Source organism: Strix aluco, chromosome 3 (genome assembly GCF_031877795.1).
Source record: "Strix aluco isolate bStrAlu1 chromosome 3, bStrAlu1.hap1, whole genome shotgun sequence".
Taxonomy (NCBI): Eukaryota; Metazoa; Chordata; class Aves; order Strigiformes; family Strigidae; genus Strix; species Strix aluco.
The window spans coordinates 8,033,806-8,177,984 of NC_133933.1; the positions used below are offsets into that span (position 1 = coordinate 8,033,806).

General features: G+C 43.3%; 4 protein-coding genes across 7 annotated transcripts; 2 read left to right on the top strand and 2 right to left on the bottom strand.

Moving 5' to 3' along the window:
• Positions 1-49,283: 49,283 nt before the first annotated feature.
• APLF (aprataxin and PNKP like factor) lies at positions 49,284-73,650 on the bottom strand. The gene is given in 10 exon segments (XM_074820493.1): positions 49,284-50,297; positions 54,989-55,027; positions 56,445-56,491; positions 58,973-59,098; positions 64,879-65,267; positions 67,989-68,167; positions 70,894-71,020; positions 72,373-72,458; positions 72,461-72,518; positions 73,639-73,650. Coding segments are annotated over 10 exon segments (1,269 nt in total). The 3' UTR covers positions 49,284-50,091.
• A 330-nt stretch (positions 73,651-73,980) lies between these two features.
• On the top strand, positions 73,981-77,139 carry FBXO48 (F-box protein 48). Its single transcript, XM_074817267.1, has 2 exons — positions 73,981-74,712; positions 76,654-77,139. The coding sequence occupies exons 1-2, from the start codon at positions 74,446-74,448 to the stop codon at positions 76,813-76,815; spliced, it is 429 nt and encodes a 142-aa protein (XP_074673368.1). The 5' UTR covers positions 73,981-74,445; the 3' UTR covers positions 76,816-77,139.
• Positions 77,140-89,679: 12,540 nt separating this feature from the next.
• PLEK (pleckstrin) lies at positions 89,680-112,646 on the bottom strand. 3 transcript variants are annotated; one of them, XM_074817264.1, is made up of 11 exons: positions 112,439-112,646; positions 109,036-109,139; positions 108,559-108,724; positions 104,761-104,932; positions 99,465-99,646; positions 98,117-98,208; positions 97,182-97,366; positions 95,411-95,515; positions 93,626-93,709; positions 92,415-92,484; positions 89,680-91,551 (listed from the first exon to the last, which is right to left on the bottom strand). In XM_074817264.1, the coding sequence occupies exons 4-11, from the start codon at positions 104,920-104,922 to the stop codon at positions 91,412-91,414; spliced, it is 1,020 nt and encodes a 339-aa protein (XP_074673365.1). In that variant the 5' UTR covers positions 104,923-104,932; positions 108,559-108,724; positions 109,036-109,139; positions 112,439-112,646; the 3' UTR covers positions 89,680-91,411. The 3 variants fall into 3 exon arrangements, with proteins under 3 accessions (XP_074673365.1, XP_074673364.1, XP_074673363.1); XM_074817263.1 differs by having other exon boundaries at positions 104,761-104,916; positions 112,439-112,644; XM_074817262.1 differs by having other exon boundaries at positions 104,761-104,916; positions 108,559-108,727; positions 112,439-112,644.
• A 3,748-nt stretch (positions 112,647-116,394) lies between these two features.
• Positions 116,395-128,171, top strand: CNRIP1 (cannabinoid receptor interacting protein 1). Of its 2 annotated transcripts, none has more exons than XM_074817266.1 (3): positions 116,395-116,897; positions 117,569-117,713; positions 127,452-128,171. In XM_074817266.1, the coding sequence occupies exons 1-3, from the start codon at positions 116,719-116,721 to the stop codon at positions 127,530-127,532; spliced, it is 405 nt and encodes a 134-aa protein (XP_074673367.1). In that variant the 5' UTR covers positions 116,395-116,718; the 3' UTR covers positions 127,533-128,171. The 2 variants fall into 2 exon arrangements, with proteins under 2 accessions (XP_074673367.1, XP_074673366.1); XM_074817265.1 differs by lacking the exon at positions 127,452-128,171 and adding an exon at positions 122,385-123,842 and having other exon boundaries at positions 116,423-116,897.
• The last annotated feature ends 16,008 nt before the right edge of the window (positions 128,172-144,179 follow it).

Below are 144,179 nucleotides of genomic sequence, written 5' to 3' on the forward strand. Positions count from 1 at the left end.
CCCGCGGGGAAAGGCTGGTCGGGCAGCGCTTCACTGACCCGCCCCGGCCCGGTCCCACCTGCAGCCCCCGCCCGGGGCCAGCCCCAGCCCCCCGGCACAGGCGGACAGAGAAAAATTAAGTCGCTATCAGAAATGCATTTTATATGGGGTAAAACATGCCATGCCTAAATCTCTGAATTGGTCCAAATCATACAAGTTGAGACAGGATAAAAATGAATCTCCCTCTGCGTTTCTGGAAAGATTGAAGGAAGCTGCCAGAAAATATACTGACTTGAGAGTGGAAACAGAGGCAGCTCAAATACAATTAGCTTTGATTTTTATGGGCCAATCGGCACCAGATATAAGAAAGAAACTCCACAAGCTGGAGGGAGAGGATTCAAGGAATTTAAGTAAAATGTTAGAGGCAGCATGGAACGTTTAGAATAACAGAGAGAAAGAGGAGCCCAAAACCAGAGAAAATAGATTATTGGCTGTGATGACAAGGAGCATCAATCAGAGGTCGAGGCAGGGGAAGAGGACGAGGAATTACTGGGGAAGGAGGATTTATGAATTTAGGAAATCGAAACTTTCATGCACCCTTAGCAATGAATCAGTGTGCTTTTTGTAGGGAAGAAGGGCACTGGAAACGAGACTGTCCAAAGTACAGGAGTGCTCAACACGAGGCAGCAAGAACGATGGGTTTGGATGAATGAAGGGGACTGGAGGGGAACCCACCTGAACCTCTGGTTCAATTAAGTAATTAAGCTGGGAGAAAAAGAAGTTAAATTGCTAGTAGATACAGGAGCAGCATTTTCGGTATTGAATACTTGTAAAGGAAAAATTGGAACAAAAACAGCAAACATGCAACAGGAGCAACAGGGAAAGAAGAGAACAGGCCATTCCTACAACCCCTGAATCTGAAATTTGGAAACAAAACAATCACACATGAATTTCTGTATGTACCAGAATGTCCAATACCCTTGTTAGGAAGGGATTTGTTGTCTAAATTAAACGCACAAGTTGTTTTTGAGGAAGGGGAACTTTTCTTGAAAATACCTGAGTCAAAAACAGGAGAAATCCTGATGATACAGGAAAAGGTAAAGGAGCAGGAAATTCCACCAGAAGGGGATTCAGCAGTAATTCCTATAGTGTGGGAAACAGATAAACCAGGCAAATCAAAATTAGCGGCACCTCTGAAAATAGACCTGAAGGAGGATGCAAGACCAGTAAAGATTAAACAACATCCAATCAAACCAGAAGTTAGACAGCGACTGAAGAAATTAATTGATCCATTTTTGGAATATCAAAGTCTTCAGGAATGTGAATCTGAATATAACACTCCCATTTTACCAGTCGGAAGACCTTCGGGTGAATATAGGCTAGTGCAGGATTTGAGAGCAGTGAATCAGATAGTTAAGGACATTTATCCTGTAGCAGCAAATCCCTATACATTGTTGACAGCATTAAAGGAGACTCACCAGTGGTTTACAGCGCTTGATTTAAAACATGCTTTCTTTTGTATACCTCTGGAGAAGGAAAGCAGAAAATTGTTTGCTTTTGAATGGGAAAATCCACAAACCAGGCGAAAGATGCAGTTGACACGGACAAGACTACCCCAAGGATTTAAAAACAGCCCGACAATCTCTGGAAATCAGCTGGCGAAGGAGCTTGAAATATGGAAACAGGATAGGCCGAAACCTGGACATTTACTTTTACAATATGTAGATGGCATATTGATTGCTACAGAAGAAAGATTTACCTGCATACAGGTAACTATTGACCTCTTGAATTTTCTGGGGTTGAATGGGTACAAGGTATGCAGGAAGAAAGCCCAAATTGCATGTCAGACTGTAATATATTTGCGCTTTGAGATTTCAAAACGACAACGGCAATTAGGAACAGACCGTAAAGAAGCTATCTGTGGCATACCCGAGCCGAAAAATGTTCATGAATTAAGAGCCTTTTTAGGAATGACTGGGTGGTGTCGCCTTTGGGTAATGAATTACAGTCTAATAGCTAAACCGTTGTATGAGACCCAAAAGAACTTTCCTTTTGTATGGGGCCCACGACAGCAACGGGCTTTTACAGAATTAAAACGTGCTTTAATGTCTGCACCCGCCTTAGGACTTCCAGATTTAACCAAAGATTTCCAGTTGTTTGTTCACAAAAGACAACGCCTTGCATCAGGAGTGCTGACTCAGAGGATGGGAACCTGGAAGCCACCAGCTGGATGCTTTTCCAAACAGTTGGATACAGTAAGTAAAGGATGGCCTAATTGCCTTCGAGCACTTGCTGCGACAGTAATGCTTATACAAGAAGCCCGGAAATTAACTTTAGGAAGAACAGTAACAGTATACGTCCCACACATGGTAATTAACTGGTTTAGAACAAAAGGGGGGGGACAGCGGTTATCCCCGAGCAGAATGACAAAGTACCAGGTGGTTTTGACTGAACAACATGATGTGATTTTAAAAACAACTAACCTGGTAAATCCTGCAGTCTTCTTAAGTTCTACACAGGAAGAAGGACAATTGGAGCATGACTGCCTGACTACCATTGAACATGTTTATTCCAGTCGATTCCAGGATTTGAAGGACACGCCGCTGAAAGATCCTGACTGGGAACTGCATACAGACGGCAGTAGCTTCGTGGAGCAGGGAGCTCGATACGCTGGATGTGCGGCAACAACAGACACCTCAATCATAGAAGCAAGAGCTTTGTCTAGTACTGCTTCAGCTCAGAAAGCAGAACTTACTGCTTTGATTCGAGCTCTCGAGTTAAGTGAGAAGAAGAAAGTAAATATTTGGACCGATTCCAAGTATGCTTTCGGGGTAGTACACGTCCATGGAGCTTTGTGGAAAGAACGAGGATTACTGTCCTCCCAAGGATCTAACGTTAAACATCAGAATGAAATTTTGCAACTACTGCAAGCAGTTCAGAAACCAGCTCAGGTAGCAATCATGCACTGTAAAGCACATCAAGTCGGGAGTACAAAACAAACTGGAGGAAATAATTTAGCAGATAGAACTGCTAGAAAAAGAGCAAAAGAGCCAACATTACAAATGGCATTAATCCCAACTAAAACAGTAACCCTTGCAAGGCAAAAACCTACATATTCAGAAGAGGATGACAAATTAGGACAATTGCTGAATGCTACGAAAAATTTAGCTGGATGGTGGGTAACCCCTAAGAGACAAGTGGTGGTTCCGCCTCTCTTGATGAGAGAAATAATTCAGATAAAACACCAAGAATGTCACTGGAGTGTAGAAGCCTTAGTACCTCATTTACAAAGCACTAGATATGCTCTTACTTAAAGAACATGGAGTCTGTGGATACCTTAAGGACAGAGTAGATCATTGCTGCATTCATAGAATCATAGCATCATTTAGGTTGCAAAAGACCTTTACCATCATCGAGTCCAACCATAAACATAACAACGCCAAGTCTACCACTAAACCATGTCCCTAAGCACCACATCTACATGTCTTCTAAATACCTCCAGGGATGGTGACTCAACCACTTCCCCGGGCAAGCAGAGAGCATACTGCAGGGAAAGACAAGCATCTGACAAAAATCACCTCCCCCCTCCACAAAACGAGGGTGTCACTAGAACTAAGAAGGATGAAAAAAGAAAAAAACCCAAACATGTAGAAGTATGTGAGAACTCTTGAATCCCACGGCTACTTCAGGACCGATGCTCTAAGATACCAAATACTTGGCAAAGACCAACACTCAGGCAAGCAACATGTTATTCTGCATTCTTCGCAGAACATTCAGAGTTTTGTATGCTTAGGTTATAAGCATCCTGGGACCACGAGATCACAGAGCTATAAATTATTACCATGGAACCCCTTAGAAATCCACTCTCTTCTATCGTTTTAACTGTCGCACGACTGACTGAAGTACCCAGCTGGAGACAACTTACTACAATCAGCTCCTGTGGCACCCAGGACCTTTTCATCCAATGGAACAGAGGAGCAAGTGCACCCATCTAATCGCTTGGATTAATTTATACTTATGTGCTCACCCTAAGATCAAGATGGAAATACTATCCTCCCTCATTTCATGATCTCTGGAAGCTAGTAGACAGGTGACCAAAAAGAACTGTACCTCACCAAAACAAGGGGGTCTTCTCTCAACAAAGCCTGAGGGATTTTAAACTCTGAAGAGCTGCTGAAACAGAATAAAGTGACACACTTTCAATGCTCCACCACACTGAGATATTGCACCTTTCTTACAACTCATTTCAGAGTCTCAATTCTCTACAGGATTAAGCGTACTTTTTCCTTCGGGGGGCGGGGGAAATCACATTTTAGAGTCACTGCAGAAAATAAAGGTTGTACTGTACTGAACTGTGACAGTGAAATCTTTCATGATGAATTCATCCATTACAGCCATGCTAAGTTGCAAGAGTTCAATGACTGCACCCTGAAATCAGCTGAATTGACAGCAATTCCATTTTTTCTTCCATCCAAGATATTTAACAAAAGCTCCAGATTTAAGACAATCTAAGTTCTCAGTAACTTGTACACTGTTAAGAAGTTTTTGGTATTGTTTCTACAGGGGGAAGGGAGGCATCAACCAGCTATAGTGCAGTACCAGCAAATACTGACAGCTAACAGTCCCTTCTGGGTAGTGGCCAAATCACTGGCCATATGGGATAGCTAGCACTCCAGTTTAAAATGACATTACGTAGCTTTTAATCAGGCAGCGGGCAAGTCTGGGTACCTGCTGTCTAGCAGCTGTAAGAGCGACTAAGTTCACGCACACTAGTCTGACTATGGACCTTGCTTATTTCTCATCTAAGACCTTTCAGAGGCCCTTGCTCAGATACCTTACCCGGCCGTTTATTTTGAAGCCTGCAAGGAATGCCACTTCTGAAAGAAAAATACTTCAGCTATCAGGGCTAATAAGTCTGTGCAGGACATGCAAAATGAACGCGAGTAGTCCTATGTAAACTTGATCACGTAATTCCACAGGATTTGGCTAGATCCTGCCATTACATGCACCTGTGGCCACACTGAACTGCCAAGCTCCTTAATTCACAAGTGCAAAATGAAAGTAATGAAGCATGATGATAATGAAAAATTACCTCCTAAACTCAGACCTACAAAATACTTTCATAATCTTTTACGTTTCACATTGCCATTTAGAAGTATCAGTTTTAGCTCAGCTCTGAAGGGAAGGAGTTCTGTAACAAGTAGTTCCGAGATACAGGCAAAAGTCACCTTACAGATTGTCAGAATTAGGAAACAGGGTAAAACTACTTTTACCTCCCTACCCGAAAGCCACAATTTTACCTCATTTTCTTAGCAAGAGGAATTTCAAAAGCAGATAGACAACAAAAGGAGAACTCTGAAACACGTAATGGTGTAACAGCCCACACAGAAGACACATCCTCAGCTAAACGTACAATTAAAAAGCTACTGGGGAAAAAAGCCACCAAAGTTGTGTGCCACTCGTTTGCACTTCTGTTTCCAGTAGCATTTTTAACCATCGTAAGTAGTGTCCTAGACATCTTAGTTGCAGATTAGTGTACTTTCAATGCATAAAGATGTTTTTATTTGAATCTTTTCATAGCAATACTGGGGATGTACTGGTCAACCATTAGTAATAACCATACTATAAGATATTGAGCAGCAAAGTAACTTTCTGAAGACCAAGCTTGCAAGTGGCTTTTCTGAATTCTAATTGCTTCCTAAAGAACGACGTTATTAGGCATTATCTGTGTCACAGGTTCCCTGCATTACAAGTCCTGCTTCTTATTTTCTGTGTAGTTTGAGTTAAATCACAACTTCTAAAAAAGTTCATATTCCAAACGTAACCCAGGATATAGAACGGGATTTAGAGCCTTTAGGAAAAATTGAAGAAGATATGTCAGAAGATTGGTCAGGCAAAATTTTTAGTGGATCAGGTGGAATTTAAGCTCCTGGATACAATCCTTAACTGGCACCTTATTCATGTTGCTAATTCTTTTCCTGATGATAATGCTGCTCTATTCTTGTCTAAAGAAACAAATTATGCGCAAAACGGCATTTAACCGGACGGTCATGAGACAAGTTCCAACCATTCCACCAGCATACAGTGAGCCACCAGCATACAATGAAACAGAAACTACGCTTTAAAATGATGACGTGAAAGTATTGAAATAATTTTCAACACTTCCAAAGGGGGGAAATGTTTCTGATTCACTTGTTGATCTATTATTAAGTTGAATTAATATAAATTGATTTGTGTGACAAACATTAAAAGCAGTAGAAATAGGAACTGCAGAAATGGTAGAGACAAGTCTTTACATTTCTCTTGCATATTGCACATTACACTGCAACCAATGCTACTACAAATTCCTCTGCACAGCCCCGTACCAAGGCCAAAGAGTTGGTCAGTAATCATCTACTAGGTACACCTAGGTACTGCTTAGATAATTAAATTTATGGAAAATATTTCTGTTTAAAGTTGTTACAGAGATGTCTAACAAGAAGTAGTATATTACCTAGAATACACTGTGAGGAATCTCTTAGATGTACCGCAACTCAAAACTAATGAGAACTGGGGAGAATGAACTACAACAGTTTACAGATCTCTGCCAAGGAACAGCGACACCAGGTAAAAGGTAATTCCGGCAGGGGGAGATCGCAACCACCGACCCATATTATACCCCAGACTCGTTTCTAGGCATTTCTAAATTCTGCTGCGCAGAACCGGAAATAGCTGGGGATACGGAAATCATTGCCAGGAATTAGTATGTTTACGTATGAGCACTTAATTCATATGTATGATTGAATGCTATATAATCTGTATGGTTTTTGAGCCTGGTGTGCGTTGTTGGTGAGAGCGCTCACCCGCGCACAGGCCGTCCATAAAGAAGCGTCTGCTTATCTGCATCAAATCGGTGTCGATAAGTTCTTTTATCCCGTTTTCGGTCACAAGGGAGGGCTTTATGGACTGCTTACACAGGGCACACTGGCTGTACAGAGAACAGAAAACACCAGACGGGTGAGGCGGGGCAACACCCTCCTGTCACCGTACAGACTATAAAAGGGCTGTACGGAGAATACACGTGCAGGGCACCGCGCGCCACTTTCCTGTCAGGACGCAGAACGTATTCTGGTTACAGAGCAGAGATGGGCCAGGCAAGGCAGGGCTTCTCCACCCATCCCCATGGCAAATCTGGGGACACTGGGGGTGGAGGGGGACTCTCTGCACATCAGGCCCACAGAAGCACACAAACAGGGGACGGGAGGCTTCCCTCTTTGCAGACCAAAGACTTGGTGCACACAGGTAGTGCAGGGCTCTCCTGCCTGTCTGTGGAACACAGGCTGCCTACAGACCAGAGGGATGACTCTGGGCTCAGAACACACACGGCTCATCTCTACCACAGACCCGCAGAGTCTGCGGAAAGGGGGGTGCTCCTGCCCTACACTGCCAACACCCTCTTTGCAGAGCGCAGGCAGAAGGGCGAGGCGAGGCAAGACTCCTCTCTCGATCTGCAGAATACATCCCGAGGGGCTGGGGGAAGCACGGCAGGCCTTCTGCAGCGCTTGCACGCGCCTGCAAGGAGCTTCTACTCCAGCCACCTCCTGCCGTCCTTTCCTCCCGTCCCCCACCCGGCTCCCAGATGCACACCAACGACCAGTAACACCATCCCTCTCTCTGCCGACAACAGGCTGATCTCGGAATAGGGACGAATGTTGATAAAACGCATCCAGTGCAAGGGACTTGTGTCTTAGCCTTTTCCCGCTTCTGCACAAAAAGTGATGCTTTTCACAGAATCACCTAGCTTGGAAAAGGCCTTGAAGATCACCCAGTCCAACCATTTCCAAAGCAACAGGGATTCTAGAATAACCTGAGGTGCTGCTAAATGCCTCCATTTTGCACAGCTGGGTGTAAACAGACCTGTCAGACAGACAGGAGGGGTCAGGTACACCACTACTCAGAGGATACACACACAGGAAAAGGGAGAAGGGAGAGCAGGCTACTCATGGCTTTCAGCAAGGCCAAGGAATCAAACGCCCAGCTTTGAAGGGCCAAGCGCAGCTCAGTGTGAACGCCAGCTACCGCTACGCCAGCCTGTGAAATCTGGGGAAAGCAACGAGCAAGCCAGGGCACTTCAGACAACACCCTGCAAGACTTTCACACACATGAGGCCAGGGGGGCCCCTCTGAAAGCAAGTCCCTCCTCCCCCTGCCAGCAGCAGGCATGGAAGAGCAACAGGCACCCGCACCACGAGCAAAGGCACAGTGGTGACGCTGCTCTGCAAAGAGGGCTCCACACCACCTTTCCAGCCCAGCACCAGGAAGCTGGGCAGACCAGGATTAACCCTCCTGCTTGCTTCGGGGGTGATGCCCGTGGCCGTGGGTATTGCCCAAGCCAGGACCCTTCTCCCCATGGCCAGCACAGAAAGGCTGGAGCTCCCCGAGCACAGAGCCCTTGGCTGGCTTCTGCCCCCCCACTCCCCCCAGCTGTAGCTCAGGGCATGGGACAGCCTTCATTTCTTCCACACCAGTAACTCTGCCTGACAGACAGGTTTCAATGGGCTGCTGTGTAGCAATCTACGTACCGGCCCCTGTGTCAAAAAAACACAACCAGCTCTGGCAGTGCCGGGGGCGGGGGCTGTCACCATCTCTGCTGGGGGGAAGGGGCAGCACCCGAGGTGACCAGCCCCCGACTGCAGGGCGCAGCCTCTGACCCGGAGGGACCTCACCGCAGGGCCGGGCACAGGCTCCGGACCTCCAGGCGGGCTGCCCGCCGCCGCCTGCCCGGGGGAACGGGGCTTTCTCCCCTCACCGGTACCTCGCACACGGGGGCCGCGCCCCCGGCCGTCCTCCTCCAAAGAGCCGCCACCGCCGGCGCCGCCCTGCTCCTCCTCGTCCTTCCTCTTCTTTTTCTGCTTCTTCTCGCCCTTCTCCTCTCTCCCCTCACGAGGGCAGCGCCGCTCCAGCCCGCCACAGCTCCACGCGCAGCGCTCAGCGTCGCCGCCGCCTCCAACGACCGCTCGCCTCGAGCCGTTACCGCCAACGGCGCGTGCAGCTGTCGCCACGGAGGGGCGGGGCCGGGAGCGAGGGGGGCGTGGCCTCGCCGGAGACGGAGCAGCCAGGCGGGACTGAGGCCGGGCGGGACGGAAGAGGCGGGGCCGGGACGGAACGTGGCGGGGCGCCGGCAGCCCCGGGAGAGGCGGGACCCCCCGGCAGAGCTCCCCGCCAGGAACCGGCACAGGGGAGAAAAAGCGGCGCCCGATGCAGAGCCCGGCCCCGCGGGGAAAGGCTGGTCGGGCAGCGCTTCACTGACCCGCCCCGGCCCGGTCCCACCTGCAGCCCCCGCCCGGGGCCAGCCCCAGCCCCCCGGCACAGGCGGACAGAGAAAAATTAAGTCGCTATCAGAAATGCATTTTATATGGGGTAAAACATGCCATGCCTAAATCTCTGAATTGGTCCAAATCATACAAGTTGAGACAGGATAAAAATGAATCTCCCTCTGCGTTTCTGGAAAGATTGAAGGAAGCTGCCAGAAAATATACTGACTTGAGAGTGGAAACAGAGGCAGCTCAAATACAATTAGCTTTGATTTTTATGGGCCAATCGGCACCAGATATAAGAAAGAAACTCCACAAGCTGGAGGGAGAGGATTCAAGGAATTTAAGTAAAATGTTAGAGGCAGCATGGAACGTTTAGAATAACAGAGAGAAAGAGGAGCCCAAAACCAGAGAAAATAGATTATTGGCTGTGATGACAAGGAGCATCAATCAGAGGTCGAGGCAGGGGAAGAGGACGAGGAATTACTGGGGAAGGAGGATTTATGAATTTAGGAAATCGAAACTTTCATGCACCCTTAGCAATGAATCAGTGTGCTTTTTGTAGGGAAGAAGGGCACTGGAAACGAGACTGTCCAAAGTACAGGAGTGCTCAACACGAGGCAGCAAGAACGATGGGTTTGGATGAATGAAGGGGACTGGAGGGGAACCCACCTGAACCTCTGGTTCAATTAAGTAATTAAGCTGGGAGAAAAAGAAGTTAAATTGCTAGTAGATACAGGAGCAGCATTTTCGGTATTGAATACTTGTAAAGGAAAAATTGGAACAAAAACAGCAAACATGCAACAGGAGCAACAGGGAAAGAAGAGAACAGGCCATTCCTACAACCCCTGAATCTGAAATTTGGAAACAAAACAATCACACATGAATTTCTGTATGTACCAGAATGTCCAATACCCTTGTTAGGAAGGGATTTGTTGTCTAAATTAAACGCACAAGTTGTTTTTGAGGAAGGGGAACTTTTCTTGAAAATACCTGAGTCAAAAACAGGAGAAATCCTGATGATACAGGAAAAGGTAAAGGAGCAGGAAATTCCACCAGAAGGGGATTCAGCAGTAATTCCTATAGTGTGGGAAACAGATAAACCAGGCAAATCAAAATTAGCGGCACCTCTGAAAATAGACCTGAAGGAGGATGCAAGACCAGTAAAGATTAAACAACATCCAATCAAACCAGAAGTTAGACAGCGACTGAAGAAATTAATTGATCCATTTTTGGAATATCAAAGTCTTCAGGAATGTGAATCTGAATATAACACTCCCATTTTACCAGTCGGAAGACCTTCGGGTGAATATAGGCTAGTGCAGGATTTGAGAGCAGTGAATCAGATAGTTAAGGACATTTATCCTGTAGCAGCAAATCCCTATACATTGTTGACAGCATTAAAGGAGACTCACCAGTGGTTTACAGCGCTTGATTTAAAACATGCTTTCTTTTGTATACCTCTGGAGAAGGAAAGCAGAAAATTGTTTGCTTTTGAATGGGAAAATCCACAAACCAGGCGAAAGATGCAGTTGACACGGACAAGACTACCCCAAGGATTTAAAAACAGCCCGACAATCTCTGGAAATCAGCTGGCGAAGGAGCTTGAAATATGGAAACAGGATAGGCCGAAACCTGGACATTTACTTTTACAATATGTAGATGGCATATTGATTGCTACAGAAGAAAGATTTACCTGCATACAGGTAACTATTGACCTCTTGAATTTTCTGGGGTTGAATGGGTACAAGGTATGCAGGAAGAAAGCCCAAATTGCATGTCAGACTGTAATATATTTGCGCTTTGAGATTTCAAAACGACAACGGCAATTAGGAACAGACCGTAAAGAAGCTATCTGTGGCATACCCGAGCCGAAAAATGTTCATGAATTAAGAGCCTTTTTAGGAATGACTGGGTGGTGTCGCCTTTGGGTAATGAATTACAGTCTAATAGCTAAACCGTTGTATGAGACCCAAAAGAACTTTCCTTTTGTATGGGGCCCACGACAGCAACGGGCTTTTACAGAATTAAAACGTGCTTTAATGTCTGCACCCGCCTTAGGACTTCCAGATTTAACCAAAGATTTCCAGTTGTTTGTTCACAAAAGACAACGCCTTGCATCAGGAGTGCTGACTCAGAGGATGGGAACCTGGAAGCCACCAGCTGGATGCTTTTCCAAACAGTTGGATACAGTAAGTAAAGGATGGCCTAATTGCCTTCGAGCACTTGCTGCGACAGTAATGCTTATACAAGAAGCCCGGAAATTAACTTTAGGAAGAACAGTAACAGTATACGTCCCACACATGGTAATTAACTGGTTTAGAACAAAAGGGGGGGGACAGCGGTTATCCCCGAGCAGAATGACAAAGTACCAGGTGGTTTTGACTGAACAACATGATGTGATTTTAAAAACAACTAACCTGGTAAATCCTGCAGTCTTCTTAAGTTCTACACAGGAAGAAGGACAATTGGAGCATGACTGCCTGACTACCATTGAACATGTTTATTCCAGTCGATTCCAGGATTTGAAGGACACGCCGCTGAAAGATCCTGACTGGGAACTGCATACAGACGGCAGTAGCTTCGTGGAGCAGGGAGCTCGATACGCTGGATGTGCGGCAACAACAGACACCTCAATCATAGAAGCAAGAGCTTTGTCTAGTACTGCTTCAGCTCAGAAAGCAGAACTTACTGCTTTGATTCGAGCTCTCGAGTTAAGTGAGAAGAAGAAAGTAAATATTTGGACCGATTCCAAGTATGCTTTCGGGGTAGTACACGTCCATGGAGCTTTGTGGAAAGAACGAGGATTACTGTCCTCCCAAGGATCTAACGTTAAACATCAGAATGAAATTTTGCAACTACTGCAAGCAGTTCAGAAACCAGCTCAGGTAGCAATCATGCACTGTAAAGCACATCAAGTCGGGAGTACAAAACAAACTGGAGGAAATAATTTAGCAGATAGAACTGCTAGAAAAAGAGCAAAAGAGCCAACATTACAAATGGCATTAATCCCAACTAAAACAGTAACCCTTGCAAGGCAAAAACCTACATATTCAGAAGAGGATGACAAATTAGGACAATTGCTGAATGCTACGAAAAATTTAGCTGGATGGTGGGTAACCCCTAAGAGACAAGTGGTGGTTCCGCCTCTCTTGATGAGAGAAATAATTCAGATAAAACACCAAGAATGTCACTGGAGTGTAGAAGCCTTAGTACCTCATTTACAAAGCACTAGATATGCTCTTACTTAAAGAACATGGAGTCTGTGGATACCTTAAGGACAGAGTAGATCATTGCTGCATTCATAGAATCATAGCATCATTTAGGTTGCAAAAGACCTTTACCATCATCGAGTCCAACCATAAACATAACAACGCCAAGTCTACCACTAAACCATGTCCCTAAGCACCACATCTACATGTCTTCTAAATACCTCCAGGGATGGTGACTCAACCACTTCCCCGGGCAAGCAGAGAGCATACTGCAGGGAAAGACAAGCATCTGACAAAAATCACCTCCCCCCTCCACAAAACGAGGGTGTCACTAGAACTAAGAAGGATGAAAAAAGAAAAAAACCCAAACATGTAGAAGTATGTGAGAACTCTTGAATCCCACGGCTACTTCAGGACCGATGCTCTAAGATACCAAATACTTGGCAAAGACCAACACTCAGGCAAGCAACATGTTATTCTGCATTCTTCGCAGAACATTCAGAGTTTTGTATGCTTAGGTTATAAGCATCCTGGGACCACGAGATCACAGAGCTATAAATTATTACCATGGAACCCCTTAGAAATCCACTCTCTTCTATCGTTTTAACTGTCGCACGACTGACTGAAGTACCCAGCTGGAGACAACTTACTACAATCAGCTCCTCTGGCACCCAGGACCTTTTCATCCAATGGAACAGAGGAGCAAGTGCACCCATCTAATCGCTTGGATTAATTTATACTTATGTGCTCACCCTAAGATCAAGATGGAAATACTATCCTCCCTCATTTCATGATCTCTGGAAGCTAGTAGACAGGTGACCAAAAAGAACTGTACCTCACCAAAACAAGGGGGTCTTCTCTCAACAAAGCCTGAGGGATTTTAAACTCTGAAGAGCTGCTGAAACAGAATAAAGTGACACACTTTCAATGCTCCACCACACTGAGATATTGCACCTTTCTTACAACTCATTTCAGAGTCTCAATTCTCTACAGGATTAAGCGTACTTTTTCCTTCGGGGGGCGGGGGAAATCACATTTTAGAGTCACTGCAGAAAATAAAGGTTGTACTGTACTGAACTGTGACAGTGAAATCTTTCATGATGAATTCATCCATTACAGCCATGCTAAGTTGCAAGAGTTCAATGACTGCACCCTGAAATCAGCTGAATTGACAGCAATTCCATTTTTTCTTCCATCCAAGATATTTAACAAAAGCTCCAGATTTAAGACAATCTAAGTTCTCAGTAACTTGTACACTGTTAAGAAGTTTTTGGTATTGTTTCTACAGGGGGAAGGGAGGCATCAACCAGCTATAGTGCAGTACCAGCAAATACTGACAGCTAACAGTCCCTTCTGGGTAGTGGCCAAATCACTGGCCATATGGGATAGCTAGCACTCCAGTTTAAAATGACATCACGTAGCTTTTAATCAGGCAGCGGGCAAGTCTGGGTACCTGCTGTCTAGCAGCTGTAAGAGCGACTAAGTTCACGCACACTAGTCTGACTATGGACCTTGCTTATTTCTCATCTAAGACCTTTCAGAGGCCCTTGCTCAGATACCTTACCCGGCCGTTTATTTTGAAGCCTGCAAGGAATGCCACTTCTGAAAGAAAAATACTTCAGCTATCAGGGCTAATAAGTCTGTGCAGGACATGCAAAATGAACGCGAGTAGTCCTATGTAAACTTGATCACGTAATTCCACAGGATTTGGCTAGATCCTGCCATTACATGCACCTGTGGCCACACTGAACTGCCAAGCTCCTTAATTCACAAGTGCAAAATGAAAGTAATGAAGCATGATGATAATGAAAAATTACCTCCTAAACTCAGACCTACAAAATACTTTCATAATCTTTTACGTTTCACATTGCCATTTAGAAGCATCAGTTTTAGCTCAGCTCTGAAGGGAAGGAGTTCTGTAACAAGTAGTTCCGAGATACAGGCAAAAGTCACCTTACAGATTGTCAGAATTAGGAAACAGGGTAAAACTACTTTTACCTCCCTACCCGAAAGCCACAATTTTACCTCATTTTCTTAGCAAGAGGAATTTCAAAAGCAGATAGACAACAAAAGGAGAACTCTGAAACACGTAATGGTGTAACAGCCCACACAGAAGACACATCCTCAGCTAAACGTACAATTAAAAAGCTACTGGGGAAAAAAGCCACCAAAGTTGTGTGCCACTCGTTTGCACTTCTGTTTCCAGTAGCATTTTTAACCATCGTAAGTAGCGTCCTAGACATCTTAGTTGCAGATTAGTGTACTTTCAATGCATAAAGATGTTTTTATTTGAATCTTTTCATAGCAATACTGGGGATGTACTGGTCAACCATTAGTAATAACCATACTATAAGATACTGAGCAGCAAAGTAACTTTCTGAAGACCAAGCTTGCAAGTGGCTTTTCTGAATTCTAATTGCTTCCTAAAGAACGACGTTATTAGGCATTATCTGTGTCACAGGTTCCCTGCATTACAAGTCCTGCTTCTTATTTTCTGTGTAGTTTGAGTTAAATCACAACTTCTAAAAAAGTTCATATTCCAAACGTAACCCAGGATATAGAACGGGATTTAGAGCCTTTAGGAAAAATTGAAGAAGATATGTCAGAAGATTGGTCAGGCAAAATTTTTAGTGGATCAGGTGGAATTTAAGCTCCTGGATACAATCCTTAACTGGCACCTTATTCATGTTGCTAATTCTTTTCCTGATGATAATGCTGCTCTATTCTTGTCTAAAGAAACAAATTATGCGCAAAACGGCATTTAACCGGACGGTCATGAGACAAGTTCCAACCATTCCACCAGCATACAGTGAGCCACCAGCATACAATGAAACAGAAACTACGCTTTAAAATGATGACGTGAAAGTATTGAAATAATTTTCAACACTTCCAAAGGGGGGAAATGTTTCTGATTCACTTGTTGATCTATTATTAAGTTGAATTAATATAAATTGATTTGTGTGACAAACATTAAAAGCAGTAGAAATAGGAACTGCAGAAATGGTAGAGACAAGTCTTTACATTTCTCTTGCATATTGCACATTACACTGCAACCAATGCTACTACAAATTCCTCTGTACAGCCCCGTACCAAGGCCAAAGAGTTGGTCAGTAATCATCTACTAGGTACACCTAGGTACTGCTTAGATAATTAAATTTATGGAAAATATTTCTGTTTAAAGTTGTTACAGAGATGTCTAACAAGAAGTAGTATATTACCTAGAATACACTGTGAGGAATCTCTTAGATGTACCGCAACTCAAAACTAATGAGAACTGGGGAGAATGAACTACAACAGTTTACAGATCTCTGCCAAGGAACAGCGACACCAGGTAAAAGGTAATTCCGGCAGGGGGAGATCGCAACCACCGACCCATATTATACCCCAGACTCGTTTCTAGGCATTTCTAAATTCTGCTGCGCAGAACCGGAAATAGCTGGGGATACGGAAATCATTGCCAGGAATTAGTATGTTTACGTATGAGCACTTAATTCATATGTATGATTGAATGCTATATAATCTGTATGGTTTTTGAGCCTGGTGTGCGTTGTTGGTGAGAGCGCTCACCCGCGCACAGGCCGTCCATAAAGAAGCGTCTGCTTATCTGCATCAAATCGGTGTCGATAAGTTCTTTTATCCCGTTTTCGGTCACAAGGGAGGGCTTTATGGACTGCTTACACAGGGCACACTGGCTGTACAGAGAACAGAAAACACCAGACGGGTGAGGCGGGGCAACACCCTCCTGTCACCGTACAGACTATAAAAGGGCTGTACGGAGAATACACGTGCAGGGCACCGCGCGCCACTTTCCTGTCAGGACGCAGAACGTATTCTGGTTACAGAGCAGAGATGGGCCAGGCAAGGCAGGGCTTCTCCACCCATCCCCATGGCAAATCTGGGGACACTGGGGGTGGAGGGGGACTCTCTGCACATCAGGCCCACAGAAGCACACAAACAGGGGACGGGAGGCTTCCCTCTTTGCAGACCAAAGACTTGGTGCACACAGGCAGTGCAGGGCTCTCCTGCCTGTCTGTGGAACACAGGCTGCCTACAGACCAGAGGGATGACTCTGGGCTCAGAACACACACGGCTCATCTCTACCACAGACCCGCAGAGTCTGCGGAAAGGGGGGTGCTCCTGCCCTACACTGCCAACACCCTCTTTGCAGAGCGCAGGCAGAAGGGCGAGGCGAGGCAAGACTCCTCTCTCGATCTGCAGAATACATCCCGAGGGGCTGGGGGAAGCACGGCAGGCCTTCTGCAGCGCTTGCACGCGCCTGCAAGGAGCTTCTACTCCAGCCACCTCCTGCCGTCCTTTCCTCCCGTCCCCCACCCGGCTCCCAGATGCACACCAACGACCAGTAACACCATCCCTCTCTCTGCCGACAACAGGCTGATCTCGGAATAGGGACGAATGTTGATAAAACGCATCCAGTGCAAGGGACTTGTGTCTTAGCCTTTTCCCGCTTCTGCACAAAAAGTGATGCTTTTCACAGAATCACCTAGCTTGGAAAAGGCCTTGAAGATCACCCAGTCCAACCATTTCCAAAGCAACAGGGATTCTAGAATAACCTGAGGTGCTGCTAAATGCCTCCATTTTGCACAGCTGGGTGTAAACAGACCTGTCAGACAGACAGGAGGGGTCAGGTACACCACTACTCAGAGGATACACACACAGGAAAAGGGAGAAGGGAGAGCAGGCTACTCATGGCTTTCAGCAAGGCCAAGGAATCAAACGCCCAGCTTTGAAGGGCCAAGCGCAGCTCAGTGTGAACGCCAGCTACCGCTACGCCAGCCTGTGAAATCTGGGGAAAGCAACGAGCAAGCCAGGGCACTTCAGACAACACCCTGCAAGACTTTCACACACATGAGGCCAGGGGGGCCCCTCTGAAAGCAAGTCCCTCCTCCCCCTGCCAGCAGCAGGCATGGAAGAGCAACAGGCACCCGCACCACGAGCAAAGGCACAGTGGTGACGCTGCTCTGCAAAGAGGGCTCCACACCACCTTTCCAGCCCAGCACCAGGAAGCTGGGCAGACCAGGATTAACCCTCCTGCTTGCTTCGGGGGTGATGCCCGTGGCCGTGGGTATTGCCCAAGCCAGGACCCTTCTCCCCATGGCCAGCACAGAAAGGCTGGAGCTCCCCGAGCACAGAGCCCTTGGCTGGCTTCTGCCCCCCCACTCCCCCCAGCTGTAGCTCAGGGCATGGGACAGCCTTCATTTCTTCCACACCAGTAACTCTGCCTGACAGACAGGTTTCAATGGGCTGCTGTGTAGCAATCTACGTACCGGCCCCTGTGTCAAAAAAACACAACCGGCTCTGGCAGTGCCGGGGGCGGGGGCTGTCACCATCTCTGCTGGGGGGAAGGGGCAGCACCCGAGGTGACCAGCCCCCGACTGCAGGGCGCAGCCTCTGACCCGGAGGGACCTCACCGCAGGGCCGGGCACAGGCTCCGGACCTCCAGGCGGGCTGCCCGCCGCCGCCTGCCCGGGGGAACGGGGCTTTCTCCCCTCACCGGTACCTCGCACACGGGGGCCGCGCCCCCGGCCGTCCTCCTCCAAAGAGCCGCCACCGCCGGCGCCGCCCTGCTCCTCCTCGTCCTTCCTCTTCTTTTTCTGCTTCTTCTCGCCCTTCTCCTCTCTCCCCTCACGAGGGCAGCGCCGCTCCAGCCCGCCACAGCTCCACGCGCAGCGCTCAGCGTCGCCGCCGCCTCCAACGACCGCTCGCCTCGAGCCGTTACCGCCAACGGCGCGTGCAGCTGTCGCCACGGAGGGGCGGGGCCGGGAGCGAGGGGGGCGTGGCCTCGCCGGAGACGGAGCAGCCAGGCGGGACTGAGGCCGGGCGGGACGGAAGAGGCGGGGCCGGGACGGAACGTGGCGGGGCGCCGGCAGCCCCGGGAGAGGCGGGACCCCCCGGCAGAGCTCCCCGCCAGGAACCGGCACAGGGGAGAAAAAGCGGCGCCCGATGCAGAGCCCGGCCCCGCGGGGAAAGGCTGGTCGGGCAGCGCTTCACTGACCCGCCCCGGCCCGGTCCCACCTGCAGCCCCCGCCCGGGGCCAGCCCCAGCCCCCCGGCACAGGCGGACAGAGAAAAATTAAGTCGCTATCAGAAATGCATTTTATATGGGGTAAAACATGCCATGCCTAAATCTATGATTTGGACCAAATCATACGAGGTGAGACAGGATAAAAATGAATCTCCCTCTGCGTTTCTGGAAAGATTGAAGGAAGCTGCCAGAAAATATACTGACTTGAGAGTGGAAACAGAGGCAGCTCAAATACAATTAGCTTTGATTTTTATGGGCCAATCGGCACCAGATATAAGAAAGAAACTCCACAAGCTGGAGGGAGAGGATTCAAGGAATTTAAGTAAAATGTTAGAGGCAGCATGGAACGTTTAGAATAACAGAGAGAAAGAGGAGCCCAAAACCAGAGAAAATAGATTATTGGCTGTGATGACAAGCAGCATCAATCAGAGGTCGAGGCAGGGGAAGAGGACGAGGAATTACTGGGGAAGGAGGATTTATGAATTTAGGAAATCGAAACTTTCATGCACCCTTAGCAATGAATCAGTGTGCTTTTTGTAGGGAAGAAGGGCACTGGAAACGAGACTGTCCAAAGTACAGGAGTGCTCAACATGAGGCAGCAAGAACGATGGGTTTGGATGAATGAAGGGGACTGGAGGGGAACCCACCTGAACCTCTGGTTCAATTAAGTAATTAAGCTGGGAGAAAAAGAAGTTAAATTGCTAGTAGATACAGGAGCAGCATTTTCGGTATTGAATACTTGTAAAGGAAAAATTGGAACAAAAACAGCAAACATGCAACAGGAGCAACAGGGAAAGAAGAGAACAGGCCATTCCTACAACCCCTGAATCTGAAATTTGGAAACAAAACAATCACACATGAATTTCTGTATGTACCAGAATGTCCAATACCCTTGTTAGGAAGGGATTTGTTGTCTAAATTAAACGCACAAGTTGTTTTTGAGGAAGGGGAACTTTTCTTGAAAATACCTGAGTCAAAAACAGGAGAAATCCTGATGATACAGGAAAAGGTAAAGGAGCAGGAAATTCCACCAGAAGGGGATTCAGCAGTAATTCCTATAGTGTGGGAAACAGATAAACCAGGCAAATCAAAATTAGCGGCACCTCTGAAAATAGACCTGAAGGAGGATGCAAGACCAGTAAAGATTAAACAACATCCAATCAAACCAGAAGTTAGACAGCGACTGAAGAAATTAATTGATCCATTTTTGGAATATCAAAGTCTTCAGGAATGTGAATCTGAATATAACACTCCCATTTTACCAGTCGGAAGACCTTCGGGTGAATATAGGCTAGTGCAGGATTTGAGAGCAGTGAATCAGATAGTTAAGGACATTTATCCTGTAGCAGCAAATCCCTATACATTGTTGACAGCATTAAAGGAGACTCACCAGTGGTTTACAGCGCTTGATTTAAAACATGCTTTCTTTTGTATACCTCTGGAGAAGGAAAGCAGAAAATTGTTTGCTTTTGAATGGGAAAATCCACAAACCAGGCGAAAGATGCAGTTGACACGGACAAGACTACCCCAAGGATTTAAAAACAGCCCGACAATCTCTGGAAATCAGCTGGCGAAGGAGCTTGAAATATGGAAACAGGATAGGCCGAAACCTGGACATTTACTTTTACAATATGTAGATGGCATATTGATTGCTACAGAAGAAAGATTTACCTGCATACAGGTAACTATTGACCTCTTGAATTTTCTGGGGTTGAATGGGTACAAGGTATGCAGGAAGAAAGCCCAAATTGCATGTCAGACTGTAATATATTTGCGCTTTGAGATTTCAAAACGACAACGGCAATTAGGAACAGACCGTAAAGAAGCTATCTGTGGCATACCCGAGCCGAAAAATGTTCATGAATTAAGAGCCTTTTTAGGAATGACTGGGTGGTGTCGCCTTTGGGTAATGAATTACAGTCTAATAGCTAAACCGTTGTATGAGACCCAAAAGAACTTTCCTTTTGTATGGGGCCCACGACAGCAACGGGCTTTTACAGAATTAAAACGTGCTTTAATGTCTGCACCCGCCTTAGGACTTCCAGATTTAACCAAAGATTTCCAGTTGTTTGTTCACAAAAGACAACGCCTTGCATCAGGAGTGCTGACTCAGAGGATGGGAACCTGGAAGCCACCAGCTGGATGCTTTTCCAAACAGTTGGATACAGTAAGTAAAGGATGGCCTAATTGCCTTCGAGCACTTGCTGCGACAGTAATGCTTATACAAGAAGCCCGGAAATTAACTTTAGGAAGAACAGTAACAGTATACGTCCCACACATGGTAATTAACTGTTTTAGAACAAAAGGGGGGGGACATCGGTTATCCCCGAGCAGAATGACAAAGTACCAGGTGGTTTTGACTGAACAACATGATGTGATTTTAAAAACAACTAACCTGGTAAATCCTGCAGTCTTCTTAAGTTCTACACAGGAAGAAGGACAATTGGAGCATGACTGCCTGACTACCATTGAACATGTTTATTCCAGTCGATTCCAGGATTTGAAGGACACGCCGCTGAAAGATCCTGACTGGGAACTGCATACAGACGGCAGTAGCTTCGTGGAGCAGGGAGCTCGATACGCTGGATGTGCGGCAACAACAGACACCTCAATCATAGAAGCAAGAGCTTTGTCTAGTACTGCTTCAGCTCAGAAAGCAGAACTTACTGCTTTGATTCGAGCTCTCGAGTTAAGTGAGAAGAAGAAAGTAAATATTTGGACCGATTCCAAGTATGCTTTCGGGGTAGTACACGTCCATGGAGCTTTGTGGAAAGAACGAGGATTACTGTCCTCCCAAGGATCTAACGTTAAACATCAGAATGAAATTTTGCAACTACTGCAAGCAGTTCAGAAACCAGCTCAGGTAGCAATCATGCACTGTAAAGCACATCAAGTCGGGAGTACAAAACAAACTGGAGGAAATAATTTAGCAGATAGAACTGCTAGAAAAAGAGCAAAAGAGCCAACATTACAAATGGCATTAATCCCAACTAAAACAGTAACCCTTGCAAGGCAAAAACCTACATATTCAGAAGAGGATGACAAATTAGGACAATTGCTGAATGCTACGAAAAATTTAGCTGGATGGTGGGTAACCCCTAAGAGACAAGTGGTGGTTCCGCCTCTCTTGATGAGAGAAATAATTCAGATAAAACACCAAGAATGTCACTGGAGTGTAGAAGCCTTAGTACCTCATTTACAAAGCACTAGATATGCTCTTACTTAAAGAACATGGAGTCTGTGGATACCTTAAGGACAGAGTAGATCATTGCTGCATTCATAGAATCATAGCATCATTTAGGTTGCAAAAGACCTTTACCATCATCGAGTCCAACCATAAACATAACAACGCCAAGTCTACCACTAAACCATGTCCCTAAGCACCACATCTACATGTCTTCTAAATACCTCCAGGGATGGTGACTCAACCACTTCCCCGGGCAAGCAGAGAGCATACTGCAGGGAAAGACAAGCATCTGACAAAAATCACCTCCCCCCTCCACAAAACGAGGGTGTCACTAGAACTAAGAAGGATGAAAAAAGAAAAAAACCCAAACATGTAGAAGTATGTGAGAACTCTTGAATCCCACGGCTACTTCAGGACCGATGCTCTAAGATACCAAATACTTGGCAAAGACCAACACTCAGGCAAGCAACATGTTATTCTGCATTCTTCGCAGAACATTCAGAGTTTTGTATGCTTAGGTTATAAGCATCCTGGGACCACGAGATCACAGAGCTATAAATTATTACCATGGAACCCCTTAGAAATCCACTCTCTTCTATCGTTTTAACTGTCGCACGACTGACTGAAGTACCCAGCTGGAGACAACTTACTACAATCAGCTCCTCTGGCACCCAGGACCTTTTCATCCAATGGAACAGAGGAGCAAGTGCACCCATCTAATCGCTTGGATTAATTTATACTTATGTGCTCACCCTAAGATCAAGATGGAAATACTATCCTCCCTCATTTCATGATCTCTGGAAGCTAGTAGACAGGTGACCAAAAAGAACTGTACCTCACCAAAACAAGGGGGTCTTCTCTCAACAAAGCCTGAGGGATTTTAAACTCTGAAGAGCTGCTGAAACAGAATAAAGTGACACACTTTCAATGCTCCACCACACTGAGATATTGCACCTTTCTTACAACTCATTTCAGAGTCTCAATTCTCTACAGGATTAAGCGTACTTTTTCCTTCGGGGGGGGGGGGGGGGGGGGGGCGGGGGGGGAAATCACATTTTAGAGTCACTGCAGAAAATAAAGGTTGTACTGTACTGAACTGTGACAGTGAAATCTTTCATGATGAATTCATCCATTACAGCCATGCTAAGTTGCAAGAGTTCAATGACTGCACCCTGAAATCAGCTGAATTGACAGCAATTCCATTTTTTCTTCCATCCAAGATATTTAACAAAAGCTCCAGATTTAAGACAATCTAAGTTCTCAGTAACTTGTACACTGTTAAGAAGTTTTTGGTATTGTTTCTACAGGGGGAAGGGAGGCATCAACCAGCTATAGTGCAGTACCAGCAAATACTGACAGCTAACAGTCCCTTCTGGGTAGTGGCCAAATCACTGGCCATATGGGATAGCTAGCACTCCAGTTTAAAATGACATTACGTAGCTTTTAATCAGGCAGTGGGCAAGTCTGGGTACCTGCTGTCTAGCAGCTGTAAGAGCGACTAAGTTCACGCACACTAGTCTGACTATGGACCTTGCTTATTTCTCATCTAAGACCTTTCAGAGGCCCTTGCTCAGATACCTTACCCGGCCGTTTATTTTGAAGCCTGCAAGGAATGCCACTTCTGAAAGAAAAATACTTCAGCTATCAGGGCTAATAAGTCTGTGCAGGACATGCAAAATGAACGCGAGTAGTCCTATGTAAACTTGATCACGTAATTCCACAGGATTTGGCTAGATCCTGCCATTACATGCACCTGTGGCCACACTGAACTGCCAAGCTCCTTAATTCACAAGTGCAAAATGAAAGTAATGAAGCATGATGATAATGAAAAATTACCTCCTAAACTCAGACCTACAAAATACTTTAATAATCTTTTACGTTTCACATTGCCATTTAGAAGTATCAGTTTTAGCTCAGCTCTGAAGGGAAGGAGTTCTGTAACAAGTAGTTCCGAGATACAGGCAAAAGTCACCTTACAGATTGTCAGAATTAGGAAACAGGGTAAAACTACTTTTACCTCCCTACCCGAAAGCCACAATTTTACCTCATTTTCTTAGCAAGAGGAATTTCAAAAGCAGATAGACAACAAAAGGAGAACTCTGAAACACGTAATGGTGTAACAGCCCACACAGAAGACACATCCTCAGCTAAACGTACAATTAAAAAGCTACTGGGGAAAAAAGCCACCAAAGTTGTGTGCCACTCGTTTGCACTTCTGTTTCCAGTAGCATTTTTAACCATCGTAAGTAGCGTCCTAGACATCTTAGTTGCAGATTAGTGTACTTTCAATGCATAAAGATGTTTTTATTTGAATCTTTTCATAGCAATACTGGGGATGTACTGGTCAACCATTAGTAATAACCATACTATAAGATATTGAGCAGCAAAGTAACTTTCTGAAGACCAAGCTTGCAAGTGGCTTTTCTGAATTCTAATTGCTTCCTAAAGAACGACGTTATTAGGCATTATCTGTGTCACAGGTTCCCTGCATTACAAGTCCTGCTTCTTATTTTCTGTGTAGTTTGAGTTAAATCACAACTTCTAAAAAAGTTCATATTCCAAACGTAACCCAGGATATAGAACGGGATTTAGAGCCTTTAGGAAAAATTGAAGAAGATATGTCAGAAGATTGGTCAGGCAAAATTTTTAGTGGATCAGGTGGAATTTAAGCTCCTGGATACAATCCTTAACTGGCACCTTATTCATGTTGCTAATTCTTTTCCTGATGATAATGCTGCTCTATTCTTGTCTAAAGAAACAAATTATGCGCAAAACGGCATTTAACCGGACGGTCATGAGACAAGTTCCAACCATTCCACCAGCATACAGTGAGCCACCAGCATACAATGAAACAGAAACTACGCTTTAAAATGATGACGTGAAAGTATTGAAATAATTTTCAACACTTCCAAAGGGGGGAAATGTTTCTGATTCACTTGTTGATCTATTATTAAGTTGAATTAATATAAATTGATTTGTGTGACAAACATTAAAAGCAGTAGAAATAGGAACTGCAGAAATGGTAGAGACAAGTCTTTACATTTCTCTTGCATATTGCACATTACACTGCAACCAATGCTACTACAAATTCCTCTGCACAGCCCCGTACCAAGGCCAAAGAGTTGGTCAGTAATCATCTACTAGGTACACCTAGGTACTGCTTAGATAATTAAATTTATGGAAAATATTTCTGTTTAAAGTTGTTACAGAGATGTCTAACAAGAAGTAGTATATTACCTAGAATACACTGTGAGGAATCTCTTAGATGTATCGCAACTCAAAACTAATGAGAACTGGGGAGAATGAACTACAACAGTTTACAGATCTCTGCCAAGGAACAGCGACACCAGGTAAAAGGTAATTCCGGCAGGGGGAGATCGCAACCACCGACCCATATTATACCCCAGACTCGTTTCTAGGCATTTCTAAATTCTGCTGCGCAGAACCGGAAATAGCTGGGGATACGGAAATCATTGCCAGGAATTAGTATGTTTACGTATGAGCACTTAATTCATATGTATGATTGAATGCTATATAATCTGTATGGTTTTTGAGCCTGGTGTGCGTTGTTGGTGAGAGCGCTCACCCGCGCACAGGCCGTCCATAAAGAAGCGTCTGCTTATCTGCATCAAATCGGTGTCGATAAGTTCTTTTATCCCGTTTTCGGTCACAAGGGAGGGCTTTATGGACTGCTTACACAGGGCACACTGGCTGTACAGAGAACAGAAAACACCAGACGGGTGAGGCGGGGCAACACCCTCCTGTCACCGTACAGACTATAAAAGGGCTGTACGGAGAATACACGTGCAGGGCACCGCGCGCCACTTTCCTGTCAGGACGCAGAACGTATTCTGGTTACAGAGCAGAGATGGGCCAGGCAAGGCAGGGCTTCTCCACCCATCCCCATGGCAAATCTGGGGACACTGGGGGTGGAGGGGGACTCTCTGCACATCAGGCCCACAGAAGCACACAAACAGGGGACGGGAGGCTTCCCTCTTTGCAGACCAAAGACTTGGTGCACACAGGTAGTGCAGGGCTCTCCTGCCTGTCTGTGGAACACAGGCTGCCTACAGACCAGAGGGATGACTCTGGGCTCAGAACACACACGGCTCATCTCTACCACAGACCCGCAGAGTCTGCGGAAAGGGGGGTGCTCCTGCCCTACACTGCCAACACCCTCTTTGCAGAGCGCAGGCAGAAGGGCGAGGCGAGGCAAGACTCCTCTCTCGATCTGCTGAATACATCCCGAGGGGCTGGGGGAAGCACGGCAGGCCTTCTGCAGCGCTTGCACGCGCCTGCAAGGAGCTTCTACTCCAGCCACCTCCTGCCGTCCTTTCCTCCCGTCCCCCACCCGGCTCCCAGATGCACACCAACGACCAGTAACACCATCCCTCTCTCTGCCGACAACAGGCTGATCTCGGAATAGGGACGAATGTTGATAAAACGCATCCAGTGCAAGGGACTTGTGTCTTAGCCTTTTCCCGCTTCTGCACAAAAAGTGATGCTTTTCACAGAATCACCTAGCTTGGAAAAGGCCTTGAAGATCACCCAGTCCAACCATTTCCAAAGCAACAGGGATTCTAGAATAACCTGAGGTGCTGCTAAATGCCTCCATTTTGCACAGCTGGGTGTAAACAGACCTGTCAGACAGACAGGAGGGGTCAGGTACACCACTACTCAGAGGATACACACACAGGAAAAGGGAGAAGGGAGAGCAGGCTACTCATGGCTTTCAGCAAGGCCAAGGAATCAAACGCCCAGCTTTGAAGGGCCAAGCGCAGCTCAGTGTGAACGCCAGCTACCGCTACGCCAGCCTGTGAAATCTGGGGAAAGCAACGAGCAAGCCAGGGCACTTCAGACAACACCCTGCAAGACTTTCACACACATGAGGCCAGGGGGGCCCCTCTGAAAGCAAGTCCCTCCTCCCCCTGCCAGCAGCAGGCATGGAAGAGCAACAGGCACCCGCACCACGAGCAAAGGCACAGTGGTGACGCTGCTCTGCAAAGAGGGCTCCACACCACCTTTCCAGCCCAGCACCAGGAAGCTGGGCAGACCAGGATTAACCCTCCTGCTTGCTTCGGGGGTGATGCCCGTGGCCGTGGGTATTGCCCAAGCCAGGACCCTTCTCCCCATGGCCAGCACAGAAAGGCTGGAGCTCCCCGAGCACAGAGCCCTTGGCTGGCTTCTGCCCCCCCACTCCCCCCAGCTGTAGCTCAGGGCATGGGACAGCCTTCATTTCTTCCACACCAGTAACTCTGCCTGACAGACAGGTTTCAATGGGCTGCTGTGTAGCAATCTACGTACCGGCCCCTGTGTCAAAAAAACACAACCAGCTCTGGCAGTGCCGGGGGCGGGGGCTGTCACCATCTCTGCTGGGGGGAAGGGGCAGCACCCGAGGTGACCAGCCCCCGACTGCAGGGCGCAGCCTCTGACCCGGAGGGACCTCACCGCAGGGCCGGGCACAGGCTCCGGACCTCCAGGCGGGCTGCCCGCCGCCGCCTGCCCGGGGGAACGGGGCTTTCTCCCCTCACCGGTACCTCGCACACGGGGGCCGCGCCCCCGGCCGTCCTCCTCCAAAGAGCCGCCACCGCCGGCGCCGCCCTGCTCCTCCTCGTCCTTCCTCTTCTTTTTCTGCTTCTTCTCGCCCTTCTCCTCTCTCCCCTCACGAGGGCAGCGCCGCTCCAGCCCGCCACAGCTCCACGCGCAGCGCTCAGCGTCGCCGCCGCCTCCAACGACCGCTCGCCTCGAGCCGTTACCGCCAACGGCGCGTGCAGCTGTCGCCACGGAGGGGCGGGGCCGGGAGCGAGGGGGGCGTGGCCTCGCCGGAGACGGAGCAGCCAGGCGGGACTGAGGCCGGGCGGGACGGAAGAGGCGGGGCCGGGACGGAACGTGGCGGGGCGCCGGCAGCCCCGGGAGAGGCGGGACCCCCCGGCAGAGCTCCCCGCCAGGAACCGGCACAGGGGAGAAAAAGCGGCGCCCGATGCAGAGCCCGGCCCCGCGGGGAAAGGCTGGTCGGGCAGCGCTTCACTGACCCGCCCCGGCCCGGTCCCACCTGCAGCCCCCGCCCGGGGCCAGCCCCAGCCCCCCGGCACAGGCGGACAGAGAAAAATTAAGTCGCTATCAGAAATGCATTTTATATGGGGTAAAACATGCCATGCCTAAATCTCTGAATTGGTCCAAATCATACAAGTTGAGACAGGATAAAAATGAATCTCCCTCTGCGTTTCTGGAAAGATTGAAGGAAGCTGCCAGAAAATATACTGACTTGAGAGTGGAAACAGAGGCAGCTCAAATACAATTAGCTTTGATTTTTATGGGCCAATCGGCACCAGATATAAGAAAGAAACTCCACAAGCTGGAGGGAGAGGATTCAAGGAATTTAAGTAAAATGTTAGAGGCAGCATGGAACGTTTAGAATAACAGAGAGAAAGAGGAGCCCAAAACCAGAGAAAATAGATTATTGGCTGTGATGACAAGGAGCATCAATCAGAGGTCGAGGCAGGGGAAGAGGACGAGGAATTACTGGGGAAGGAGGATTTATGAATTTAGGAAATCGAAACTTTCATGCACCCTTAGCAATGAATCAGTGTGCTTTTTGTAGGGAAGAAGGGCACTGGAAACGAGACTGTCCAAAGTACAGGAGTGCTCAACATGAGGCAGCAAGAACGATGGGTTTGGATGAATGAAGGGGACTGGAGGGGAACCCACCTGAACCTCTGGTTCAATTAAGTAATTAAGCTGGGAGAAAAAGAAGTTAAATTGCTAGTAGATACAGGAGCAGCATTTTCGGTATTGAATACTTGTAAAGGAAAAATTGGAACAAAAACAGCAAACATGCAACAGGAGCAACAGGGAAAGAAGAGAACAGGCCATTCCTACAACCCCTGAATCTGAAATTTGGAAACAAAACAATCACACATGAATTTCTGTATGTACCAGAATGTCCAATACCCTTGTTAGGAAGGGATTTGTTGTCTAAATTAAACGCACAAGTTGTTTTTGAGGAAGGGGAACTTTTCTTGAAAATACCTGAGTCAAAAACAGGAGAAATCCTGATGATACAGGAAAAGGTAAAGGAGCAGGAAATTCCACCAGAAGGGGATTCAGCAGTAATTCCTATAGTGTGGGAAACAGATAAACCAGGCAAATCAAAATTAGCGGCACCTCTGAAAATAGACCTGAAGGAGGATGCAAGACCAGTAAAGATTAAACAACATCCAATCAAACCAGAAGTTAGACAGCGACTGAAGAAATTAATTGATCCATTTTTGGAATATCAAAGTCTTCAGGAATGTGAATCTGAATATAACACTCCCATTTTACCAGTCGGAAGACCTTCGGGTGAATATAGGCTAGTGCAGGATTTGAGAGCAGTGAATCAGATAGTTAAGGACATTTATCCTGTAGCAGCAAATCCCTATACATTGTTGACAGCATTAAAGGAGACTCACCAGTGGTTTACAGCGCTTGATTTAAAACATGCTTTCTTTTGTATACCTCTGGAGAAGGAAAGCAGAAAATTGTTTGCTTTTGAATGGGAAAATCCACAAACCAGGCGAAAGATGCAGTTGACACGGACAAGACTACCCCAAGGATTTAAAAACAGCCCGACAATCTCTGGAAATCAGCTGGCGAAGGAGCTTGAAATATGGAAACAGGATAGGCCGAAACCTGGACATTTACTTTTACAATATGTAGATGGCATATTGATTGCTACAGAAGAAAGATTTACCTGCATACAGGTAACTATTGACCTCTTGAATTTTCTGGGGTTGAATGGGTACAAGGTATGCAGGAAGAAAGCCCAAATTGCATGTCAGACTGTAATATATTTGCGCTTTGAGATTTCAAAACGACAACGGCAATTAGGAACAGACCGTAAAGAAGCTATCTGTGGCATACCCGAGCCGAAAAATGTTCATGAATTAAGAGCCTTTTTAGGAATGACTGGGTGGTGTCGCCTTTGGGTAATGAATTACAGTCTAATAGCTAAACCGTTGTATGAGACCCAAAAGAACTTTCCTTTTGTATGGGGCCCACGACAGCAACGGGCTTTTACAGAATTAAAACGTGCTTTAATGTCTGCACCCGCCTTAGGACTTCCAGATTTAACCAAAGATTTCCAGTTGTTTGTTCACAAAAGACAACGCCTTGCATCAGGAGTGCTGACTCAGAGGATGGGAACCTGGAAGCCACCAGCTGGATGCTTTTCCAAACAGTTGGATACAGTAAGTAAAGGATGGCCTAACTGCCTTCGAGCACTTGCTGCGACAGTAATGCTTATACAAGAAGCCCGGAAATTAACTTTAGGAAGAACAGTAACAGTATACGTCCCACACATGGTAATTAACTGTTTTAGAACAAAAGGGGGGGGACATCGGTTATCCCCGAGCAGAATGACAAAGTACCAGGTGGTTTTGACTGAACAACATGATGTGATTTTAAAAACAACTAACCTGGTAAATCCTGCAGTCTTCTTAAGTTCTACACAGGAAGAAGGACAATTGGAGCATGACTGCCTGACTACCATTGAACATGTTTATTCCAGTCGATTCCAGGATTTGAAGGACACGCCGCTGAAAGATCCTGACTGGGAACTGCATACAGACGGCAGTAGCTTCGTGGAGCAGGGAGCTCGATACGCTGGATGTGCGGCAACAACAGACACCTCAATCATAGAAGCAAGAGCTTTGTCTAGTACTGCTTCAGCTCAGAAAGCAGAACTTACTGCTTTGATTCGAGCTCTCGAGTTAAGTGAGAAGAAGAAAGTAAATATTTGGACCGATTCCAAGTATGCTTTCGGGGTAGTACACGTCCATGGAGCTTTGTGGAAAGAACGAGGATTACTGTCCTCCCAAGGATCTAACGTTAAACATCAGAATGAAATTTTGCAACTACTGCAAGCAGTTCAGAAACCAGCTCAGGTAGCAATCATGCACTGTAAAGCACATCAAGTCGGGAGTACAAAACAAACTGGAGGAAATAATTTAGCAGATAGAACTGCTAGAAAAAGAGCAAAAGAGCCAACATTACAAATGGCATTAATCCCAACTAAAACAGTAACCCTTGCAAGGCAAAAACCTACATATTCAGAAGAGGATGACAAATTAGGACAATTGCTGAATGCTACGAAAAATTTAGCTGGATGGTGGGTAACCCCTAAGAGACAAGTGGTGGTTCCGCCTCTCTTGATGAGAGAAATAATTCAGATAAAACACCAAGAATGTCACTGGAGTGTAGAAGCCTTAGTACCTCATTTACAAAGCACTAGATATGCTCTTACTTAAAGAACATGGAGTCTGTGGATACCTTAAGGACAGAGTAGATCATTGCTGCATTCATAGAATCATAGCATCATTTAGGTTGCAAAAGACCTTTACCATCATCGAGTCCAACCATAAACATAACAACGCCAAGTCTACCACTAAACCATGTCCCTAAGCACCACATCTACATGTCTTCTAAATACCTCCAGGGATGGTGACTCAACCACTTCCCCGGGCAAGCAGAGAGCATACTGCAGGGAAAGACAAGCATCTGACAAAAATCACCTCCCCCCTCCACAAAACGAGGGTGTCACTAGAACTAAGAAGGATGAAAAAAGAAAAAAACCCAAACATGTAGAAGTATGTGAGAACTCTTGAATCCCACGGCTACTTCAGGACCGATGCTCTAAGATACCAAATACTTGGCAAAGACCAACACTCAGGCAAGCAACATGTTATTCTGCATTCTTCGCAGAACATTCAGAGTTTTGTATGCTTAGGTTATAAGCATCCTGGGACCACGAGATCACAGAGCTATAAATTATTACCATGGAACCCCTTAGAAATCCACTCTCTTCTATCGTTTTAACTGTCGCACGACTGACTGAAGTACCCAGCTGGAGACAACTTACTACAATCAGCTCCTCTGGCACCCAGGACCTTTTCATCCAATGGAACAGAGGAGCAAGTGCACCCATCTAATCGCTTGGATTAATTTATACTTATGTGCTCACCCTAAGATCAAGATGGAAATACTATCCTCCCTCATTTCATGATCTCTGGAAGCTAGTAGACAGGTGACCAAAAAGAACTGTACCTCACCAAAACAAGGGGGTCTTCTCTCAACAAAGCCTGAGGGATTTTAAACTCTGAAGAGCTGCTGAAACAGAATAAAGTGACACACTTTCAATGCTCCACCACACTGAGATATTGCACCTTTCTTACAACTCATTTCAGAGTCTCAATTCTCTACAGGATTAAGCGTACTTTTTCCTTCGGGGGGGGGGGGGGGGGGGGGGGCGGGGGGGGAAATCACATTTTAGAGTCACTGCAGAAAATAAAGGTTGTACTGTACTGAACTGTGACAGTGAAATCTTTCATGATGAATTCATCCATTACAGCCATGCTAAGTTGCAAGAGTTCAATGACTGCACCCTGAAATCAGCTGAATTGACAGCAATTCCATTTTTTCTTCCATCCAAGATATTTAACAAAAGCTCCAGATTTAAGACAATCTAAGTTCTCAGTAACTTGTACACTGTTAAGAAGTTTTTGGTATTGTTTCTACAGGGGGAAGGGAGGCATCAACCAGCTATAGTGCAGTACCAGCAAATACTGACAGCTAACAGTCCCTTCTGGGTAGTGGCCAAATCACTGGCCATATGGGATAGCTAGCACTCCAGTTTAAAATGACATTACGTAGCTTTTAATCAGGCAGTGGGCAAGTCTGGGTACCTGCTGTCTAGCAGCTGTAAGAGCGACTAAGTTCACGCACACTAGTCTGACTATGGACCTTGCTTATTTCTCATCTAAGACCTTTCAGAGGCCCTTGCTCAGATACCTTACCCGGCCGTTTATTTTGAAGCCTGCAAGGAATGCCACTTCTGAAAGAAAAATACTTCAGCTATCAGGGCTAATAAGTCTGTGCAGGACATGCAAAATGAACGCGAGTAGTCCTATGTAAACTTGATCACGTAATTCCACAGGATTTGGCTAGATCCTGCCATTACATGCACCTGTGGCCACACTGAACTGCCAAGCTCCTTAATTCACAAGTGCAAAATGAAAGTAATGAAGCATGATGATAATGAAAAATTACCTCCTAAACTCAGACCTACAAAATACTTTAATAATCTTTTACGTTTCACATTGCCATTTAGAAGTATCAGTTTTAGCTCAGCTCTGAAGGGAAGGAGTTCTGTAACAAGTAGTTCCGAGATACAGGCAAAAGTCACCTTACAGATTGTCAGAATTAGGAAACAGGGTAAAACTACTTTTACCTCCCTACCCGAAAGCCACAATTTTACCTCATTTTCTTAGCAAGAGGAATTTCAAAAGCAGATAGACAACAAAAGGAGAACTCTGAAACACGTAATGGTGTAACAGCCCACACAGAAGACACATCCTCAGCTAAACGTACAATTAAAAAGCTACTGGGGAAAAAAGCCACCAAAGTTGTGTGCCACTCGTTTGCACTTCTGTTTCCAGTAGCATTTTTAACCATCGTAAGTAGCGTCCTAGACATCTTAGTTGCAGATTAGTGTACTTTCAATGCATAAAGATGTTTTTATTTGAATCTTTTCATAGCAATACTGGGGATGTACTGGTCAACCATTAGTAATAACCATACTATAAGATATTGAGCAGCAAAGTAACTTTCTGAAGACCAAGCTTGCAAGTGGCTTTTCTGAATTCTAATTGCTTCCTAAAGAACGACGTTATTAGGCATTATCTGTGTCACAGGTTCCCTGCATTACAAGTCCTGCTTCTTATTTTCTGTGTAGTTTGAGTTAAATCACAACTTCTAAAAAAGTTCATATTCCAAACGTAACCCAGGATATAGAACGGGATTTAGAGCCTTTAGGAAAAATTGAAGAAGATATGTCAGAAGATTGGTCAGGCAAAATTTTTAGTGGATCAGGTGGAATTTAAGCTCCTGGATACAATCCTTAACTGGCACCTTATTCATGTTGCTAATTCTTTTCCTGATGATAATGCTGCTCTATTCTTGTCTAAAGAAACAAATTATGCGCAAAACGGCATTTAACCGGACGGTCATGAGACAAGTTCCAACCATTCCACCAGCATACAGTGAGCCACCAGCATACAATGAAACAGAAACTACGCTTTAAAATGATGACGTGAAAGTATTGAAATAATTTTCAACACTTCCAAAGGGGGGAAATGTTTCTGATTCACTTGTTGATCTATTATTAAGTTGAATTAATATAAATTGATTTGTGTGACAAACATTAAAAGCAGTAGAAATAGGAACTGCAGAAATGGTAGAGACAAGTCTTTACATTTCTCTTGCATATTGCACATTACACTGCAACCAATGCTACTACAAATTCCTCTGCACAGCCCCGTACCAAGGCCAAAGAGTTGGTCAGTAATCATCTACTAGGTACACCTAGGTACTGCTTAGATAATTAAATTTATGGAAAATATTTCTGTTTAAAGTTGTTACAGAGATGTCTAACAAGAAGTAGTATATTACCTAGAATACACTGTGAGGAATCTCTTAGATGTACCGCAACTCAAAACTAATGAGAACTGGGGAGAATGAACTACAACAGTTTACAGATCTCTGCCAAGGAACAGCGACACCAGGTAAAAGGTAATTCCGGCAGGGGGAGATCGCAACCACCGACCCATATTATACCCCAGACTCGTTTCTAGGCATTTCTAAATTCTGCTGCGCAGAACCGGAAATAGCTGGGGATACGGAAATCATTGCCAGGAATTAGTATGTTTACGTATGAGCACTTAATTCATATGTATGATTGAATGCTATATAATCTGTATGGTTTTTGAGCCTGGTGTGCGTTGTTGGTGAGAGCGCTCACCCGCGCACAGGCCGTCCATAAAGAAGCGTCTGCTTATCTGCATCAAATCGGTGTCGATAAGTTCTTTTATCCCGTTTTCGGTCACAAGGGAGGGCTTTATGGACTGCTTACACAGGGCACACTGGCTGTACAGAGAACAGAAAACACCAGACGGGTGAGGCGGGGCAACACCCTCCTGTCACCGTACAGACTATAAAAGGGCTGTACGGAGAATACACGTGCAGGGCACCGCGCGCCACTTTCCTGTCAGGACGCAGAACGTATTCTGGTTACAGAGCAGAGATGGGCCAGGCAAGGCAGGGCTTCTCCACCCATCCCCATGGCAAATCTGGGGACACTGGGGGTGGAGGGGGACTCTCTGCACATCAGGCCCACAGAAGCACACAAACAGGGGACGGGAGGCTTCCCTCTTTGCAGACCAAAGACTTGGTGCACACAGGTAGTGCAGGGCTCTCCTGCCTGTCTGTGGAACACAGGCTGCCTACAGACCAGAGGGATGACTCTGGGCTCAGAACACACACGGCTCATCTCTACCACAGACCCGCAGAGTCTGCGGAAAGGGGGGTGCTCCTGCCCTACACTGCCAACACCCTCTTTGCAGAGCGCAGGCAGAAGGGCGAGGCGAGGCAAGACTCCTCTCTCGATCTGCAGAATACATCCCGAGGGGCTGGGGGAAGCACGGCAGGCCTTCTGCAGCGCTTGCACGCGCCTGCAAGGAGCTTCTACTCCAGCCACCTCCTGCCGTCCTTTCCTCCCGTCCCCCACCCGGCTCCCAGATGCACACCAACGACCAGTAACACCATCCCTCTCTCTGCCGACAACAGGCTGATCTCGGAATAGGGACGAATGTTGATAAAACGCATCCAGTGCAAGGGACTTGTGTCTTAGCCTTTTCCCGCTTCTGCACAAAAAGTGATGCTTTTCACAGAATCACCTAGCTTGGAAAAGGCCTTGAAGATCACCCAGTCCAACCATTTCCAAAGCAACAGGGATTCTAGAATAACCTGAGGTGCTGCTAAATGCCTCCATTTTGCACAGCTGGGTGTAAACAGACCTGTCAGACAGACAGGAGGGGTCAGGTACACCACTACTCAGAGGATACACACACAGGAAAAGGGAGAAGGGAGAGCAGGCTACTCATGGCTTTCAGCAAGGCCAAGGAATCAAACGCCCAGCTTTGAAGGGCCAAGCGCAGCTCAGTGTGAACGCCAGCTACCGCTACGCCAGCCTGTGAAATCTGGGGAAAGCAACGAGCAAGCCAGGGCACTTCAGACAACACCCTGCAAGACTTTCACACACATGAGGCCAGGGGGGCCCCTCTGAAAGCAAGTCCCTCCTCCCCCTGCCAGCAGCAGGCATGGAAGAGCAACAGGCACCCGCACCACGAGCAAAGGCACAGTGGTGACGCTGCTCTGCAAAGAGGGCTCCACACCACCTTTCCAGCCCAGCACCAGGAAGCTGGGCAGACCAGGATTAACCCTCCTGCTTGCTTCGGGGGTGATGCCCGTGGCCGTGGGTATTGCCCAAGCCAGGACCCTTCTCCCCATGGCCAGCACAGAAAGGCTGGAGCTCCCCGAGCACAGAGCCCTTGGCTGGCTTCTGCCCCCCCACTCCCCCCAGCTGTAGCTCAGGGCATGGGACAGCCTTCATTTCTTCCACACCAGTAACTCTGCCTGACAGACAGGTTTCAATGGGCTGCTGTGTAGCAATCTACGTACCGGCCCCTGTGTCAAAAAAACACAACCAGCTCTGGCAGTGCCGGGGGCGGGGGCTGTCACCATCTCTGCTGGGGGGAAGGGGCAGCACCCGAGGTGACCAGCCCCCGACTGCAGGGCGCAGCCTCTGACCCGGAGGGACCTCACCGCAGGGCCGGGCACAGGCTCCGGACCTCCAGGCGGGCTGCCCGCCGCCGCCTGCCCGGGGGAACGGGGCTTTCTCCCCTCACCGGTACCTCGCACACGGGGGCCGCGCCCCCGGCCGTCCTCCTCCAAAGAGCCGCCACCGCCGGCGCCGCCCTGCTCCTCCTCGTCCTTCCTCTTCTTTTTCTGCTTCTTCTCGCCCTTCTCCTCTCTCCCCTCACGAGGGCAGCGCCGCTCCAGCCCGCCACAGCTCCACGCGCAGCGCTCAGCGTCGCCGCCGCCTCCAACGACCGCTCGCCTCGAGCCGTTACCGCCAACGGCGCGTGCAGCTGTCGCCACGGAGGGGCGGGGCCGGGAGCGAGGGGGGCGTGGCCTCGCCGGAGACGGAGCAGCCAGGCGGGACTGAGGCCGGGCGGGACGGAAGAGGCGGGGCCGGGACGGAACGTGGCGCGGCGCCGGCAGCCCCGGGAGAGGCGGGACCCCCCGGCAGAGCTCCCCGCCAGGAACCGGCACAGGGGAGAAAAAGCGGCGCCCGATGCAGAGCCCGGCCCCGCGGGGAAAGGCTGGTCGGGCAGCGCTTCACTGACCCGCCCCGGCCCGGTCCCACCTGCAGCCCCCGCCCGGGGCCAGCCCCAGCCCCCCGGCACAGGCGGACAGAGAAAAATTAAGTCGCTATCAGAAATGCATTTTATATGGGGTAAAACATGCCATGCCTAAATCTCTGAATTGGTCCAAATCATACAAGTTGAGACAGGATAAAAATGAATCTCCCTCTGCGTTTCTGGAAAGATTGAAGGAAGCTGCCAGAAAATATACTGACTTGAGAGTGGAAACAGAGGCAGCTCAAATACAATTAGCTTTGATTTTTATGGGCCAATCGGCACCAGATATAAGAAAGAAACTCCACAAGCTGGAGGGAGAGGATTCAAGGAATTTAAGTAAAATGTTAGAGGCAGCATGGAACGTTTAGAATAACAGAGAGAAAGAGGAGCCCAAAACCAGAGAAAATAGATTATTGGCTGTGATGACAAGGAGCATCAATCAGAGGTCGAGGCAGGGGAAGAGGACGAGGAATTACTGGGGAAGGAGGATTTATGAATTTAGGAAATCGAAACTTTCATGCACCCTTAGCAATGAATCAGTGTGCTTTTTGTAGGGAAGAAGAGCACTGGAAACGAGACTGTCCAAAGTACAGGAGTGCTCAACATGAGGCAGCAAGAACGATGGGTTTGGATGAATGAAGGGGACTGGAGGGGAACCCACCTGAACCTCTGGTTCAATTAAGTAATTAAGCTGGGAGAAAAAGAAGTTAAATTGCTAGTAGATACAGGAGCAGCATTTTCGGTATTGAATACTTGTAAAGGAAAAATTGGAACAAAAACAGCAAACATGCAACAGGAGCAACAGGGAAAGAAGAGAACAGGCCATTCCTACAACCCCTGAATCTGAAATTTGGAAACAAAACAATCACACATGAATTTCTGTATGTACCAGAATGTCCAATACCCTTGTTAGGAAGGGATTTGTTGTCTAAATTAAACGCACAAGTTGTTTTTGAGGAAGGGGAACTTTTCTTGAAAATACCTGAGTCAAAAACAGGAGAAATCCTGATGATACAGGAAAAGGTAAAGGAGCAGGAAATTCCACCAGAAGGGGATTCAGCAGTAATTCCTATAGTGTGGGAAACAGATAAACCAGGCAAATCAAAATTAGCGGCACCTCTGAAAATAGACCTGAAGGAGGATGCAAGACCAGTAAAGATTAAACAACATCCAATCAAACCAGAAGTTAGACAGCGACTGAAGAAATTAATTGATCCATTTTTGGAATATCAAAGTCTTCAGGAATGTGAATCTGAATATAACACTCCCATTTTACCAGTCGGAAGACCTTCGGGTGAATATAGGCTAGTGCAGGATTTGAGAGCAGTGAATCAGATAGTTAAGGACATTTATCCTGTAGCAGCAAATCCCTATACATTGTTGACAGCATTAAAGGAGACTCACCAGTGGTTTACAGCGCTTGATTTAAAACATGCTTTCTTTTGTATACCTCTGGAGAAGGAAAGCAGAAAATTGTTTGCTTTTGAATGGGAAAATCCACAAACCAGGCGAAAGATGCAGTTGACACGGACAAGACTACCCCAAGGATTTAAAAACAGCCCGACAATCTCTGGAAATCAGCTGGCGAAGGAGCTTGAAATATGGAAACAGGATAGGCCGAAACCTGGACATTTACTTTTACAATATGTAGATGGCATATTGATTGCTACAGAAGAAAGATTTACCTGCATACAGGTAACTATTGACCTCTTGAATTTTCTGGGGTTGAATGGGTACAAGGTATGCAGGAAGAAAGCCCAAATTGCATGTCAGACTGTAATATATTTGCGCTTTGAGATTTCAAAACGACAACGGCAATTAGGAACAGACCGTAAAGAAGCTATCTGTGGCATACCCGAGCCGAAAAATGTTCATGAATTAAGAGCCTTTTTAGGAATGACTGGGTGGTGTCGCCTTTGGGTAATGAATTACAGTCTAATAGCTAAACCGTTGTATGAGACCCAAAAGAACTTTCCTTTTGTATGGGGCCCACGACAGCAACGGGCTTTTACAGAATTAAAACGTGCTTTAATGTCTGCACCCGCCTTAGGACTTCCAGATTTAACCAAAGATTTCCAGTTGTTTGTTCACAAAAGACAACGCCTTGCATCAGGAGTGCTGACTCAGAGGATGGGAACCTGGAAGCCACCAGCTGGATGCTTTTCCAAACAGTTGGATACAGTAAGTAAAGGATGGCCTAATTGCCTTCGAGCACTTGCTGCGACAGTAATGCTTATACAAGAAGCCCGGAAATTAACTTTAGGAAGAACAGTAACAGTATACGTCCCACACATGGTAATTAACTGTTTTAGAACAAAAGGGGGGGGACATCGGTTATCCCCGAGCAGAATGACAAAGTACCAGGTGGTTTTGACTGAACAACATGATGTGATTTTAAAAACAACTAACCTGGTAAATCCTGCAGTCTTCTTAAGTTCTACACAGGAAGAAGGACAATTGGAGCATGACTGCCTGACTACCATTGAACATGTTTATTCCAGTCGATTCCAGGATTTGAAGGACACGCCGCTGAAAGATCCTGACTGGGAACTGCATACAGACGGCAGTAGCTTCGTGGAGCAGGGAGCTCGATACGCTGGATGTGCGGCAACAACAGACACCTCAATCATAGAAGCAAGAGCTTTGTCTAGTACTGCTTCAGCTCAGAAAGCAGAACTTACTGCTTTGATTCGAGCTCTCGAGTTAAGTGAGAAGAAGAAAGTAAATATTTGGACCGATTCCAAGTATGCTTTCGGGGTAGTACACGTCCATGGAGCTTTGTGGAAAGAACGAGGATTACTGTCCTCCCAAGGATCTAACGTTAAACATCAGAATGAAATTTTGCAACTACTGCAAGCAGTTCAGAAACCAGCTCAGGTAGCAATCATGCACTGTAAAGCACATCAAGTCGGGAGTACAAAACAAACTGGAGGAAATAATTTAGCAGATAGAACTGCTAGAAAAAGAGCAAAAGAGCCAACATTACAAATGGCATTAATCCCAACTAAAACAGTAACCCTTGCAAGGCAAAAACCTACATATTCAGAAGAGGATGACAAATTAGGACAATTGCTGAATGCTACGAAAAATTTAGCTGGATGGTGGGTAACCCCTAAGAGACAAGTGGTGGTTCCGCCTCTCTTGATGAGAGAAATAATTCAGATAAAACACCAAGAATGTCACTGGAGTGTAGAAGCCTTAGTACCTCATTTACAAAGCACTAGATATGCTCTTACTTAAAGAACATGGAGTCTGTGGATACCTTAAGGACAGAGTAGATCATTGCTGCATTCATAGAATCATAGCATCATTTAGGTTGCAAAAGACCTTTACCATCATCGAGTCCAACCATAAACATAACAACGCCAAGTCTACCACTAAACCATGTCCCTAAGCACCACATCTACATGTCTTCTAAATACCTCCAGGGATGGTGACTCAACCACTTCCCCGGGCAAGCAGAGAGCATACTGCAGGGAAAGACAAGCATCTGACAAAAATCACCTCCCCCCTCCACAAAACGAGGGTGTCACTAGAACTAAGAAGGATGAAAAAAGAAAAAAACCCAAACATGTAGAAGTATGTGAGAACTCTTGAATCCCACGGCTACTTCAGGACCGATGCTCTAAGATACCAAATACTTGGCAAAGACCAACACTCAGGCAAGCAACATGTTATTCTGCATTCTTCGCAGAACATTCAGAGTTTTGTATGCTTAGGTTATAAGCATCCTGGGACCACGAGATCACAGAGCTATAAATTATTACCATGGAACCCCTTAGAAATCCACTCTCTTCTATCGTTTTAACTGTCGCACGACTGACTGAAGTACCCAGCTGGAGACAACTTACTACAATCAGCTCCTCTGGCACCCAGGACCTTTTCATCCAATGGAACAGAGGAGCAAGTGCACCCATCTAATCGCTTGGATTAATTTATACTTATGTGCTCACCCTAAGATCAAGATGGAAATACTATCCTCCCTCATTTCATGATCTCTGGAAGCTAGTAGACAGGTGACCAAAAAGAACTGTACCTCACCAAAACAAGGGGGTCTTCTCTCAACAAAGCCTGAGGGATTTTAAACTCTGAAGAGCTGCTGAAACAGAATAAAGTGACACACTTTCAATGCTCCACCACACTGAGATATTGCACCTTTCTTACAACTCATTTCAGAGTCTCAATTCTCTACAGGATTAAGCGTACTTTTTCCTTCGGGGGGGGGGGGGGGGGGGGGGGCGGGGGGGGAAATCACATTTTAGAGTCACTGCAGAAAATAAAGGTTGTACTGTACTGAACTGTGACAGTGAAATCTTTCATGATGAATTCATCCATTACAGCCATGCTAAGTTGCAAGAGTTCAATGACTGCACCCTGAAATCAGCTGAATTGACAGCAATTCCATTTTTTCTTCCATCCAAGATATTTAACAAAAGCTCCAGATTTAAGACAATCTAAGTTCTCAGTAACTTGTACACTGTTAAGAAGTTTTTGGTATTGTTTCTACAGGGGGAAGGGAGGCATCAACCAGCTATAGTGCAGTACCAGCAAATACTGACAGCTAACAGTCCCTTCTGGGTAGTGGCCAAATCACTGGCCATATGGGATAGCTAGCACTCCAGTTTAAAATGACATTACGTAGCTTTTAATCAGGCAGTGGGCAAGTCTGGGTACCTGCTGTCTAGCAGCTGTAAGAGCGACTAAGTTCACGCACACTAGTCTGACTATGGACCTTGCTTATTTCTCATCTAAGACCTTTCAGAGGCCCTTGCTCAGATACCTTACCCGGCCGTTTATTTTGAAGCCTGCAAGGAATGCCACTTCTGAAAGAAAAATACTTCAGCTATCAGGGCTAATAAGTCTGTGCAGGACATGCAAAATGAACGCGAGTAGTCCTATGTAAACTTGATCACGTAATTCCACAGGATTTGGCTAGATCCTGCCATTACATGCACCTGTGGCCACACTGAACTGCCAAGCTCCTTAATTCACAAGTGCAAAATGAAAGTAATGAAGCATGATGATAATGAAAAATTACCTCCTAAACTCAGACCTACAAAATACTTTAATAATCTTTTACGTTTCACATTGCCATTTAGAAGTATCAGTTTTAGCTCAGCTCTGAAGGGAAGGAGTTCTGTAACAAGTAGTTCCGAGATACAGGCAAAAGTCACCTTACAGATTGTCAGAATTAGGAAACAGGGTAAAACTACTTTTACCTCCCTACCCGAAAGCCACAATTTTACCTCATTTTCTTAGCAAGAGGAATTTCAAAAGCAGATAGACAACAAAAGGAGAACTCTGAAACACGTAATGGTGTAACAGCCCACACAGAAGACACATCCTCAGCTAAACGTACAATTAAAAAGCTACTGGGGAAAAAAGCCACCAAAGTTGTGTGCCACTCGTTTGCACTTCTGTTTCCAGTAGCATTTTTAACCATCGTAAGTAGCGTCCTAGACATCTTAGTTGCAGATTAGTGTACTTTCAATGCATAAAGATGTTTTTATTTGAATCTTTTCATAGCAATACTGGGGATGTACTGGTCAACCATTAGTAATAACCATACTATAAGATATTGAGCAGCAAAGTAACTTTCTGAAGACCAAGCTTGCAAGTGGCTTTTCTGAATTCTAATTGCTTCCTAAAGAACGACGTTATTAGGCATTATCTGTGTCACAGGTTCCCTGCATTACAAGTCCTGCTTCTTATTTTCTGTGTAGTTTGAGTTAAATCACAACTTCTAAAAAAGTTCATATTCCAAACGTAACCCAGGATATAGAACGGGATTTAGAGCCTTTAGGAAAAATTGAAGAAGATATGTCAGAAGATTGGTCAGGCAAAATTTTTAGTGGATCAGGTGGAATTTAAGCTCCTGGATACAATCCTTAACTGGCACCTTATTCATGTTGCTAATTCTTTTCCTGATGATAATGCTGCTCTATTCTTGTCTAAAGAAACAAATTATGCGCAAAACGGCATTTAACCGGACGGTCATGAGACAAGTTCCAACCATTCCACCAGCATACAGTGAGCCACCAGCATACAATGAAACAGAAACTACGCTTTAAAATGATGACGTGAAAGTATTGAAATAATTTTCAACACTTCCAAAGGGGGGAAATGTTTCTGATTCACTTGTTGATCTATTATTAAGTTGAATTAATATAAATTGATTTGTGTGACAAACATTAAAAGCAGTAGAAATAGGAACTGCAGAAATGGTAGAGACAAGTCTTTACATTTCTCTTGCATATTGCACATTACACTGCAACCAATGCTACTACAAATTCCTCTGCACAGCCCCGTACCAAGGCCAAAGAGTTGGTCAGTAATCATCTACTAGGTACACCTAGGTACTGCTTAGATAATTAAATTTATGGAAAATATTTCTGTTTAAAGTTGTTACAGAGATGTCTAACAAGAAGTAGTATATTACCTAGAATACACTGTGAGGAATCTCTTAGATGTACCGCAACTCAAAACTAATGAGAACTGGGGAGAATGAACTACAACAGTTTACAGATCTCTGCCAAGGAACAGCGACACCAGGTAAAAGGTAATTCCGGCAGGGGGAGATCGCAACCACCGACCCATATTATACCCCAGACTCGTTTCTAGGCATTTCTAAATTCTGCTGCGCAGAACCGGAAATAGCTGGGGATACGGAAATCATTGCCAGGAATTAGTATGTTTACGTATGAGCACTTAATTCATATGTATGATTGAATGCTATATAATCTGTATGGTTTTTGAGCCTGGTGTGCGTTGTTGGTGAGAGCGCTCACCCGCGCACAGGCCGTCCATAAAGAAGCGTCTGCTTATCTGCATCAAATCGGTGTCGATAAGTTCTTTTATCCCGTTTTCGGTCACAAGGGAGGGCTTTATGGACTGCTTACACAGGGCACACTGGCTGTACAGAGAACAGAAAACACCAGACGGGTGAGGCGGGGCAACACCCTCCTGTCACCGTACAGACTATAAAAGGGCTGTACGGAGAATACACGTGCAGGGCACCGCGCGCCACTTTCCTGTCAGGACGCAGAACGTATTCTGGTTACAGAGCAGAGATGGGCCAGGCAAGGCAGGGCTTCTCCACCCATCCCCATGGCAAATCTGGGGACACTGGGGGTGGAGGGGGACTCTCTGCACATCAGGCCCACAGAAGCACACAAACAGGGGACGGGAGGCTTCCCTCTTTGCAGACCAAAGACTTGGTGCACACAGGTAGTGCAGGGCTCTCCTGCCTGTCTGTGGAACACAGGCTGCCTACAGACCAGAGGGATGACTCTGGGCTCAGAACACACACGGCTCATCTCTACCACAGACCCGCAGAGTCTGCGGAAAGGGGGGTGCTCCTGCCCTACACTGCCAACACCCTCTTTGCAGAGCGCAGGCAGAAGGGCGAGGCGAGGCAAGACTCCTCTCTCGATCTGCAGAATACATCCCGAGGGGCTGGGGGAAGCACGGCAGGCCTTCTGCAGCGCTTGCACGCGCCTGCAAGGAGCTTCTACTCCAGCCACCTCCTGCCGTCCTTTCCTCCCGTCCCCCACCCGGCTCCCAGATGCACACCAACGACCAGTAACACCATCCCTCTCTCTGCCGACAACAGGCTGATCTCGGAATAGGGACGAATGTTGATAAAACGCATCCAGTGCAAGGGACTTGTGTCTTAGCCTTTTCCCGCTTCTGCACAAAAAGTGATGCTTTTCACAGAATCACCTAGCTTGGAAAAGGCCTTGAAGATCACCCAGTCCAACCATTTCCAAAGCAACAGGGATTCTAGAATAACCTGAGGTGCTGCTAAATGCCTCCATTTTGCACAGCTGGGTGTAAACAGACCTGTCAGACAGACAGGAGGGGTCAGGTACACCACTACTCAGAGGATACACACACAGGAAAAGGGAGAAGGGAGAGCAGGCTACTCATGGCTTTCAGCAAGGCCAAGGAATCAAACGCCCAGCTTTGAAGGGCCAAGCGCAGCTCAGTGTGAACGCCAGCTACCGCTACGCCAGCCTGTGAAATCTGGGGAAAGCAACGAGCAAGCCAGGGCACTTCAGACAACACCCTGCAAGACTTTCACACACATGAGGCCAGGGGGGCCCCTCTGAAAGCAAGTCCCTCCTCCCCCTGCCAGCAGCAGGCATGGAAGAGCAACAGGCACCCGCACCACGAGCAAAGGCACAGTGGTGACGCTGCTCTGCAAAGAGGGCTCCACACCACCTTTCCAGCCCAGCACCAGGAAGCTGGGCAGACCAGGATTAACCCTCCTGCCTGCTTCGGGGGTGATGCCCGTGGCCGTGGGTATTGCCCAAGCCAGGACCCTTCTCCCCATGGCCAGCACAGAAAGGCTGGAGCTCCCCGAGCACAGAGCCCTTGGCTGGCTTCTGCCCCCCCACTCCCCCCAGCTGTAGCTCAGGGCATGGGACAGCCTTCATTTCTTCCACACCAGTAACTCTGCCTGACAGACAGGTTTCAATGGGCTGCTGTGTAGCAATCTACGTACCGGCCCCTGTGTCAAAAAAACACAACCAGCTCTGGCAGTGCCGGGGGCGGGGGCTGTCACCATCTCTGCTGGGGGGAAGGGGCAGCACCCGAGGTGACCAGTCCCCGACTGCAGGGCGCAGCCTCTGACCCGGAGGGACCTCACCGCAGGGCCGGGCACAGGCTCCGGACCTCCAGGCGGGCTGCCCGCCGCCGCCTGCCCGGGGGAACGGGGCTTTCTCCCCTCACCGGTACCTCGCACACGGGGGCCGCGCCCCCGGCCGTCCTCCTCCAAAGAGCCGCCACCGCCGGCGCCGCCCTGCTCCTCCTCGTCCTTCCTCTTCTTTTTCTGCTTCTTCTCGCCCTTCTCCTCTCTCCCCTCACGAGGGCAGCGCCGCTCCAGCCCGCCACAGCTCCACGCGCAGCGCTCAGCGTCGCCGCCGCCTCCAACGACCGCTCGCCTCGAGCCGTTACCGCCAACGGCGCGTGCAGCTGTCGCCACGGAGGGGCGGGGCCGGGAGCGAGGGGGGCGTGGCCTCGCCGGAGACAGAGCAGCCAGGCGGGACTGAGGCCGGGCGGGACGGAAGAGGCGGGGCCGGGAGGGAAGGGGGCGGGGCCGGGACGGAAAGTGGCGGGGCCGGGACGGAAAGTGGCGGGGCCGGGACGGAAAGTGGCGGGACCGGGAGGGAAGCGGGGCGCCGGCAGCCCCGGGAGAGGCGGGACCCCCCGGCAGAGCTCCCCGCCAGGAACCGGCACAGGGGAGAAAAAGCGGCGCCCGATGCAGAGCCCGGCCCCGCGGGGAAAGGCTGGTCGGGCAGCGCTTCACTGACCCGCCCCTCCCCGCAGCCACCTGCAGCCCCGCCAGGGGCCAGCCCCAGCCCCCCGGCACCGGCCGGCTCTCCTCGGGCGGGACGGGACGAGACGGGACGCTCCGTGCCTCGCCGCTGGGAGCGGAGTTTCCCCCGGGGGTCTCCGCCGCAGCAGCCCCAGCCTCCCGCAGGGAGGCCCCGGCCTCCCCGCCCCGGGGTAGGACCGGCCCGGGCGCCCCCAGTGCCCGCCCCGGCCTCTCCCGCCACGATCTGGCCGCCGCTGGGCGTGTGACAACGGGGAGCGCCCTGGAGCCCCTCCCAGCCTCCTGCCAGTCCCTGCTCGCTCCCTTCGTCAGCACCGGGCCGCTGCCGGTCCCCACAGAGCCCCAACACGGGGAGAGCGGGGGTGCTTAGGGCCGCAGGGAGGGCTGAGGCCATGAACAGCTCGTTGCAGGGATGGCAAGGCCCAGTCGATGCCAGGTTTGGTTCCCCCTCAGCTCTGCCCCGAGAGGAGCCTGTCCACAACAGGACAGGCACACGAGCTGGTCAAAAAATACAGCAGGACTGTTGTAGAGGGCACCAGGTCCACAACATCCTTCTCCCTGTTGACCAGCAGCCACCGAGAGGACAGTGGCACATTCACCCTGCTGCAGAGAGGGAGGGCATTCAGCAACCCCTGCAACGGTCTTCCACATCAGCATCAACAACAGTCATGTTGACCCCCTTGAGCAAAAACATAAAGGGACAAACTTGGGTTAAACTTGTCAAAATTCCATAGTTGAGCACACAGAAATCTCTTGTTGCCTCGTTGTCCAGACACCACTTTGGTTTGTCACGGCGTGATAGTGAAGAATTAAGAGGCAAGAGGAGCAAAGAAAAATTAAACTAAATTGAAAATTCATTAATTTAAAACTTAAATCACATCATTTTAACTAAAGAGTTACATTTCAATTCCCACTCAAAGACAGTCATTATCCAAAAGTTCCTGTGTATTCAGGCAACCTCAACAAAAAATGACAACAAAGAGAGGCCTGTGTGAAAGGAGCCACAAATGTTTCCTTCTCTGACAGCGTAACACCCTGTCAAGGGTGGGTACCTGGGTGTGACCCCCAGAAAGCCCCCACACCCTCCCCTGATGCTCCCATAAACAGGCTGACAGGTCAGTATCCATCACATCACTGATGGGAAACTGCCCCCAGGGGCACGGCTGGGCTGGGATCTCCTGGTAATTCTCACCTGAAATGGTGCCAGTTTCTGGGGATCATCCTTCAGGAAGGATACACACCAATTAGGCAGCATCCAGAGACTATGACCAAGGAGGATCGGGGTTTCAGCAAACACAGTCTCACAGGATTATTCACAAGGTGAATGGACTTGTTTAACATCAGGAAGAGAAGGCAGGAGAGAGCTGTGTGAGGGCCTTTCACTGTCGAAAAAGATGCTGCAAATAAAAGGGGAATTAACTTCTCCCCCTGCCCCAAGTTGCAGGCGAGGAGGAACGGGCTTTAAGTGATGCAGAGGAAATGAATTTGAGGTGCTATGGAAAGAGAATGCAGATATGGTTTGAGAATTATGTGGTATCCTGAGTGAAAAGGAGAAGGAATTACTGTTTGCACCTCCTAATGCAAGGACCAGAGCTCCCACATCTTGGCCATCTTACAGAAGCAGATGGGTACCCTCTAAGGTGACAGCTGAAGCAAAACACTTATGTCATTTCAAGTGCAGCATTTCAAAATATTTTTTTGGGAGGAGGTGAAGATTTCACCAATCTATTTTTTTCAGAGCTAGTGAGGATGTATTACGGGGTAATCTGGTGCAAACACCACATGGTGAAATGTTAAACTCTCTTTCAGAGGCAACTGGCATAGATGGTCAGAATGTGCCTTTTATTATGTCACTAATATATTTACAGCATAAACTACAGCCAGAGTGTGTGTGATCACAGGACTATCTCCAGACTCAGCCCACTAAATTGTGGTGCATTCCCAACTCACTGAAAAAATATTGGGCAACTTGACATTTGAGGGTCTGCCAAGTGTCTGGGTAGTCTCATCTGTACCTCAGAGTCGTTTCAGTCAATATTCCAACATCGTGGAGTTACAAGCTCATCCCTCCAGAGGAATAAAAATATATCCTGCTGTTAAGAATACAAGGAAATACACTGAAAACAGAGATAACTTCAATCTACCTGCACAGAGCAGCTCAATTGACAGCACTCTGGGAAAGTCAAAGCTGTATTTTTTCAGTCCTGATATATCAGTAATAAAACTTAGTCTGCCATGCAAAACCAAGAATTACTTCTAAATTTGCTTTTGTGATTACATGGCTTACAAAAGCCATTTCTACTTTCAAAGCAAAGGCTAGTAGCTCCTGAGAGCAGCTTAGCCATTCACAAGATAATGCCACGATACAGAATGCTTCAGCCTGAGGAAGGGTACGGTATCAGAAATCCTCAAGCGCTGTGAAGAACACCAACTAGATTCCTTCTGTAGGAAATACGTTTAGCAAACAGTAAGCCACTGGCCAACAGAAGCAGATGTTTTCCAAACTTGGAACAGTTGCCCATTGTGAATCTTTGTATTTTCAATATCTACAGTTTTTGAGAGAAGCCTCTGACACAGAACTGGCAAAAGACAATCCTGGATCCAAGATAAGCCCAATGCCAGTTTGCAGCAGTGCCCATTTTATTTGAAGCAGGGAACATTTTGCCACCCTGCTGAAAAGCTTGAGAGTATTTGGATGTCTATTTTCAACCATGATTGGGCAGATACTCCCAGGGGAGCCAGAGCCACACAAGCATGCTTCCCCTGCTGAATTTAAGGATTGTGTCCCAAAAAGTGCCCAGTTCACATGGCTCCAGTCATCTGTCCTGAAACACATCAAAAGTTTTTAACTTACTTTCTTGAAAGCTCAGGGAAGTTGTGAACACACTGAAGGCAATCTCTGCCAACAAAGTCTTTAGAAATCACACACAGTAACACGTTTTTCCCACAGTATGGTACAAGTTTAATTGTGCAAAAAGACAGTCATCAAGACTTCAGCTTTGTTGTGAACTGAACACAATTCCAGTGATGTACAGGCAGGGAAAGAGGTACCACTGTAATTACAGCACATATACCATAATTGTTGTTGAGACAACCAAGTGGTTCGATACACTGAGATGCTGTTCTCAAGTGATGTAGACATCCTGTCTTTAACTACTGTACATCAACAGAATCAAAGAAATGACACCTAAAAGGAAAGCTAGTAGCAGACTAATGAAGTTTAAGACTGCACTAACTCAAAAGAACATTAAAAAAGGTTTAGACAGATTCCCCAGTGATGGCCAAGAATTAGTCTGAGGTACTGTAGGCACACAGTGCAACTCCTCTTTGTTCAACACAGTATATATTGTGTTTCAGCAAAATTAAAGGCTTTCCCAATGCCATAATTTCTTTCAAGCACAGGAAGATGAAGCATTAACAACCTTTAAAATTCTATTTCAAACTATGAGACACCAATGGTCTTATAAAAGAAACAGACAAGAAAAAAAAAAAATAAAAACAGCTTCCAGAGCTCAATCCTCTGACTCCACCACTTAATAGAACAAAACCATCTCCCAAAATAATACTTATGGAAAAGAAAGGTATTGCTGAATCCCCTCGTCCCCATTAAAATCTTCCTGCAGTGCCTACATCACTGGGGAAGAAAAAAAGAAAAAAAAAAAAGCAGTTTTCAAAGCAAATCCTCTCCTGGCGCATCCATGTTTTAACACAGCCAGATCGACCATTTGCAGTATTGTTCCCTGCAGCTACTTTTTGGTCTTAACAAATTTACGTGCTTCTTGCAAAAGCGTTTCAACATCTTCATTATCCTTGTCTTCTGAACTTGGTTCCCAGTCAGAGTCTTCATCAGTAGGTTCGCACTCCTCTTCCTCATCATCTATAAAGCCGTCATTAAGGTCATATTCATTTCGTTCATCATCATTGGCACCATCTTTCTCCACAGCCCTTTTTTCTGTAAGGACAAAAAGATCATATATTCATGAATCATAAATACAGAAAGAAAGAGACCTTCCAGAGACCATCTGGTTAGTCCCTCTCCCTCAAGAGGAGAGAGAACCAACTAAAGCACTCTACCCAATGCTGACAATTTTGATTTTCAAGACTCATGAAAAGCTGTACCATCTCTCTCTGACTCCTACTGCAGCATTTACCAGTCTGATCACTTTGAAAGTTTTCCTTACTGGCTTTTCTTCCAGCACTTAAAAAACAGCGTCAGGCCTCTTCTGATAACGTCTTCTGATATCAGTAGAGAACAGTATCAGGTAACGTCTTCTGATAAGTCTCCTCTCCTTAAGGAGTGGCACACACACAATTTTCCTAGTTGTCTTTCTGCTACTTCTGTACCTAAACAATACACCTCTCTTGCTGTTTGCTATTGCCAGGTGGTTATTTTGACCCTGGATTTTCTGCCTTCATCCATACATACTTCCTTGGGGCTATTTTATACTCATACCCTCTGCCATCTGACATGGCTTTTCATTTCCATTCACTTCTTTCCTGAGCTTCAGGTGAGAGAAGGGAATCTGCTAGATCACTTGCCTCCTACGTTCTCAGTTGGGATCCCCGCTGGATAGTCTGTGTTTCCTTTCTGAACACAGATTTAGGAAACAACAACCACTGAACACTTTCCTGAGCTGGGTGCAATCTACCTGTTTCCCAGTTCAGTCTATTCTATCACGCTGCTTTCTAATCTGCTGTCCATCCATCTTCTTCACAACTCACATTTTGTGATCAAATTGTCGTCTGCCTTCATAGTATTTCACAATACTCTGTCTTGGCAGGAATCAAAGACTCAGAAACCTCTATTTACAAGAAATGGATGCTGTTCACAGCATGTTCCTAAACTTTTTTAGACACCTTGTCTCACAGTATTCTTTTAATTGCTCAAATATGTTGGCACATTTAAACCAATTCCCAGAAGCAGGGTAACTCTGCTATGTGAAGAAGCCTGACTGATAGTGGCTATACAAAGCTGCTGCCATGGCAGCCTTACCTTCTCCTTGTATTGATCAGTAGCTGTGAACCTTTAACAAGTTTATTTCCCCTGCTTCCTGATTTTGCAGATGTGCATAACCCTTGCTCCACAAGCCCATGCTATCTCCCTTTTTCTTACATGTCCACAATTCCTAACTAGCCACAGTCTGTTAATATTCCAATCATGTTATTCTGCCCTTAAGTCATACCTCTGCGTAAACCCATATTCATTCCTCTTCTTCCCAGCCTCCAATTTTTTGCATTCTTATCTCCTCTAGAGGTAACCTGTCAACGATCTCATACAAAGAATTTATCTGTTGAGCAGTTCTTATCATCTATCATATGAAACTATAAACATGTATTTTTTTCTGAGCTGTACATGTCAGTCCAAATCATCAACGTTTATATTAACCATAAGCACTTCTTAGCAACCTCTTGAAAACTCCAGTCAGAGCTCCAGGCACTCAAGCCATGCATTAGGTGAGCAAACGAGAACACCAGTACCTCATGTAGTCAGATCACATCCTCCACCAGTTGCAGTTTTCTACTCATGGGAATGTTACTATTCCAGAATTATCTTATGGTCTGATTAACATTTTGTACTCTATAGCAACTCTCACCCAAGGTTTTCAAAAGCATTTACAGCATTAGTTGAGTTACTCAAAAATACACCATTTTATGAGAGAATTGTGCTACAGATGCACCGAATGACCTCCTAGAATTATGTCAGTGTGTGATACAGCCAATAATATAACTGAAAACATCCTACGGCTGCCAATTGATATTCTTTGAAGGACTGACTGTGCACCACCTAGCAGAAAATCCTGAAAATGCCAACTGTCAATTTGAGCTGTAATCTGCTATTGTACTTGCTAGTTTATTGCTTACCAGATTTCAGAGGAAATTAATCACGCCCATGTTTACCCATACCAGCAGAATTCTTATAGGAATCACAGACTATGGTCCTGCAGAATGAATTATGTCTTGGAGGGAAGAGGTCAAAACAAAGATGCTAAATGCAGTAAGAACAAAATCTCACTTCTCAGACTAAGCTTATGAGAATAATAAACTTAAGACCTGCTTAGCAAAGAAAAGCTCTTCTTCACTTGCACAGCCCTGTGGGTCATATTTTACAACAGAAGTTGAAATTCTGGCAAAATAGTGATTACTTCCCTATTTTTCCTACAAATCTATGAGGAGAATACTATGGTTTTGCTCCCTGTACATCAATGCTTTTAGATTTCAGCAGTGAATGATGCACTTCCTTCCATGTCTTCCCACTCCACCTCTCTCTGCTATAGTTTAATTCAGCCCCACAGCCCTTAAAGCTGCTCATTAAGCACAATTCTGCCTTTTCCCTAGTACCGTATTTATAAAGATGACCTTGAAACTTTCTCTGAAACTATCTCCTTCATGTGGTGAGAAAGAGCTTGCTGACCACCCTTTTCAAAGAGTTCTATTTGGAAGTGAGCTCAGCAGCTTGCTAGAAAACCTACAAAGAAGTGTGTAGGAGAATCCTTCACAGTGCATAGTCCCAGCAGGTCATTCATTTAAGTAGCAACAGTGTAGTGAGGTCATTCAGTAGTGACAATTTAATGACAGCATAACTGACTTCTTTCTTTTTCTTCCTCCCTTACAACTATTCCCCCAGTAATTAGCCTTAGATTATTTCTCAGAACATAAACCACATTCTCTACAGGCAATTTGCAATCCCTCTGGTAGGAATTAGACTAAAAATGTTAAAAACTAAACATGTCAAATGTCACGTAGACAGTACCTTTTTTTCTTGGCTGGTAGAGTTTAAATACACTTGTACAGAAATTAACCCTGCTGAGTATAACAGTGAGTTGTGCCAAACAGCATGAAACAAAGGTTAACAGAGCCCTGACTGGCTGCGTGACCTCACATGGCTCGGTATCGCTGCCTCAGATGTGAACTTGCTGAGCCCAACCTTCTACAAGCTTTGACCTCAAGAGAGCTAAGCAAGCCAGTTAACAAGACATGAGGGGGGGAAAAATCAGCAAATATTATTAATTCCCTTCTTTCCCCTGTGCATGGAATATCAATTCTTCCCTGGTTCATTCTTAGTAAGAGGAGTTGAATTTGACAGATTGAACTTCACTTTGGTGTTGGAGTTTTACACGCTCACGTGAGAAGCTCTTTTCCATCTGTAGTCGCACTTGGCTGACCACCTGCCACGAGCTGCACACACAGGATCTACCATCCAGGTAAGGAAGGTGTTCCTATGAAAGGCACAGCTACAATTTAAACCCTTCAAGATTAGATTTAGACTGTAGATATGCACAGAGTCCAGCCTGCTTCATTATAAAATCTTAACCGCTCACTGCTCTTACCACGCTGCTCACAATTCTCACCACACTGTAATACACATTTCTACAAGGAAACAGGGACCAAGATGGGGCTGGTACTTGCATCATGGGATGCAGCAAAGCATACAGGTAACAAACATACCTCAGAATATGCTAGTGCACCGATACAACCATATCAGGCATTCAGTGATAGCAAAAGTGCACACATATGTGATAAGGAAACGGGAAAGAAATTTCTCAGCAGCAAGTATAAAAGCAACCTCTTGCATCTACCCACAACAGAAATGGAGGTCAAAACGCTTCACCTAGAAAATTAACTACAGCTATGTGGATTTATTTGTTTTCTCTAGAAGGCAGATCTCTCCATTTTGAGGATTTCTTTAGGGAATGCCCAGCCACACCTTGGTGATCTCAGCCAGTTCCCACTTCCACCTGAGATGCAGCAGTTGCACATCCTCATGCCTTGTTCAGGCCAGTGAAAGTGAAGACAGCGTATCATCAGATTTCAGACTGCTCTTTAAAGCTCGCTTTTAAGTTATTTTAGAAGGAACAGGAAGCTTCACATTTGGAAGCTGAGACTTAAATGATATTTAAAACTGGAGTCTATGCACCCGCTAAGTTAACACTGTTGGCAGCAGCAAAGCAAGTTAGGTGTGCCACTGGTAACTGGAGGAGATATTCACACACAGTATTACAATTTACATCATCAAGAGAGACTACAGCTTGCCTGTAATCCTCACTGACAACTCGAAACTAAAGAAAGAAGGATACATATGTAGTCTACAGTGAAAGCTGCCCCCAACTCAAAGGCATTAACCTTCTTCTACATTTAAGTCCTAACAAGCCAGTATCTTACCTGAAACATCGATACCTCATAGCAAGTATAAGAAAAGCTCATCAGCACATGCACAGACATCACTTGAAAGTTATTTAAAGGTCAAAGCAATGCAGAAGGAGTATCTCAATGTTTCAAAAGCAATCATCTTTACAGGGCAACCTTAACTAGCTGTGGATGAAATACTGGATTCCTTTCATCCTGTTATGACTCCTGTGCAAGAAAGGAAGAATCGATTTAGCCATCTCTCCCTAAAACATTTGTTTGTTTTCTTGTCTGCTTCCAGGGAAGGACAGGTATGCTCATCCAGGAAGCGTGGCACAAATTCAATTTCAGCACTATTATTTGTAAAAAAAGCAAATGGGGTTTTACTAAAATAACAACTACTTTCTCCTCAAGTAAGTATTATCAAGCATCTCCAGCACTATCAAATGCCCAAAAACCAAAGCAGATCGGTTGTGTCCCATGCTGATGTGCCCATTCATAACATAAGAACATGCTCACCATTCTTTGAAGTTCGTTGTCGGGTTCTTCTTTCAGTTACTAAAAAAAGAAAAGTTATTAGTCAGGACAGAGTACAACCTAGCATAAGGGTTGCTACAATAGACTGACCTATTAAAATAAATGCTGCTGTGATTATGCTGTCTTTACAAGCCTAAGAACTACTCTCCTGCCCCTCAAACCCCCTTTTTTTGTATTGAATAATTCCTGAGAGATTACCCAGATGAACTGTTCTTACAATTACAGACCATTACATGTGTAGACAAATGTCATCAATACTGTTTGTTGGTTTGTTGGGGGTTTTTAAAGCAGAAAATAGGAATATTTCAAAGTATTTAAGTATTTTACATCAATTCCATAAATGTAATTTCTCCTTAATAATGTCATAATCCTGATTCTTTAAAGATATGATACATTATCATTACATTTCCATAACTGAAGTATTGTTTATTGCACTGGGATTCCAAGTGGAAAAAACCTCCAAGTCCAATAATCAAGAAAAAGCACAAAAAAAATGCAAAATACCTCTTTGAATTCTTTAATAACAGACAAAATGTAAAGAGTGCACCTCCCTGTGTTTTTCAACAGTGTAGTTATTGGAGTATAAAAGACTAGCAATTTTTAGACTAGAAACTCAAGATTCAGTTTTAATTATATTCCTCCAAGCCTCAAGAGAACAGACATGCAAAAAATCGTTCTCTCAGTAAGAAAAATATCACTGGTCCAAAAAAAAACTGAAATAAAATAAAAAAGATGACAGATGTGCTTGTGATGTTTTAGAGCATCACCAGACTTTAAAATTTCATGTTACCTGAGGATTTCCTATCAAAAGAAAAATAAGAATAAAAAGTAAATATGAAGTCTTAAGATATATATCTACACAGTTAAAACATAAAACATTTCTGTGTACACATTTTGCTGCAGGGACAGGAAAAAAAAGCTATAGAAATAATTTACTGAAATATCCAGTTTCTGAAATGTTGATGAATACTTCAGTAACACCTAAATATATTCCCTATTTTCATTGTAATACTCCAGCTCTGAATGGGGGGATACAGAGATCCAGTATTACTACACTACACCATGTTTCATTTGCAATAAAACCTCTTAAAGTCACGAAAATAGCCACTTGCAGCATTTTCATCAATATGTAAGACACAAAACATACAAACTCTATCAATTGTGTCTGACCCAGCCCATCTCATTTCAGTTGAAAAACATTTGAAAAAGCGAGTGCCAGTTTGCAGCGGCCAAGCAACCTTCCTTATCACAGACAAGGGCAAGACCTCAAGCTTAAGAGCAGCAAGGGCACAGGGCAGTACAGAGTAAGCTGCAAATGCAGTGTTACTCACTTAGAGTAGCTGAAAGCATTTCAGTTCAACTTTTTGGTATTTATTCCTGGGGTTTCGGGCTTTTTTTCCCCTCCACACTTTGAGCTATAGTGAACAAGTTGGCTTACCTGGAGGTGCACTGTGCTTATATTCTAGCTTGTGCTGTGGATTCTTCCTGCAAAGAAGAAAACAGTAAAAGCTTAATTTGCCACCTCGTTCCACACTTAACAAGCCCAGAACTCCTTTGTATTTTATGAATAATTTTCGTTTATTTTTAAAATAAAATTCTGTGACTAGCGCCTTAATGCAGTGTCTCATCTTATAGAATGTAGGGTCGAAAAAAAATCTGGTTAAATAAGAGTTCCTCTTGCTTCAGCATTTAAAAAAAACCCGATGGCTGATCAAAACCAAGGACGATATAGTTTCCAAAGCTGCATGATAAGATGCATTTGCTCAATGTAATAAGAAGTGATCCAATTATTTACTCACACTAAAAATGAAACCAAAACATAACTTCTGATGCATTAAGTACAATGCATGCACAGTGCATCACAGGTCTGAGGTATCCAGGCACAGCATCCATATTCTGCAATTAAATAGTTTGGGAAAATTAAAGAATTTTGAAAGAACTGCTTGTCTCAAAGGATCACAGAGAGAGGCCACAGATGGATTCTTCAGAGAGATTACTCATTTCTGCAGTACACTGCTGCAATCCAGCAAATTCAGTTTACAAGTTTGTGTGTCTTCTATAAAAAAATAGCATCAAAGCAATGAAAGAAAATTTAAAGTCAACAGACTCTTGGATCTGCAATACATGTTCCCCTCCCTCATTCCGGCTGTGATTAACAGGCTGATTTATCCCCCCACATCCCCCTGTTATCCAATGCTGCTCTAATGTTCTAACATGGTCCAAATTACATTGTGCTGATCTGTTGTGTCAGTATATTAGAGGCTTTTCCTAGGGCTGCATGTTAAAACAGTTGCAACTCAATTTATTTTTGTGCAGAAAATTTTTAAAAATTCTGACTTTGGAGGAAAACCAGTTCAGTTGTCCTCATTTTTGCTTCTGAAAATAAGCAACAATTAAAGCCCACTATTTAAGAATGCCCATACCATGTGACATTGCTTGAAACTTGAGGCAAATTTCTGCAACTGCAGAAGTTTTTGTGTATTTTACAAAGTACCCTTGCTGTGAAGACTGCCTTGTAAAATCAGTTGCTTGTTTAGGTTTTCTTATTCTTCGAAGAACAGAGTAATGCAGTGAGTCTTTAGTAGAAAAATCTTATTTTTATGTCAAATAATTTGTGACAAATTCACACACTTCAAGTTGATTTACAATTCTATAGCTACTGCTATCCTGAAGTACATTATGTGTGCATTAGAAGTGAGTTACCTGAATAAAAAATGGAAATACAGCTTCCTATTAAAAACACTGTACTGAAACAGTATATTTAATCGCTATTTCTGTGTTTTACTATCATCAGCATCAGACCATGTGATCCCAACTCAAGGCACAGCATTTAGATCATTCAGCTATGTTCCCTTCAAGTAGTAGCCAAGAGATAAAGACAACAAAAATAACACAAAAACCCTTCAAATTACGTCTGTTGCTTTGTTAAAAGAATTACCATTGCTTCGTGGATGCCTTCTTCCCTCTACCCCAAAGAATGAAACACAGATTAAGAAATTATCAACTAACACAGCACAGAGGTTGTCTAGCTGGAAGAAGAGACAGTTTGGCTTTTGGATAAAGCATCCACTGTACTCCTGAGAAGTATGTTGGCAATTTCACCACCAGTATAAATCCAGATTTCTCATCCTAAAATGATAAATTAATCTCATAGATGTTTTTCAGAAGAGAAACACTTTTTCTGCATTAGCTGAATATAACATGGCTTTTTCTTAAAAGCTACCCTTATTTTGTTACATTTCATAGAGGACACGCTCTTCAGGATCACCACACTTTCCAGGAGAGAGGAGAAAAAGTTTCTACTCAGGCACAATCTTTATTAAAAGCAGCCATTAATTCCAATATGCCCCTACAGAAGTGCTATTGCTTCAAAATATATCCTTTAGTGCCTTGTGTCAATTACACAGCAGGCATTAAACTCTGCTAAATAAAAATGTAAAACCTAGACAGTGAGAAACAAAATGGAATAAAATAATCTTTTGAAGAAAATCAACAGTGCTTAAAAGGAACAGTCAGCCATAAACTGGATTTTATTGCTGTTACTTAAATTATGCTTTCTAACAAATCAAATACCGATTAAAATAGTTTTTTATAAAATCTCAACAAAAGCTTTATCAAGATTTAAACTAAGATTTACCTATCAAGGACAAGATCTGACAATAAATTACTCTTTATATAAAAGAACAGTTTACTACATGCTGACAAGTGAAAAAGCATTCATCTCTAGGCCGTTGAATAGGTTCCAAAAGTCAAGCTTTCAGGTTCGCCACCTGAAATCACTAACAAATATTTTGCACAGACTTTGGTGCTTTATAGGTAGCAGTCTGTCCACAGTGCATTTCAGAAAGCTACAGTCCAGATTTAATATCAAGAATTACTCATTATTCTATTGTAATTTTGCAGCTCCAGGGGAGAACATGCTTAACCTGTAAAACAAGAAAAGCCATTTTGTACAGTGTTTCTCACCTATAACAGGCCGTTCCATACGGACATTCAGGCCGGTTATCACTGTCGTCCTGAGTTACTGTCTCCATTTCATGATAGTCATCATCATTAGGGTGACTGAACTGCTGAAAGTGAATGGGATTCTTCCTGCAAAACACAAAGAATATATTGAGAACTGACTGTTCCATTTGAACATGAGAAGTGGAAATCAGAAAGGTGTTACTGAATCTGTGATAACACATTTTTATGTGGTTACATAAAGAGGAGCTTTTAATGTTTAACTTTATGCAGAATGTAAGACCTACTTTCAGGATAACAGAAAAAAAGTTTTGTCTCAGCACATGCTGCAAAAAAGGTTAAAACAAGAATTTTCCTTTCGGACCTCCAACATGTACAGAATCTCCTGATGTAGTCATATAGCATGAATCTTGCCCCATGGCCAACTCACTCGGTTATGATTCCCTCTGGAGCTATCAAAGTGTTAGAGAAACCACTACCAAAATCTTAGCTCAAGTTGGAAGGGCCAACGCCTGGCAGCTGAACAACTGCAGTATTAAAGACTCCCCACACCCTCGGGTGATCACCTATCAGCTTCAGGCAACATGCCTCAATGATGCAAGTTACTACTCGCTTGAATGCTTCAAATGCCAGCACATTACTCCAAATGAAGCAACCTACATTGATTATACTGTCAAATTTGCCTTGGCTATCATGACGTTTTATTTGAAATACCAAATTACAACGATGACATGAAGTTGTACTATGAGACTTAACAACTCTGTACGTAGCTGAGTCACATCAATGTTAGGGATGAGAGCACATTACTAGCATCCATGACTTTTTGCTCTACAACACTTACACATCTGAATCCAAGGTGCACAAATAGTGAATACAAATATATGCATCATTGAAAGAATAGTTCTACTCCTTCTAGGCAACAGGTTTGCATAAACACCATACAAGACAAGGCAGCAATGAAACAACATCACTTAGAGAAGAGTTTGCTTTATAAAACTTCTCTAAGTGATGTCAAAAAGAACACAGAAAAACTGTTACAGCTTCAGAAGAAATTGATGACAGATTGAAACATACAACAAAAAATTATGTCAAAGTGAACATTAGTGGTACCAAAAGCAAACCTACTTTTTCCCTATGATTTCTTTTAGAGACAATTTCTTCAAGCATATTTAAAAGCAAGAAATGTAATATTTTAATAAATTATTTTCCAAAGACATCCACAAAATACTTCAGTGATTTACCACACTAATTCCCAGAGTACATAATCTTTAATGTGTTTGTGCAAATTATAAAAGTGAACTGCTTGCCTCAAGCAAGAAGAATGACAGCTTTAAACTACAGAATGATTACTGCTTTAATTTGTTACAGCTGCATTTGGAAACACAAAGCCAGAAACATGTATGTAGCTAGCTACAGCACAACAGCTTCCTCACTGATCACAGGTATTCTTTCCTTTAAATTCATAACTACCTCTTATGAACTTTATAGGGAACAGTCAATATTAATTTCAGCATTTCTACTACCACCAGAAGAAAATAAAGCTTTTGTTACAGCTTTTGCAAAATGATCACTTAAGTGCTGTGAACTCTACTAGCCATTGAAGCCTCCTTTTAGGCATTTGAAAAAGTTTATTTAGTATAAACACTTTAAATCTCCATTTGCCTGGTATCTCTCATTGCAAGATTGCATTTACCAGTCTTTTATTGTACAACAAGTTCTCAGGAAACATCACTTCTCACACCAAATTCAGACAGGCTGCCGCCTACTTTTCCCATTTCAAAGTAAATGAGATGAAACCAAGTCATTTTAGAGGCTACTTGCTTTGTTTTCCAAATGCACAGAGCTAACTGACTAGCAACATTAGCAAGAATTTTCAGTCATTTGCAACACAATTCATCTTCTCAAAGGGACACAGAAGCAACTAATGTTCTGTGAAACCATTTTAATATTTATTCCTACAATAAGATCCATGCAGCATCATAGTCACCAAGGAAAGAAAGCCTAATAGCTGTCGATTAGCCAACCTATTCTATTTTAGGAGACGTCCATTTCCTTTCAAAAATTTACTTCAAAACCTAGTTACACAACACCAAACAGCCCTTATTGGAGGAGAGATAAATAAGAAAAAGGAGGAGGAATAGAAACAAAAGGGTCTTGATGCATGCTCCCTATCACTAGGCTTCGGGATTCTTTGGGCCAGTGGATGATGCTCCTCGAATTATACCCATGAAGCACCTTAAATTCTATGAGTTGTGCAACAATACCCAACAAAAACAGAAGCAGAAAAGTGCATACTTATATTAAGCAAACATTTTCCCTTGCAAAAATCTAAAGCTTCTTCCTTTTTTTAAGGATTTGAGTTGTTTGAAGGAGGTTTGCTTTTTTAGACACAAGAGGTTTGAGTTGCAAGAGCACAACATCAATCATGCTGTAAGTTGCACTCCAAAGTTAGTTTCACAAGAAAACCTCACTGCATTTGATCAAAACAAAATCATTAAGCTTTACTCCTTAATCTATTAAAAGCCTGTTTTAAGAATAAAGCTTTATGGGAGAGCTGCCTTCTCATAAACATACTCACCCAGTTACTGCAACTTTGCTTTCACAGAAGCTCTGAATTTGTGTACTCACACTTCATGATGCAGAAAATGATGCAAATAAAACATGTAAAGTTTTTCAGAATCAATGCAGTCATCTCAAGCAGAAGTGGAGTTACGCTCAGTGAAATATTTAAGACAGTTTTTCCATCTGTGCAGCTACCAAAAGCAACTTAAAACTTTTTTCTAAAGCAAGTTTCATTGATTAGTTCAAAATCCCTGGCTTTTTATAATTGCATGCAGAAGACCCTTGCCATCTCAAGGGCTTATTTTCTCAGCTACTAAAGTAACTGGTAGTGAAGATGTAATGAATTACCAGCACTAATTATAAAGCTATAGAATTCAAGCCTGAAGTTATGCCACAACTGTGTGTAAGATGTTTGTAAGTTCTAAATTGGAAGCCTTATTAGAAGACAGGACTCAAAAAAAGTCAGATGCAGGTCTCTAGCTGCCAGATTTACAAGCTTAAGGTGAAAGGAAAAATACTTATTTTCATAAATAAAGAGCAAAGTATTTAGAAGAATGCACATACAAATCCAAAGGTTGGTTTGAGCGTGCCCTGCTTTGAAAGCTATGGGAAAGAGATTTACACACATGCAGTCAGCAGAGAACTGTATTGCAGACCAACAAAAGGACAGAATTGTGGACAAAAACTGTGAGCTACAGTTTTAGAGATAAGAGTTCAGGTCTACAGGACCCCCTTCCATGCAGCCCTTGAAAAGGGGGGTTGAGTTTGGATTTATTTTTATTTTTAATTCCCTGGTCTTCTAACTTTGGAAAAACAAGCAGCAGACAGGAAAATGAACACAGGACAGTATTCAAAGAGTAAGTTCCTTGACAACAAATATAGTCAGATAACATTCACAGAGCACTTTGCCTCCTGGTGGTAATAGCCGTTTCTTTCAATTCAGCAATGCTTCAGGCTACCTCAGAAAGAGAATGTGGGCTGAAGGACAATGACAAGAAGAATCCCTGCAGCAAGAGGTGTGCATCAAGCTTGATTCTTTCAAAAGCAGTGTTTGCAAATTCATAAATGAACAAACTGAACTATGGGTTACAGAGTTACTTCCTAAATGTTTAAGATAAGTGTTAGAGAAATCTGATAAAGTTAATAGAACTAATATTTAATCTTTTTAATTCTTGCTGTTTTACCAGGCGCCTACCAAAGATGCCAGAGTCATATCCAGAAGATGAGTGTCTCTTAATAAGAGTTTCTAAAACAAAGACTAGAACACTGAATAGCATTTAATTATCAGATAAATGATATTTTATGAATAAGAAACCTCACCTAGCAAAAAACTTTAAGGAACTGTTACAGTTCCATAAAGCAGTACTCCTTTAAGATGACTCCTACAGCACACCTTGTCAGAAGACATTTCATACGGTTAAAGTAATGAAGGAGCAGGAAACCAGCTACCCATTGTACCAAAGCAGCTCTTCTTCCTTAGCAACTCTAAAAACTAGCTTTTTGCTCAAGGGAAGCACCACACAATGAAAAATCGAATATGCTACTAATGTGTTCTTTCAGAGTGTCCATTCACATCACGGTTAGGTACATGTTCTGTTAAAAATATGGGTAACTGCAATGACTTGCTTTACTCTAACACAGCTATCCCACTGATGCAGAGACTACTTTGTGATCTTGTATTAAAAGCAAACACTAAGACTAAAAAGCGTATTTCTTTTGCTGTAAACAAGCAGGTTTAGTCTCATGACATTTCCTGCAGATCAAAGCTGATGGTTTTGATACTTCATGTTTACAAACTTCTCCAACAGAAGATTTTGTTATGTGTTATTCCAAAGCATTATTTTTTCTCTCGTAACAATACTTTTGAAAAGTACTGCTGCCAAAATTTTTAGAGTAAAGGCCCAAGAACAAATGTGCACATACAGACTCCTATTCCACATTACATGTAACTAAAATTTGCCTTTCTAAACATTAGGATTCCTTCAGCGTACCAGAGCATTAAATCAGCTTAACCCCCATACCAGGGGACAACTTGTCTTAGCAAAATTACAAGTAGCTGGAGCAAACTAGAGGCTGCATTTGTACTACTGGATCGGCTTAACTGCCTAATAAAACATGTCTTCATCATGTTCATTAAGAGCAAAATTTGAGATATGTGAAAAAAAAGCTACATGAAAGCTGGAAATCTGATGTGTTCATTAGCATAACAGCTTGACACTTGATTTACACATTGAACATAAACAAGAATGCATTTACTTGTGCTTGTTTGTTTTTTAAACAACCTCGGTGTTTTCCCTATTGTTCAAGCCCCTTTGGGGGAAAAATATAAGGGGGGGGGGAGGAATAAATCACAGGACTCACTGTTTCCTGGCTTAGCCTTATCCTTCATGCTTACAGTGTACACAGATTTATCTAAAGCTCAAAGACTTCTCCTAAATGCAGTCGCCAGGTCACTGGTCATTCGTTAGCCTCAAGTCCATCTCTAGATTTATATCTTCCCTTTGATAGACCAACACGGCACTCCAGACCTTCTCTGGGCAGAAGGAACTACCACGAGGCCAGGCACTCAGCACTGGTGTTTTGGAACTTCATTGGAACATTTGTATCACACAAAACATTTGTATGACAGCTCTTTCACCATGAAGTGAAAGGATACGAGAAGGAGAAAAAAGAAAAAAAATAGGGTTTTTTTTTTAAATTGTTCTTCACTTGAAGTATTACCAAAGACGCTGACCAGATAAAGGTTAACATGGAGTTTGTAGGTATGCCTTGTTCTGGCTTTAGGGAGAGGCTAAAAGCATTAAAAAAAAAAAAGGCAGACTGGCCAATTTATAATAAAAGTAATTCTTGATTATTTAGGGATGACAAATAATAAGTATTTTAAATATTCAGATCACTAAGCATGCAATAACTTCAATAAATCATCAACAGTCATCTTTCATAAAAGTTTCATCTGCTAATAAAACAAGCCTACAGGGTCTATGTTGGGCATTTCAACATTTACATCTCTTCTCCCTGCTGGTACATGTACTGTACACACAGGTTTTTTTACTTCTTTTCTTTTTAAAACGGATCTTTGTTTCTTATTTCCTACAACACTTCATCTTTTAATCTGCTGAAGTACTTCATCCCTTGTTTGGGATAGATCAGCACTTAGCAAAACATCCTGGCTCCTCCTTTTACACTTTTAAAATCCTTGTTATGCCATTTGTTTCTAATCAGTCCCCTGCTTACCAAAAGATTTTTTTTCAAATCAAAGCTTGTGATGACTTTACTCTTTCCTCTTTTATAGCTAATACATTACTTCTTAATATAAGCTATCTTAAGCTAGTTTTAGTTTGCTTTACCTGTAACAGCCTGTTCCATACATGCAAGGTGTCCTCTTATGCTTGATCTGTTTGGAGCCTTCTGAAGCATCTGCACTTCTGGTTGAATCAGAAATCTCAGTCTCGCAATCCAGATTTGCATCAGGCTCAAGAATCCCTTCCTGGGCACCAAAATATTGGGAAGTCCTGCCCCAGTGAGCTTGTTGGCTTGTAGAACCAGTAATCTGCTCTTTGTTTTCTGTTTCCTCAATTATATTTGTTTTACTGGAGATCTGACCTATTCTTTTAGACCATTTACTATGCAGCTGCCTATCATTTTTTTCCAGAGAACTTCCAGGGTTTTTTGTTCCAGTCTTGACATTTCCTTCCATGTTTCCCATGGTACTCTCAAGAGGAAATCCAGATGTATTCTGTGAAACAAGGTTACATTTTGAAGGACCTGAAAATTTACACTCTTCAGAATTAAAAGCTTTAAGGTCAAACTCTGCCTCATCTCATCATTCCGGTTTCCAAAATCAGAGAATCATAGAACAGCCCAGGTTGGAAGGGACCTCAAAAGATCAACTGGTCCAGCCTTTAAAATCTTCTACTCCACCTTCCAAACTCAGGTTAGCTGCTAAATACAGCTGCTGAACAAAAGGCTCAAGGTAAGAACACACACACAGACAATTTAAAGAAAAACTTATCCTAGAGCTCCTGTCATCAGCTCCAGTTCCCTCACAACACAGTCAGGCTCCTCTCTCACCACCTCAGTTTGTGAATAGTCCAAGGACTTTAGTTTAAATTACCTTTCAATTAAAAGTACTGCTCCTGAAAAAATGAATGGGCGTTATACATGTGAAGATATAGCAGACTCTAGAAGAAATATATTTATCTATTAATCCGAGATATATGGGAATTCATGATATATACCTTGAGGTTAATCCTAACCTCATGTTAAATGCTTCAGCTCTAAATCATACAACAGTTTGTCAGTAGATATCAAAAGTTAAATCTTTGCCTGATGCTAAATACTGCATTTAAAATCTTGGAACATATGTACACTTAAAATAAGAGATGTGTGCTTTAGAAAAAGAATACAAGATACATAAGCAAGCCAGGAACATTGATTGTCCCACCAGCTGAGACGCTGTCTGGAAGCATACCTGTATTGAAGGCTGAACTACTTTGATACACTACAGAACTATTCAAAGGTCTCTGCTCTCTAGAGTTTATTATCTAAGTTCCCCCTCCAGTAAATTTATACTCAGTTTACACAGATGTGTTCGACAGAGCTTGAAAATCAGCTGGTGGTTTCCTATTTGATTTTGTTCCTTTCAATACAAGTCTTAACAAATTGTTAGCCAAAACCAAAGACAATTACACTTAAGCAGCAATGTGATTAAGAAAGAGCAAAGTCAGCATTAGTATCAAATGATCCTGACAGAAGCATATTTAGCAAGTCGGCTTGGAGACAGATACAAGTCTTCTATTGAGACTCCCAAAATAAGACTCAGCAAACAACTGCAGTTTAGGAAATAAGCCCTCATTCCCAAAAGAAGGGCTAAATTACTTTTTCTAATTTGCCTCTCCCATTTGGGACTTCTCTCTACTACATACTTCAACCCATTGCCTAGATTGTATCTAATGAGAGTAAACACTTCCAGTTTTATTGTGGCGACTAGTTAAAAACCAGGCTGCAACCAAGGAAAACCGAAGACACCAGCACTACTGGCACCAGTTACAACGTGTGCGCCACCCCGCTGCCATCTGGCAGCTGCTGCCGCTTAGAACAGAGATCCTTTTTACCTCCTACCCTACAGCAGGCTTTCTTAATTGCCTTCAATGTGACAGCAGGAGAGTGATTTTGGTTTTGATATCAAAATTCCAATCTTTTAGAGCTCTCTTATTATTCCTTTTGCTTGCACTAACCCACTATTTTTTCTGCAAAGTTCTGAAGGCAATTTTTTACACTGTGCTTGAGATAAAAACGATTTATGAAATTATTAGGTGAAAATAAGCAAGGCTTTCATACTTAAAAACTGCAAAATGAAATAATTCATTATGTAGTCACTTGTCTTATAACTTGACAAAGAGAAAAATAGCACTGCAGCTGGTGTTAATGTACCTAGCCAACAAAGCTCACCACTCAGAACACTTTTTCAGATTAAAAGGTACCACTGTATTATATCAAACCTATCCTGGAGGGAATACTCTCCATGAGTAGATCATTTCAATTAACCTTAAGATTTAATTAAAAATGTGAAAACCAACCCCCAATTGTTTTTAGTGTCAAAACCGATGAAGCATGCTAGATATTTTTTTATCAGATCCTGTAACAGATCCAGGCAATTCCAATGCTAGAGACTAGAAACACCTCCCCGGGTTGTTCACTTAAAGGAAAAGTCAGTGAAAGCCTCGCTTTGCTCTCACCAGCATATGTTTTGTCTTTGATAATGATCCTTCTCGTTCCATTACTAGCAGGGTGCTGTCAGTAAGCATTTAACTGCCTATAAATGCAGCTGTACTTTGAAGACACACAGACACACTGACCAGCTGGACTGAAGTGTCTGTTCACTCATTGCCACTGGTAGTTTTGGATTTCAGATTACTTTCTTTCCTTTTTTTTGACTCAGATTTTGAGGTAGTGGCATAAGCACACTCCCTACTATCTTTCTTCAAAATGTAGCAGTTGCTAAGCCACATACAGTAATTTTCTGACCATAAAACTTCACCAACTAGAATGATAGTCATTTGGGCAAAGTCCAGTGTCGCGTTACACCAGTGTCATACCACCACCTGCCCCTAAAGGGTTCTTGGAAAAAGAAACCACACACCAAACCACTCCGAGGACCAGTACTTTGGCCCATCTCTTCCAGCCTCTTGCTGTAAAGCTGAACATCTGATATTTCTGTGGAACATTCGGGGCCTAAATCTCAGATCCCAAGAAGGAAGCACAGAAAATGCAGTCTCTGAAGGCTTCCAGGATCCTTGCTATAGTGCTGTCCAATGGACTGGCATTTCAAAACAACTCTTAACAAATCACAAGCAGAACACATAGCTATGTTGCAGACCCAACCTTCAACGAGACATTGCCAACTGCATTCTCATTTTTCAAAATACCATAGTTCTGCCCTCAGCCAAAAAATTACCTGAGATGAAGGGACAGGGATGGAAAGACAGCTCCTTTTCCCTTGATCTTGCTCTTCACCTTCAAAATCCTCTACAGTTTCTTCAGAGGCTAATCTTTTTTTCTGTTGCACATTTACTTCTGATTTTAATGACTCCATATTACTTTCTCCCCTTCCTTGGCCTTTTTTCATTCTATTACCTTAAAAGAAAAATAAAAGGGTACTTTTGGAATGCAGCTTTTACAGTGAAATCCTGAACCACATTAGAAATCCAAAGCTCCCTCAAAGCAGAACACTGGGCAAAAAGCATGAGAAATAGCAGCAGTTATGCATGTGCTCTTTCCACAACACATTTTTCACTTCCTGCTTATAAGAGTAAAAAGTATGTTTTAGAATGAAACAGATGCTTAAAGGGGAAATTTGGAGGAAAACAATAAATATGTAGCAAAGGATGTTCTTGACTGACTGTATCAGTACAACTGACAATTTCTTTTGCAGAATAGGAGCTGATCAAGTAAACCACATGTCCAAAGATGACTTCTACCACAGACCTTTTATGTAAGTATCACTTCAGATTACCTCTTTAAACACATAAACATCAATTACATAGACCATGGCAAAATCAGGGTATGCCCACTTGCCTAGTCAACCACACCACAGTTGATTATTTCATCAGCCAGGAACCAACAGAAAGAAAGTGAATGTTGGGCCTCTCTTTGGAAAGCTTCACATCTCAGAAAACTAAGATCTCTGTACGGACGTACTATTTTCTGGATATACAGCTGGGAGACAGCTAGGGCCCTTGTCCTGGTTTTGTTATAGCTCCATCTGCTGCAAAATGCATTCAGAAGGAAGATACTTGATGCTATTCTGCAAGACTTCAAAAACTCCCCCGCTTCCAAAAATACTGACATGCCAGAGTCACGTGTATGAAGCAAGGAATTTTTCCAAATGTTCATGTCTGACTTGAAAACCACAAATCAGTGTTACCTTTCCAGTAGGAAGACAGACAAAAAAGAATAAAAGGGCAGCCTTTTAGTTTTACTCTCTACCTTTCTACCTTCCCATCCAATACCACCTGAAATGATGCAAAACATTTCGCAATTTTAAGGAAGTGGTTTAGATTTGCAGAAGAGATTGGTTGTTTTATTAAAATTGCCCATACTGAACCAGAATCATTACCTCATGTAATAACTTTTTGAACAGCTCCAGCAGTGTTTGTCTGTATCCCTAGCTCCCTCAAGGTCAACAGCCCACAAGATACTCCTTGCCCACACAGCTCCAAATCTCAACACTTAGGTGATCAAAACGTTCAGTCTTTGAAGCACACATTACATGCACATATATAACAAACATTACGGTGCTTGTGGAGAAAAAAACAAAACAAAACAAAAACCCACCCTAAAAAGAACCCAAACCCCAAACATAAGAAAACAATCACACTAGTACAGGACTCGACACAGCCAGTGGAGTTCTCTGGTACATGCAATTTTTACATCCGAGGGAATAAGACAGCAGGGAACCATCTAGATTTGGAAAGGGGAAGAATGAAAAAAAAAAAAAAAAAAGTAAAGTTTCTTTTGCTTATTATAATTTTCTCAAAATAAGCTATTGAGGAAAGGAATAGGCAGGGTAGCCAATGGCATACAGCAGAGGGGTTTAAAGCCACAACTGCCCAGCTCAATCCATCCAGACACCTGCAGTTCCTACAGGAGGTAGGAAGCTGTTGGTCAGACACTGCATGAAGCACTTTGCAGGTCTGCTCAGGCATCGAGAGCCAAATGTTTCCATCATACCACCTCAGCAGAAATAGCAGGTGGAAAGAGAGGCCTTACAGGACAGGTGCTGGACACAGAGGAGCGGACATTGCGCGCTGTGTGTGGTCACACCACCACAGTTCATACTCTTAGGCTAGGGAAGGAAACTCAGCAGTTAGCACCCAAACCCCTCACACCCCACTGCAGAACAGCAAGAGGGTGGGGCGTGCTGTCTTCAGCACACAGAGACAGAAACGCTTGGGGAGTGTTGTTAATCTAAGCAGTCATTTTCCTTCTCTCTTTTCTTTAGTCCTCCAGTTCCATTGATAAAAGTCATCACAGCAATAAATGCCTTGCGGTAAGTTTGTCACACAATGTCCAATGGCAGTTTTTCAAGTCTTTACAAGCTCCCAGGACCAAAGCAGGACATGCTAGAAAATTTTCTCGGGATTGTGCCCATGTGGCACCCTTGTGTCTCCCACCGATAGTGACTAAACACAGTATTCTGCTGCTGTTACTGCTGATACCCAGCGGTAGAAGTTTATCATATATTCAGCAATTTCCTTTTGCGGGAAGGACGAGAGGGAATGAAATACTATTTTAGCCTCATATCAGTAAGAAACTACTATACTGTGATGAACTGTTCCTCCTAGGAAGTAACTTTGGACTAAGTGATCACGTTTGATTCAGTCACAGTTAAAAAACTAACACACACCACCACCCAAAGAACCCTAACGTTAAAACCTGTGAAATTAGAAGAATCTAAATTTGGAAGGGCAATACATCAGTGACTTAAATGTGGAGAAGGCTTAGAATTAAGGGTACAGAAACTACCTAGAATTTACATATTAAACAAAACAGGTGAGTTTATAGGAAAGGACTCCAGTACATCAGATATTCAGCTGTCCAAAGAGAGTATATTACCTGGCATTTTAAAAAAACAAAGTGGGGGGGAAAGAAAATCAAGTGATCAGAAAGAGCACTGTCACACCTGTAGGACTGATGACAAAGGCAAAAACAGAAGTCAGCTCTGTCAGCTGCCAGGCACAGAGTGGGGAAAGAGAAGCAACAAATTAATACTTTATACCACCACCATTATAATTTCAGAAAATTCTATCAAAACACATAAATGTATACTGGTATGCAAACGTACTACACTGCAAACCTACCTCCTTTCATTACAGGCTCAGAAATCCTCTGAACCAGGAGATCTCTTTCCAGCATCCAAGATGGAAGCACTCTCTTTCTTTGAATAGATTTTGACTGTTTGCTTTCATTATCATCAGAAAGAGGAACCTGAAACAATATTTACTGTTTAGTACCTTTTCTCAGTTACAAAATAGGGGGAAAAACTAGATCACAAGTTTGTACACAGTTATGTTCTTCAAATGCAGCCAGGATAACTACCTACTTTTTGGATAGTGCCCATTGACTAAATTTTTTTTTTTTTTTACAGTTCCTACTCAGAAAAAATAACATCTATACAAACCTTCATGCAGCAAAAAAAAAAAACAACCCTCCTTTAGACCTTTGGAATAAATATCTAAAAGGTTACAAACTGAAAGTTTCACAGAAGAGCTCTACCAGCATCTTGCTGTAGCGTTTCCACAGGGGTAAGAGAAAGAGCAGGTTTAAGAAACAAATGCCTATTTGTTAAAAAAAAACCCAGCAAAGTCTTGCTAGCATTCTTTCAATTCCCTTCTCCGGAAAGGAACCACACTCTAAATCTTGCCTGTAAAAACAATGTAAATACACCAAAGTCACGTTCAGGACATGCTTATTTACTGAAAGTAATACTATCAGTTTGAGTATCTACTTACTAAAAAGTAAGTATCCATCCCAGGAATCTCAGCTGCAGTAAAGGCTGACATTTCATTTGTTGTATGTAGTTATTATCTACTGTACAATGATGTTGACCAATGTGTCCCTTTTAGCACCATGTTGCTGGATACACAACAGAAGATCTAAGAAAAACCCCCCTGGCTCCATACACTATTTATCAGACTGCCTGAAAGCCATCTGACTTGGCAACATTTAAAAAAAGCAAAACATTCTTGCTTTGAAAACTGTTTTGCTGGGCAGCATGCTGACTGCTGGGGAAAACTGGAGGGTTGTTTGTCTGTGTGTTTGTGTGGATCTTGACAACACAACTCCATGACAGCTGTACGATTCAAATGAAATAGGCTGCTTGTACACTACAAACAGGTATTACTTAGAGCCAGCACAAGGCTCTCCAGATATAAATTTCAGAGGCTTTTAGACTGCTTGAAAGAACAGTCATTCATTCCCCTAGGGCTTCACAGGGACTTATGGGGCAGTTACTGATATAGACCAGAGACCAGAACTGGACTCTGTTGTGTAGTACTGAACTCAGCTACTGTATTGTTAGTTCAAAGTTCCTGTAGCAATTTTTGTATATTCAAGAGAAAAAATTACCACAGTATAATTATCATAAATACACAATAGAATATGTTTATATACTTGTGTAGTACACAAAACAAATCAATAAAACAACAGATATTTTGAGTACACAACTTTGTCATAATTTACTTCTCAGGAAGAAAAAAAGTGTTTAGAAAACACAACACCTTTTAATTTTCAACACACGCTTACCAGTATTAAATTTAATTTAAAAATTAAGCACCCACCAAATGTCTGGAAGTAGTGTCACTTTTTCTCATTTTTGCGATTTCCTGTATCTCAGAACATGCCGGTTCTACTAACAGTGGACTATCATCTCAACAGGATGAACAACAGTTGGTCCTTCTTCTGCATCAGCCTCCTGATTTTTTTCCTGAGAAAGCAAATTAATTTTTAGCTAGTCAAACTCATCATGAATATAAACATGTACTTTTCACTTAAACACAGAAGCTGGTCTGAACCCCATTAATACACTTCTAAACTGAATGCAACATACTCTTATAACAACTTGCAGAGGAAATAAACATGCCTTCCTTTACATCTTCCACTGAATTATTTTGAACCAAAGATTTTCCAATCGCTGCTGACCCCTACTGAACTGTGGTTTTGGTTTTTAAGTACATAACTTATACTAATCACTGCCATGACAAAACTCTGAGCAAGCTGAAATTACAGTTTAGGATGCACTTCACCGTGAATTTGGGCAATTTCTCAAAATTGTATTTTATACTACAAGTCACGTAACATTAAGATAGTTTTCAGGATTAGACACCCAATGAGTCCAGCACTTTTCGGCAAGTTCTCACTAAAGGCTGCAAGTCTGCAGCTCTGAGGTGACAGCACGTACTCAGGTGCTAGTTTTAAAGGCCTCAGTTCAGAGCAACCACGTACAAAATGCTTTGCACTCATGAAAGTACACCCAAACTGCAACTGTCTTATCTTCAACACCTTGCCTTTCCACTAGTCACAGAATCACACAGAATCACCGAATCATCTAGGGTGGAAAGGGCCTTGAAGATGATCCAGTCATTAACCTCACACCGACAGTTTCCCAACTCCACTATATCCCTCAGGCTGGGTCAACCCGACTCTTAAACACCTCCAGGGATGGGGACTCCACCGCTGCCCTGGGCAGCCCATTCCAATGCCCAACAACCCCTTCTAGAAAGAAATACTTCCTAATATCCAGTCTAAACCTTCCCTGGTGCAGCCTGAGGCCATTCCCTCTTGTCCTATCACTTGTTCCTTGGTTCAGGAGACTCATCCCCAGCTCTCTGCAACCTCCTTTCAGGTAGTTGTAGAGGGCGATGAGGTCTCCTCCCCTCAGCCTCCTCTTCTCCAGAAGGGGTAAGATCCCTTCCCTGTCTGTTCACCACCACAAAGAATTAGGGAAAAAAAGTCGAATTTCTGCTGTATTCACTGCCCAGCACCACTCGGGAGTCACTGTCGCCCCTTCCACAGCTTTCTGCATTAGAGGGAAGGCACAGGCTGACCAGCTGAACCATTCACCGCCTCGTGAGGCGAAACAAGAGGCCAAGCTCTGCACACACACACCCACACCCCGCACCCCTTTTCCGAACAGGCCCCTCCACGTTCGGTTCTGCACGGGCTCCCCCGGTCCTTTTTCCCCCCGGCGATGGCACCGGGGGTGCAAGAAGCCCGGCCCCGGGGCTTCAACGTGTACCCCTCTAAGCACAGCGGATCAACACACGAACCCACCCTGCCCTCGGAGCGGGGGGTGCCCGCAGGTCCCGGCGGCGGGGAGCGGCCTGCAACAGCGCTGGGAGCCGCGCGCGCGCCCTTCCCCTCACGGGAGGCCTGGCGGGGGGAGTGCAGGCAGACTGCGGCCAGGCCCCTCAGAGCGGGCGGCGGGGAGGTGCCGGTAGCTCGGCACCCGCAGCGCTGCTTCTTACGGGCGGCACCGGCCTCGCCTCACCTCACCTCACCTCACCTCACCGGGTACGGCCACCGCCGCCACCGGGAACGGGGACAGGAACAGGGCTCGCCGGAGGGCCGCTGGCGCGCGGACGCCGCCTGATGACGTAGTACGTCGCACGCCCCCGCCCACAGCGCGGCGGGGCCGCCCCGCCTCTCACGGGCCCGAAAAGCGGAAAGAATCGCCTTAAAAAAAACACCGACACACACCCCAGACACACCCGCACCCCCCCCCCCCCGCGCTGTGACGTGACGTAGCGGCCCGAAGGCAGGGACATGGCGGCCCCGGGTGCTGCTGCCGCCGCCCGCGGCCGCCCGGAGACGCAGCGACCGCGGTGACGGGGAGCGTCTGCCCCTCCCCGGGGATGGCGGGGGGGCGAGGAGGAGGAGGAGGAGGAGGAGGAGGCGGGGGGGGCCCGGCCGATTTCGTGGCTGTCCTCCCGCCGGAGGTCAGCTCTCGGATTTTCAGCGACCTGGACGTTGAGAGCTTGTGTCAGGCGGCCGTGACGTGCAAGGGCTGGCACCGCGTCATCGAGAGCAACGAGCGCTTGTGGAGGCACCACTGCTTGAGCGTGAGGGCCGTCTGCCAGCGGGAGATCGACTGCGATCGAGGACATGGGTATTCCTGGAAGGTAAATTTAACGGCAGTGACGTGATGGCAGCGAGGCTTCAGGGATTGGTACTAGAAATAGGTAAAGACATTCCATCAGCTACAGGTAAGGACATTCCATGGGACGCCTCAGCTGTCCCAGTGTTAGCCAAAAAGCAGATTTCTCGCCCAGTGTGCGAGAAATAATCACACACTCAGGAGAGACCTTGCTTATTTATTTTAGGGTTGCGCACGCCAAGGTGCTCGGTGGTTTCCCACAAATCAAGCACACCAGCGGGACTTACTGTACGATATTTATACCCAAAACTTGCAGAGTTAGTGATTTTCCAAGTCCATCCTCCTACAATGATTGGTTAGTAATTTACATACAATTATAATACTGCTGCAACAATACTTCTACCACTGTGCGTGCTCAGGGGACGGGCCTTCACCTGGGCAAGGGTCTTCTTGACCTATAGGTGTGATCTTTAGTATTATAACGAAGGTAGTTCAGCTAAAGACACATGGACCTTGAGTTTGCTTGCCAGGTTGGCAATGTATCCTCTTAAAGGTCCTCGCTCAAAGGCAGCTATCTACTTGTTCTTCTGATAAGGGATGCCTTTGGCTCTAACGTATACAAAGAACATCTTTCTTGACCTAAGTATAATATAGCTACATTGTTCTCAAAGTGTAACCTTCAACACCAGGCCAATGGGAGAACCGCTGTAATCACAGGGTGGCTCAGTAGTGCTCCCCAACAGCTGGACATCTGGTTAAATACGCAGAAAGATAAAAGCAAGGCTGCCATTCCTTAGCCAGGACCACATCTGGCCGGCCCGCACACCCCATTTAGTCTTCACGCAGCCCTGCACGGCCTCAGCACTGATGTTCATCGTACCAAAGTCTGCACAGCCCTAACATGGAACAAAGCGCATGTCCCAGTAGACAGGGCTGGAGGGGAGAAGACAATGTACCACCTGCTAGGCAGCGTGTGCTTTCATTGTATTTCATGGGAATAGTTCTGGTGAGGAATGACTTCCTGGAAATTCATCCTGGGTAGCTCTGCCTCCATATGCGTCCAGGAGGATAAAATTGGGGTAGAGAAAAGGAAACAAGCAGGAGCTCTGGGAAGCTGTTTTGAAACTCTCCCCATACACACTCCCAGTTACAGCTGCTCTGAGGAGTGAGGAGCTGAACAGGCTGGAAAATCTGACACTGTTGGATCCAGCCTGCAAGCTGGGGTAGATCAGGAAAGGAGTGGTTTCACAGCTACTGTTCTGGACCAGCCAGAGGGTGATCCCCACCTCATTTTAGCTGGTGTGTTTGAGAGCAGGGAGCGGTGGAGGGGTGAAAAGAGGGAAGCAGCAGCAGCAGCAAAAAAAACCCAGTTCTGGACTCACATTTCAGTAGAGTTGTTTCGGTATGAGGCAAAGCCACAAGCAGGTAGGGGTTGCCCTTCAAATGTACAGATCTTACTACTCTTGCACAGGAATTTCCAGGGCTCCCTGCACTGATTTTCTATTTTATCGGTATTTTGGAGAGGGGATTTGAAGTAGAAGCAAACATACACCAAAAGTCAGCATTTTTCTTGCAGTTGGCTGAAGAGAAGAATCCAGCCAGCCTGCATTAAGAGCTCAAACAACAGTTAAAGGTCACAAATAACCTAAATAGGAAGGGAAAGTGAGAGGCACCTCTTTTAAGGAGTAAGGAGGAAGATGAATTCCTGGTTTAGGGTTTTCATCTTGACCCTCAAAGAATTGAGGCAAGAAGCGATTCTCCACCCAACTTAGAACAGAAAAGCTGGAAGTAGACCAAGGTCTGGTTCTTGGCAGCAGTGCACCTTCCTGGGCTTAGCATCTAGATTTGCAAAGACATGTTCCAAATGCTTTTTCTAGCATTACTTTTCCAATGCAAAACTTACTTGCATTGAATGCAACTTAAATTGGTTCATTTCCAAGATTTAGGCTGTCTTTTTTTCCATCAGATCACATTACTGAGAAACTACTGGAAAAGCAAAGTGAAGCAGGAATGGCTGAGTGGGAAATACAGCAACATTCCTTCACAAAACAGCTTGCCAGAGAAAAGCATGTATCCAATGGATGTGGACACGTGGGGAGAAATCCTGGAAGCAGAACTTGAGAGATGAGAGACCAGTGCTGGTTCTTGTAACTCAAGAACCTTCTATCAACAACCCACGGACTTCCAAACTGTAAATATTTTGCTGTTCAAAATCAGTTGTGTCTGCAAACGTAGGATGAAAGCTTCTCACAAAAAAAAAAAAAAATGTCTTTTTTTTAATTTGCACTTTATCTGATTTTCTGTAAAATTCTAAATTAAATATCCAGTTGTAATTTTATATTTGTAAATTTAATGTTCTGTATTGTCAAAAAGATGTTGATTGTACTTTCAGTTTGCACTTTTTATTTTGGAAGGCATTATTTTTAAGAAGAAAAAAAAAATGTGTGTTTGACTTGAAGTGTATCATATCATCAGCACAACATGAGAACCCACACAGGAAGGCTGGGGAAGGGACAAATCCAGACACTGGAAAGAAAAGAGGAAGACAAGGCAGTCACCTCAGGATCAGCTGAACTTCCCCAATACCCATCCCAAGGGACAGAGCCCTCGCAGGATCTTCTCTGAAGCTGCACCTGCAGAGGTGTCAGTGCTCAGCAACGCTGCATTTCCACTGCCCAGTTGTGGGATTTCTGGATTAGGACTCACAGATCCAGGCATCAGGCCGGACTGAAGCAGCCACGTAACTTAACAGCCTCTCTACCATTAGCTATGCACTTCAGTCATTTGCATGATGAGGAGTAGAGCGAAATTTACTACTTTAAATAAAATAACTCAGATAACCATGCAAGATAACACAACTTCATATAGTTTTGTAGTCAAGCTAAAAAAAAAAAAATTGAGAAACTTATTTTTTTCCTACATTATGATCTCCCATCACACAGACCACACAGACCCTGCTTTACCAGCACTGATTTTTGGCACTGACTTTAAAAAACTGCTGCTAGGAAAAGAGGACACGTTATTCTGTGGCACGTTACTCAACATAAAAGTGACCACAAAATCAATTTATTACAATTCTATTTGAATATCACCTTTCCCTGCCTACTTTGCACTAGAGAGTAAAGTAAGTGGGAAAATGCTGGGAAAGTCCCTGTTGCTTGAGGTATTCCTACAAAATTCAGTCACCAATGTGGGACCAGTTTTCTATAGGAAGACTTCTACCATGCTTAAGAAACTTAGTTAATATGAAGTGATTTCAAATCAGCTACTGTGGACTTGGCAGAGGACCTTCTGGCAACATAAGGACAGAAGTGTCCTGTCACGAACATGAAGTTCAATGGCATAGATCAGGCCCTATTAGATACAGAGTTTACTTAAATTAGGTGGAGCCCTTACCTTTACCGGGGCCAAATAACACTAGATGGAGCAGTAGAGCAGTTTTGCTCTGAAAACACAAACCATGGTCCTCTGGGCTAAGACTGGGTAGCGTTTTTTGTTCGATGGTGCTGGTGGTTAAACGAACCATTTGTTTAAACTTGCTTCCAAATTACGCATTTTTATTTTCTCACAATTGTTTAACCATTGCGGAATAACTGGTGAAAATACCTAGTATTTTTTACTCCCCTTTATTGCAAATGTCTGGGCTCACTGGCTGCTTGTTGTAGGTGCCTGTATCTACAGGCCAAGGAAGAAACAGAACAGCCTGATGAAACTGGTAGTTCTAAAATGCTTCCAAGAAGAGTATGTTACCTGATCCCTCTTCTAGTTTGGAGCATTCAGCAGTTGTCATCAAAACTGATCCACTTCCCTCAGCCTCCTACATTTTCCCCATTAAAACAGGTTTTCAGCTCATAAGCACCAGTACCTTTTCTAAATCGTAGAGTTGCATCTCTAATTGAGACAGCTTTCTCATCAACAACATTGTGTGATGTGATGCAATGACTGGACGTTGTTTCTTACGCATCTTTTGCAATTTCTTCCTTATAGGTAAGTGTTAGTCCCAGGATCAGGATCGGGTTTTATAAAGATGCATAACATCTCCCTTTACTGCCAAAAGAGATGATGCTGTTCTTGTGGGACAACTACTATGTTAGCCAAAATGGATGCAGTACCCAAAATTCACTGAAGCTTCTGCTATCACCCTGCTGCTAAATATGGCTGAAGAGTACTGAGTAAAGAGCTTTGCTAAGTATAGTGGGTGTAGCACAAAGCTCAATGACTTGCAAACTTCTTCCTTTATTATTAGCTATACTGCTCTAAGATTATGTCTAGTTATCTCAAATTTCAAAAAAAACAAACCACACCCAAGCACAACAGTTTTTCCACTGAAGGTGCTGCCTCACAGTATCTTTCACCCTGACTTTAAGAGAGCTAGAAGTGAAAAAAAAGTGCATATAAAGAAGAAAATAATACTAGCAGCACATTCTCATCACCTCAGGAATGCCCAATTTATTAATCGTAAGACAGGAAAAGTGCACAATAATGGACCTAGTCCCTCATCTTTCTCCTGGCCCAGCCTCTCTTAACTCCCAGACATTTATCCCCTCTTTCTGCTCCGTTCCTGCCCCTCAGCTGTCAGTTCTCATCTGTCTCAGGATACAATTTTTAAATAGAATAATTATTCTGATATAAATCCTGACACAGAGTTGTTTCACCACGCACTGAGCTGTAGCTTTTCTCCATTCTCGTATGAGCGTAGGAATCACCGGTATCTCATGCCTCTACCTCTGTCCAAATCAGGTGGCTGTGCTTCTTTAAACGAAGAATTATACACTCAGCTATACAATTAGACAAGGCCTGGATCTTTAAATCTGGAGTAGCAGTGGTGCGAGTTTCTCATGAAAAATCTGTTACTGAAAGAAGAAAACAAGTATTTAAGTACAAGTTCTCATGAAAACAAAGCTTGCTTCCCCTCCCCATTCTGAGCCCCTCCTTTAAGGGTTTTAATTCACCCTGAAGATTTCATTACATCAATTCTGGTCTTCTGTTCTACCCCTCTCTGCCCCTGCACCACCTACTCGGCCTCTCAGCTCAGCTGCAGACTGGATGTGCTCTCTTCCCTTTAAAGACACCCCAGCAGCATCCGTCACTCCAAACGGTGACACTTCGCACACCAGCTGGTTTGGGCTCATCGCCTTCCCCTCCTACCTGCAAACAACCACCACTGAGATGCCAGCAACAGGAAGATTGTACTGGTGCCTAAATTAGCACTAATGCGTAGGTATCCTCCCCAGAGAGCATCCTCAGCAGCTAAGTCAAGCACACGTAAAACCCACCTACCACACCAGGACACGCGCCAGCTCCCCTCACACCTAGGGGGCTGGTAAAACCCTTTTTCCACTCTACTGCCCAGCTCTCTCACCCGTAAGTTTTTGAGGAAGCGGAAAGTTCTACTTTAGCAAACCCCACTGACCTTCCCACTGCATTCACATGCCACTTCTACCCTCCTACTCGGAAGGTGTCAGCTGCAGAAAGGTGCCCGAGGCACCCATCACCCAGGTATCCTGTTAGCCACACGTTTACCTTCCTGCCTGCCCAGCTTTCCTAAGACAGGCAGGCTTTTTGAGGGAGCACGTGAAGCTTGTGCAGTGCAGAGCAAATCGGATGTCCTCCACCCACACCCCCCAACTATGCAACGCGGGCTTAAACCAGCCAGGCTTCTGGGATGAAAAAAAAGTTTCCCTGCTGTGCAAAACATTCCGAGCTGCTGCACACAGCTGGACATCAAAATGCCGTGCACTGAAGCTCAACCTGAGGTCCCCTGAGGTCAGTATTTTATTTCTGCATTTCCAAAAATGCCCTGTGATGTTAGAACCTTGCTTGCAACCACTCGGTACTGCAGTGCTCCATTTCTGAAGGGAGGAGCTGACACTGTGGCTTTATTTCATCATGGTGCAGGATGTGGCTTTGGGCCATTGCCATTAGCAGTCAGACTAAATGAAAAAGAAAGCACGAGCTGTTTAATCACTACAGTCATTTCTTCATTAGGCCACCCAAATTTCAAAGCTCATTTTGTCAAGAGAAGTGTTTCTTCTGATAGGCTGGCACTAATGTTTCATGTTTCTATCCTGGTCATCTCTGGAAGGTACCAAGTGACAGAGTTATCCCAACTGAAAACAGAACAGGTGGGCTCAAGACTGGGGTTAGCTGCTTCGGCCCACCAAAGCTGACAGAAAGGTAGTAAAGGCATACGGATAGGGGAATTTGGGGGGTGCGGGTGGTTTTTTATTTACTCTCCAAACAAACTTGGGTAGACCCATATCAGATTCCCAAGAGCATCCTGACAATTTGCGGTTGTTTTTCAGCATATGTTCAGAAAAGTCTGTCCCCAAAACCACGGAAGAAATCACCTGTTGCATTTAACACTGCAAGTCAGCAGCAGCTTCTGATCAGCACAACGCTAAGAATTTGGGGTTGGCGGTGGCTTTTCTTTTCCTAGGCCTCAGTGATGAGGGCTAGACCCACTTCTACTATTTTCGTAAACCAACAAAACCTGAGCTACAGCTGTGGGTAGGAGGGGAAGAAAGAGAAAGGTGATGAACAGCAAACTCAAGATGAAACCCAAGAGGAAAATTCTGTGTACCGACACAGTTACCTGCAGCCCCTCCCAACTCCTCAGAATCATCCTGTCAAACACTGCCAGTCATGTCCAGCAACCATGGATTTACAAAGCCGGGGAGAATAAAAACCAGCCTGCTAGAGCATGCAAATTAGGTACAACATTAGCTTTTTTTGATCCACATTTTAAAATATTCTTAGAACCGCACATGTTGGTTTTAATGCACAGTCCTTAAAACTTTTAACAGGCAAAGGAGCCGCTGCTTGCATGTTGACTGCGTAAGTTTTGTCGATGAGATGCCAGACAGTTGAAGCTCTACACAGAGACTTCTCCAGATGTCACAGGACACCATTGGCCATGAGATAATGTATTAACCACAGCACTAAATATTGCTTTTAAACATCTCAGTGATCTCAGAACACCAAATACATAAGGCCACAAGATGCTACCAGCTACCTATTGGAGGATTCAAAAGGCTGAATTGAAAGTATGGGTTGAGCAAGCTGGGAACAGAAAGAAAACTTCAAGCAAACAAACCAGCCACCTTAAGCCTTTAATCCTAACAGGGGAAAACAGAAAAGTTGACAAAAGCAAAATATTTTTTTTTGCAGCAGTACCTTACAGCTAATAAATGAAATATGACACTACCCCATAAGAACTTTACCCGTCTGTTCAACTGAGGGAATATTTTCAGTAACTTCCACTATTTTTCCATCATAATACTAAAGAACAAGAGTACTGTACAAATTTGGCTAGGAGATCCTAACGCCTAGGTTTCTCAAGATGCAGTATATAGCCATTTGACAGCATGGCAAATAACAGAAACGTGCCTCAAGTTTCATTTAGCATAGCTGACCAAACTCACCAGCTTTTCCCATGCGCCTTTATTTTTGAACACCACGAGTCTGTAGACAATTTCACCACGAAATTATACTGCTCTTTAAAGTCATTCTAAGATGCAAATCTTATCAACACATGGTAACACTGGGGGCTCATCAAATACTTATATAGGGAGACTATAATGGCACTCACAGAATTTCTGATATGAATTTGCCAAACTGCTCAAAAGGCTGCAGACAGTAGCTCATACACTATATCTAGTTTGTTTTCAGAGTGTCTTATTTCAGAACAAATAGCTGTCATAGCAATGTCCTTTTCCTGATTAAATATTATTTCTAATTAATGATATTGTACAGTATCTTCACCTCATTACATTTCATTCTTATATTCTTTTTTGTTATATAAGAGAATCCTATTAAGTCTGTTTAAATAATCTATAAAATCCAGCAGAATGCTGATTTTCCATTTATTCACCCAGAGTTGTTCAGGCAACAAAAAAGCTTTATTTGCTCAAAAACTGTCAAAAAGAAAAGCATTCAGTTCAAAGAGATATGAAAGATGAGGCACCAAGGGGAAGATTACAGTACTGTCTCTAATTCATTGGCCTTCCACCTCTGACACTAGCTTTTGTTAAACATGCAATCCAAATTAAGAGAGAAATGTACTATTTTTGATATTATCAGACAAAGCAATCACTCCTTAACTTTCTCAGACGTCTTGCATTTTCAGACTTATCAGGTATTTCAACAAATTCAGAACACAGTATTCACCTTCCATACCCTTCGAACTCATACTGTTTCTCTTTTTTTTTTTTTAGTCAATACATTTTTTTAATGGGAAAGGAACCATTTATTACATTCTGAGTGTTTTATTTCAGTGTTCACCTGAAAGGTTCTTGTGGGACATGCAAAGCATTTTGTTTCTACTACAGCAAGCACTTGCTACAAAAAAAAAAAGATTACTTTCTCATTTTCTGTCTTGCTTTCTCCATACTAAATCCAAAATGGTAAATACAGGTCAGTCTCTTATATTTTAGATACAAAGAAAGTTGAAATCTATAGATAAATTCAGATTCTTGGTTTAAATGCAGATTTAGATCTAGGTTTTATTTTGTGGCATAAACTCATCACAAAGTTGGTTCAAGGTCAGATTGGATGGGGCTCTGAGAAGCCTGATCTAGCTGAAGAGATGTTCCTGCTCATTACAGGCAGGGTTGGACTAAAAAAACATTTAAAGGTCTCCTCCAACACAAATTGTTCTATGATTCAATGATTCTATTTTCCAAGATTTCTAGGTGCCTTCTGACCTCTACTGTACTGGTTTTTTCCTTTATTTTTTTTCTTTCAGAAAACATATATCAAATACCTAGCTTCTGGTGGAGTCAGTAATAGATCAGAGCAATCTTCCTTCATTTTCTCATGTGATAATCCTAATGCAGCACATCTGAATAAATGTCTCTTCATTCATTTTAATCCCTGAATGTTACTCTGTGATACAACTACCTAGACAACTTCTCTCTTCTACCTTTGTGCATTTGACACTAACCTATCACTTAAACCATCTCACTTCCTTCTGCATGTCTGGTCATTTTTCAGAATTCAATCCATTTATCTAATTTAACAAGATTGTGCTGATTGTAGATCCTGTCTTCCAAAACAGCTGTGATCCTGCTTAGCCTGCTGATGAAAATGAAAATCCAAATGTTGCAGAATGAGGTTTAAGGTTTTGCTAAGACCCAATGTTTTGATTTTTTAAATTATTATTTGGAGTTTTTTGTTTCTGTTTAGTTTGGGGTTTGGGTTTTGAAATGTTCCTTTTTTTCTAATATTCACTTGATTATTAAAATTGCTAAGTTACATCTATGGAAAAAATATTTTTTGGGGTAGGATTCATGCTAATAAAGTTTAGTTCAGGGTGTCTCAAAGTGCACAAAATTACTTTTCCTCTATTACACACATGCAATGGCATTGCTGGTGAAAGATCTTACAACATGGGTAAATCACAGTCAGTTGCTCACTGAAAAATAAAAATGTTATTTGTCACAGACACTATTTTTATTTATGCAGAAACACCATAATCAGAAAGAAAATTGCAGCAAACAATTCTGCCTTTTCCTAAGCCTTCAAGTCTACAGAGTTCACTTCAGTGAAGTAACTTCACCCTAGTTTTGTCAGCTGAGTGCACATTTTGGAGTGATTTTTGTCCATTTTTGGAATAGACATATAGGATCAAAAGTCTAATCCCATGGTCCGTAATACATACTTAAAAGAGTATAAGCAAGAGAAAGCATTTAAGACAGTAAACTGTGTCTTTAGCCACCCTGAGGCTTAGACACTTCCTGAGCCAGGTGAGTTACCTTTGTGTTTAATAGCCTTCAATGGGTTCTACATCCATGAATTTGTCTATTTGGGTTTTTTGAGCTCAGCTGTAAATTTTTTGTCTGCTGTAGCTGCAAGTTCCACAATGATCAAACAGGGCTGAAAAGAAGATAATACACAACAAGGAGCAAATATACAGGGTTAAAAGGAATAGCTAGGTTCATCATTGGGCCATTAATAGATCTTATTTCACTAATCTTCATCATACTTGGCTGGCAGTATCAAAAAAACCCCAATGTAATGCAACAGTTTGCAGTTTAATTCTGATATTTTAACTAGGGAGAGCATGGTTTTATATTCAAATTCGTATTACCTAATCAACAGGAAAATAAAAAGTAGAAGATGTAGGAATACCATCATAAAGTAAGACTAACACTTAAATTAACACTTAAAGCACTTAAAGACTAACACTCAGTACCCATAAAGTAACCAAACATTTACTCATGGCATGTAGGTATAAGGAGATAAGAGGATGTTTTCGCTGTTCTAGAGGGGTGACTAAAGACTATGTTGTAGCACATCTAAAATGCCACCAAGCAGGTCTGTTTATGTATCTGAGTTCCAGTATATGAGGCCTAAAAGGCAGAGCCACAAGCTCTCTTCTTAGATTAGGAAGTTTAGGTCAAAATAGCTTGAAGAAGAAGGAGGTGGGGTGAGGAGAAGAGGAGAAAGGGGAAATTGAAGATGTAACTTGGGAAAAATAGCCTTTCTTTAAGTAAAAATATTAAATTTTTTTAAAAAAACCAGCAACCTCATTTTACCACTTATGTACCAGAATGGTAAATATTTCCTTTTATTAATCAGAAAACTGCATAGGAATGTTAAAAATCTGATATGAACAACTCTTCCTATTATTCAAAAATACCTCACACATATGTGTTGATTTTGTTACTGCACTTTCACCATCACATACTAAGGAAACACACAGCAACTTAAGTCTTCAAAAGCAGGACACCTACATACACTCATAGCAGAAGCAATGAAGGACAAAAGAGATAGTTTCTTGGTTTTCTTTTGATATACTTTGGTGGTTAAGAAAGGATTTTCAGACTTGTGGTGTAGAAGCAGGTACATGAGAAGACTGATTATACATTGATTTATATAACTGATAATCTGTCAGCAATAGGTTGTTCTAGTATATTTGATAAAGAGAAAGGGGCTAATGGCAATACTCTAAGAAGAAAGGTCTCAGTGTCCTCTTAATATCTGAGTTTGAGGACATGGGAAGATTGGGATGACTAGTTTTGGATTTTTTGCTTTTTTTTTTTTAAATTAAACTAGTCAATTCCCAGCTCCTCCTCCTCTCCCTTGATCACTCTGGTTTATTAATATTCAAAATTTTGGTGAAAGACATACTGAAGGCAAATTTTTAAAATTACATCATTTCCCTCCCTTTCAATGTCTGGAAACAAAAATCAATCCATCAGTTTCATCAGCATTTGCCTTCAATTCTTTTCCTCCCTCCTTCTCAGTCATCTTTCAGTGGGATGGAGAAAGAGAGGGAAACATGTTGCCATCTTTAAAAAAGGCAGAGTCTATGCAGGGCAGGTGAAGAGTTTTACTATACCCCATTACACTTACAGTGGAAGTTCAATGAAATATGAAAAGCAGCATTTTCCTCAGCTTTCATACACAGTTTTACTCTCCCTTCAACCAAATTGAAAGGAAAAAGAATTAAGCAATCTACAAGAACCAGAAACAAAGTGTGGAAAGCCACAATTTTGGTTCTAAATGCAAAGCAGGAAGTCCTATGTTCTAACCGAGGGGAAAAAAAAAATACTTATTTTGAAGCCAAATGAGAAGCTCTATTTCAAGAAGCCTCACGAGTAACAACAAAAGAAGAACCTTGTTTTCAGTCAGAGATTTTTCAAGGGTGTTTTTTGTTTGCTTGGCTTGCAGATCACCAATGCACCATTTTAAGAGGTAAAGCAGTTCCTAAATACCTTCAGAAGATGATGAAGTAACCACATTTAAATTATTCTTCATGCATCAGATTCAGACTTCAATTATTTCATCATCCCACACAACAAAAACAACTCGCAGATACAGATGGCGGCTCCCTGCCACATTAATTTTGCAGACTGGCCAGGACTAAGCCTCATTCTCATACTGAAGCTACTTCCAGAGAGCTGGCAAAAAGACATTCTCCTCTTTCAGGCTCCAAACCAGCGACTGCTGAAGCCAAGTGGGAGCATTGCAAGGGCTCCACATTGCAACAAGGCTCCCCTGAGCAGCCGAGCCACATGTGGTGGGCAGGCAAAGTCCTCTGGAAAGGCACCGACGCTTCACCAGTCAGAACACTGATCCTGCCTCAACCATTTGCTTTTTAAGTCATCTTAAGTCATCAATCCCCTACCCAAAGGGTTAGAAAGCAAGACAAGGACCTCTTACTATCAACACTGGTCACAAGAAGCAGGACTGAGATTTCCCATCTTGTGTCCTGATGTTAAAGAGCAAACATCTGACACTTTATACGCCGAGAACTGCTCGGCTTACAGGCTAAATAATATAATTGTGCAATTACTTAATTGTATAATCTGGAAGCAAACCTTCAACCAGAGGCTGTGCAAACAGCCTTGCATTTTATTTTATCCTAGCTTTCAAAAAGAACCTCTTGCATATTGTGGCTTATTATTAATACATAAGAGCACATATATTCCACTTCTATTTACTTTAGGACAAATTCAGCATAATACTACATTTACTTAAAAATTATTCAAGTAGGTAGACTAAAGAACTTGACACTATTTATTGCATAGCACATTCAGTTTTCTCAGGCTGTCAAACCCATCAGACCCAAAAACTCCTCCAAGAAAGGTGGTTGGTGAGAAGACTAGAGCCCACGTCCCCCTGTTAGCCAGCAGGAAACCCAAATGGGAGGCAGAAATTTGAAGCCCATCTTCAGAGTCTTTTACTGCTCACAGAAGTTCACGCTGAGCACAGTAAAATCTCTGTACATCAACGAGAAGACCGCAGTTCACAAGTGAAAATACGTGCACTTTTCAAAACACAAACTGAAGGGACCCACAGAAATACTGACTACTGACAATCAGTTCCTCCTGTAGTCTCCTACAGTTTTAAAAGGCACAAACTGAAAAAAAAAAAAAAACCAAACTGAAAAAAACCCACCCCATTAAAATGTTTCTGGCCCTCACCAAAAAGATTAAGGGAAGTTTTCAGGATTCTTAGTTTTGGTGCTACCCAAGCCTGAACTCAGGACAAATGGAGGCACGTTACAAACAATAAAAAACATATATCCAGAGCCCTTTAAAGAAAGTTGTCTAATCGTAAAATAACTTCTGAAGTATTTGAGAACAAATTAGGGGGGGAAAGAAAAAGAGGAAATAATTGGTACTTAATATTTGTAACAGTGAACTCTAAGACAAAGAAGCAGTATTACCGCACTGAAGAATTTAGAGTATTGCAAGAACAAATGCAAATAAAAACTTTGTCTAAAAGAGGGATAACAGTACACACTAGATCATACCTCAGAGGCTTTAACTAGTTTTTTTCCTCTTTATGAACGAACTTTGGTTAAAGATTTCTCAATAAACTATTACTAGAAACACATTTTCAGTAGACCTTTATCACCTTTTGTTAACTATTCTTTCAAATAAAAAGCAAAGAACAGCACCAAAATAACTACATTTAACAACAAAATAATACTAACCTTATCCTTCAGAAGAAAGCTGCAGTACAGGGAAAATGAACAGCTTGTGGAAACCACTGGAAAACACATTAAGACAGAACTACCTCCATATGCAGTGTTTATTGGATTATATGAAGTAACACCTGTAGCTGAAAGCTTCTTAGGCAGTTGCAGTCTTCATGGATGTTATTTTTTCAGTGTATGTGTGTGTGGTTTGCCTTGATCCATTTTCTTTTAAACCAGGGAAGAAGGAGCTCCATGTCTACATGGGTGTTTTTATGGGTGCATGGTTAATAAACGTTCCTGAAAACCTGACTGTAATAACCACACAGTCAGTGTTCCAGGGGAGGGAAAACAGCTCTGTAAGATATGGAAAGTCAAATACAAACCTAAGGGGATCTTTATAGTAGAATATATCATACAAGTCTTACTGTAATTGAAGATTATAAATATAGACCTTATCCACAATGGTTTATTTTGCTGTCCTTTAGTCTTATGAAAAAAAGACTAATTCATGTTCTAAGTAAAAAAGGAACTGATGTTGATGTTGTAATTGCTGAGTGTGTAGAAGTGTGATTTAAATAGTTAGAGAGTGAAAACAGATGGAGGAAGCGTGGCACATAAGGTATGCTCTTCTATTTTTCCTCTTTCAATTAATAGTTCCTTGTTCTAGGCCTGATCTCTTCTCTTGTGCTAGTATTCAGGATACATGCCTCTTCCCTTCCACACCTTCTGAAAAATTAGGCTGACCTCATCATCTACGATAGACTTGTAGTTGCTTTCTAATACTGAATTCGCTTGGACCAGATCTATTTAGTATCTCTAGAAACTGTAGTGATGTAAAACTAACCTTTTGTTTCTCATACAAACACCTATTACAGTAGTCCTCGCCACCTTGTCTCAACTCCAGTAGCTCTCTCCCTAGTGACTTACCTGACTCAATTCAAGGGTCGTGACAATTGTCATCATCGCATGCACAGTTCCTAAGGTCAGATTGCTGGTGGCATTCAGGTACCTACTTTGATTTTCAAAAGCACTGCCATGAGTTAGGAAACCAAGTGTCTTTGAAAACTATCCCCATAATAACCCTGGTCACCAGTCCATCCCTTGTGAAAAGCTTATCAGAGAGAAGGGTCTGTGAAATTTACTGTTTTTCTTGTCGGGCTGACAAGACTGACTAGAGCACATTGACCCTGGAATGTAAAGCTAATTACTGATGTCAAGAAATGCATGAGAACTCGACTAAAAAGAATAACAGTTTGGAGTCACTGCCAGTACCAGTCTCAGGCAAATGAAAGCATTTACAGCAGGAAATGTAGGTAGAGTGGCATCAGACATACACTTCCAATCTTCCCCTTTCTGCCAAGAAGCAGACACCTACAAACCCTTGTGATCTATCTTCAAAAGAACTACCCATCAGGTTAGAAACACTGCTGATACAGTCTGGTACAAATATCAGAGCTCTTCCACAAATGCCCTGACTAGCATCATCTACCAGAGAAAACACCGTTCATAGGTGGGCAGCTGTACCCTTGACTGGACACAGGGAAAAATGACGAGGTCAAAGACTGGTAAAACTTTTTAGTTTTATTAAAAATCAGCAGTTGCATCCCTCCTTTGCTAAGCTGGGCAAGTTTCTGTTGTTTGGTTGTGTGAGGTTTTTTTTCTATTTTCCTGTGCCACAGGGCATATTTGGGTGAGTTCTGAAAGCAAAAATAAGCAGTAACCACAAAGCAATTATCAAGGAGGCAGGCTGAACAAACAGCCTATCTTTTTGCCATGAGTCTTCCTTCCTCAGAATGACAGACCAGGCTTCGGCGATCCTGTCAGCTTGCGTGAGATACAGGAAATGCCTGCCAGAACCCGATTTCCTCTGGATGTCTTAAATGGACGTGATGATGAGGTCCCTGCCAGCCTGCTGCCCCTGTAGGGATGTGTTTTCTTTATGGTAAGCAATATTAAAGCAAAGGACCTTCAGGCTCATTAGCTCAGATACAGGCATAATTAAGCAGAATTGAAAAGAAGCTTTAACTCCAGATTCATGTTTAGACTGAAGAGATCTGAATAAGAATTCTTAAGAATAAGGCACCTTTTTAGATCTACAAACAGAATTTTAGTAGTTTTTAAGTTTACTTGCTCTCAGAAACATCACTGTGCAACAGGAGTCATCTCCACACAGAATCTTACATTAACTTTCAACTCCTGCTTCAAGTTTAAGATTTAGAAGTTTGATACATAGTCACACAAAAAAGGTAAACTGACCCTGTCGAATAACAATGTTTATTTCAGTTACAGCAAGCATAAGGTTTCTTTTATGTTACTAAGGCACAGAACCGAGGACCGAGTATGTTGCTGGAGATTAAAAAAGAGAAAGAAAAACCTAAACTTCAATTCAAGTAACCAACCCATGGATCCTTCCTCTTCTCCTGCAAGATTCTTAATTCAAATACAAGTCAAATACAGCAGTACATGACACCCTGGCAACTGCTTTGGAGATCTAAATGAAGAGAAACAATGGTCCTAGAGAAGATTCTTGTTGAGAAATTTAGCAAAGGTCAAAATCAGGTGATAAAGAAGTTGAACTGAGATTGCTTCATGTTTGAAATACCGTGGGAAGAGACTTTTCCTACATGGAAGCTCATACCGCTCTCATTGATTTGTACTTGCTTTTTGCATGGTGCCTCCATAGTCATTTGTATTCTTCCCTTCCTTAACACTGCAGGATTATAAAGGAGTGGATTAGGTTTCCAAGTGAGTTGACTTCTTTCCTTAAATCCATGGCATTGCTTGTGTAGGTGAACAAGGCAGTAGAAAGATCACTGGCTGGTAAAGAAGAAAGTGTAAAGTTTGTCTTGGGAAGACTTTGAAATATCTGAAGATACTGAACCACAACATAGGCTGAATGGTAGGTGACTAGTTGAGTTCCTCACAGCCAGTGACGTGACTCTGTCCTTTGTTAATGGTGAATTCTCATTATCAGCTGTGGCAACAGGGAAAGGTATAAGGTACAGCCTTCCCAAGGGAGACTGATTACTCTAAGAAGCACACACTAATATGGCATGTTCTATGCTATAATTTAGTAAAATATTTAGTAAAATATTACCATAACACAAGTGGAAAATGTTAGTTTGTTAGTGCCCACTATAGAATTGAAACTTACTATGGACCCTCACCCCCACCCTCAAGCCTTAGAATGCCTTTCTGAATGATTTTGGTTTCTCTTGATGAAATGCCAAAATTCCTGTTTTGTTTTGAGTAATGAATTTCAGTTGTCTGTCTTCTTGCTGGGAGATCATCTTCATTTTCCAGTCCTAGCAACTGCCTGAATTGCTCTGATCCACTCTGTACGCTCTGCAGATGAGGCTGCTTGCAAGTAATAGTGGATTTCATTTGCTGTGATGATTTCAAAGAGGATGTTGTCAACATCATACTTCTTGGCTACAGGGAAGAAATGAGGAAGTCAGCTATGAGAGACTAAAATCTTGTATTTACAATGTTTCTTCCCTTACACACTGTAAGGGGATTTTCTTCCTTCCTACAGCTGTGCCTGATCAGGCCTTCGCAAACAGATTGCAAGATTGGGTCCATGAGATAGGTCTCTCTCTTGGAGAAACAACCCATGAATTTTGCACATTTCACCTTCAAGAGTCTCTTGAGTTAATTAATCTCCAATCATGGAAAGATCTGCAATCCTGCAGACAGGTCATATTCCCCAAACCCTCCCGTGCCTTGCCAGCTACAAAACCAAACTCCGGTTCTTTTCATGTCTGCCCACACAGCCTACACAGGTGCTGAGGTGCCAACAGACCTTCTTGCTGGGTATGATAGTCTGCCTCTCCCGTGGAGAGGAGAATGCACAGAATGAGTGTTTCTTGTTCCTTGCAGCAATGCTTAACCATTGCTCTTCCCACAGCTTCTAATTTTGGGAGGGAACAGAACATGAACAGTAATAATTTTTTGGCATAACCATTTCTAACGTAAAGCTTCCATCCCAAAATCGTCAACTAAAAAGAGCAAACTCAGCTTACTTTGTCTAAGGCCAGTTATCCTAACATAGGGATGGCGTCATCCTTTTGACAAGTCTTTTCTAAACAACTGACAAAACACAAGATTCCCTGTTGCTACCTTTACCACAGTATCTTCCTCCAGTAATTAAGACAGCAATAGAGAGACTAGTTACTAGAAGAATTACTGAACCATCACACATAGATTGCTTTTGAGGAAAAGCCATTTGTGATTTCAGGCAGATTGAAAGATTGTACTAAAAAACTTATTACACAGCTCATGCAATGGTTCCTTACAGTCTGGCATATCTTCCACTGCTGTCACCACGCAGCCTCTCAAGTGAATTGCTCCTAGTGGTTCTTCTCCCTGGTGAGGATGTAAAATCAAGATGAAATGCAACACTTCTGAAACTGTTCACGTGTTAATATCTGGCTACAACTCAAGAATGAAAACAAAAATATTTGCTGACTTAGTGTGGCACCTGGGAAACCAGGGGATCCTCAGTCTGTGTGTGACATGGAGGGTGGGGGGTGTGGTAGGGGGGAGACCTGAAAATAAATAGTAAATCTCTTTTGGGATTTGGAATTCAGGATTTGCAGAGTATTTCGCATGTCCTGAACAAAGGTACAAGAAGAATATAAGCCTGTGCCAACTACAACCTTTCTTTTGATGTCACAGTGAATAGAAAAAAAGATGAGATAGAAAAAGAGTTGAACTTAGAAGCATTCTTGCCAAGTAGCAGGAGCAGCTATACCCTTATTTACAATGTGGCCTCTTGTGCACTTCAGGACTGTGATAGTCAAAGAATGGGTGAAGACATATTTTTGTTGGTGTATATTTCAAAGAAGCAGTCCCTATAAGCTGACACACCTCAGCCCTTTGGGAGGGGAAAGGCAAGCTGGGACCAGGGAGGTCAGAAACTCCTCAGTGTTGATTCTCCAGTGTGTCTAGGCTGCCTCTGTCAAGGGGGACAGGCACAGCATAAAGCACCTGTAACCCACAGCTGCACGGCTCCTGTAGCAATGCAGGATGAAATAAAACCTGTGAGCTGAATCCACCTGAATGTCAGCTTTTGGGGGGCAGGTTTTGCCTGTGGCAACGCTCCTTCCTTTCTTAGGGCAGAGTATGGCCCATTAGAATTACACAAGAAATGGAACACCATGTCTCAGCCTGACACAGAAAATACCTCAATTATAAACTGCAAAATGTATTGTGTTCATTTGCACTTATGACCTTGCTCATTTTAATCAAGTGAGGGCACACATTAATTCTAATCAATCACAGATAAGAGGTGAGAGCACAGTTCAGTGTTAGCTGCTCCCAGGTAGCCCCAGAAACCAGCCTTCAGTCTGCTTTTCCAGAGGATGGCTAGGCCACGTGAGCACAAACAGCCCTGCTGTCCTGCTTGGTCTTCCCTATCACACATTCTCATGCAAATACACCATTCAGATATTTCTACAAAGCATTGGCTTTAAAACAAACAGGGAAATAAACAAATGTCTCTTACTCCGGCAGGATCATAGTAATGAAGATACGCAGGGTCCTCTCTCAAAACAAACTTTCTCACTTTCCAGTTCTTCCTCCGATGTCCCTAGGAAAATTCAAAACCAGGAATGTCGTGAACTCCTTTGCCTGCAAGCGCTTACAGTCAGCTTACCCACACATGAGAGAACAGGCAAATACAAAAGGGGAAAAGCTGAATATTTTGGACAGGAAATATTCACTGGAGTAGGACTTGAACCTAGCCTTTCTGCATCCCACTGTTTTACACAACCAGGCTATCACACGGCTTTCTATTTTTGATTTTTGTACAAAGCAGAACAGCTTCAACATGTGAGATTCCCCTAAACACATCTCATAGTCTGGTAGTTATGACGTTCACATGAGGTCTATCAGAACTGGGTTTAAATGTTTGCCAGAAAACATGGCTGCAAAATGTCTTGCAGGAAGGTACCTTGAACTATTGGCAGGAATGAGCTGAAGGTTCTTCTATCCCTGCGAAGACAACAACAAAAAAGGCTTATCTGGCTTAAGCACCTGGAGAGGGTTCATGGCTGAGAAGCTCAAGCAGAAATAACACCACTTCCAATATGGACGTAGATGCATCATTGTCTGTTTTCAAGACTGAAATGATGGATGGGGAAAATCTAGATCTGATGAAAGCATTCTCAGCAGAAACAGTGATGCTTCCAAGCAGTGATCACATCTGGTCACTGAGGGTGACCAAATGCAGACTAACACTGGTGGAATGACATGAATCACTTCCTCCCAGCATTTCAAAATATTAATTTCTCAATTAGCTGTGCTGGTCGCAAGAAAGGTTTTACTAAATAGGCAGATGTGAATGTGACAGGGTAAAAGTTAGCAGAAAGATGTGTGTCTAATTTCTTCCATTGCTTTTGAGTAGTCTGACTGAGCGAGAGAAACACAAGCGAGCACCACCAAAAAGTTCTTAGGAACTCCTAAGGAATATTTTAACAGTGGAGGTTCAGACTTGATATTAGGGAGCATTTCTTTACAGAGAGGGTAGTCAAACACTGGAATAGGCTTTCTAGAGGCGTGGTCGATGGCCCAAGCCCATCAGTATTTAAGAGGCATTTGGACAATGCACTTACTAACATGCTTTAACCTTTGGTCAGCCCTAAAGTGGTCGGGCAGTTGGACTAGACAGATGATCGTTGCAGGTCCCTTCCAACTGAACTATTCTATTCATTGAAGAATCCTGGTCTTGCCTTCAGCTCACTAATATCTGCTTGCAATGGCCTCAGAAAGTAAGGATCGTCCCATTATGTTCACCATATCACTTAAAGTTTTGCTGGAAAGGAAGGTATACAGTTATCTTCCATCTTACAGATGGAACAGGATCAAACATTAGTGACTGAAAGGAGACTCTTTTGCTCAGGTATGCTGAAAAAGCCTGTGAAAACTGGCAACTGAATCCAGTTGCGGGGCCAGAAGGACACTGAACTGGCAGCCTTTTTACCTGAGTTCAGTTCTGCATTGTACCAATGACTTGTCACATCTCCTGCTTTAGCACTCTTTCCTAATTAAAACTATAAACTGTCTTATTTCATAGCAAGAGCAATAAACCTTGCAACATTGGGCAAAAGCCCTGCTGCCACGCTACAGCAAGCATTCTTTGTGCAAAGACAAGAGGGACAGACATGAAACCTGTCTAGTGTGGAGACAGCATAGGCTAGTTTCTCTCTTTAAAGCTTTTTGGTGTAAAAGAGTAATCTTGTACCCACGCAACATCATCCCAGTGACGGGATGGAACATGAGCAATACTGACCTGTTTCAGCAAGCATCCTTGTTTGACTACTATGCCTCTGAATTCTTCTTTCAGGACCACATCATCATCACTAGAATTTCCCTCGCAGAAAAACCCACTGTCTGGCTGCGTGACCACAAGAGAAAATTCAGAAGTTACACAGCTGCTTCATGTTTATGTACACATACAAATCTGGCTTCTCTTTGGCTTGCTTTCACCCTGGTTTTTGCCACCCAAAAAATCAACCCTTTTACTGGAAAAACCTCCCAGTGAAGTTGAGAAGCGCTCCAAGTCACCATGGAAGCCTTTCAGTGTGAGGTACGACTACACCAATGGGTCACAGGGCATCTGAAGAGAGCTGGAGCATCTGTGTATATCTCAGAGCCTCCATTCTCCGTGATTCTCGGTGTCACATTTCCTACACGATGGACAGGCTGCCTCAATCCCATGATGTCACAGGTTTTTAAATGCACAGACAGCAGTTCATATGAAGCAATGCCAGCACAGCCAATACACTCCAGCCTAGCCATCCCTACACCCAACACACCCTTCCTCTCCCTCCATCCATCACAACCATCTAGAATTTGGGGAGAAGAAATGCTCCATCCAGGATGTCTTCTCCAACAACAAGAACTGCCCCTAGTTTATGAAATTTGCAATTTTTTTTTTACAGCTGTGATGTTGTGATGTGTGCACTGAGCCCAGGCTGTCTCAGGATCCATGCATCACATCCATTCCACACCAGATAACTGTGATGCTACTTACTGAAACCTTACACTGTTCCAGTGATGTAAATGCAGGTTACCATTTGTATGGCTTAGAGTAAACGTCTGTGCTGCCTACTCGTATGATAGCAAGTTGGACATTGACCTGCTGTGGCCTCCTGCACCACATTGGTATTGAATCAAACTGAAAACAAGCAGAGCACACATGGGCTGCTAGGAGAAGTGTCCCAGGTAGCCAGGAACTGGGATGGCCACACGGCTGCCTTCACCAGCAGTGGCTCTGCTTCCATTGCTGCACAGGTAAAGTCTGTGGGGCATATTCTAGGAAAACAAATGAAGTAATGGGAGACACATTTTGCTGAAGCTGAGTGATTCTATGTGGTAAATAGAAACAGAATTGTATTATTTATGCAGTTTACTTGACAGAAGGCATACTTAGTTGTTAGCATAAGTTCATAAACCAAATATCCTTAAAACAGTATTTGACTGCGACTGTGATATTGCAAGTTCTTCAAGTCAATCTACAGAATATGAAGCAATAAATTGAAAAGGTTGGGTAAGTTACCCAGGACAGGTATTATTGGTAGATAGTAAAAACTTTTGCTTCTCTGCTCACAAGCAAGCTCTGTGTGTGTGTGTGTACACACACACACTGAGTCAGATTTGATGGCTCTGCACAAAAATGGGTTTGTAGCTTGTGCCACTCTGAAAAGCCCTATGATGATGAATTACTCTCTTCCCTTCCACTGAACCATCAGGGGAACTGATGGCTAAATTCTGGTCACTGGTGAAATTACCAGGAACAAAGTCTAATTTTAAAACAACCCAGCTTGATCTCAGCACTCAGTTCACACTTAGAAGGGTTCCAGAAAAAAAAAGTCCTGCTTACAAATATTAAAGTGAGCCAGTTCATTCCACGCACCATGTAGAGACAGACAATTCACATGGATCTCTCCATTTCTGTACAACCTTTCCTCCACGACTTAAGAAACACAACAAGAAGCCTGAGAAAAGCAGACCATCAGCAAGTCTGGGATGATAAAAAAAAACCAGCATACAACACTCACAAAGTAATAGTAGGCGTCGCTGAGATCTAAGAAGGGGGTGTCTGACAGTCCCTCAGCAGCAGCCTTGGACGTATCCCCTGCAGGCTGCAGGTAGCCTTCACTCAAGAGGGAAGAGGCAAGCATGAGACCTTCTTTGCGATTTCGGATGGAGTTGCTAGACACCAGCCAGTCAATCACAGAGGTGCCTGTTTACAAAGGAATAAACAATATCAGCCACAAACCAAGACAAACACGAAGAAGCCTAAAAATACACAGGCAACAAGCTGACTCCATCTATTCATCAGTCCCCTGAAAGATGTTCTTAGTGACAATGCAGAGAGCTGATCTGGAAAGGTGCCTGGGTCATGCAGTGAGGTACAGCCGATCCGACTGACAGCAGGGGCCAGTGCGACTCTTGAACACTGTACCTGAGGGAGAAAAGAGCTGGGAGGGGATGCTGGGCTGAGCTGGGAAGCCTGGGGAGGGGGGGTGGGGGGGAGTACAAAGGACAGCCAAGCCTGGAGAAGGCAGTCTTCCAGGCTGCTATGTTACTAACACAGTGCTGTCGAAACAGGGTGGATTTTGACTCTAGCACCCACAGATTTGACTTGGAGCAGGACAGGAGTTACAATGTGACATGGTTTGTTGATGAAAAATTCAGAAATGAATAATTCTTCTGGAGTTAAATGTTTCATGCAACTTTGTACAAAGATCTACTTCAATCTTTCTGGCACTGGTTAAATGTCTTCCTCCTCTCTTGCTTACCATGGCCATAACAGAACACTTTTTCAAGCGTCATCCTTTAAGCACCTCCTGTGTTGGTCAAGAAAACATCTGCCAGGCTTCTTCTCAAACTTCTCTGTGCTCTACAGAGCTTAGAGCTGTTTCATATATCTTTAGTCTCTCGGCCCTGTGCTCCCTTTATTGTACGGAAAAGAGGGACAAGATCTCCTTACCTGTAAAGCAGTGATTGAACACTTTTTTATCTTTTTCCAGCTTCAATTCCTTTATTCCCTTTTCAGGATCCTTCATTGAGAGGTACAAAGCACTGTGCATACAAAGAACCACAGAAACTGTTAGCAAATAAAAGGATTTAGCCAGTTCATACAATAACACCATTGTCATTCACGGGGTCTTCAAATTTTTCTGGTATATTACTCTCTCTGCAGAGCTATAGCATGGCTTAGTTTAATCTCTTGAAAAATGTACATTGCAAAGCCTTCAGGCCTCACTACATCACTGTCATAGCTGCAGGAGCAGATGGGGGGAGTGCACAAACAGCTCACCACACCCCCATATTTTGAGAATGGAACAACTTGTGGTGACTGTAGTGTGAACAGAGGAACACTCACTGCTGAGGCACTTTCACAGGGCCCCACAGCCTCCGTGCCAATAGAGGAGCTCACTGCCTTGCACTGTGTTTCCCCAAAGGTCTTTGGCCGAGCAGAAAAACTTGTCATTGTGACATCTCCAAAGCCTGCATGCTCTCAGAGACCCTAAGTAACCTCAGTGAACCCTGGTGTGACTTCCTTCCTCCCACGTGCTTTTCAGTTGCTTAGAACTCTAATTCCTTGGAGCTCCAGAATGACAAGAAGGATGAATATTAAATGTCACAGGCTAAGTCCTTTGGTCTGTTAGTCAGGGTGATCCTCTGCTGAAGCCTGTGAAGTCAGATTTAGCAGGATCTTGGCCCTGTGCAGTTTTACTGTCTTGTAAGCAGCACTGCAGGCTCATTTGTATCTTGCTCAGAGGCAAAAAAAAAAAAAAGTTGTCCTTAATTTTTTAAAAGTACTGGCAAACAGATGGTTTCCTGTGTGTGCCCTTTATCTCTTCTTCTCCCTTTGCCAGTTCCAAGTTCTTTGGCAGGCATCACTCTCCCCTCACCATCCAAAAACTAGGCTAACATCAGTGTTTCTTTGGAGAGCAAACAAAAGGTTTAAAATATTTTTGCAATAAATTATATATCGTATAAAAATGCCTCCCCTGGAAGAATCACACTTTGGCTGGGATCTCCTCTTGCACTGCAGTGTGCGCAGAAATCTCCTTATCAGCAAAAACCTTTGATAAATAAGCATTTTTTGGTAAAAGATGATGTATTAAAAATGACCTTCCCGGTTCTGATGGCTAGCTCATTTCTGCCACTTGCTACGCTCTGAAACTGTTAGTCATGCAGAAAGGACTCTGAGTGAAACCAGAGAGGTAGCATGGACAGACATGCTCATAGCTCTTCCAGACTGAGGTTACATATCTGGCACACTGCCTGCAGATGGAAGTAAATGGGGGAGCAGAGCTATGACAACAAACCTCAGGTTGATTGTTTCAGGCAGTCTGATAGACTTTCTTGTGGATTTTCTGGCAAACCTTTGGCCTCCATCTATGCAACGAATTGCTTTCTTGATATCTCGTACCCAGGCATCCCTCTCCTCCAGGTAGGCAGCTTGAAAAAAGTGGTCCTGCTGCTTGGCCGCAGTGAGCTTGAAGACAAACTGGAATGATAGATTATGGTTTTTTAAAAGTTATTGTGGTGTAGCCAGTTGGGCACGATTAACCTCGTATCACCAAGACATACAGTCCACCTGTGCCTAAGGGATGGTGGAAAATGCCTTAGAGCCACAGTTAAATTAAAAAAACCCTGAAGAGAAACATGAACAGGCAGTGCAAATAACTGACTCCTTTTGTTATTTCCCTGAGAGCGATCCTTACATTGTCAGTACAGCCAAAGTGAGTGGCACTGATATAGCTGCTGATTTTAAGTTTTGCTGGGAACTTCAACACAGCCTAAAGGCTGAAGTGCCCAGCCCCTGCAGGATTACAGGGGGCATAAATTTGTCTTAATCTTTATAGAGATGTGGTCAGTCTGAAGGAGGAAAAAAAACCCACATCATGTTGCTCAGCTACTGATTCACAAGGGGAGAAAAGATCACAGTCACATTGGAGAGTAGCTGAACACATTTGCAGCCTAGCAAACCTTTAAGGGCTTGGTAGGGAGGTGATACATCCAACCCTTGGCTACACCTTATGACCACTACCTATCTAAACACACCAGTAACAATGGAAAGACTGTATTTCCCAAAAATGAGAAAAGATCTTTTAAAGGTAGTTCTAAACAGAAAAAAATAACACCAACCTGAAAAAAAACCCCCACAAAGTTCACACTGTATGATCTCATTTTCATCCAGTGACCTTTTGGATGGAAAATCTGGATCTAATTACTCAGGCAAGAGGGTTTCCACTTCCTCTAAAATACAGTTCTCCATAAGTGGAACTGTCATTTATTCTGTAGTTGTATTAGAATAAATACAACAGGTTCTGACTCAGCAGGCATCTAAAAATGATGGGCTAATTAGCAAGCAAACAGCATGGCTTTTTGAGGGCAAGTAAAGCAGAGACTAGTGTCAAAGAGCAGAGTGTGGTGAATCTACAGCAATGAAATCAAAACACCGAATGAGTCTACCAAAGTCTGCGTTCTAAATGGCACATGAACATCCCTAAGACGTATCTTCCAGATTGTTGCCAATGGGAAAAATTCTGGCACCCTGAAATTGTGCAGAAGTCCCACTGACTTTCATGGAAGACAGATTTCAAACTTACAAAGCAGTGGGTCCTCAAAAATCCATTTCAGACAGATAAGTAACCATTTCTTATCTGACACTGTTCATATTTCCAGCAACACCCACCTTTTCTATTATGCAGTAAAGAGCTACATCCTGAAAATCAAGGTGCATCAAATCAAGGTGTAGACAAGGTGCAAAATACAGGTGCATGTGAAAAGCAAACAGACAGATCTCTCCAAATCCAGTATCCAAGACCCAAGAGTCATGCTAACACACCAGATTAACGGAATCAAATAGCAAAGCAATAAAGCAAGCTTTTACCAAAGGGAAAATCAGCATTCTCCAAGCGCAAGAGCTGAGAAGCAACGTACAGTGAAATGCTCAAGAAGAGTTTTCATTTCCAGTACACAGAGGAGACTCTTTCTCTTAACTTCAGCTGTTAGAAATCTAGGCCACTGAGCTAGACATCCAGGCTTCCTCTGAAACTGGTGAAGACGTTGGGTCTCCAGTCATAGAATTGACCAAGTCTCCCTCTGATCATGTGTATCTGTTCGTGCTGTTGAGAAAATCAGACCATTTGACTGAACTAAACACCAACATCTTAAATATTTTAAGTTAGGACAAATGAATCTGACTATGAGCAACCATACATAATAATGCTATCCACAGGAAAGCCACGGGGAAAGCAGAGAAAGCACAAGTATAGCAGAATTAACATCACATTAAGCGATGATCAAACTTCAGATCAAGAACAGCAAACAGTGGTGAATGCATTTTGAAATAAAATATCAAAATACGCAGTTGCAGCCTTGTCTGAACAGGCTATATCTCTGTTTAACAAATCCAAGATTGCTTCCTTTCCCCTCAGTACCTGCTTTTTGCAACTGATTTTGTAAACAAAGCGTATTGGTGATGTGCCCTGGGGTTTCAAGCTAGGCCCTGATGCAGATACACAAGCCAGTTCAGAAAGCTGAAATCTAACCAGATGAATATAAAAGTCTGCTCATGGCTCAATAGTCCCTGCTCCAAACTGATCCCAGGTGAGTGAGGCTGGACTTAAAACTGACCTAATAAGAATTATTCCACTTTTCACCCTACAGAAGTCCTGTCCTAAAAATATACTTTCATTTCTAGCCATATCAAGTAAATGTATGAAAATCACTATGAACCAGAATAGTTCCCATAACAGGAAGAACTGTGTATTTTGGCACATAACCAATGAGAGAAGGCAGGATGGAATGGAGAGACATTGGATTCAGAAGTATAGTAAAGCTGAAAAATGTAAGATACAAAAATCAAGATACCACATTTTCAAGGAATACAATGTAGAAAATCAGGTTTAATCGTATTGGGCAGTAACTACTTGTAAGAACAATCCCAGTAATGGCATTGCTCACATGAATGAGCACGTTGCAGTTTTGATTGTTTGAACAGTGCAAATTTTAGGAGAAAATACGTCTCCAGGGCTATTTGTCTATGGACTTACAGAACGATCTCACCAGCTCAATAAGGAGGATCTGCTCCAACACCTGCTGTAGTCATTTGGATCGCTTCCTCTGACTTCAGCAAACTCTGCATCAGATCTTACTTATGAAAAAGTGTTTTGGATGCCTCAACCCCCAGGTCTGAGATCCTTCCTTTTTTCTTTATTCTCCCTCAGAAAAGGCCCCAGTAAACTCATAATGTAAAATGAAGCATAATGTAAAACTCATTGCAGTCAAAGGAACAATCCTCAAAGACTTTATCACCCTTTGATACAGATGCAATGCATCTTCTGCAAACTGGTACATTCTCAGGCAGCCCTCTGGGCAGGTGAGGATTCCTCTCACTCTGCCTTCAGCAGACATCGGATACTTCAGACCTCTCTGACAAATCTTGTCATGCAACTGTTTGGAATGTTTTGTGAGAAAAACTTCATTTCTACATTTATAATGTAGGATCTGTGATACTCTTGAACATAGTACCCTTCTCCCATGCCTTATACCTCATGTATAGAGTAAGGAGTGCTGTGCTGAGACTTGTTAATTAGATAATGTAGGAACATGGTTTCAAATCAGCAGAATTAGAACCAGATGTGTGCAAATATACTTAATTTCTGTTCCTTTATTTGGTTATTTAACGTTCCCGCCCCATCCTCTAGTCCCTAGATGTAATTATGCTTCACCTTTATTATCCATGGTTTGCAAAAGATGTAAAGCCAAGTGCTGTAGCAAAGAGATCCCAGGGAGTGCACTGAGACACAGCCCATGCTGGCTGAAGCAGAAGGTCAGATCCAAAGCCGCAGGGGTTAAACAGTAAGATTTGCCCAGCCGTGCCCAAGGGTGGCTCAGGCAGTAGCCCTTAGCAATCAGGAAGAGTAAATGGGCTTGCCCAGCAGTCAGTCTCAAACCCTTCTGAATCAGTTGGACAATCGCCCCTATCAGCTCAGGGATCAAAAAACCTGTGATGGGCAGGGGGTGGGAATGCATGATCATACAATTCTTCCAGGCATGCTAATACAATCTCCTTCTGTAGACAACTCCCAGTACCTAGAGAGATCGAGGAAGAGCAAGCAGCTCTTGATGATCCTGGTCTGGGTGGGATTTCCAAGGTAATGGTCCTCTAAAACCTTTTGTTCCCAGGAGAAGCAGCCATCTACAACTTCTTTGACTCAGCCCAGGGTTAACAGCAACCTTTATTCTCTGCCCCATCCTTTTATTGTACTGCCTCAAAGAGAGCTTTTAAGTTAAAAGCTCCATTTTCTTAACAGATTTAAGTCTAAAACGACTCCATAAGAATCAACTTTTTTTTTTTTTTAACATATAAATATGGAGTCTGCACAAAGAAGGGAAAAAAAATAAAAGAAAGAAGAAAGGAAGGAAAAAGGAAAGCCAGCAAGTCCAAACCTGACACCAGGGGATGCTGACGCCACTTACCACAAAACCTGAGGACAGGTATAATTCTCCTCACTTTACTCATACAAGAAAGTAGACTACTTGCTTTCTCATGCGCTCTCTCACACTTTCTTTCTATTTTTCTAACGCTCTCGGAGACTTCTACCTTTAGTCACACATCCTTGTGGTAAATTTCTTTAAGCTGTCATTGGATAATATTCCACATTCTGAGGGAACCCTTTGTCAGAGGAATTCCTGCGGGTATAATGCCTACTTGATGAAACTGAGTTGTTGAAATAACAAATGCCTGATTAAAGATATGATTCTTCACTCATACTAGAAATCTTGTTTTACCAACAACTATTTTTTGGGAACCCTATATCAAAATATGTATTCTTGTACATTTATGTTTTTGTATCTTATTTTCTGTCAAATAAGACTCTGAATTTGTGAATATAGTGATCTGTGTGTTTTACTGGGAACTTACTACCCTCAACCTTAGAGATCCCAAATGTGTAGACAACATTTGGACTATTTTCTCTAAATCAGTTTTGGTTTTTGCTCTCTCTCTGAGTGAAGATGTGACTCTTAGTCACTTGCAAAAGCCCTACAAGTAACAATGCAGTGTGTGATTAATACAGATTGCATGAATGTGAAGTGTATGGGGTCAGTTACCAAATGGTAATAAAAAGGTTTGGAATTACAGCTTTACTTGGGCATCTGTGTCACAGCATTTATCTCCTTCCTGTCTGAGCAAGCCAAATGTTGCTCTTTGATGATAAGTAAATGTTTCCACTGCTCATGAAATAGTTTCCCACACCTTTATTCTGTGGCAGCTACATTTATATTTGATACAGGAGTTGCACCGTTCCAGCTAAGTATCCTCACAACAATATAATTTAGCTCTGCTCTCTGACAGACTCAGACATTTAAAAAAAAACAACAAAACAAAACACTTTCTGAATTGCTCCTCTTGAAGTATCCTGAATTTTTCCTGAGCAGTCAAACTTTTCAAATATTACACAAGTCCAAGCCTGCTTGTAACCTTCTAAGACAAGTGAGAGTTGCCACTAGGATGAGTGTAAGGAATCTGTAACCACCAGCCTTTTGCCCCTTCAGTGCCTCCAGGAGTATAAGTATACTGTCAGTCATTGTTATAAAAAAAGTACTTACCATTCTTTTGCCAAAATCTTGGCATGGGCTGTTAATAGAGCTTCCTTTTAGTGGGACCATCCCTTTGGGGCTGTTGTCAGCCTTCCGCTTGTAGAATTCAATTCCATCTTCTAAGAGCACGACCCACATCGGCTTCCAGGTATTAAACATGCTGCCCTGCATCAATAAACCACTGTGTATATTATGGTCAATAAATCACTTTTCACATGATAACCACTGAAGATATAACCTTCCAGGGAGTGTCTGACTGACACTAAAATAACTATAGTTAGTGTCTCAAGGGGAACATACCCCAACCGCACACATCTTACTATGCAGTTAAAAAAAAATTGTTGTTATTCTTCTGACGACCATTAATTTCCCCTTGTAGTCACCCCAGCCATGAGTTTTTCCAAAATCACATTGCCTGCCCTGGCAGGTGTTTCTTTTCAGTATCACTCAGTCCCAACCACTGGCTTCAAGAAAACATAGTGGCAATATTATGAATAATCCTCAAAATTTCTGGATGTGAGCTGGCACATTAGGACTGCCTCATTAATTTGGGCACCCTGTGCTGTATTTGGGACTTGATGCTCCAATACAATCTGTCATTGAGACTTGATTGTCTAATAAGAAAGCACACATCTCAGAGGATTTCTAGATATAAAAGAACAAACTGTAAGAGTAATGAATGGCTTAAGGGCCTGAGGCTGCAGATCTCCAGCTGCTGTGGTGAGGAATCGAAGTGCTTCATTTCATCTTTTAAAAATTTTACTTCCTATTCCTGAAACACAGCTGTTAGATGCAAGAAATACAGAGATAAAGACAGGGCTGGATCCTACATACAATGAAACACAAAAGCAAAACTTTCAGGGACTCAGAGAGGAACAACCTGTTTCTCAACAATTAACCGCTAAAATTACTAAGACTGCTGCACTCGAGCTAGACAACCTCTTTGGTCCTGCCTGCAATCAGCTTCAAAAGTGGTCACAATCCCAGATATCCAAGTGATTTACAGCTAAGCCAAATGAACATTTAGATATGCTGAATACCAGCAATTCCTTTGAAGCGTTACCAAAGCACAACCAACATTTGTGGGCCCCAAATCAGAGGCCATCCTTCAAAAATATTAGTTTCCCTTGCTCTTTCTGTTACAAAGAGAGACCTAAATTTAACCTCCCCCTTCTACAACTCCACCCACAGCATCCCTGTCCTCCTCAGACCATGGTGGCTGAGCAGTGCTAAAGCTGCAGACAGAAGCAAGGCAGCCACCATAGTGCTGTGCAAATGGCTTGTTTTGATTTATTAAACCAGAGAACTGGGCACAGTCAGTAACATTTGCATTTTGTATTTCTGCAAAAGTGAATGGAACAGAAACATGCCGAGTCTTTTTTTTTTATTTATTCCCCAAATGAACCCTTTGTCTGTCACATCCTTTTTTGCTGCCTTACCTTCCAAGAAAGGCCTTTTGCACTCTGAATCAGACCTTATGTTCAATTACAGGGTGGGGAGGGAAACCTGTCAGCCAAGATCTTATTAAGAGCAGGACCTGCTTCCAGCCTCTGCAGCCATCACTGAAAGCAGAAGGTGCCCCACAAATGAATGCTACCTTCCAAGAGAAAGTCACGGCCCTGGGGGCTCTCTGGAAACCCAGCTAAACAGGGAACTACAAAAAAGAGAGTCTCATCTGGGTACCACATACGGGTTGACTGCTGTTTTCTTCTGATTTATTTTTTTTTAAATAAGCCATAAGAATTTACCATTTTTTGAGAGCCCAAATTGACCCACTGGTTGATTTTCTGCGAAGAAATCAATCAAGATCATGAGCCAAGACAAGAACTGTTGAAATTTCCTTTTGTTTGTGGGCTTAACACAGGTTACAATACTTCTGCTCATAAACAAGCAAGTCCAGTACTTCCTGAACACCAGACTCTGACATGCTCAGCCAATGGAAGCCACCACAGAGCAGTGTTAAGACTGGCAGTCTCAGATCCACACCATCAGCAAACCCAAACATGGTCACATTGGTCTCATCTAAAACATTTCATGAAAGACAAGCAAGAAGGATGCTGGATTTGATTTTCCTGGACTAAAAATCAAATTGTCACACCTACTCCAAAGACTGCAGATGCAGATGGGTATTCCCTGAATTACTCTCTGAAATCATTAGCCATTTTAAAAACATACACAACTTCCCTTCAGTAGAACAACTTCTTTTTATAATATCTGCAGCACTACAAGAATAGAAAATTAGCTCTTATGCTCAAAAGATGACACAAAGTCCCCAAAATATACTAATAGATGTTTAAGCTGACCTAAATCAACACTGAGGTCTGAACCCACGTTTACTGGAGGTCACATCGTCCCAGCTAAAGCACTGAACCCCAAGCACAGCACTGTTCCCCAGCCTAAAGTAAATATCTCTGCAAAGAGAGCTGGTGCATGGATGACACCTTTGGGAGGTCAAATTCTTGGTTTCACTTTACATAAAGGAGAGGAGAAGAGTATATAATTAGCAGGTAAGGTTAATCAGGAGCATGCTTGTCCTTGCTGGAAGCTCTGATTGTGGAATTCATAGCAACCTCACTGATGGATCAAACAGCTGGTACCCATCTGATCCGTATCTTCTGCTCCTTTTGCCCTCCAGCCCTTCCTCTAGCGCACCGCTGCTCCTCACCACCAGCATAAGCTCACTTCTGTAAGGACAGAGCCACCTAAGAGGCTGTTCTAGGAAACAAGCACAATTTCCACTTCCCTGTTGCCATTGCACCCAACAGCAGCTTCAGTAGTACCTGCACAGAGAGAGTTTTTGGGGACCCAGCACCCCCAGGAATCTGAGGGACTGACACTGCCACATCTGTATGCATCTTTTCCCCAGCATACCCAGCCAGGCACACAGTTTGGGATTGTCCCAGTGTCTAAGTTTCCAGCCATTCCCCTGTCATGGAGGAATATAGATCATGAGTCACTTGCTCTCTATATCAGGCCATTGGAACTAGAGACCTACAATCTGCACAGCATGAATTTGGCTCTCTCCTTCCTCATGACAGCATCACTGCAGCTTTGCAATTACTCTCTTCCTTCCAGTGTCAGTGGAAACAAGACTGAGGAGCAGCCTCTTCACAACACTGGTCCCAGACTAAAGATCCCTCCAGCCAGCTGTTCTAATGAGTGACATCCTCATTTTGATGAGCAGAGACACCACAAGAAAGAGCTCCTCTCTTGCTCCAGGACTGACACTATTTAGTTAGGCTGCTTTAAACCAGACTGATCTCACAAAGTATTTAAATGAAAGCCAAGGCCTTATCCTACAGGCTCTACCACAAAAGACTCCAGAGCAGAGGTTGCTGTGGGGCAGCTACTGCCTTCCCAAAGAAGGCAAGTGCCTGTGGCCCCACACACTGTCTCCAGGCCAAGGTGACCTGACCTCTTTAATGTCACAATGCTTCCTTCATGTTTAACTCAGCAATTAAGTGCAATCGAGCAGGCTGTGGCCATTTCAAGCTGTGACCTGTTTTGCCAAGCTTCCACTAAGGGCATTAGGTTACTTAATAAAAATATGAATCTTTTGATCCAAAAGTACATCTGAGATATGTGCAAAATGCCTTATGAAGTATTTTGACAAGATATAACCGCTATCAAGTACCTCTATAATCACTAACACCACATTGTTTTACTGCTCAAGGAATTCTGTTCTTTTGCCTGTTCTTTTTGGAAGAAATTATTCTTTTTTAAAAAACTGAAGTGTGTTCCCCTACACCTCCCCAACATGTTCAGAGTTAGCTTCCTCCTCCACACAGTCCAAAACTGCCCACTTACCTTCTTAACCAAGTAGCCCTCCCTTATGCGCATTGGTTCTCGCTCCATGTCTCAGGCAATCCTGCTCTCAGGTCTAACAGTGCTGGCAGTTAAGTTCCTCTGGCAGCAAAGTCCGTGGGCTGGCGTTTTTACAGTACAGCTGTGTCACTTTCACAAGTTCCTCTGCCTGCTAATCACATGAAAACAAGCCCATTTCCTCTTACAGAGTAAGAGATAGGGAAACGCAGAAGCACGTGTGTATTTATAGTTTGCCTCTGACAGAACAGGCAACAGCCTGACAAAATGCGTAACTGTATCAAACACAGCCAGCCTTGATGACAGTCCTGGGAAACTAAATAAGCATATTAGTGCCCATTTGAAAGAAATCAGGCCCACTCTGCAAACACATGAACTCTAGCAAAACAACAGACAGGGCGGCATGCTGTGTTGCTGCTTGGTGCGTGCCAAGAGGATCTCAGAGAGAGGTTTCCAACTCACCGGTTCTGTCACTTCATCCCGTCTTTGAAGTCTGACTCTCAGTGGGTGAGCACCTGGGCCCTGGCAGTGAGCTGGAGGGACCTCACTTAAAGATGATGCGCCCTCTGCCGATACAAGAAATTTGTTTATCAGACTTAATCAGGTTTTGGAGTTCAATGCTGGGGCTTCCCAAAGAGGTCAGCTGTCAAATAGGCATAAATGGATTAGACCAGTGCATTACATAAAGTGCCGCAGAATGTCACTTTCTATGAGCATCTTTGACTTGCTGCAGAATTCATTTGGATACAGTTGGTGTGAGTTTCAATAAGGCCAAATGCCGGGTGCTGCACTTCAGCCACAACAACCCCCAGCAGAGCTACAGGCTTGGGGAGGAGTGGCTGGAGAGCTGCCAGTCAGAGAGGGACCTGGGGGTGTTGATTGATAGACGGATGAACATGAGCCAGCAGTGTGCCCAGGTGCCCAAGAAGGCCAATGGTACCCTGGCTTGTATCAGCAACAGCGTGGCCAGCAGGGACAGGGAAAGGATCCTACCCCTGTACTCGGCACTGGTGAGGCCACACCTCGATGACTGGGTTCAATTTTGGGCCCCTCACTACAAAAACGACATTGAATGACTCGAGCGTGTAGAGAAGGGCAACGAAGCTGGTGAAGCGTCTGGAGCACAGGTCTGATGGGGAGAGGCTGAGGGAACTGGAGGGATTTAATCTGGAGAAGAGGAGGCTGAGGGGAGACCTCATCACCCTCTACAACTACCTGAAAGGAGGTTGCAGAGAGCTGGGGATGAGTCTCTCTAACCAAGTAACAAGCGATAGGACAAGAGGGAATGGCCTCAAGCTGTGCCAGGGAAGGTTTAGACTGGATACTAGGAAGTATTTCTTTACAGAAGGGGTTGTGAGCCGTTGGAATGGGCTGCCCAGGGCAGGGGTGGAGTCCCCATCCCTGGAGGTGTTTAAGAGTCGGGTTGACCCAGCACTGAGGGATCTGGTGGAGTTGGGAACTGTCAGTGTGAGGTTAATGGTTGGACTGGATGATCTTCAAGGTCTTTTCCAACCTTGATGATTAAGGTTGAAGATAAGGCAAAGCCATAGTTTTCCAAAAATTGATATATACCAGAGTCACAGTCCCTTCTTTTCCATATAGAAAGAAGGGTGGTGGTACATGGGAGGCAATAAGGAGGCTGCTGCATTGCCAACAGCAAAGTATCTCCCATGCACAAGACTCCAACCCACTTTTACAGCTGAGCCCATTCAGATACGGGTTGAGCCCAGAGATACTCCATCTGTCACCTCTGCCACTGGTAAAGATCTCCAAACACAGACTTTTCCACAGACAGAAATTCCTGCTCTCCATTTGACTTTCTTTGTCTCAGCCCTTACTCAGAAGTATACAGAAGTCTGACAAGGTCTGTGATAGAGGATCAGAGGGTAAGAAGAGCCCTCAGAGACTTTCTCTAGCCATTCCTCGCTGATGCCTATTTAGTGGTTCTCCCAGATGAGACTCCTCTCCTTTCTTGGTTATCTGTATTGGTGCTTCACTATCCCAACTGCTGAATGTTTCTCTTCACTGTCTGAATTCGGATTTTCCTTTCCAGACCTTTCTCAACTAGTTGCTGCTTAAATGACCCCTCCAGTCTCATCTTCAGGCAGAGCACCTGTCTAGTGGCAATCTCAGGCTATACACTTTGCAGTGCATTCTGCCCAAAGCACACCTTTTTGTGATGATTTTATGTATTATTAGGTTATTTGGATTTTGTTTCTAGAACCTACAGAGTCTCAGTACAGTGTTCCTTTGCTCATGTCAATCATGCTATTGCTGTTAAAGGTCCTAGTTGCTGACCAAGCCAGTCATCCATTAGACAGTTTGCAAATCAAAGATTCAATATATGCTTTCCAATTCTCTGGCTGTCAAGTGTACTTGACATCAGCCAACAGATTCTAAATTTATTAGAGAGACAGTAAGTCACACCTAGCTAATAAAAGCTTCACGCTCTTTGGAAACCAAGCTAAAAAGTGATCACTAATGTTTTATCACTAAAAAGTGATCAGAAAGCTTTGTGTCACATTTACAGTAAGGAATCTGCCTACCAGTCCCAAGGCCTGGAATGAACTGAAGATGCATCCCAGAGTTGAGATGATCTAACTGAATTTCTGTTTCTGTGAAGGCTCCCTTCATTTCACATAAGCCTGATAAACTTAGGAGCTTGTAGACTCCTCCTGTATAATGTCTTTTTTGGTCAGTAATTCCTTTTGCTTTAAGAAGGTGAATTATTTCCTTCTCTTCCCTTTCATTCCAGTGGTTCCATCTTTGGGAAAAGGTACATATATTTTTTTGCTCTGATTGGATAATGCAAAAATACAGGTCATAGACAACGGCAACTTGAATTAAATACCTTTCACTATAGTTAAAGTATCCCTTTTTTAGCTGCCTTGAGGCCATAATGCTACAGAGCCTGGTCAAGCATTAGAGACAAAGAAGTCACTCACAGTTAGCTCTTCCTTCTGTCTCTACCCTGTGGCCCCTCAGACCTGAGGAAAGGAAACCCCTTCCCCAGTGGAAGTGCTTATGGGGAACAAAGACAAAAGAATCTGCCAGCATTTTCCTCCCTGGAGGCAGCCTTTCCACAGCTTTTCCTGCTCATCTGCTCCTGCTGATTTGTGCTGAGTCAGGATGACAGGGCCCTGCACAATAAACTGATGATATGAAATGTCCAGGGACAGATCATCTTCAATAGAACATCTGTATAACCTTATACTAAAAAGTAGTTTAATCTGAACAGAAAAGGATGCTGACTCCACACTTTCGCAAAAGCTCAGTTTCTCATTTACCTGCATGAAGAGCCCTTGGAGGTGCGAAATGCAATTCTAGACACAGTGGCACCAAGTCAGTGACTCCAGAATTTACCATGAGCTACTTAAGGAATTCAGTGTCAAAGCATAAAATTACCTCCATCTAATATTAGTTGGAAACAACTACTTTTATAACACTTCTTTCCTCTATATTGTTTCTATTTCATCTTCAAAGCTCAGCTATTCCTTTTGTCCTTCTAGCTTACATGTCTGAAATAATCCTTTTCTTTTAACACTGAGGCTTGGTTTCATTTATCACCATTCATCACCACAGGGGAATCAGCACTTCCTCTTGCCCCAGGCAGAAATGTGCTGATCAGTGAAATCATTCATGTGAAGCAAAATGTTCCTTAACCATACAGTGGCCACGGCAGGTGTGAGGGATGGCCTGGACTGCTCATGCATGTCTTCTTTATGCAGCCATTCCTAAAGAGCAGCACCAGGCATAAGAGAGTGGAAAAGCTGTATTTCTTCTAGCTCTCCACAGAGGGGAGGATAGAGCTTTGTCTGGCAGAAAGGGAAAGTAACCTGCATTGTGGAAACCTGCCACAACTCACCCTGTTCTCCCCATTTCTGTTCTTAGTAGGTAAAGGTGCATGATGCTGGATTAGCAACATTTGTCACAATAGCACAATCTGCAACAGAGCTCAGTATCTTAGTTCACTTTGCTGGCAAGTGATCTGTTCTTGTACAGGAGCTCTTGCTGCCGTACTTCCTCCAAAATTCTGGTTTTTTTCTGCTACTTCAGGGTCCACCCCTGCAAGCATTTAAACAAAAAAAAAAGTGATCAACCACATTTATCTGAGCAAGGGATCTAGCTGAGAGACTGATGGGCGTTTATACTGAAAATTGGAACCATATCTTTGCAAATAAACGTGTCAGCTGCAAGGAAGACAGGCGGTTTCTCAGCTTGTTACTTCAGCTTCACTGCTCTCTCTACGAGCCTTGCAGAGCTGCTCTTCAAACACGTTTGCTGCATTGTAAATGCCGTAAGCCTGCTCCATCTGTAACACAGCACGTGAGTTCTCCATAAATATGCATCTCTCCAGCAAATCAAGCTGCATTTCCAGGGGAAATTAAATCAAATGCCCAATGTTCAAAATGATTGGCTACATGGGAAAAAATAATATGCACAAGTGGTTTGCAAAGGTGATAGACTCAGTCCGGCTTATAGTTCAGTAAAACTCTTTCTCACTTCTGCGCAGAGGCAGAGGTCTCAAAAGAATTACAGTATTAAATGGAGAGCTGGCAGGTGCAAGTCTCAGCACAATTCACTCCATACGGAATCACACATATGACTATTTTTAGCAAGCGAGAGATTGTGGCTTTGGATCCACTTCTCAAAAAGAAACCCAAACCCGGAACATTTCCAAATTTAGCACTGTGTTAGGAAAGGAATCAGAGAGGAGAAAGCATGAAAAGACTGTTACAGGTATTGTCCATGTCACCTTGGAATCTAAATGCTGTGGGCTGGCTGCCATAAATGAACCATCTTGTGCTGACCTCAGGCACATTTTATATATTTAATTATTGTGGAGTTATGCACCAGGATTAGTGCATTAACTCTAAGTGGGAAGGACTGCATAAATGATAATACTGAAAAGCTTATGCAGTTAACATATTATCATGCATAGAGAGATCACATTGAGTGGATGCAGTCGAGAAACCAAATGGTTTCTAGAATGTTTCTAGAATGTTTTCTAGATAAATTGGACCAGCACAAAGCATAGGCCATGGCTTATCTGCATATTAACTCTGGCTTTTCATTGGATGCATCCTACCTCACCTGTGATGCACTCACCTCTCCCCTGCAGTAGTCCCCCACCAGTGATACATGCAGGTGATGTAGCCGCAGCAGGGAAGGCCTAGGCACAAGAGAGAGGTCTTGGAGGATGACGCTGCAGTGTGAGAAGACTTTCCTAGTTCTGGGAAGAAAAAGAGAGATGAGAACAGCTGTGCATGCTGGGTGCAGCTCACTTGAGGGGGCTCACTACCCCCTTCAAAAGCACTAAGGGGTTCAAAACATAAGACGTTATCAGATCAATGAAAAGCAAAGCAATGCCTATGTTTAAAATTCCTTCTTCATAAAAGTTCTGCTCTCACCACTGTTTCACTTTCACGTGGTAAAACAGTTACTCAGCCTATGCACACGTAATCCATAATATGATGCTTTTTTAGTGTTCTCCCTCAGGTTTGCCACTTTTGCTACAGCGATCTGGAATAAAGTCACAGCCTGATCCGTGTCCAGACAAAGACGATCATTCAGGCAGAAATAATAAGGGAAAAAACCTCGTTATAGATCTGACCTCTCATGTACTTGGGAAACTAATTGCAATCAATGTTTTCAGCTACACACAATTTACTACAACATGATATGTCTGGCCCATGAGGTGAGTAAAACTGATCCCTGGCAATGGCCATTATTCTTCACACACCGCTTTAAGTGATACTATCAGATTCCCCATGTGTAAGGCCTCTGTGATTTCATACTGAATTGCATTGAAACTTACAGAAGCAGCAGTTGCTGCAAGCAAAACTTTCAACAAGCCACAAAGTGCAGCAGTTTCAGCAGAATATAATGAAAAATGAGAATTCTTTTGCAATGAGCAAAAAAGATACGGAGAAACATGAATGGGGTCTTTTGTTACAAGATACATGTCTGTCTATAGCAGCTGCTTCCTCATCTGAAAACCTGTGCATACCCCTTGACTGTCTGATAACTTCCAAGATATTTTCAAGCCCATTCATTGTTGACCTCAACAATGCTTGGAGGGATTCATTTTACCTAACTTTTGGTGGGCTGCTTTCGAGGACCTTTAAAGTCAACAAAGATCTTTGCAACAAATCTAAGGAGTTCAGTGTATGATTTGTGATCAAACATTGACCCCCACTATGGGCTGAGTTGCTCCTGAAACTTACTACTTGATTAGATGCAACTACTCTCTGACTAGGTGCCCTTTGACAATACAAGTCTTAGGTGACTCACCAAGCCCAAAAGATTCTCCTTATACATCAATGTTGATAATGCCGCTGCCTCATCATACACAGGGAAATGTTGGGGGTTTTTTAATACCATTTGTTTCACTCTTGACTGTTTAGTGGGAGAAGCAATGACTGCATCATGTAACAACTTCCCTATAGGGGAGTCCCTGCTGCCAGTGACTGCTATTGAAGGTAGGATGTTACTTACAAAGCTCATCACATACACAGTTCTGAGAGGCAGGGATCATGTCCTGCCCTTATCTTTGTGGAAATCTGGCTGGCTGGACACATTATGAAGTCTATTCTTAGCTGGATACCTAATCAAGGTAAATATGGTAGGATTTTTTGTTTGTTTGTTTGTTTGCAGAGGTTGTTTTCAACAGAATGTATTCTTTTGCTTAATGTTCACAATAAAATTAATTCCCTAATTAACTTGCATGCACTAAGAAATGCAGCTGGGTAATGCTGTATTTTCCATTTGGCTTAGCAATACTACGTTTTACCACCATGTGTATAACCCAGCTTTGGGAAAACAAAGAAAAGGTCAGGTCCAGTGCAACATGTAGCTGTGAAATTCTCCTAACAAAATCATTAATTCTGCCATAACATCCAATCAAACAAAAAATATATCTGTGGCCCAAGTCCCGTGTCAGCCATAAGAATGTTGCAGTTTTAACAGCAAACAAGAACAAATGCAAAAGAATGGAAAGGATGCACAAACCTGCTCCTGGGTTAAAAGCAATCTCTAACTGTTAGGTGGGAATGAGACCTGTGGAGAGTTGAATTATGGTACGACTTGCAGTTTCAAAGATTCTTCTCCTTGAAGAAGTGGTACCAGCCATAAGTAAAGAGTAGTATTAGACTTAAAGAAATGAGGATCTGATCCTGCAATTAGAGAGGGTTTTTTTCTATTAAAATAAGAAGATTGCAATAAAGTGATTTAAAAAAAATCTCAACAGAAACCCTAAACCAAATATTGATGTTGACCTCAGAGAACAAGAAACTGACCCTCAGTCTAGGCATGCTGGCTCACAAAAACCTTTTTGCCATACAGGGAGAGAGAAAGAGCCCCAAAACCCCATCTTTGCTCTCCGCCCTCCCCTCCCTCTCGGGCACCTCTGGCTGTTGCGTGCCGCCAGGCAGATGCTTCAGCCCAGCCCCGAGGGCTCGAACAGCCCGCGGGGGACGGCTCCCGGCGGCGACGGGCGAGGCGCACAGAGGGGCGGTTGGGAGGGGGCTCCCCCCCCGGCGGGGCGGTTGGGAGGGGGCTGTCCCCCCCGGTGGGGCGGTTGGGAGGGGGCTGTCCCCAGCGGGGTGGTTGGGAGGGGTATCCCCCCCGGTGGGGCGGTTGGGAGGGGGCTGCCCCCAGCGCGCTGCCCGCCGGCGGAGGAGCCCGGCGGGTCCCTCCCGCCCCGCCCGCGCCGCTGTCCGTGGTGCTGAACGGCGGCGGCGCCCCGCCCGGTGCGGGGCCCCCGCGCTCCCTCCGGGGCGAACGGCGGGATTAAGGCTGCAGTAATCGGGGCCGGATTAACTCCCTGGAAACCGGCTGTTATCTGAGCAGCTGCAAATGTCCCCCAGCCCGGGAGATCGGGGAGGATGGGGGGGGTGTGGTGCATCCGCCGCCCAGATGCTGCGCCGCGATTAGGGGGAGGGAAAAACCAAATAGATCATCCGCTGCTTTTGGGAAGGGCAGGGCTGGCTGGGATCCGGCAGCCCCTCCTCTTCCTCCTCCCTCCTCCTCTTCCTCTCCCTCGCAGCCTCGCTCTCCTGTCCCGGCCAGCCGCCTTCCGCGGAGGGGGCGAGACGAGCGCAAAGCCCGCGGCCCCCCCCCTCCCCCCCGCCCCGGCGACAAGCGATGGGCGACATCCCCGGCCTCGTGAAAATCAGCGTCTCCCTCAAAATCCAGCCCAACGACGGGGCGGTGTATTTCAAGGTGGACGGGCAGCGCTTCGGCCAGAACCGCACCATCAAGCTGCTGACCGGGGCCAAGTACAAGATCGAGGTGGCCCTACGGCCCGGCACCGTCCAGGCCACGTAAGTGCAGCCTCCCCGCTCGGGGCGGCTCCCCCCGCTCGGCCTTCCCCGCTCCTTTAGTTTTGAGAGGTTTAATATTTTTTCCCGGCAGGCTGACAGCACGGAGTTTCCGTGATTTTTCGCTCCCCGCCCCTTTTGGTTCTGTGGCCCCGTTTTTAGGTCCGTGGCCAGCTGTTCCCGGGCTCTGCCCGGCTGGCTCGGGAGTGAGGCCGCGTTAGGGAGCCGCTCCCTGCCCACCTTCTCCCGGAGCCCCTTTTCTCCCCCCCCTTGCCCGCGGTTTGCCCTGGAGGCAGAGGGAAGAGGCCCCTCTGGCTGCAGCCCAAGCCCCGCTGCAGCACGGCAAAGCAGAGACTGGGACCAGGGCGGATTGCAGCTGGGGAACCAGCTCTGGGTGGAGGGGCGGCCCTGGAGAAGAGCTTCAACTAACCTCTCCCCCGCTACTCCAGATCAGATCCCTCCCGCCTTTCTTTTCGACACCTTCCTTGGGTGACTGCAGAGCCCTGACATTTTTCAGGAGCCCCAGTGAGTCAGCAGCAGCTGCAAGGCTGCTGAAATCCCTGAAGCATCCCCCAGCAGAGAGGCTGCCAGGCTGCCAGCCAGCGTGCTGGCTCCAAGCTGCCAGGAATGGGGAGTGAAGGGCTGGTGCAAGGCTGGATCCTCTCTCTTTGCAGGACAATGGGCATCGGCGGCGTCAATGTCCCCCTGGAAGAGATATCGAGGGATGCGCAGGTGGCCTCTTACACAGGCATCTACGACACAGAAGGGGTGCCCCATACCAAGAGCGGGGAGAGACAGCCCATCCAGGTCAACATGCAGGTACGTGGTACCCCCAGCCTGGCACAGGGAGGCAAGGGGCGGGGGGGGGGGGTTGACTCCTGGAGAGAAGTGTCGAGGTCAAATATTCCAGGGCAAAGACTGATCACAGCTGCTGCCCTCCTCCTTCTTTGCTCTGCACTGGTAAGACTGCTGGTGGGCGCGTAGCTGGAAAACACAAACCCTGCTTCCCAAGGGGAAGTCAGGAGAGCAGCAAGGGCCACGAAGTAGTAGGGGGATTTCTAGAGACCAGCAAAGCCCTTGGGGTGTTGCAGCAGAAAGAAATGAGCGCTGAACCCCTCGCCTCTTCTGCAGGACATATTACAGACTTCAGGCCACGCCCACCAAGGTCCCAGGCTTAGAATCCAAGCGCTTGGCATACAGGGACCCCCCTTTTGCCTGCCAGCACTGCCAGGTTTTTTGGAGTAGAGCACACCCGAAGCACAAGGGGTGACCACCCTCCCCTTCCACCTGTCACCTGCAGGATGCCTGAGGGCCTGCCAGAGGCTGAAAGCATGCGTGAGCACACCCCCACAGCCCCCCAAAGGCTGTCTTCTCCCCTTCTTTCCCCATACACTTCCATTATCACATTATCTCTGCATTCACTAACCTAAGGTCTTATTCAAGTGGCTCCTCACCCCAACCTTAAAGAGAAGCTCCAAGGGCCAGAATCGATATATGCCATGGCCCCAAAGTGAGATGACGAAAGCTCCAGCCCATAAGGCAGCAGAGCTGACAGAAGACAGGAAGAGCAGCAGGCAGATTTCCACACACCCTCTGGGTGGTGCGCTCAGGGTGTAGAGGGAGATTTGGTTAGTTCTGGCTTTGGTTTGGCTGTTTGGGTTTTTTCCGCTCTCCTGATTACAGCTGTGAGGGATTCCTGCTGTTTATTCTATGCCTCCTGCACCAAAAGGGGAAACAAGGCAGTAAGCCATCTTCATCTGAAGCTCTCTTAAGGGTCTGTTCCAACTTTTACAAGCTTAGGACCTTGCCAAGCCCACCAGATTTCAGCTTTTTCTCACATTTGCTCACTGCACACAAGATTTCATCTTGATCTTTATCTTCACTACTTTTTCCTGTAATCATCATTTAGCACAACAATCCCCTTCTGAATAAGAACTGTTAACATCTCCATTTGGAGTTTCTAATAATTACAGCATGCCTAACTTAGTTTTGGAGACCCACATTACATTAACAGTTACCACTTCATAATCTTAGCTTAGTAAGACTACCCTGAAGTATTTGTCCACATTAATCACTTTTCTATACAGTCAACTCCCAGGAAGACCAAACGCCCAGTATGACTTCTCAACCAGCAGAACAGGGCTGCTGGATGCCACTGTTGAGTTACATTTCACAATGTCCTTATACCAGGAGGTGAAAGGGCAGCGCTCCCAAAAAAACAGCCGCTTTGACTATGGCATCCCTGGTTTGGTACCTTTACCCATAAGCATTGCACTAATGGGAACTCTGAAAATCTGAAAGTTTAACTTTTCTTACGGAGAAAACCAAGTCAAATTGTAAATGAAGTAATTCCAAGAAATGCAAGGAAGGTCTGATTTTCAGACAGAAGCTCTGAGATGGTTTGTTGCAGCATCAGAATGAGTAGCCACAATATTTGTCCCAACAGTTGCTTTCACAAATCAAATCTGTGGATATTAACCAGGAAGCTAAGAGAGTTTTCAAGCATTAAGCAGGTCCTCAACCCCTTTTAGGGTTTGATTTTGATAGATAGGTTCTTCAGTACAGACTTAGACATCCACAACTGATAGTTTGAAGTATTAAATATAGGAAACTCAACAGGGATTTACATGTGTAACTCATAGCTAGACAGAGCCATAACAGATAGCCCAGTCTGAAAACTGCTTCTAATACCTACTTCCTGAATCTTCAAAACTGGACTTACTGCATACAGCTTTAAGTTTTGCTTCGACATGAGGAACTTCTGCTTCCACTTCCTTTTCTAGAACAGGCAGGATCCTTATGCATCCTAGGGAGATAAGGACGCTATTTAAGGCATAAAATATGAAATCACATTAGAAATAAATAGATTGTGAGGTCAGTCCTGCAGTTAAAAACTGGTCTGAGACTGCCAATCTAATGCCTGAAAGACAGAAGGTCCATCAAGGTCCCTAAGAATTTATTTCCCATCTGCTCTAAAACTTTAAACAAACAATTCTTTGTGCTCCTACTTTAACTGGCTAGTAGACATCTGACCTGTTAAAGCCATAGTTTATGCATGTAAAACAACAATTCTGTTTCTGAATTCCAGAATCTGAGGATGCGTTTCTGTTACCTGAATGCTCAATTATGCACACTATCCAGAAACTGCTAAACTGTCTAGCAAATGGTGTAAACAAAGTTAGAAACCTCTCTGGGTCTCATTTTATTCTTGGTCAGACTAGACTAAGATTGAATAAAGAAGCTAGACCTCTATTCCCAGTAATAAAGAGCCATCAAATCATCCTAGCATGCAAATTCAGAGGGAGTGATTAAATAACTATTCATGCCTATAGCACTGCGTGACAGAATAGCAGACAGGGAAATAGGCTTCTAAGCCTCACCTACAAAGGGTAGGGCCATCCCTCCGCCCTGGGAAAGCCCATGTACAGGTCCAGTGGAGGAGCCAGGATTCAGCTGCAGGAGCCACAGGAATTAAGGGGAGCTCTGAGGATGCAGATTGCTCACTATGCCACAGAGCTGCTGCAGGCGCTAAGTACAGGGCTGAGGGGGGGAGGCACATGGTAGTAGAAAAGCTCTGCAATTAATTCTTTCCTTCTGGAAATCCATAGCAGTCAAACTACTCAGGGTAGCTCAGCAAACTGGGTCATTGGAGGAAGAAAGAATTTGTTTTCTTCCTCTATCTTGGTGAAATTCAGATCCTCCATACATTAATGAAATTAAATGCTGCTCTTGTATCATATCACCTTCTACAAATGCTATTAAAATGCCTTTTCTTTCTCTTTCCACACTGAGGGTGGCTGACACTACTCTGACAATTTCTCTTTGTAGACTGTGCACAGTAATATCCAATGTGCTTAACCTTTACTGTCTTGCATCATGAGCGTATCAGGATTACTATCAAAGATGATTAATTAAAAAATTCCTTAATTAAGATTTTAGTTACTAGGAGAGAGAAAATAGCCTGTACACTTGATTCTCTCTTTGTCAAAGGAAGCAGCAGAAATAGTTCAGCTACTCCTTTAAGGTAACACTTGGAACTGGAGCCAAATAAAAACCTTCCACTAACAGCACACAATTCTGGTAACTTAAATTTAGACTTGACAACAGCACAGTGGGCTGGCGGAAGGTTTAAAGCAATGTCCATTAGGCAGCAGCAGCAGCAGCTTACAAACCACATCTTGAACTAAAAAAACCCAAACGTGTCCTTCTGAGAAAACTGGATACAGGAGGCTCTGCTTACAACTCAGGAAGAGTCACTTTGTAGAAGGCCTTTCATACTGACTTTGCAAGTGTGATCATAATAGGCAGATGATCAGAGGTCAGATCCCAGGCACATGATGGGAAAACAGTCAAGTGAAGAAGCTGTCATTAAAGTGAGTGATGGAAATATTTAAAAGGAAGAAATGTTGAAGAACAGTGCTGTTCAGTAGCACTGAATCCACTATCTAGTATCTTCTAACAGCATACACAAGCCCTACTACTGGGACCAGCAGCAGTACATATAGGCCTCACACCCACACTTCAGATTCTCTGCAAGGTCTCAAGGCACATGAATTCAAATTTTATACAACCATAATTGCAATCATAATCTATCCTTGAAAGCCTTGTTCATAGCTGTCTAGCAGTGGCTTAAAAAAATAGGAGATTTTATTCTACAGAATTTAGTATAGCCATAGTCTCATTCACTTCAAAGTTGCAAGCACAATCAGACAACTTACAGTCAATGTCTCACTACTCCTTCACTGTATTAGATACTTACTTGCTAAATACGCTGATTATCTCCTTCCTAGCTTCTGTCACTCATATCTAACTTTGAAAAACTGCACTATCACAGTAAAACTAGCAATTACAGAAATGCACAAAGAACTACTTCTGCTTAAGTTTCATGTCAAATGCGAAACAGAATCCCAGGGAAGGAGTAAGTGGTCTAACAGCAGTGTGTCTCAGTCAAGACACTGCAAACACAAGGCTACAAAATACAGGGACCTTAAAGATTTCAGACTGTGCAAAACAAGGAATCTTCCCAATCCTAACTGCAGTCTCCAGGTATGGTATAAAGGTGAAGTGATGGCCTGTATCACTACAGATCACTGCTACAAGGGCTACAGTACATACAATCCACTTTGAGATCATTGGGTCAGCTACCGCTGTGTCATCTTAGGAATGATTATAGCTTTGATTCTTGCTGTTAGTAACATTTATCCATATGGGAACTTGAACATTTTTACTCCCTTGCCTTTCTCAGATATAAGTGCAAGAGGACAGTGTATGGAGAGTCTGATCCTTCATGTTTTATGTATGCCTAAGCATAAAAGACTTTGTGACTGCTAGAGCAGGCTTTACACATCTTTGATTTATTGACTTGAGAAACAATAACCCTTGCAGCAGCTGTTATACATTCCATACTTTCATTAGAGTGTTGTTCCTCATTAAGAGAGAAACCAACAAAATGATCAACTCTCTAACACTGATACTCCCTCTTCCTCACAGTTTAACGACATTGGTGTTTTTGAAACGGTCTGGCAAGTCAAATTCTACAACTACCACAAACGGGATCATTGCCAATGGGGAAACAGTTTTGGCAGTATTGAGTATGAATGCAAACCAAATGAAACGCGCAGTCTTATGTGGATCAATAAAGAGACCTTCCACTGAAGAGATGTGAAACCAATACTGCTGGACAATCTCCCAAATGAAAAATCTACCTTTTTAAACCAGCAAGAAGCCTTAACAAAGGCATACTGTAACGTTGCTTTGTTGCGTAAGGTTCCAACAACTACGTTGTATGTACAGGTGGTGCCACTAAAATCTTTGCCTATTATTGTATTTTAAGTTTACCATGGCATCTGCAACATTCTTTATCTGACACCCTGAGAATACTGAAAAGTTCATGGTAAAGAATATTTGACAGCTGGGTAGAAAGTCATACCATCATAATACTGTCATAAGTATTTGGATTATTCCCACTAAACAGTTCCACTAGATGTAACAACTTTTGTGAAGTGTTTTGCTTTATTGCTTAGAATTTGGATGCAACGTCACATCGGTGATTTCTGTATTTATATTTGTGTTTGCTCCTAAATCGATGTGATCCTTCAAGCATTTTGTCGTACATGTCATCCCAGTGGACAGCAAAAAGTGAAAATTATGGATATTTGTAGGTTTAGCTAAATGGCAGCTACTGCACTGTTGATATTGTGCTTTCATATCAGGGGATTTGGAAACTCATTTTCCCTTTTGTTAAGTGCTGTAAAATATTCTGTGAAAGGTTTGCTTATTTACCAAATCTCTCAAAATTCTTTGTTGTTAAGTTTCCCAGTCTCTGAAATAGCTTTAGGCAACGGTATAAAACATGCTAACCTGAATGAAGGAAAAGCAATAAATCAGTTGTGGTATCAAAGACATCTAACAACATGGTTAATATCTTAAGATCATACAGTATTCTTGAAAGATATAGCAGCCATAGTTAATTTAGTTCTTAGAGTAAGAGTTCTGGTAGTAATCTCCATTTTTGTTTTAATGACACATTGCTCAAATCAATAAAATCCTACAAATCAACTTTTCCAAGCCGGACCACTGTATTGTACGAAAATCAACAGGATTTCTGACCAACAAATACTCAGTAGTGTGAAGAGAGTAGAGATCCAAGTGCATGTTTATACATGCACTGCACTCTTTCAAGGAAAGATAAGCATGTAAACATTTGCATGGTTATGACTAAAGGTGCTACATAAACACTAGATCAGTGTTTAACACATACAGACAATGAAAAACAAACATCTCTTAGTAAATAAAGCAGGGAAACAAATACACTGTCCCATCCCCAACTTGGGCTGAAGCTGTCAGTTCTTGCATATCTGTTACTCCTTTTGTGAATAATTTGTAAATTGTGTATGTAAATGGTAACCATGACTTTTGATCTTTGTAATAAAGGACTTAAACAATTTCTTCTCTAGTATGACCATCTAAATGAGGTGAAAATACTCTGTCAAAAAAGGCAGTGGTTTTAGGAAGTCAGACAGTAGAGGGTGAGTAGTGCTTTCTGAGAATCCAGTCTAAAGTACCAGAATGTGCTTTACCCAATGCTAGTGTTTCCAGGAAATACAGATCCAATGTGCTAGAATGCGGACAGTTCACGTGGTAACACTCAGTAGAGCTTATTGATCAAATACAACTGCATTTTGTTGCCCTAACATAATGTGGAAAGCAGATGCTTCGGACAGAAGTGAAATATCAAAGAAATACTTTATTCCATTGAATTATTAATCAAAAAGCTTGACTGTCTGCAGATTTCTACAGACAAAAGAGCCTGACAGAAGCACTGATGTAATACACCACTGGAACAGTGAGCTAGCCAGCTGCATTTCTACTCTGAGGCAATATTACACAGGCAAATTTCAATGCGATGAAATTCTAGAAACTATCTTCTGTGTTACCTTCTGTCCTAGACTCTCCCTAGACTACAGAAAGAATTCTTCAAAATGAAAAAAATCAACTGAGCAAATTCAAATGAAATCTGTACTTCAGACGGAAGTGTTATTGCCAGCAGTTTAGCAGAAGATTCCAGATAACAGTCTTCAATGATACCAAACTTCCAGCTGTCAATCAATTTTATCTCTGCACTACTAGAAAGCAATTTTATTCTGCAACTGGCACACTTTGGTTTATTTTGTTGAACTGAAAGCACATCAGCAAGAAATACGTATGATACATAAATTAACAGAGAAAATTCTGCCCTAGTAAAATTTAAATGTGTAATACAGGCCTTCACTTTGAGTTCAGCTTCTAGGAAATCCTTGGCCCACAATGTCCTAGCTCTCCAGCATTTAAGAAGTGTTACAGTGAATAAATCTAGCCTGTCCTGGCACAGGAGGGGTGTTAACTCTCAGCTAGCTGGAAGCACACCTGTCCCAAGGTAAATATTCATGCCCCTATTAATGCCAAATAGGGCACCTCTTTTCTTATGTCCTAGCAGGTCCTGTAGCAATTCAGTTCAGAGGGCAGTCAAGAAAGAGCCTGCAGATGGAGTGAGAAAAGGAAGGAGGAAATGGCCAGACCAACTGTGTCTTGCAGGCTCCATATCCTAAGACTGAACACTACTGCCCAGAATTGCAGGCCCCCTTTTACAGATGGTGGCAATGATAAAAAGGATAAGAACTGGTTAACAGCTTATTTTGGGGAAGGTGTAAATGGCGTTTATCAGCTGTTATGTCCTTCTCCCCTAAATGAGGTTTACATATACAGAAATGTGGCTTGACGGCCTTGCATTATTCCTAAACAGAAGATTAGTCCCGTGGTATTTGTTGAGTATCCACACCACCAGCACTGATACTCTGCACATGGTAAAGCAAAATAGTCCCATCAATTCCCCCTTGCTCAGCAAGTGCTTTGCTAACAAAGCAAACATTTGCTCCTAGTAAAGGAGACCCAAAACTTTAGCAGTTACCTGGAAAGTAATGTTTTGAATTGCTTTCACCCAGGAAACTCTGGTAAATATTCATAAAGCTTGAGTCACTAAGAAACAGTTGCTGTGACAGTTTGATGCAGTATTCAATCAGCAGCATTTAACCTCCAGACAAGTTTGTTCTTTACACAGCTTTTTCTAATTAGTATTTCCATTTTTGTACAGAACTCCAAAATTCAGAACTGGACACAATACACTAAGCTTAAATATATATTTTTATCCATTACAATGTCAGAAAATGCTGACAATATGCAAATCCAGCTGAAGCCACACAGCACTCATATCTGAAGGTTTTATACATGAGAGACTTCAAGATTTTTCTCATGAACTGTCCACAGCCTTTGTTTTCATAAGGAGATTGAAACAAATAGACCAAACCTTTCAGAGTAACTTTTTAATCTATATTTAGGTAGCAGTTAGCACTTTCAGACTGCTGAGTAAAAGTATCTAAAAGCAAGTTATTAGTCATGATTACTACAGTTGCAATCCTGCATTAGATCATTAGAGTTTGCACAAGGATTTGTGTTTAGCACAGCTACTACAGGCTTTTGTATCTCCTACCGTCTGACTGTATCTGAAAAAAGAAATAACACTGTTAAAGTCTCTATGCCCTACTAACACAAGTTAGGGAGGTTTCACTGGCTTCAGCTAAGGCTCTGTCCATCAGTTTGCAGATGCAGAGTGACCCTTACTGATTTCAGGCTAGCAGAGTATCAGAAAACCTCATTTATTACATTCTTCCTATAAAAAAAGATGTGAACAGAACTTCTGTATTGAAGCTGCAAGTGTTTTAACACAAGACTTTTACATGCCAGCAAAGGTTGGTTCCCATTTGGTTACGAGCACCTGCCTCATTCACTATGTAAAATTTTGATGCATGTGCTATGTTAAACAGTTCTATTCTTCTAGGGTCTCCGTGTGAAGCTTTGATTAAATAAGGACGTGGCACACTGTAAATGCTAACCTCTTTTTGAGATCCAAAACAAGTGCTGCAGTTTTCAGAATTCAAAGCATTGAGCACTGCCTTAATAGCTGTGTCAACCCTGAAGCACAAAGCAGCAGTATAATGAGTCTGACAACATTCATGTTTTCCCTTAGCCCTACAAAGCTCACAAGCGATGATTGGAAAGTCCCCTTAGTGCAGCTAATCCAGATCTTTGGCTGGGAGAGACAGGTACTCCTGCCCACAGGCCTTCCCTGCTGCATGCTTGGCAGCTTTCACCAGCATTCCTTGGACTGCTTCCTTTTCCCTTCTCCCTGAGACCAGCATTTATGGTTTCATATCCCTGTGAGCCCTGGCTTTCTGCCTTAGGAAGACAAGGCTGCATCAACCCAGGAAGAGCCAAACCAGTCCTCTCTGCTTCATTTTCTCTGTCCCTACCTCGAAGTTGTTGATTATTCTTTTTATTAGTTGGCACAGCTTAGTTCTGTGCACTCAGGAAGGGCAATCCCATTATCCCTTATATATTACATATAACCTTCAATCCCCCTTATACATTATGTATAGCCTTCTCTGCCTCTTCCTACAGAAGAAATTCACAGGGATTCCAACTGTACCCCAACTATAAATAAGAAGAAAATGACCAGCCACCAAAAAATAAACGAGTGAAGCAGGGCTGCAGAAAGCACTGCTGATGGTTGGTGGTGGAGGTCCTGCAGTATCTGCCATTACAGTGCTGGAGAACTCAGACAACTATGTAGATTGTTTCCACAGTGCTCTAACACTCACTAAATTTCTCTGTATTATAAGATATGCACAAGTGAAGAATCACAAGCTTCTGTGAGCTCTCCCACTGCAATCACTGGAGTTTGTAATCTTTTGACCTGCAGTGAGTTGCATCACTCAGGTATGAGTATATAGTTACAAAGAGACCTTCATTGGAAGCAAGGCCTAAAAGCAATGACAGCTTTTCCATCTCTGTTGATGCTAAAAAATGTTAAATTAAAAAAATAATTCTTAACAGCACATCTGCCTTGACCAAGAGTAAGGCTTTGATATTCTGTTTTTCCTCATTTGGACAAATTTGAGTCTCAATGCTGCCATATACAAGTGCTTCATATGCTATCGTAACATCTTTGTCTCCCTCCCCCAGAGAACAGACACTCCTGCTCCCTTTATCCCAAATAGCAAGGAACAGCCTGGTATCCCATCCGGTAACTTCTGCAGCCTTTGAACAATCCTGAGAGAAGCGATAATAAACAGCTGATGTAGATGAAGGCATGAACCATACGACTGCTGGAGCTAAGCTGGCCCTTCTGCCCATTCTCAGCATGCTAACCCCAAGGGTCGGTGCCATCCTGCTGTTACGGGAGTGACTGGGATAACGTCCTCGGTAATATCTACATTAAGCTACAGTGTATGTGTACAGGGACCAAGTGTTCTCAGAAGCCTGAACTGAATCATTCCGAGTTTAATGTGAACCCCAGAGGGCCTTGTCTGCAGAGAAGTGGCAGCAGCATGCACTAACATCACAACATATACTATTTTCTGACTATGATGGCACTCTTCCACTCAGTCTAAGTTGCTATGCCAACAGATTCACCTAAGATACTTCCATATTTCAGACTTATTGTAGACAACAAGCCCCAGCCAATTCTATGTTTAGTATATATAGTCTAAAATTGGTGCTTTTCTGTTTTGTTTAGGGGGTTTTTTGTTTGCTTTTAATTAACTGTATTACTTCTCTGCCTAAACACTACACTACAGGCAAGCTGAGCAAATGCAAGAAATACCACTGTGTGAAAAATAAAACTGCAGTCATCCCTGTTCTGTATGGAAACTATGTGACAGCACTCCAAAGATTTAAAAGCATTAAAACAAACAAAAAAAAAAAAGTGGCTTCATGTGTCTTTCAGTTCTGTCACAGACTGAACACCGTTCAAGAGGCTTGCAGCATTTTGTCTATCAGAACAAGGCAACAGTCACATATAAATGTGCTGATTTCTCATTTTCAAATGCAAAATGTTTACACTGAACTTTGCTACCCTTGAGGTGGGTGGTTAAGAAACCAAGAAAAAGTGCCAAATGCCTTCCTGGTGCAAAGTTCCCCCAGAACATATGGAGTTAACATGAGGGACAAATTTGCCCCAATATGCTAAAATGTGGATTAACTGCCCTTGCTTAAACCAGAACTGTAAGAATTTAGACCTAACCATTTTAATACAAATTAATATAGAACTCATTGAGGAAATACTTCCAGAGAGGTTGTTTGTTTTAAATACAGTGAAAAGATTTCCTCTACAGATCATTTACCCTATCTTAGAAAAATATATTTTCTTCTCTAGGGATCAAGAGCTAACATTTGTGCTTGCATACAGGTACAGAATCACTTACATAATGAGCTAGCAGAGCTGAAAAATTTCCTGCAGGTTTTTTCTTGTTTTTAAAATAAAACCAGCTATCAATTCTTATTTCCTTCATCTTTAGCCCTGCAATGCCAGCAGCAGCAGCAGCCCTCAAGCACAAATAAGCAAGCAAGGAAGGAATGCTGCCACATACTTAGCTCCAGGGCTCAGATATGATCCAAACAGCACAGGAAAGGGACATTATGAGCCACCTCGTCAATCCTCCTATAGTCTTTATTCTTTGAGAACCATGACTAGGACAGGTAAGTACACTTTTTTCTATGCACTCCATTCTACAAATCGACAAGTGATCATGTCTTATCTGAGACACCAGCTTCTGCCCACATATCTAAAGGGAAACCAGTGGAGGGGCATGAGCTTGGAGTCATGGTACTACAGAAACAGCAAGAGAGACAGGAGACTCTCAAAGCATATTCAAAGACACTGAGCTTTTGACCCACAGGCAGCAGAGGAACAGTCACTAGTAGTCTTCACATGAAAATATAACAATACCAGAGAACACACCCCCCCCCCAATTCTTTTGGTCATCTTCCAACTCGGTCACCTCTAATACTCCTTCCAGGTTCTGCTAGAAAGACTGCTCCTAGCCTCAAAGGTCTCTTAAAGAACTTCCCATGGTTTTTACTGGTAAGTAGCTTTAAGCTTCTGGTTCGCTAAGCTCAGTGTCAGTAACTTTCCACACATTTCATACCAATCTCAAAACTTTTCAGATCTCACTAGAGCATTCTCCAGGCAGTCAGTAGTTGCTAGTGAGTACTGTCATAGCTCACCTGCCATCCCCTAAGGTCCCATCTCATCTTTCACCCATAATGGAGAGACAGAAAAGACTCTCTTCTCTCACCATTTGTTGTTCACTCAACAAATCAAACTCATTTGCCTTGAAGGCTCTGCAGTAAGTAGCTACTCACAAAACTTGTAAGGCCCCCAGTCATTCAATAACTTTTAATGTAATAATCCAAGGGGGTGGGAGAAGCAGCACTATATTCCATATTATGGGATATGCAAGGAAGCCCTTACACCTCCTTACAGAGAGGGGCGTACCAAGTAAGTACATCAACACCCTGTGCAGCAGCACTACTCGGAGATACTAGGAAGCACTCAAAGCAGAAGTCAGCACAGCTTGGCCAGGCAGGATTCATCGCTCTGGTTTTGTGCCACTTCCTACTCAAGTAGCATCACTGCAGTCTGTGAGCTGCATTCCCGTGAGGCACAGCTACAACAAAAAAGAACAAGTAGCTAAGGGAATCAGAGAGCACTTCTTAGTTCCCAGGTCAGGGTACATGCCCTGTCTGAACCCAAATTCAACACCAGGATAAAATGTGGACACACTGCATCCTATCTTCCCACAGAAATGAAACCTTGGTGAACAGTCCAGGTGTAAATCAAGACTGAGGGATACAGAGATCTATAGAAGGAACCCTGGATAGAACATAGTGTTAACCTGCATCACACCATGGCCAGGCTAGCCTCATAGCAACTGTCTCACCCATCTTTATTCTAATCAAAACACCAAAATCTAGACATTAACCATGTTACCATCACAGCCTTCTTACCTGCTCTGCCACTACTGATTCTCTTGAAGAGCAGACTATGAAGAGGATAACTTTATACCGGGAGAAGAGGCACAGATTCTCCCCAGTTAGCACACATTACCTGTTTTCACTTCTCTGGCTCCAAAGACAAATCTAAACTGTTTAGCAATCCACTTTCTGACAAGTTCTTCATGCAAGCTATTCTTGGCTGTGAAAAAATCACGAAACTGGAATCCTAAGATCCAAACTGATTATTTCTGCAGAAAGCACCATTTTCACATTGTTCTCCCTCCAGAAAGGAAGTGTTGTCTCTGTCAAGACAGCGTAAGGTAGCCCAGGAAAACTCACAGGCAAACTTCACTGTCACTGTTCCCATTTACTTGTTCTAAAGACCAGAGTAATTTTCTTTTTATTTTTCAGATTCTTCATTCCTTCATGCTACAAATTGTGATGTAAGCTAATAATTTGTGTGGACAAACAATGCAATTACTTAAAGAGCCACCTGGTTTTCTCTTTTACAATATATCTGGTAAAAGTGCTTATCAGTTCTTATTTTCTGGAGAGAAAGATGACAAGACACATATTCATATGTATATTCACACACACAAGCACATGCAAAGAAGTGTTTTAAATGTGTTGAACGTTAGCCCTGATTTTAAAGATTAGTTACAAATAAGAAGGGCCAAAACCCAAGTTAACAGCAAGTTCAAGTGTCAAATCTAGGAAATCTTCCTCCTTTATGTGCTCATTACATGCATCATGCAAACACCTTCCATTCCATGAGATTCAAGCTTGTGTTACTCCACATTTTATTTGATATTGGAGAACTTCAATTGAGGAGAAAAAAGGTGGAATCAATTTTAGTCCATCTCCTACTTTCCTTCTGGGTTTTTATTAGTCATAGAAATGCAAGATTAAATGAGGTAATGTTCCTTAGGATGCTGTGAAAAAGGAGGCTGGCTCTATCATGTATCAGATCACTTATGAGTTACCTGCTGTGTAGCCCCTTTGATGCAGAATTCCTGGAGGAGGACAAGGCATTAGTGCAATCTGCATCAGGTAATCCAAACCAGTGCTTTAAATTACTGCAAAAACACCAGAACATCTCTCTGCAGTTCTGTTTCATTCATGGTCTAACAAATCTTCACAAATTTTTCACTTCATTTAAAGTGAGCAGGTATAAAGAAAATATATAATAAAGAATAAATGCCCAGCTCTGGTAAGTTTTCTCCTCTGTATTTTTATCATTATTTCAATTCCCATGGATCCAGTAAAAGAAAATTAACTGCTGAGGATTCAGGGATTTGAAGTAATGTTCTTCCAGCTCACAGTTCCTTCACAGAAATCACTAAAAACACAGTAAAACTTTTACTTTGCTTTTGTTCTCAGTAGTATATCTCACCGAACCAGGGAACTTTTGGAGACTAATTTCCTGTCCACCTCTCGTGGATTCTCTGGTGTTTTAATATTATGGTTAAACTCATATAGCAGCCCCTCTGTCATCATGGACACTAATTTCAATCACTGCACTCTGTTCAGATACGTAATTTCATAAAACTCGAAGCAACTCAGCCTCTCTTTCAATTTTCATGAAAAACATTTATCATTGGGGGTGGAGGCGTGCAGAGGAGGAAGAGCAAGGCAGAGTGTTCTCAACACAATCTTCAATTTCTTAAGAAACCAGACTAGAATTTCCAGAGGGAAAAAAGCCGCGATCAAAAATACTCCAGGCAATCACTAGATGGTGCTACTAAGAGGAAATATGTACCATGAAGGAACTTTAAAAACCCCGGAGCCATCTGTAAGCCACATGAAAAAGACTCCCCATCCCATTTGTAACTGTGTAGGCCAACTTCTCCCACACAAACACACTACAATCTTGCAGAACCTAGAGCAAGTACTTACAGGCAGAAGGGATTCCCCTTCACTACTGCTGAGGTTTTTTAAATTCAAATTGGCACCTGAAGAGCAGCAGCCACTGAGTGCTCTGTGGTCCAGATGGAGAGCAGAGACAGACAGAGGTGCACGTTGCTCAGGCAGTACTGAACCTCCCTAACAGGGCACCTCTGCCAGCACCCCTCGTTACCCTGACTTTGGCCATCGTTGCATGCAGTCTCATGAGAAGTGTCTGCTTTCCCACAGGTTCAGGAGCTTGCATTTCTCGACATGCACAATCATAAGGACTATTCATCCAAGCTATAGGACCCTCACGGTTCTTAGAAATAAGGATACTACTTCCTGAATAGAGCAACTATTGCCTGCTTCAAAGATAACTCCAAACTACATAAAAATGAGCAGGTACACCATAAATTTCTAAAGACAGAACCAATCTCACTTCACCATTACATATCACAAAGAATGTGCCACATCAAATGCTCTGTAACCAAAGTTACATCCATGTTGCTGTGTGCCACAAGGTAGAACCCAGCTAGCTCTGAACAAGATCCTAATTTAGCATTTTGCTAATTAACAGGATCCCAATACCCAACCTAAACACAGCATTTTTCTGCAGTGGGTCAGCACACTCTGTGCTGTCTCAGTCCTCTACCTGGCAATGAATCCGGGTTGGTAAATTTAAATCTCCTCTGTAATGCTAAATGATCTCTCTCCCCACCCCCTTCGAAGTGCTTCGTTCTCAGGGGAATAACATTAGCATTTATGGAAGTAAACGCCTCAGGGTTTTGCTAACGTGCTAATGAGCTAGAGCCTTCCACCTTCAGATCACAAGCATGAATCCTATTCAGCTCAAAGGTAAAAATACTGTTTCTAGCAGAAATTTGATATTAAGATGAGTTCTAGTTCCAGCTACTCCATCACAAATGCATCTTTATGCTTTCTGTACAGTTGTATTTTCCAAGTCAGACGAGGCTCTGAGCTCAGCAGAGCCTTCCACCAAGGACCCCCAATTGCAGCAAGATCCAAAAATAATTTTGATGCAGATCTTCAGGATATACAGAACAGATAATCACACTTAGAAAAGGGAAAAATAAAAAGAATTTTAAAAGTAATGCAAGCTCTACAAACTGGAATTCACAGAAGTGCTCAAAATACTGAGGTTTTTCAGAAAAGAGCTACAGAAAGCAAAATCTGTATAAATATCCACTGTTTAGGATAAAGGGTTTAGAACCCTTTAACACTAGAGATTCCACTGTAGCCACATTATATTATTTAAACTATCCAGTTTTGCTTACACACAGCAAACAGCTATAACTGATATACATTTTTAGAAAGAAGTCATACAAAATCTGAAGAATTTGCTTTGGGAAAAATAACAGGGAATAGGGTTTTGAATTCCAGCATTTGCAAACCCCTACAGGGCTTGTGCCCCTTTCTTTTTCCTGCTAATTTAAACCCGCAGTTTTACGCCCTATCGTTGCTCCTAGTCACTGCAGAGGTTCCTCTCTTCCACAGGAGGGAGCTTTTCTCTTGCAAAGATGACTGAATCTCTTTCCCAGCTGTCATTTTGGAAACGTGTAGGAGCTCTAAACAGTTCTGGAGTGCCCCACGCCTGACAGCTTCCACACAGGATTAGCAAGGAAGATTCAGAAAATGAAGAGGAAAAAAAAAAAAACAACAAAAAAAACCCAAAAAAACCCCCCAAAAAAACGGAAAACGAAAGATCAAGCATTTATAAGCGAAACCATTCCTGGACCCTTGTGTTATATCCCACGATACGCCTTCCCACCCCTAATGCAGAAAAACCTGAGAGTGTCAAGTCCAACACCATTTATGTCCAGACATATATAAATTTCATTCATGTGACTGAAGGTATCAGCTATCCAGACAGTACTAGAAGAGGAACAATAAATCAGTACAGTAATCAGGAACAGTAATTCAAAGAACGTCAACATCTTGAGAAGAAATCTGGCCTAACAGCAGAAAGAAATAACTGAATAGAAATTTGAAAATATACTTTAAAGGACAAAAATGAAAGCAATCCTCTCTGGACAACCATTTCTTAATCCAGCAAGTGACAGTCAGCTTTTACTAGGTTAACCTGGATGGGTGCTTCTTCCAGAAAAACAGCTCACTTCCACCATTCAAAATTCTGTGCCACACTTATCTGCAGCTCTGAGCTGCGATTTCTACTAAGGTAGCATTGTGCTATCATCACATTTCACAGCTGCTACTTCCACTACTGTTTCTTTAGAAGAAAAAAAAAAAAACCAAAAAACCAAAATCACAAAATGCAGAGGTGACAAGCCAAGTGGGAACGATGCTTAAGCTGTGTTGTTCTCACCATCTAATAGCTAAAGAATTTCATATTCCCTGATGTCTAAATTCTAGTCCAATGGGTATATCCTCCTCCTGATGTGTACAGCTAATCCCCGTCATCAAGAGTGGGAATAACACATGCACACAAAGGGGAGAATGAGCCCTTGAGGCCTGTTGTAGTAATAAATTCAAAATATCAGGGTAAACATATTTTGCATGTGATGGGTAATAAGCCTGGACACCAGTTTCTGTGTTTGAGAATGTATTATGGGTTTGTACACTCAGAGCACTACAGATACCTTACTCACCTAGTTTCAAGCTTTGTACGAGTTTCAAGAAACCGTTCTGCCATGAATAACTAATTGCTATATATAAAGATCTATACACACAGATCTAATCACAGATCAAAGCTCTGTGGAGCAAAATGGACAGGAAGGATTAGGTGAAATACTTCTGCTGCAAAGGTCTTACAATCTTGACTTATGACTAGCCACTTAAAAAATAGCACATGCTGCTCAGAACGCTTTCCTCCTATTAAAGTAGTAACTTAAAAAAATATTACAAGTCTTCCCAGTCTTCAATACTTGATACTACTTCAAAGCCAACTAAGGTATAAGCATGCGGCTGTGTTTTGGCTTACACATAATGAACACTGGTAAAGACAGATTCAGCTGCAGGCCATGGTCAGCTAAACAGAAAGCTAAATATTAAGTCAGAGAAGCCACCTCTGGTGTGACAACTTAGTGGTGTTAAATTTTCTTTAATCAAAGCCCTATCCAGCATTTTAGGAAAAAAAAAAAAAAACATCCAAACAATCTGCAGACCACATCAGATCACACTCTACGCTCAGGGTAATTTTTCAGAACAAAACTTTTCCTGTTCACAGGTAATTAATCCTGCAAAATTATCCTGCTATATGGTAAATGTAAATTGCTAACAGAATATTAATAATGAAACAAAACAGGCCAGACAGTATAGTTTGAGAAAAGACTGCAAGTCCCAATACAAGCAAAGGCAACCAGAGAGTCTTGTTTGTGTAACACTTAATAAGTCCCAGAGGGAAAAGGGACAGCTGTGTAACACTGCCTTGGTTGTCCCTTTTTTCTCATCATAATTACATCTGTTAGTGATGTTTCATAAAATGAAATGTCCAGAGAGCGTCCTGAAAGTTCAGTGTGAATAATGACAAAGCTGAACGTAGAAAGCAGATGAAAAAGCATCCTCAGTGATACATTTTGGAAGGTAGCCAAGATCATCCTGGAAGGTTAAATCTTAGGTCAAGTAAAAATCTTTACTGAGGAACACTGCATTTTCAGCACTCTTTTGACTTATTTTGAGTACAAGGACTTAAAGTGAACTTGACATTAAGTTTCCCAGCAGGACTTGTACCTTACAAAGTCAGTCAATATTTACACTTATTCCATGACTGCTGTTCTATTTCTTTAAGTAGATTCCACCCCCCCACCCCCCCCATTTGAAAATAAATTATGGATTTCTTAAGGATCCTGAAAAGAATCACTCTTACAAGGTGAAACTGCAACTGAGAAACACCAAACACTGGAGTAGATTTTACTCTAAGATAAAAAGACAAAGGTCAGAGTACAAGGTAGGTAATTAGAATTCAAGTCTTGGAAACAAGAATTACTTGATTTCACTCCAGTTCCAATAATCACTCTTATAAACTGATCCAGAACATTTTAACCAAAGCTAGATACCTAGATATATAGCTTGAATTTCAGAATTGCTAAGTAGCTATCCGCTTTACTTGAAAGAAGAAGGGACATTAGAGCTGTAAGAATCAGAAAAATCTCAGACAATTCTGAAAAGGGAAAAATTGTCTCTTGTTATTTAAATCATTTCCTAATATTAAAGATCCTTAAAAAATTAGTTACTTTTCAAATAAAGTTTAGAAAAACAAGTGCCAAGTAAAACCTTACCAAAACATTTTTAAGCACATTTAGCAGAAATGAAATATTTACACACAAAAAGTTAACTGGATGTTTGGGCTGATTAATTTGTTTGCTCTAGTAGCTGGAAATTTTGTAACAGAAAATCTTCTACAAAAAAACCTTTTTTGGTCTAAAGAGCTATTTCTCCATAAGTAGTATTTCATAACTAAGATTGTATATAACTAATGTTATAGACTACTTACCTCTATACCATGCCTGCAAAATTACTATGGCACTCAGACATAAGACTGGTAAACATCAAGTGTGATGTTCTTTTTCCTTCTAAGTATTGCTTTCTAACAAATTGAAGGGTTAAAATAATAATTTGGCCCTCTAAAGTTCTCTTGGCCTCAACCCTTTCCTTATTCCAAATTAGCAGAAAATAAATGGTAGGGTATGATCCTTACTAAGCTACATATCTACTTAACCCTGAACATTAATGAGTACCAGATCTTTTATCCCAATATGGTTCCTTTTTGTGCTACTCTTGCATAGGAGGCATACCACAATTTTAACTAAAGGAAAGGGGATGTGACTGGAGAGTTCAACTGCAGTCTCCAGAGGGCATGATTTAACTCCTGCCTGGCAAAGCAACCACGGGAAAACAGAACAGTTATCGGAACTTTTCTGCTTCAATTAGACTGCTGTTTAAGTGTGAAACTTGAACTTGGGCAACTACAGAGCCTCCAGCTTAGGAGCAAAGTCAATACATAGATTTTGAAGCTCACTTTTCTGGAACATGAAACACTCACATGATGGTTGGACATCATTACAACATGTACGAAGCTTAACAGAAGCATTGAATCCTTTTAAAAGTTTTATGATCCAGAATGGCTTTATTTATTTGACCTGCCTGGTAAAAGAGAATATTTACAACGTTCTATGTGATACACTGCCATTTCCAAGTAATATGCATCAGTGAAATATCAATGGAGACAAAAGTGTTCTTACTTTTCATAGCTTGAGTACAACAATTAAATAAGAGCAGGAGCCTGCAAAAGTGCCTGCACTGAAGTAGAAGTGCGAGTAACTAAAAATTAAACTTCTCTACAAAGATACCTAATATTTAAGGAAAAGGATTTAAAAAGCATAGGGGTGTCTTCTCATATTGATCATACTGAAGCAGAGGAACCAAAATTGATCCCTTTTTGGTAATTTAGTTCCTCCCTGATACACGAGTATTGGAATTATTCCAAGTTGCTTTTAATCATGTCTATAATGGGAAATAATACTAAACCAAAAATAGATCAGCAAAAGTAACTGACAGTAGAAAAAAGGGCCAAGTCCAGTTGTGATAAAAGGTTTCAGATCCCATCAGGTTCACTGGGATTTGAGAGTACACAAACCACACTGAGTCAGGCCATACCTCTATTATATCTCCAATTCTAACACTGTTCTGTGAACTTTTGCACCTGTATTTGCAACACACCAGAAAGCTAGCACAATCATCCCCCCAAATACCAGTTGCCTCAGCTTTTCAGGAACTGAAAACTGGGGGGAAAAAAATCTGTCCATAGTATCAGAAATAAAGAAGTTTGGCTTCCTGTGCACTAATATTCCATATTTGATTGGTCTTCAGAAAGTTGAGACCTCCAGTTGAAGTTTTTTTATACAAGTGGGACAATAAGGTGCTGGTCCTCTATGGATTTTTAGCGTTTTACAAAAATTAGGTTTATATAATCTTCTCTCCTGTTAGGATAATAGAAAAATCTTTCTCCTCTCCTCTGTGGCCTGTTTTGAGACAGGGAACTTAGTATTTTGGAGAATTTTGCTTATCAAATGCAGCTGATCATCACTGCATACACCTTGTTCCTTAAAGGTAGCTAAAAGAGGCTTCTCAAAATGCCAGTGTCAGTAATACTCCCCTTGGCCAGTTTTGGTTTGGTTTTGGGGTTTTCTTTTTAAAGCTCAAATAGTTATTGGCATTCACAACAGCAAAGATGCATCTATCTACAAATCTTAAAACAAAAAGGGGTGTGTGGGTGTGGATGTCTAATCCAGATCAGTTACAGCCATAATGTAAGCTCCATCGCAGCTCACTGCTAGCATACCTTAACCCTCATCTGGGAGGACCACATTTAGGCTTTATTTCCATTCCCTGGAAGAGCAGCAGGAACTCAAAAGTTCCACCAACAGTCTTTTTTTCATCAGCAGTGCCAGAAATGTAATGTGCACAGTTCTTTTAGGAGGCTACCAGATCACTCAGGCTGGCTAATAGATGAAAACCTTGCACAGTACTAACACCACATATGGAGAGCTGCAGACTCCAGTTTTCTTACATCTATGTTCTTTTTTAAACAGTACTCAGAACACGCACAAGATGTTTTTATTAGAGCTGCAGTCAAGGACACATCAGCTATAACGAAACAGTAAAATTTAACTGCTGCCAACAACATTCTGCTTTGCTCTACAGTCAGTTTGAGCTTCTGCCCAACATCCACTTGCTATCAGGCTCCCAGAGAGTGACACTAAGCTGCTTCATCAAGAGTCTTAAAGTTTATTTTGCTTTGACTGCAACTCTTCACTATGCGGTTGCGCAGTAGTAAACATGACCTTAACATCGAGTGGAAGTTTGGCAACAACTTGATAGCAAATGTAATCTACAACAGCCACAGAAGTTAACCAAGCCAAAAGCAGAGTTACAGCTCTTAAAAACTCAGACTATAAATGGCTATAAAAGATCGCATTTCATGCTGCAGTTTGCTAGCGTGATTAACTGTAGTGCTGTGTTACACCTGCAAATCATTTATCTTTTTGCAAATACTGCAGAAGTAATGTAGATGCCCCAGTACCTGACTGTCTTCAAATCAGGTAACAGTACAGGAAGAGGAATAAATCAGTGGTACTGCTCAAAACATGCATTGTTAAACAAGTGTGCGTGTCTCCATGGGATCAGGACCTTGGATGGTGAAGTGATGATCTAAAGTGCGCTGGAAAATAAAATGGCACCATAATTGTAAAGGCTCAAAATGAAGGCCTGGTTAATGTAGCAGATAAAAAATAAAAGCCTTCATCAAGTTTTTAGGATAGGTGTTTTAATAGCTGAGTCTGTAAAGTTTTGTAGTTATAAAACACATTCTATTGCAGTGTTTTGTAAGACAGAGGGAGCAGCTGAAAAAGGAGTAAGTCTGAGATTTATTTACAAATAGGCTACAGAAATAGCCCTTGCTGCTGCTAAAAAGAAAGCTGAAGTAAAAAGATGAGGCTTCTCTGAAAGCAATTGTCTAGGTACAGATAAAAAGAAGATAAATCTGAAACTAAAGAGCTGTAGTAAGTTTATTGTTACAGAGCTCCTGAAGTGAACATTCTGATAAAATACTGCAGCTGCTTTTCAGAGGTCAGCATATGGGAAGACACATCGTATTTCCAAACTTTTAGCATTTTCCATTCTCAGAACTGCACTTCACTATAGGCAGTAGATATACTTGGCTCTGGAATATACTGCTAAAGTCACAAAAACACTTCAAAATTAATACGGGTTAGATCATTTCCTCACTTAAACTGGCTTAACTCCCAACCCAATACCTGTTTTTCAACAATTTCAGCTACAGCATAGTCAGGCCCTAAACAAGTAGCTTCAGCAGCAGCTTTGTAATCAGCTTAATTTGTAGCTGTCTCTCCCCACACCTACCACAATCACACATGCTTGACCCTACTCCATGCATCAGTAGTGTTCAGCCAGATCAGAAGGACGATTTTGTGTACACTAATTTTTGGGGTTCTTTTTCAGTCACATTGTCTCCCTGATTCTGCCATACTTGCAGCCACAGGGATACAAAGAGTGTCACGAGGGAGAGGTCAAGAAGGTGCAGCAGGGACTAGCCATGTCTCAACCAAATCTGAAACTGCACTTTCATACAGAAGTTCAGGCCTTGGCTCACTACAGTATTTGCAACCCTGCTCAGCAAAGCACACTGATTTGAGGCCTCAGTTACTATGGTGATGAACATGGAATAAATGTTTATGTATAATTAGATAAAATCTCCCTTTGAGAAAGCAGTTGTCCTTCTCACAGGCAGCTACTCAGTTTTTTAACTAAACGGATGTAAAAAGAAGTATTAAAATTTTAAAGCTTAACGATCACTGTTATTCATTAGTAAGTTAATGATTTTTTAAAATTCTTGCCATAGGTTTAAATTAAGAACATGAAAAACTAGTCAATGAGAATCCTATCTCTTCTGAAAACTTAACTGCTAAACTCCCTAGAGATGGAAGCTAATGCTTGGTTTTACACATTTTAGGTTTTTGCTTAAGAAAAACAGGAATGATTAATAAAACTATCTCAATGTTTAACAAAGCTTAAGAAATACTTATTGAATAAAAAAATTAATGTATGAGTCCTCTTCTTCTATGCAATCACTAAACTAAATCACCCCACTTGTAAAAAATAAGCAGTATTTCCTAACTCTAAGCTTACTGTAAAAGCAGTAAGGCGATATAAAGAATTAGTAAGGTAATATAAAGATATAATTTAGTTGAAATGCTTCGTTCATAAACTCATGAGTGGCTTACTTCCTTTTTCAAAAGATTATGAATCAGTAATTACAGCAGAACCATCTGTCACAAAGATGAATATTCTGCTCAGGGTTTTGGGGAACCCTTTGCCACAACATTTACATATAACTTAGACTCTTTTTTTTGATTAAGAAAATCCAGTCCTAAAATGTGATCACTAGTCATACTCCCTAGCATCTAAAATTGCTTTAAGGAATACTAAATTCAGAGTAGACAAGATGATTTCCTAGGATCAATGACTATAAAAAACTAATCACAAAAAACTTAGCCAAATACTGAATTCCTCCCTGAAGAAAAACAAATAATTGGCAAAATGCAGCAGAAACATTGCCAGCTGATGAGTTGCCTCATTCTTTCCACTATGATGCCATCTGTTGCCAGCTCTTCCCTGTCCACATGCACTATACTCCCTCCAACTCTCAGCCTGACCCAGATCCAGCCCTGGTCTCAAGTCTCATGATGAAATCCAGCTTTACCCACCCGATGTGTGTCAGTAGCTACACCTGTAGTTGGAGGTGGTGCTTTGGTGACGGTGGGCAAGTAAATCAGCTTCTACTCCCAGCCACTTATTACAGCTCTTTCACTGAAATTTTTCTCCCTTCTCTCCAGTCTGCCAACATAACTGTATATTTGATCCCCAGCCCAACTGTCAGAGTAATTAAATCTAGAAAAACTTCAACTACGCAAAGTGTCGAAGCTAAGAGGGATAACATTTTAAGTACTGGGCTAGGAAGTAGCCACATGCAGGTTTGTGCAAGTAGATCATATGTGGGAAGCTTCCAGTAAGAAGGGCAAAACCAACAGTGTATACTCTTCTTTTTGTGCAGCACAGCAGGAGCCAGTGTACACACCTGGCATCTATCCATAAAAGAACAGTGAGATCTTAACCCTAATAAAATCATTGAATAACATCTAGTTATCCTTTACATTTAGGCTGTAAATTCCTCCAATACAAAGACTTTCTTCTGTGCCTTGCACACATTGTTGCTACACAAGAGATAATAGGAAGCTGTACAGCTGATCATGAAGCAGCAGAGTGTAATTTTGACTTGCTCTAAGAATAGGCCAAACGCCTTCCTCCAGTTCGCATGCAAATTTATTACTGAAGATAATGCAGGTATTGGAGGGAAGAAACTAGGCTTAGAATATGAATGTCTCTTCAGGGGCCATCCAAATCAAAAACAGATCTCAAACACCAAGGTTTACAGATTTAGCATCTTCTATTAAAGGATTTTGAAGTGACAAACATTTATATATTTACAGAAGTGATCTTTGTTTCAACTGAGTATTAGCTATAGCTGCAGGGAGCAGCGTGTTATTGCAAAAGGCAGTAACTAGATAATTAGGTCAAACTAAATCTCCTTTTATCCTTAAAAACCATGTGTTACTATTAATTCACAAAACATTTACATTTACAAAATAATCCGTAGCAAGGGACCAGACATCCCCAAACACTGACACTAGAGCTATCAGTTGTAAATTGTTTATTGTACAGCTAAGCAATCTAAGTGGATTTTCTCATTAATACTTTAATATTTTGAGTTGTTTTCAAACTTTTATGGTACACAGCCTTAGAGATCCTGTTTTATTTTAAACATGAAACAGTAAAGAATTTAGTTGAGTATCTTAAAAAGCTGGATTCATCATTACTTTTGACTGTAATACTGGAACAAAGGAAATACACAGCTTAAGATTTTTCTCCCTTTTAATACCTGAAATTTTATTAGTGAGCTATTCTGTTTATGTTTTTTACGCAGACTTTTGGTAGTAAAAATCCTCTATTTAACAGAGGTTCACAGAGGTGTGAACAGAGTACTAGTGGAGGTGTTCCCAAAGTGACAGCCAGCAAAGCTAGAAAATTTGTCTTAGACTTTAGTGTTAACGCTTATCCACCTCGCAGATGTTAAAGCAATTTATTTCTTAATAGTTGTAGCAAAGAATCACTGTGGTCCTGATCAAGGTTTGGCATCCCCAACTCCACAGGAAACTTCATAGAATCACAGAATGGTTTGGGTTGGAAGGGACCTTAAAGATTGTCTAGTCCAACCCCCCTGCCACGGGCAGGGACACCTTCCACTAGCCCAGGTCGTCCAAAGCCCCGTCCAATCTGTCCTTGAACCCTGCCAGGGAAGGGACAGCCACAGCTTCTCTGGGCAACCTGTGCCAGTGCCTCACCACCCTCACAGGGAAGAATTGCTTCCCAATATCTAATCTAAATCTACTCTCTTTCAGTTTAAAAATATGACCCCTCAATCCTATCCCTACACTGCCTGACAAAGCTTTCCTGTACGCCCCCCATCTCTCCTGTTTCCTCCCCAGCTTTCCTGTAGCCCCCTTTAAGTACTGGGAGGCTGCTATAAGGTCTGCCCAGAGCCTTCTCTTCTCCAGGATGAACAACCCCAACTCTCTCAGCCTGTCCTCACAGGGGAGGTGCTCCAGCCCCCCGATCATCTTCCTGGCCTCCTCTGGACCCACTCAAGTAAGTCCATGTCCTTCTTATGTTGGGGGCCCCCCAGAGCTGAACACAGTACTTTAGGTGGGGTCTCAATTTAGTACTGAAGTGCTTAGTAATCCCATAAAACAGAACAGAAACCGCAGGGTGTAGGCTAAACCTTACGCAGATAAGAACATCTGGACCTGCTCTGTGGTCTTCATCACCATAGAGGCAGGCAAGAGCACATTACTACAGGTTAGGACGCATTTGACCAAGGTGTGGTTCCTGAACAGGACTACACACTGCTAATGGGGATGTTAAGGATACTGGAGAGCCTATATGTTAGCTCTAAAGGAGTGGGCAACAGGGGCTGCCCACAGCAACAGCCTTTCCTTGGTCTGCTCAGGGATTCAGCACACTTCCAGCTCAATCTCATAGCTCAGTGGAACCAGACAATCCCTGGGAAACTATTTTCATCTCTTAACTGGAAGTTATCTGCAGAGTTACCCCCAACCCAATCTCTCTCAAAATATAATTATCCCAAAACTGTCATGAGATACACAGAAGACGACTCAAAGCTGGTTACTCAGGAATAGAGATCTTGAGCAAATGCTTAAACTGGCTACTATGATGCCAAGAACTGAGTATTTTAAGCTTCCATTATGTTCCATAGCATACATCTACAGATGTATAAGTTCAGTCAGAATGAACACCCACATATTCAAAACAAAATAAATGTACATGTTCACTAACAAATTAACCATTTGAGCAGTAAAATGTGCACTGAATGTTACTAAAATACCAATAAAC

What these genes read in the sequence shown, in the direction of transcription:
- PLEK (XM_074817263.1), bottom strand. Translation starts at nt 108,606, where the DNA reads ATGGAGCGAGAACCAATGCGCATAAGGGAGGGCTACTTGGTTAAGAAG. An exon ending in AAGATTTTGGCAAAAGAATG is followed by an intron (nt 99,647 to 104,760) that starts GTAAGTACTTTT and finishes CTATCATTCCAG; the next exon opens with TTTGTCTTCAAGCTCACTGC. An exon ending in AAGGATGCTTGCTGAAACAG is followed by an intron (nt 93,710 to 95,410) that starts GTCAGTATTGCT and finishes GAATTTTCCTAG; the next exon opens with GGACATCGGAGGAAGAACTG.
- CNRIP1 (XM_074817265.1), top strand. Translation starts at nt 116,719, where the DNA reads ATGGGCGACATCCCCGGCCTCGTGAAAATCAGCGTCTCCCTCAAAATC. An exon ending in CCCGGCACCGTCCAGGCCAC is followed by an intron (nt 116,898 to 117,568) that starts GTAAGTGCAGCC and finishes CTCTCTTTGCAG; the next exon opens with GACAATGGGCATCGGCGGCG. An exon ending in CCATCCAGGTCAACATGCAG is followed by an intron (nt 117,714 to 122,384) that starts GTACGTGGTACC and finishes TCTTCCTCACAG; the next exon opens with TTTAACGACATTGGTGTTTT.
- FBXO48 (XM_074817267.1), top strand. Translation starts at nt 74,446, where the DNA reads ATGGCGGGGGGGCGAGGAGGAGGAGGAGGAGGAGGAGGAGGCGGGGGG. An exon ending in GACATGGGTATTCCTGGAAG is followed by an intron (nt 74,713 to 76,653) that starts GTAAATTTAACG and finishes TTTTTCCATCAG; the next exon opens with ATCACATTACTGAGAAACTA.